Genomic DNA, 108,575 nt, shown 5'->3' with positions numbered 1-108,575 from the left:
ACCCTCCTCCCATTCTTTCATTCGTCTGAGAACTATCCCTCCTCTATTCTAACTTTCTATCCAAAAATCCATTCGTCTATATATTCATGGGTCCATCTATCCAGCCAATCAGTTTAAAAACTTAATTCATGAGAACTTCCCATGTGCCAGTGTTGAAGAAACAAAGAGTAAGGATGTGGAAGGAAGGATAATCAGGTTATTAAATTTCCAGCTCCCAGGATGGGACCCAGAAATGATATCCAGTGTCTCAGGGATACTCCAAGGATGGGAGAAACACATACTTTGGTTCATCCCACTTTCTCAAATTAATTTTCCTGAAAATTCTACATAAAGATCTGGTGGCCAGGCACCAATGGCTCATGCCTGTAATCCTAGCTACTCAGGAGGCAGAGATCAAGAGGATCGTGGTTCGACGCCAGCCCCGGGCAAATAGTTTGAGAGACACTATCTTGGAAAAAAAAACCATCACAAAACAGGTTGTACAGAGTGGCTCAAGTGGTAGAGCACCTGCCTAACAAATGTGAGGACCTGAGTTTAAACCCCAGTACCACCAAAAAAAAAAGATCTGATGGGTTCTACTAATCACCAGGGCTCCCCATAACTAGGATGTCACTAACTTCTGTGAGTCTGATGCAATAATGGTATAGAGAGAAAAACCACAGCAAAGGATTAGGGCTGTGCCTAAGAATTTAGAACAAACTTCAAGGAAAAACAGGCATCGAGGGACGGCATCTTTGGTCTAAAAACCCAAGACTATCACTTCTGCAAGAGTTTATACCTGATCCATAGCATTGTGCTTGTAAATAGTAAGTGGTATGTAAACATTTGTTGAATGAGTGAATGATGAGCAGGTGAGTGAATGAACAGATGAATGAGAACAGTTATGTTCACAGCTGGGCAGTGTTTGGCCAAACTGAAAGTCAGGAAACCCAAGCAATTCCCTGTTTGCTTTGGCTACCAGGAGACTCAGCCCTCAGTTTTAAGATAAACTGTAGAAGTATTCTTGAACTGGAGTGTGGATTTTTCTTCCCCAATGTCCTTATTTGAATTTATTCTTTTTTTTTTCTGTGCTAGCAACTCTTGACCTTAGCATCTGCCTGAGATAATTAGGGTCATGTTTGAAAGACACTAAAAGCATACACAGGGGGGCTGGTAGAATGGGTCAAGTGGTAAAATGCCTGCCTAGCAAGCATAAGGCCCTGAGTTCAAATCCCAGTACCACCAAAACAGAGAGACAGAGAGAGAAAGAGAGAGACAGAGAGAGAGAAAGAACTAAAGGCATACACAGTCAAATAACAACACTCTATGAACTTGACCATGATCCTATGACCACAGTCCCCAAAGCAGGTTCTCAAGAACCACAATGCCAAAGATGATCTGCTCAAAAAAAAAAAAAAAAAGGACAAAGTATTTGAAAAATACTGTGTATCTTATTCCTTAAAGTAGAATCACAAAGTCCATTAAATATTGTGAGAGATCCTGCAAAATAAGTTGTAGCTTAAAGGTTTTTAAACTTTAATTGCACATGAAATATTTGTACTTCCCAAAACACTTTGGGATGCATTAATATTTCTTGGATTGAACCAATAAATGCATAAATATTTTTCGAATGCATTATTAAGTGCACAAATTTTGGAATGAAAATAAATACCTTAATATTTGAATAAATTAAAGACTGGGTAAAGTGGGAGGGAGTGAATGGACAGGTTTATGAGAAGATGAAGCAACATTCAAGGTGTGGGACCATGACATGGAGCACAATGAACCTAAAGGGATCCTCTCACCCTCCCCTAAATGGCTGGGCCTGGCTCATCCACTGCCTAAACAACTCACCTAAGTCCCAGCCAAGACAGGTCCCTTGAGAAGTCCTCACTCAACCATCCTCTTGCCACTTGCCTGGCCCTGTCCTGAAGTGCTCCCAAGTGGAGTCCCAACAATCATTCCAACGTCAACCAATGCTGACCAGACCCAGGAACTGACAAGCACCTGTGTGAGAGTTGAGGGCACATTCCAATGTCCTAGGGCCAGCATCTCAAACCACCACCCTAGCTATGGGAAAGAGGACAGAGGTGTCAGGCAAGCCCAGAGATGGTTTTAACACAGCTGGAATGGGACAGGAGGGGGACACAACACAGAGGTCCTCAAAAGCCAAGTCAAATCATCAAAAACACAAACAACAAATGTTGGCAAGGATGTAGGAGAAAAGGAGCCCTCATACACTGCTGGTGGAAATGTAAATTAGCACAACCACTGTGGAAAACAGTATGAGGGTGTCTCATAAAACTAAAAATGGATCTGCCATACGATCCAGAAATCCCACTCCTAGGGATATACCCAAAGAAATATAAGTCAGGCTACAACAAAGGCACCTGCACACCCATGTTTATTTCAGCGCTATTCACAATAGCCAGGCTACGAAAACAGCCAAAATTCCCCACTACTGATAAATGGATTAAGAAAATGTAGTATTTATATACAATGGAGTTTTATTTGGCTATAAAGAAGAATGAAATTTTGTCATTTGCTGGTAAATGGATGGAATTGGAGAACATCAACTTCAGTGAATTTAGCCAGGCTCAGAAGGCCAAAAACCATGTTTTCTCTCATATGTGGAATATAGACCTAATATAAATACAAAATTATGAAAAACAGGTTATACTAAGGGGAGGTCACATACAAGAGAAGGGGTGTAAAAGAAGGAAGTTAAGAAGGTGAATATGGTTGATGTGCTCTCTATACAAGAATTAATATAGAATTTTAAACCTGTTGAAATCACCAGCACTAAGGTAGAAAGGAGAAAAACAGAGGAGATGGGCCAATATGAGTTATAATACATATATACATAGAAATGTCACAAAGAACCTCCCTATACAGACATCTTAAATAAACAAAAATGTCATTTTTTTTCTTTTACAATATCGGAGAACAGGAGGGTGGAACAGGGCCTGTCTGGTGGGTTGGTATCAGTGGGAGGGGGAAGATGTGGAAAAGGGTGTAGGAGACTGAATATGGAGCAAACACTGTGTACACATGAATGTAAATGGAAAACTGAGACCTGCTGGAACTATTCCAGGCATGGAGGGAAGGGAGGAAAAGGAGAATGATGGTGGGGGAAAATTCAAGTATGATAAATTTACGTATTGTAGAAACTTTTGCAAATGCCACAATGTACCCTCAGCATGATAATTAATTAACTAAGTAATCAATTAAAAAAATAAAAATCCAAGCCAAATAAATATACTGTGTGATCCAGTCACCCCACTTCCGGGCATGCATCCAAAAGAAATGAGATGAGCATACTAAGGAGATGCCCACGTCCTCTGTGGCCCTACTCACAACAGCTAAGAGATTAAATTAACCAAGGCGCCCATAGACTAGAGGACAGATAAAGAAAATGTACAATACTATTTCATCAAGAAAAAAGAACTCAGACAGCTAGGTGTGCTGGCTCAACACATAATCCCAGCTACTCAGAGGCCAGCAATCAGGAGAATGGCAGTTCAAGGTTAGCTTGGGCAGAAAAGTTAATGGTGGTACACGCTTGTAATCCTTGTTATGTACGAGGCATGGGTAGGAGCACTGTGTGGTCCAAAGCCAGCCCTGAGTCAAAAATGCAAGACCCTATCTGAAAAATACCTAAAAAGCTCAAGTAGCAGAGCACCTTCCCAGCAAGCACAAGGACCTGAGTTCAAACTCCAGTACTAACCAAAAAAAAAAAAAAGTAAAGATACCAGGTACAGTGCCATGCACCTGCAGTCACACCTATTCAGGAAGCAGAGGAAAGAGGATCACTTGAGCCTGGACAACACAGCAAGACAATGTCTCAAAAAATAATAATAATAAGGACTGGGCGTGTAGCGCAAGCAATTAAGTGCCTGTCTAGCAAGTTTGGAGCCCTGAGTTCAAACCCCAGTACTGCCAAAAAAATAATAATAAAGATTGAAATCTTGTCATTTAAGGAAACAAGGATGAACCTGGGGGTCCTTGTGTTAAGTGGTATAAGTGGTATAAGCCAGGCACAGAAAGCCAAGTACTGCAAGTTCTCACTCTTAAGTGGAAGCTAAAAGTTGGTCTCAAAGAAGAGACCAGAACAGTAGTTCCCAGAGGCTGAGAAGGGCAGAGGGGAGCAGGGATCAAGCAGGGAACAGAAGGTCACAAAACACAGGCAGAAGGACTGAGTCCTCATGTTCTATGGTAGTGTGGTGACCACAGTTCACAATCACCCACATTTTAGGTGAAACTAGAAGAGGTTACAAACACAAAGAAATGATGAGGAGATGAAAAGGCTAATATACTGAACAGTCAGTATACATTTTATGCGTGTATTGAGTTATCACACTGTACCCATACATATGTACAACTATTACCTGTCAATTAAACTTAAAAATAGGGCTGGGATGTTCCTCAGTGGCAGAGCACTTGCATAAGTGTGCATGACGCCCTGGGTTCTACCCCCAGTGCTGCAAAAGAAGGAGGAAAAGAGAAGGAGAGCAAGAGAGAGGAGGAGGAGGAAAGTAGGAGGAGAAAAGAAAAGTGACCTTATATCAAATAACAAGTCAGGCATGCTGTGAACATCTGTAATATCAGCTACATAGGAAGCAGAGGTAGGAGGATTGCAATATAAGACCATTCCTGGCAAAAGTGCAAGAACCTATTTGAAAGCTGGATGCTGGTGGCTCACATCTATAATCCTAGCTACTCAGGAGGCACAGATCAGGAGGACTGTGGTTCAAAATCAGTCTGGGCAAATAGTTTGTAAAACCCTATCTCAAAAAAAAAAATCACAGAAAGGGGCTGGTGGAGCAGTTCAAGCCCCACTATGGCAAAAGAAAAAGAACCTCTCTGAAAAGTAAGGAAAGCAAAAAGGACTGAAGGTGTGGCTCCAGCAAGCAAAAGGCTCTGAGTTCAAACGGCAGTACCACCAAAAAAAAAAGTATAAAAGCCAGCAGATGCCCAAGGAAGAAGCCAAGCAAGGGATGAGAGTTAGATAAGAGGCAGGACAGGCTGAGGACTCGGGCTAGCCAGCTCTCATGCTCACTCTGGCTGCAGTGCTCCCTGCCCAAGTCCCTCCTCACTGTGGCTTGGTCTGAACCCCCAAGCACTGCCCCCAAGACCTCCACAGGAACCCAGATGGGGCAGCAGATAGCACGGCTATCTGAGTTTATTTAGAGAAGACGTGGTGTGGGCTGGGCTGGGCCTTCCTGTGGTCAGGGAGGAAGCGCTAATGGAGGGTGGTGAGGCAGGGTCACTCCTTGTGAAGGACCGGAGGGGGACGAGGAAACAGGAAAAGGGGCTCCCTCAAAGACGCACACACCAACTCCACCCTCGTTCTCTGCAGCCCCTCTGACTTGCAGGCAATTGAGGCTCTGCTTTGCTCCCTGAAGAGATGGGGAGCGCTCTCCCTCCAAGATCTCTCCCGCAGACCAGGTGAGCTCTCAGCATGGAGAACATTCTCCTGCAATGAGCAAAAGCCACCTCTGTGGGCTGAGGTGTGGCTGAGTAATATTCCATTTTTATTATGGCTGAGTAATATTCTGCTGTGTACACAGACCATATTCTCTTTTCTTTTCTTTTTTTATTGTTAGTACTGAAGTTTGAACTCAGGGCCTCACACTTGCTAGGCAGGCACTCTACCACTTGAGCCACTCCACCAGCCCTTTTCTGTGTTCAGTATTTTTGAGATAGGGTCTCACAAACTATTTACCCCAGCTAGTTTCAAACTGTGATCCTCCTGATCTCTGCCTCCTGAGTAGCTAAGATTACAGGCATAGAGCCAACAGTACTGGACCAGGGCCCATTTTCTTCACGCATTCATCGGCTGATGGACACTAACATTGATTCTGTATATTTTTGCTTTGTTTTGCTTTGCTTTTTGGTGCACAAATCAAATGCAGAACCTTGTGCATGCTAAGCAAGCGCTCGACCCCTGAGCTACATCCGTATTTTGAATGGCTCTGAAATAAACACAGGAGTGCCGCAGTCTCTCCCACTTATTTATGTCATATTCTTTAGATAAATATACAGTTGTGGGATTGCTAGATCACAGAGTAGTTCAATTCAAAGCTCACATTCCCCTATCCTCACTCTTACCTGCTCCTTTCCAAAGAAACATCATGGTTAGCCAGGTGAGGTGGTATACATCTGTAGTCCCAGCTCATGGGAGGCTGAGGCAGGAGGATCACAAGTTTGAGGTCAGCCTGGGTTACATAGCAAAATGCTGTTGCAAAAACAATAGTTGGGTTTATTGAGCATCTAGTATATGTTGAGCAAATACGATGTGTCACCCACAGAGGGACATTGTTGGTACAACACATATTATCCTGATTTTATAGTAAAGAAACCTGGCTCAGAGAGGTCAGTAACCTGCCTGACATAGCACAGCCAGAACATACAATAGGCTCCCACATCCACACTTTTTCTAACACACCAGGTGAAACTTTCCTGAAAATTTCTACTTCTTCCACTGAGAACACAGTCTTGAGTTCATGTAGCACCTCCAAAGGTAGAGATTGACCTCCACATAGGAAAAGAGTCCAGAAAGAGCACTGGGCAGGGCTAGGATTGGCACCTGCCATTGAAAAGCCACGGGAGCAGGTGGAAGTAAAATCATCTACTTTATTTTTTCTCTTATAAATGTGGAAGCCAAAGATGTTACCATCAGGGAAATACAGAGTAGCATGGAGGTGACCTGAGACTGGAAGAGGGTTGGGGACAGGAGGAGGAGAGAAGATGGTTAAGAGGTCCAGGAGCACAGCTGGGTAGGATGAATAACGAAATCATCTCTAGCACATAATGACCATGAAAACTGAATTGGAAAGTAGCAGGAAGTGAATATTAATTGGTGGTAGTAATGATTGAACACTTCAAAATAGCCAGCAGAGAGGGTTTTTGAATGCTCCCAACACAAAGAAATGACTGATGACACTAATTTGATTATCTCAGAAGACCCTGACCAGGGTCTGAAGAAGATGACAAGACATTGCCACTTCACGGGGTGCCCACAAACTCCCCATCAGGAAGAATTTACACCTGAGGAAGTAGAGAATATGAGTGCAACCTTAAATGAACTTTACAATTAATCTGTTAAGTAACCCAGAAAGATAAAAGAGAATAACATCATTAAACAAGAACAGAAGTTATGAAACAAACACAGGTAGATCATATACACATTTATGTACACACTGTGTACACATATTAAAAATACCACACATAGCCCCAGTAACATGTACAATTACTATATGTCAATGAAAATTTTTTAAACAAAAAAGGGCTAAGGGCTGGGGACATGGTTCAAGTGATAGAGGGCCTATCTATCAAGCATAAGGCCCTGGGTTCAAGCTCCAGTATCACAGAAGGAAGGAAGGAAGGTAGGAGAGAGGGAGGGACAAAAGAAAGAGAAAAATAAAAATAAAGGAAAAAACAGCCACTAAACAAGAACAGAAGTTTATGAAACAAAAACAGGTTAATACAAAAAGAATCAGGTAGAGCTCAGATATAATTCAAGAGATAGATTGACTACTAGAAGAGTACTCTTCTACTCAGGACTGGAAATGGACGGTTAGGGTTCATAGAAAATTTTAGTAGCAAAGATGGACCTAGACCCAGGAGCCCAGACCTTAATATCCTAGAACCAAAGCCTAGGACCTGAGCCCTGGGGCCACTTGGGGCTCAATAACAGTGTTTGTGTGTGTGTTTTCCTCTGTCCTGCTTTTTTTTTTATATGAGTGCTAACATGGACTCCAAAGCCCCTTCCTAATAAGGAAAAGGGCTTCTATTTCCTGACCAGGCAGGGTGAGACAGTAGATATGGAAAAACAGCCAGCCCTCTCCACAAGCACAAATTAGAATTTAATTAAATCTTTATGTCAAAACCAGAGGTGGTGACTCACGCCTGTAATCCTAGCTACTTGAGAGGCTGAGATCAGGAGGATCATGGTTCAAGGCCAGCCTTGGCAAATAGTTTTCAAGACCCTATCTCCAAAATAACCAGAGAAAAAGGACTGAAGGAGTGGATCAAGCGGTAGAACATCTGCTTTGCAAGCAGGAAGTCCTGAGTTCAAACCCCAGTCACATAAAAAAATTGTAATATCAGAACAAGAGCTGGTTAGAAGAAATTAAGACGAACAACCAGCTGTGGCCATGGGATGCCAGGCTTATATCTTAGCATCTCTGAGCCTCAGCAACTTATCTGTAAAATGGGTACATCATGTTAAATGAAATAAACCCAGCACAGAAAGATAAATACCATATATTCTCACTGACATGTGGGAGGTAAAGAAGTTGATCTCATAAAAGCAAAGAGTAGAATAGTGGTTACCCAAGGCTGAGAAGGGAAGGGAAAAGGAGGGTAGACTGAGGCTGGATAATGGGTGCAAAAATCAGTCAGAGAGGTGGAATAAACTCTTCGAGAGCACAGTAGAGTGACTACAGCAAGTAATTTATTGTATATGTCAACATAGCTAGGAACAATAATTATATTTGAGGTGAATATGCTAATTACCCTGATTTGCTCATTGTATATGTGTATCAAAATATCACATTGGGTGGGGTGTGGTGGCTTACACCTGTAATCCTTGCTACTTGGGATGCAGAGATCAGAGGATCATGGTTCAAGACCAGCCCCAGGCAAAAAAAGTGAGCAAAAGCCTCCTTCAATCAATAAGTTGGAGATGGTGGCTCACGCCTGTCATCCCAACTCTGCGGGAGGCTATAGGTAGCAAAAATGTGAGACACTACCTGAAAAATGATTAAAGTAAAGAATGGGCTTGGTTTGTGGCTCAAGTGGTAGAGCAACTGCCTAGCAAGTGTGAGACTCTGAGCTCAAATCCCAGTATCACCAAAAGCAGTAAGTAAATAAAATACATATGTATATATGATGTATGATATGATATCATATATGATATGTATGCCATATGTCACTGTAGCCCCATACATTTATACAATTATAATGCATCAATTAAATTTTGGGGGTGGTACTGAGTTTTGAAACTCAGGGCTTTGGACTTGCAAGGCAGGTGCTCTACCATTTCATCCAAACCTCCAACCCAATTAAATTATTTTTAAAACAGGTTTGAGAGGGGCTGAGGGAATAGCTCAGAGGGAAAGTGTTGCCTAGCATGCATGAGGATCTGGGTTCCATCCTCAGTAAGAAAATGGCCGATGTGTTGAGAATGAACTGCAAGTGGTGTGCGTAAGACAGCATGTGAAGGTGGTCCCCCATGCAACACCTTCCCAGGGCTCGCCAACCCTTCTCTTGGAACCCGAAGACAACCTGGATGAGGATGAAGTCACCATGACATGGGGACCAAGTGGCCAACAGAGGAAAACTTAAAACGTTGAAAGGATAAAAAAAAAAAGTGAGAAAATAAAAAAGAGATGAATCAAAGGAGAGGGAAGTAGGCTGCCTCACAAATTCCCCACCCACATGGCCAAAGGGCAGCCACAGCTTTCCTTTTGTTCCGTGCTAAAAGGAAAGGTAAAAATGACCACAAACTCTCCAGTGGGTGGAGGACTTCTTAACACTCACAGGAAAGAGGTGACATTTGTGAGGCCAAGGCACATGTAGAGATGCCACTCACCTTTGTCACTTACAAAAGAAATACTCATTTGCTTGCATTCACATGATGAGATAACAAGTTTTCCTGTTGAAATTGACAAAGTTTTTTTTTAAATGATAAACCTCAGTGCTAGCAAGGATGTGGTGAGATGGGCACATGAGTACTTAGAAGTGTGAATTGCTTCCTGGCAAAGCAATTAAGAAATATGAAACATGCCAGGTGCTGGTGGCTCACACCTGTAATTTTAGCTACTCAGGAGGCAGAGATCAGGAGGATCATGGTTCAAAGCCAGCCCAGACAAATAGTTAGTGAGACCCTGTCTCAAGAAAACCCACCACATAAAAAAGCCTGGTGGAATGGTTCAGGTGGTAGAGCACCTGCCTAGCAAGCGTGAGGCCCTGAGTTCAAACCCCAGTACTGCCAAAAACAACATATACATATCTGAAACAAAGTTGGGTCACATCCTGTCTGGGTACTGCTTCCCCTCTACCCCTTTTGTGGCCTCAGTAGCGGCGAGCCCCCATAAACACACTGTGTGGCCACTTCAAACTGCTCTCGTTTCCTAAAATGATGTCCCCTGACTCCCACATGTTGTTCCTTTAGCATGAAACACATTCAGCCTTCAGAACTCAGATATTAACTCCTCCAGGAAGTCTGTCAGATTGACTCCAGTCAAGTGAACCAGGAACCTATTCTGAGGTCCCAGGTGCCCAGTGGGATTGAACCATCATTACAGTCAGCACCTTGAGTCTGTCCACCATGTCCACAGACCTCCAGAATAGGCACTTGAATAAATGCAGGAGGTGGGAAATAGAGAAGGAAGGATGCGCTGTGTGGTCCAGGGGTGGTGTCCTCTGCTCACAATGCAGCGGAGTTTGCCTTGAGAGGTGGTGATGCGCTTGTCACAGGAGGCATACGAGCAGGGAGACGGAGACTGCTGTTCTAGGCCTGTCTCTCTGGCTTCTCCATCCTTCCCTGCCCAGCTTCAAAGGAACAGGGATGGAGATGCCCTCCCCTCACCCACTGCCCCACCAGGCTCTCTTCTGACTCAGAAGGACACCCAGGGAAAACAAGGGAGCCTCAGAGGCTATTCTCACGGCCCGCAAGCAACCCAGCCCATTCCTTGGAAAAGCCTCAGAGCCCCAGAAGCTGCCTTCTCACGGGAGCCCTACAGTCTCACAATGAGCGAGCCCCTGCCTCACAAAAGCCCCCATCGAAACTGCTCTCTAAAACCGAGAAGCCTTGGTGGGAAGTCAGATTTCAAGGGGGAAACTGAAGGCACTCTGGAACCCGTGGCTGTCTCTCCTCCTCCCCTCCCTCCCGGGCCCAGGGGAGAGGCCGGAAGTTGTTGGTACTGCCTGTGCCCAGCCCACAAGCCCAGCTGGGGTCCCAGGGCCAGAAACAGGCTGATGAGCAGGAAGTGGGGGTGGGTATGGGTGTCTGGAGGCTGCAAGGCCAGCACTCCAATCTTTGCCCAGCCAAGGGCACACTTGGACATGTGCCCTGTGTACTTGGAGGCTTCATTTTTGCAACTGTGAAAAGGGCACAAAACTGAACAAAAAGGTTGAACAGTAACCCATCCATCTCAGTAGATCTCCAGTTTCTGGGCTTAGAGAGCTCCCCAGGACTCACGGGACCCCGATCCATGGGAGGCAAGTGTCATATGATAGAAATACACGTCTTGAAACTCACATGGAGCAAAATTCATTGTGAGTGTTAAGCCCTCAGGGCCCCTGGCTATCCGGGTCCCTAGGGTTGTGCCTTTCCCAGTCTAAATGGAAACAATCCACCCTAAAAAGAAAGTCTCAGATTTCCACCCACCCCTTCCCTGGGCACCTGGGGCCCAGCTAGACTCTTCAGTAGGATTGTCACTGAGCTCTGCCATAGGTCCGCTCCTCCAACACCCAGACCTCAGTGTTGTCATCAGGACGGGGGGAGGGCACCTGGCCCCTGTCACCACACACTCCTAAAAGAAGGAAACTCAGAAATGCTGTGTGTCCAGCCAAGAGAAAGACCCAGCCTGCCCTGTCCCAACTCAGACCCCAGCCACGCGAGGATCCCCCTTCCAGGCTCCTGAGCCCTCACACTCCCCAGGGGTAGTTGTCCTGACCCCACCCAGGCCCACCAAACCCTACAGGTGCATCCCATTAACCCCAGATGAAGCCAACAGGTAGTGATGGCAGCTTCACCCTAAATTCAGCACTTGTGGGACATCTGCCTCCCCGACACCTCCACGGGGGGTCTCATGAGCATTAAGTCCTCAATGTGGTCAAAACCTAGAGTCTCTTGTCAGGAACCAGGGGCTCATGCCTATAATCCTAGCTACTTAGGAGGCAGAGATCAGGATCTCGGTTGAAAGCTAACTGGGGCAAATAGTTTGTGAGACCTGATCTGGAAAAAATGTAGCTCCTCTTCCAACAAACTGGACAGCAACTCCATCCAACCAGGTGCTCAGGCCAAAACCGCCAAGGTCACCCTAAACATCTTCCTCTCACCCAACTTGCAAAGCCAGTCTAAAACCTTTCCAGCTATCGCTCCCTCCTGGGTCACAGTCCTGTCCTCATTGCTTGTCTGGACCACTGTAGTCCCCTCTGGTCTCTTGGCTCCCAGAGTTTGCTCTCTCTCTCTCTCTCTCTCTCTCTCTCTCTCTCTCTCTCTCTTTTTCTCCCCAACCCCCACCACCAACCCCTCCCCCCTAGCCACAGGAACTCCTCCTTGTTCCTCCAGCACACCTGACTCAGGCTGTTCCCTCTGCCTAGAATACTGTTCCCCAAAATGTTCATGTGGTTCCTCCCTTACCTCCTTCAGGACTCTCTTCCAGTGTCCCCTCTTCAGCCAGGTCCAACACTGACTCCTAGGCTAACAGCCTCCCTCACCCACCTCCATCTTCTCTCCCACACCCTGCTTTGTGGTTATTCAGAGCACAATCTCCCCACCCCAATGCTTTCTTTTTCACTTTTTAAATTTTATTTTCAGTTGGCACAGAATAATTAATAGGTTTCTGGTGGTTCACAGGATGTTTTTCCTATACATTGACTGATACATTGACAAGATGGAATGATTAAACCGGGCTAATTAACAAATCTATCACCTCATATGCCTGTTGAATTCAGCATGCTAAAGACATACCTGTACTCCGTGTTAACTGTGGTGTTACTCACAATAACCAAGGTGCAGAAACACCCACGCAGGATGAATGGATAAAGAAAATGTGGTATTGTGGAATACTACTCGCTACTCAGCCATGTGACAACATGGACCAACTTCCTTGCTTTGCAATTTCTGACTGGCTTGCTTAGTGTCTGTCTCTGACTTTCAGACACTCGACATTGAGGACAGGAACGTTAACCATATATGTCCCCTGTGCACCTGGCATGCAGTGGGTACTTAATAACTGTTTATTGGATTAATGAATATATAAACAATATTGAATTCTCACAACATCCCTAGAAGTGCCAAGCCCCCTTTCACCGAGGAAGAATGGAATTTCACAGAGGTCCAGTGACTTGCTTAGAGTAACACAGCTGGTGCCAGGTGGGTTTGGAACCTCATACTGGAGCCCAGAGCCTACCATCCTCTGATACCTAAAATGAGGCCATTCCTGTGTGCAGGTCCCCAAAGCTTCTCTGAGGCCAGGGCACAGCTCTTCAGGGACAACCACCTCCAGGGCAAAACAGGGGGCTGGTGTCATGGCTCAGGGCTCAGTGCCCATAAACTCCCAAGGCCTCAGTCTCCCTTCTTTGAAATGGGCCCAGGGAGGGCCTGAGTGAGGCAGCTTCCAGCTTTTGGAGCCATGTCCTCCACATCCTCAGGAGTGGCTGTCTCTTCCCCATCTTCAAAACTGTGCTCCAAACAGGGACAGCTCACTTTTCTAGCTCCCACCTCAAGCCTCCTACAGATCATCTGAGCTGCATCCCTGGGTACCTCAGGGAGTAGGGACTGGATCGTGTGACCCTCCCCAGTTCCTTGAAACGCCTACTGGTGTCACCCAAGATTTTTCTGGGTGCCTGGCACTACCCATGTAAGCACTTTGCAGACCTCTATCTGCTGGAGGGATCTATTCACCACGCAATCAGATCATGACATTTTCCTGCCTAAAACTCTCAACACATCAAGAATGCACTCCTTCACCCCACCCATGGGGCCCCCACTAATCGGATGGAGCTCCTCCCAGCCATACTCCATCCACACTGACCTCCCCACCATTCCAACTCACCACCGGGCCTTTGCACATGTGCCCCATAGCCTGGAACATTCTTCCTCCCTTCCCCTAGTCTCCTTGTTCTCATTCTTCAATCACAACTCCTCCGGGAAGCCCTCCCTGACCTCCCAGGATAGGCCCAGTGCCTGTAATAGGTGTTTGCTGAATTCTGTGTTGCTGTTTTTTTTTCTTATGGTACTGAGGTTTGAATTCAGGGCCTCACATTTGCTAGGCAAGGTGCTCTACCACCTGAGCCATCTCCCCACCTCTTCTTATTTTAGTTATTTTTCAGATAGGTCCTCATTTTTTTGCCCAGTCAGCCTGAACCACATCACCACAACAAGCTATTGGTTGAGATGGGGGTCTCAATAACTTTTTGCCCAGGCTGGCCTTGAACCATTATCCTCCTAATCTCTGCCTCCTGAGTACCTAGGATTACAAACATGACTCCCTGCCTCTGTTTCCTTTTTTTTTTTTTTTTTTAGTGGTACTGGGGTTTGAACTCAGGGCCTCATGCTTGCTAGGTAGGCACTCTATCACTTGAGCCACTCCACCAGCCCTTTTTGTGTTGGGGGTTTTTTTCAAGATAGGATCTCTCAAACTATTTGTCTTAAACTAGCTTTGAACTGTGATCCTCTTGATCTCTGCCTCCTGAGTAGCTAGGATTACAGGCATGAGCCATCGGTGCCCAGCCACCCTCTGTTTCTTAATCGTCAGTGTCTCAATAATTTTATATTTATCTGTAATTATTTAACTAGCATCTCTCTTTCTCCCATGAGGCCAGGGCCTTGCCATATTTCCCCACACACAGAGCCTGGCAACATAGCAGGTACTTGATAAGTGCTTGTTGAATGAATGAATGAGTACACTCAATCCTCATGTCACCCCCATTCTGCAGGTGAGGAGACCGAGGCTTGCTGACCTGAGCTCCAGACCTCTCCCGTGCAGATCCTGCCCCAGAAGCCCCCAGCAGCCTCCCACTCACCCTCCATCTTTAAGACAATAGTTCTAGCCCCAGGAGACATCTGACAATGTCTACAGACATACTTGATTAATGCAACCTCAGGGACACAACAGACATCTAGTGAGTAGAGGCCAAGGGCACAGCCATCCAGGACACAGGACTTTCTAGCCCCAAATATAAATAGTGTGTCAGAGAGAAACCCTGCTTTTGGATTCATATCTGAGCCTGAGTTACAAAAATGTGCACCCAGGTAGGCCTGGACTGTGAGGATGCTTGACCAGAAGAGGTGGTTGGATCCCCACTATTCCCCTGGTAGCTCTGTTCCAGCCCCATGGGCCCCTGGCTGTTCTTCCAGTATTCCAGGCACAATCCTGCCCCAGGACCTTTGCACTGTCTGTTTCCTCTGCCTGTACTGTCCTCCCCTCTGCTATCTGTTTGGCTGGTCCCCTCTCCCAACACCTGTAACCTTCTCTGTTCCCCCAAGAAAGGATCCATATAAAAATCCCAGGTCTTTCTCAGCTGCCAAACCCCTCAGCCTCAGCCTTGAAATTTGGGGAACAAGCCCTGACCAAGGGGAGGGGGAGGAATCTGAGTCACAAATAACCAGACCTTTTGCTCCAAGTGAATCAACAATTCCCACACCCAGTGCTAAACATGGGTGGTGGGGAAGAAGGAGTTTCCTACCTCCTCTTTCCCATCAGAGCAAGCCCCAGAGCCTCCTGGTGCCTGCTGTGATCAATGCTGGACACACAGTAATTGCTTAATAAGTATTTAGGGTGTTTTTAGTTGTTTGTTTTGCAGTACTGGGGTTTGAACTCAGGGTCTCAGTCTTGCTAGGTAGGTGCTCTAACACTTGAGCCATGCCCCTAACCCTTTTTGTGTTGGTTATTTTTGAGATGGGATCTTGTGAGCTTTTTGCTGGTGCTGGCCTTGAACCCTGATCCTCCCAATTCTGCCTCCCAGGTAGCTAGGATTACAGATGTGAACTACCATGCCCAGCCTGTTTGTTCTTGAAACTGTGTCTTGCTATGTAGCTTAAACTCGAGATCTGAGTGCTGGGATTGTAGGTTGCCACTATGCCAGTTTCAATAAATGTTTGAAAGAAAGTGCAGTATGGAAGGAAAGAAACAGGAACTGAGAGAAAGACAAAGAGAAATGACAGAATGCGGGGAAGAGGGGAGAGGGAGGGAGAGAGAGAGAGAGAGAGCGAGAGAGAGAGAGAGAGAGAGAGAGAGAGAGGGAGAGAGAGAGTTTATCATCACTAACTTCAGTACCAAACACAGCAGACTCCATGGAACACTAACTGGAGGTGTTTAAGCGCTACTTTTCCAACAACAGATATTCATCCCATCCCCCATAGCAACTGGAACCTCAGAGCAGTCACACAGGACCCCAACCAACAACCCTGAAACAACAGGACACTACAGTGCTCTGAGCTCCAACAGCTACCTGCAAACAACAGCAACCAACCTTCTCTACAAACCCCACAAAACTACCAGGAGAGGCACAGAAGCCAGTTTCATGAAACACCACAGGCTGAGCATCCCTGATTCAACTATCTGAAATCCAAAATATTCCACAATATACCCAGTGGGGTGGCACATGCCTGTAATGCCAGCCCTCAGGAGGCTGAGGCAAGAGAATTACAAGTTGAAGACCAGATCAAGCTACATAGCAAGACTCTATCTCAAACTAAGAAGAAAAAAAAAAAGCCCCAAAATCTGAAATATTTTTGGAGATACTGGGGGTTGAACTCAGGGTCTCATGCTTGTCAGGCAGGCATGCTACTGCTTGAACCACACTGCCAGTCCTTTTTTGTTTTAGTTATTTTTCAGATAGGGTCTTGCACTTTTGCCCGGAACCAGCCTGGACTATGATCCTCCTACCTCTGCCTCTTGAGTAACTGAGGTGTCAGGTGCACACCACCACACCTGGCTGATTTGTTGAGATATGGTCTCGCTAACTTTTTGCCTGGGGTCAGCCTCAAACTGCAATCCTCCTGTTTCCACCTCCAGAGTAGCTGAGATTACAGGTGTGGGCCACCACACCTAGCCCAAAATCTGAAGCTTTCTGAGACCCAAGATGACATCAGGAGTGGAAAATTCCACACCATGCAACTTTGTTTTATACCCAAAATTATTCAAGATTTTGTATAAAATTACGGGCAGCCTATGGGCAAAAAGCGTGTGTGAGACAAATGGATTTCGTATTTAGATTTGAGTCCCATCCTCAGGCTAGCTCATTATATAGAAGCAAATATTCCCAAATCTGAAAGATACCTGAAACACTTTTGGTTCCAAGCATTTTGGAAAAGGGATACTCAAATATCCCTCATCTTTACAACAGTTCCCACAAAAGTCAGTCCCTGAGGAAGACAATCCCGGATCCGGGCAGCAACTGGACCCCCTGACCAACAGATCCCAGAACAAAACTGGGCTCCCAGCACCCCTCCACCAGGCTGCCCCAGCACCCCAAAGCAGCTGGACCCTCCCTGGTCCCTGACACACCATGGTCAAGGACCTCCAGTGTCCTACTCCATCCCCCTATGCACACAGATGGGTGTCATGGCCAGCAAGGATCTTCTCAGAGATACCTGGAGCCTACCCTCTCCCACCCCACAGTGCTAATAAGGCTGCAGCTGGGGTACATCACACACAGCTGCCTCACTGGGGAGCAGGGCATAGGGGCTACACCATGGAAGAAGGACAGACACAGAGCCTATAGGTGAGAAAGGGCAGAAAGGTGAGGGAAGGTGGGGGCTGTGAGGGGAGGAGCTTCAGGAAAGTGGGGGCTTCAGGAGGAGGTGGGCTTCAGGGAGCAAGTGGACTGTAGAGAGAAGATGGGCTGTGGGGCAAAAGCAGGCTGCAGGGAGAATGTAGACTCCTTCCAGAGGAACAAGTGTCAGAGGAGGCAGAACCTAAGAGGAGAGAGGAGGGGTCCTGGGAGCGGGCAGAAGCCTGTCCCCCACCCTAAGGCCAGGGGTTGGCTGAAACTTCAGAGACAGTGGCAGACAGAGGTGAAAAGAGGGAAGAGGGAGAGATACAGAGAGACCCAAAGAGGCAGTGATGCAGAGACAGAGAACTAAAGTCAAAAAGAGAGGAAAACAGAGACTCCCCCACCAGAGATCCAGAGAGAGAGACAGAGACACCCAGAGAGGCGAAAACTTGGAGATAGATCTAGAGTGAGGGAGACACACAGAAAGGGACAGAGATGGGGAAGAGGCTGTTAAGAGTGAAAAGGACCCAGAAGGAGAAAGACAGTGATGGAGAGAGGAGAATGGAAAGTTGAGGGGCCCTGGGACAGAGCCAGAGAGGCTGAGCCGGGTAGAGGGAGTTAGGGTCCCGGTGGCCCCCAGCCCCCGACGTTGGCCAGCCCAGGTGGGCCTCTACCTGTGCGGGGCTCACCTCCGCCGTCGCTGCTTCCTCAACGAGTCCTGGGTGAGCTGCCTCAGCCGGGTGGGGCCTCCAAACTCCTCCGCGGTGGAGGGAGTCATGGGCGCTTCCGTAAAGGTGACACCCGGGCCCCCAGCCTGCAGCTGGTGGCTTTCCCGCCAGGGCTGTCCCTTTATCTGGTGTCCCAGGGAGGTCCCAGGGAGCAAACAGCCCCAACAGGAAGACACACAAGAAGGGGGACCTACTGATCTGGTCACTGGGGTTCCAACAAGGGAGCCCAAGCTGGTTGAAGGTACAGCCTCTCTTTCCAGCCACCTAAGACCATTCCAGAAAGATCCAGGGGCAAAAAGAAGGGAGGTTGACCTTTTTCTCGCCTTCATCTTAAGACACGTTCCTGCTGAAACACCTTCTAAGACTCCCTATTGCCTTTCTGAATTCCTAGCCCCAGGATTGTCCTGACATATCCTCTCTAATCTATCCAAGAGAGGAAACTGAGGCACAGAGCAAAAAAACAAAAACAAAAACCACGCCCCCCTCAGCAGGGGAAGCTGAGGCTAAATCGCTAAGTGCAGTATTCGTTTTGTAGGTGTACATCAGAAAATGGGGAGGAAGGAAATCTAAATAGAGGGCATAGCGCAAGCAAAATCCCAGCGATAGAAGTCAAAATAGACTGGGGAAAACCTGGAAGTGGGTGGAGGGGACGCAGAGCTTCTTGCAGATGGCCCTGCGGAGTGCACAGAGTGCAGGCGCAGGATGGGGGGCTGGAGATGAAAAAGGAGTCTGAGCCAGACTCAGGTTGCAAACTGGAATGGAGGTCCCGAGGTGCGGTGCCCAGGCCGGGATTTGCACTTTGGGTGGAACTGAACTGGCCTTGATTTAAGAACAACGTCCTCTAGTGGGTAGGCTTGAAACTGCACTCTTCTTTGGTTCTCTCCTTGGAGAATTTTTTTGGAGGGTGGGGGGCATTACAGCTGCGGTTGGAACCCAGGGCCTCGCGCATGCGAGGCAGGAGCTCCGCCACTGATAATTACTGAACTACATCACAGACCTCAAGAACAAATTACTGCCAGTCCCAGAGGCTTTCTCAGTGTGTCTGAATCCAGCAGTGATTATTTTTTTTAAATTTCTCCTTCTATAAAACAAACTCATATACATTCATAATCAGAAATGAAACAAGAATGATCATAAAATAGTTGGAAGGACCCGACCGTGGTGGTGCTTTCCTGTCATCCCAGCACTTGGGAAGTAGAGAGAGAAGGAATTCAAGTTCAAAGCCAGCCTGAGTTACACAGCAAGACCCTGTCTTTAAAAAACAGCCCTGTCTCAAAGTAAAGCACACCCAGAGTGGGCATACACTGAGACGCCCCCTTTAACATCAACCTAAATATTAACGAAAAACAGGACTGTAAAATAGGTACAGTGGGGAGGAGGTACTAGTGGGAGGGGGAGGGTAAATGAAGGAGATTAAGGGGACTGTACATGTTTGATGGACTTCATATACTTATATGAAACAACTAAAAAAGCTCTAGCCATTGCTCTAAGTGGAGCGGGGAAGGTTGAGGGGGAGAGGCGATTGGGGGGCCATGTAAATAATGTATAAGACTAGTCATAATTGTCACTATGAATCCCCCCATATAATGAATATATCCTAACAAAATTATAATATGTAAAAATGATAAAATAAAAGAAGGAAAAAATTATAATAAATAATAAATGGATGGATGAGCAGTGGCTCCAGTCTGTAATCCCAGCTACTCAAGAGGCAGAGATCTGGAGAATCGTGGTTCAAGGGCAGCCTAAACCCAAATACTAAAAGTAAAAAACCCAAATACTGCTAAAAATATAAATAAATGATGAATAAATGAATAAATGGAACAGGCTTGGGGTACAGTTCAGTGATAGAGCTTTTGCCTAGAATGTGAGAGCCCCTATGTTCCATCCCCTGCACTGCATAAGTAAATAATAAATGAATACTAAACAAATAATGAGTGAATAAAATAATAATTAATAAAATATATTTCACAATCCTACTATAGTATTGTATTACTCTATATATTTGAAAAACATATGTACTGTGTATATTATAATACCATAATAATATTTTATATAAATCAGAAATAAGTGAACTTTCATGAAGTGTAAACATCTGCAAACAGTAAAATTTGAGGTGCTGAAATTTGAGGTGCTAAGTTGATGATGTAAAATTAGAATATAAAATGACACCACATCTCATTCTCTCAATTCATTCTCTTTTTTCATGGTTGGACTGGGGTTTGAACTCAGGACTTTGCACTTGCAAATCAGGCAATCTACCGCTTTAAGCCGCCCTTCAGTCCATTTGCTCTGCTTATTTTGGTGATGGAGTCTTGTGAACTAGTTGCCCAGGCTGGCCTCGAACCTCAATCCTCTAGATCTCGGCCCCCCAAGTAGCTGGGATTACAGGCATGAGCCACCAGCACCCAACTTCTCAATTCATTCTTTAGCATTAAAACAATGAACAATTTTGGGGGGTGTAGCTAGGTGGTGGAACACTTGCCTACCATTTGGGAGGCCCCAGTTTTGACCCCCAGCACCAAGAGAAAAAAATGACAATTTTAACAGAGTAAGTTTCCATTGTAATGACTTCGTTCCAATTCAATCCTTCATTTCATGTGTGAACTAAAATTCACACTTGCAAACAAATACTATACGTCATGGTATGCAACACTTTACTGTTTTTAGCACAAATAAAATCTCTTGTGGTCATGGGGACATAGGGAACTGAATTCATCAGAGTTCTGTCCCTGCATGTTTATAGTCACCATAATTATTTATGTATTTATTTCTAACTTAAATGCAGGAAGATGTCAATGCAGTACAACTAGGATTAGAGACACTCAAACCATCCCAAACCATTATGGTTTGGTTTTATTGTCGTTGTTTCAAATGAAAGTGGATAGCTGAGTCCACTTACATAATTAGCAGTTCTCTGAATTAACAGCCATGAAGAACATGAAACTTGCCAAGAATCAATTGAAATGTGCTAACTTTAGCAAAGCACAGTTGATCACACCTGTATTCCAGCTACTCTGGAGGCAGAGATCAGTAGAACCTTGGTTCCAAGCCAGCCCAGGCAAATAGTTCATGAGACTCCATCTCAACTCATAAAAGCTGGGTGTGGTGGGTGTGGGAAATATAAATAGGAAGAGCTCAGTCCTGGCTGGCCAGGCACAAATGCAAGATCCTATTAACAAAAAATAACTAAAGCAAAAAGGGCTGGGGATGTGGTGCAAAAGGACCTCCCTAGCAAGTGCAAGGCCCTGAGTGCAACCCCCAGAACTGCAAAAAAAAAAAAAAAAAGGAAGGAAAGAAAGAAAAGAAAGGGAAGGGAAGAGAAGACAAGAAAAGAAAAATGTGCTATATACATACAAGTATTATTTGACCATAAAAAAGAGCAAAGTCACACTAGCTAGAAAGTGGGTAGGACTGGATCATCACATTAAACAAAATAAGCAAGACTCACATAGACACGTTTTCTTTCACATATGGAACCTAGATTTTTTTAAAAAGACATGAAAGTAGAAGGAGGACTATTTGGGAAAAGGAAAGGGACCAGCAGGAGAGGGGAGGGGCCGTGTTAGAGTAGTGGGGGGTGAATGTGATCAAAGTGCAGTCACTATATTCCTGTATAAAAATGTCAAAATGAAGCCTGTTATTTTGTACAGTTTATGTACACTGGTTAAAAAATTAAACTTGGTGTGGTGAATTCAAATCAGTTATGTGCCACTGAGTCCAAGTATTAATGGTATTATGGCTTTAACTTCTTCTGGGACACAAAGTCCCTTTCACAGCTGGACAGGAGAAACAGCGTAACCATTTGAGTACGAGTGATCCCTGTCAAAGTCCAGAAGTTGGGATGTCAGCCATGTTGAGAGCTGGGATGTTCATGTGTTGGGTTTCCACCAGCCATAGGATAGAGCCTTCAGTGTTGGCCTGTCTAGATGCCTACATCTGTTTTCTGTTGCTATAACAGAATACCTGAGACCAGGAAATGTCTAAAGGAAAAAGGTTCGTTTTTGGTGCATGGTTCTGGAGGCTGGGAAGTCCAAGACTGGGCAGCTGCTCCCCATAAGGACCTCATGCTGGGAAGAGAAAGGAAAAATAGGGGCTCAACCCTTTCTCACAAGAAAAGCAGGAATCCCTCCATGATGGGTTTGCTCCATGATTCAAACACCTTCCACAAGGCCCACCTCCCAAAACTGCCACACTGAGGAATGAACTTTGGGGGGACACACTCAAGCACTAGATAATCAGGTATTGGTGCTGACTAATAAGAAAATGGGCATTTCAACCACTATGGAAAGCAGCATGGAGATTCCTCAAAAAACTAGAAATAGAACTGCCATATGGTCCAGTGATACCGTTCCTGGGCATCCACGCAAAGGAACATGAGTCAGAATAAAATAGAGACACCTGTACCCCGATGTTCATCGCAGCACTATTTACAATAGCAAAGCTTTGGAAACAACTCAGGTAATCTACAACTGATGAATGGCTCAAAATTGTGGTATATATACACAATGGAGTATTATTCAGCCACAGGGAATAATGAGGTGTGGTTTGAAGTTGGAGGACATCATGTTAAGTGAAGTTAGCCAGGATCAGAAACACAAAGGACGCATGTTTTCTCTCATACGTGGAAGATAGATCCAAAGATAAACATACACAAGAACAAGCATGATCACATACAAACTCAGATGCAGAACATGATTGTAACAGTGGAACTACTCTATGGAACTCGGGGAAAGGAAAAGAGAATGCTAGAGTGTCAACCGTATCATAAAATGTAACAGTTGTGAAGGATATAAGGATGTGTACTGAAAGCTGTTGAAAAATGGGGGGGTGGGACATAAAGGGTAAGGGAGAGCAATGGAAGGGGTTGAACGAATCAAAGTAAAGCCACAGAGGGCACACACCTCTGAACATTGACTTAGAAATTAATAATGAAAGACAGGACTGTAAGTAGGTACAGTGCGGGGGCAAACTTGCAGGAGGACTGAGGGTGAACAAAGGAGATTAATGGCTGATGTACTTCATATACTTACATGAAACAAAACAATGAAACCTCTTGCAATTCGTTTAGGTGGGGCAGGGAGGGGGTCAATAGATGGTGGAGGGCAATGTACAATATAAGCCTATTTGGAATTGTCACAATGAACCCCCTGTATGATGAATGTATCCTAATAAAAAAAATTTTAAAGAAAATGGATATCTGATTTTATTTGATTTGGCAGTGCTGGGGTTTGAACTCAGAGCCTCACACTTGTTAGGCAGATGCTCTACCACTTTAGCCACACCTCCAGTCCTTTTTCCTTTAGATATTTTTCAGATAGGATCTCATGTTTTTGCCCCAGCCCTAGACAGCAATCCTCCTGCCTATGTTTCCCAATAACTGTGATTATAGGCATGTACCACTCTGCCCAGCCTATAAATTGGTCATTTAGATGGTACAGAACTGCCCTCTTCCCTGAGCGTGGTATCACATTGGGTAACGGGATGCTGATTACAGGGTGCTGGCTGGTGGGAAACCGAGGATGAAGAGACTGGGTTATTGGAGCACTGAGGTAGTGGACTTGCCAGATTGAGGATGGGAACATTCTAGGGCTGACATCTTGGAGAGCTGAGCATGGGTAGGAGAGACCAAGGTTCAGTGTTGAAACTTGAATTGAGTGGGGCCTCTAAGTGAGGTCACATTGGGCAAGTTATATATGGGGATGGCTGATTGAGCACCAGGACTTGGGGACTACAGGCTTGGTCTTCAACTCAGGCCCATGGGGAGGTTCAGCCAGTCCCCTTCTCACACCGTACTGGCACCCACTCTTACATCCAACAGTCACTCATGACTATGCACATTTTGGGAAGACCCTCAACCTTCAATCCCACCCAGCTTGCCTGCCTTGCAGGCTTCTGCTGTAGAAGGCCTCCTGTATGATGGCCTCAACCTCCAACTGTCACCCAGGCACAGTGGCAAACACCTGAAATCTCAGCTATTCAGGAAGCAGAGATCAGGAGGATCACAGTCCAAGGCCAGGCCAAGCAAAAATTTCACAACACTCCATCTCAGTCCATAAGTCAGGTGCGATGGTTGTGCCCGTCATCCCTACACAGGAGGCTACACAGGAAGCATAAATAGGAGGCTCATGATCCAGGCTGGCCTAGGTATAAAGTAAGACCCGATTTGAAAAATAATGAAAGCAAAACAGGATGGGTGGTGTAGTTCAAGTGGTAGAGCACCTGCCTAGCAATGGCGAGGATCTGAGTTAAAACCTTAATATCACCCCCAAAAAATGTCACTGAGACTGAAGTGAGGCACTTGGGTATATGGAACAATGGAACAGCCACTCCTCATCTCCTAGGATGGGACATGCTGCAGGGATGGGACTCGGGTATAGTCACCCAGGTCAACACCAGTGCCTCAGAGAGGTGGAAATAACTCCTCCTGGCATAGCACTGGTTGCAGTGTGGACCACCAGGTCGTCATGCATTAAGTTCTCCTCCAGGAGCTTCCTCCCCACGATGTCCGGTACAGCATCTCTGCCATATTGTTGGGAGACATCTCTGTGCACATAGACCCTTTTACTCCATAAGAGGACACAGTCACAGGTTCCAGGAATTAGGACACAGACACCTCCTGGGGAAGGCGGGCATTATTCTATCTGCTACACACAAAGGCACCACACAGGTAGACATAGGTCTGCATCTAGCTCATGGGCACTTTTGTGCAAATTAGAATGTCATCTTGGTTGACCTGAAAGTCATGGCAGTAGACTTGTGATAGAAAGAGACCCTTGAGTGCCTTCCAGTGGAAGATAGTCAAAATGAATGTACAAGTTAAGTATCTCTCATGTGAATGGAGTTGCTCAAACATGGTGTCATAGCACACAGAAAAACCCATGTGCCAATGAGTGTGCATGCGCACACAGCCTTAAGCGTGCATACACCAACTCATGGTGGAACATCTACACTGCCCATCTCACAACAAAACCAGTTGGTATTACCAAAAACAGTTCTACTTTGGGTCTCTGGGGCAGGAGTTGAGTGTGGGGTGCACAGATTTCTGATAGAGGAAGAATGAAAACTCATCCTAGGAGCCCTATGGTCAATAGTCATTAAGAGGAGGCCCTCAGAGGCACAGAACCTGTGGGCAGTGGGAAGTAGACATTGGGATGGCACATGAGTGGGCACTGTCAGAGATCTCAACTCTGTGGCAGGGCATGAGTCCTAGCCAGAGACATTAGTCCACTGGATGAATACTGAATGACAGTCACATGCCAGATACTGTTCCAAGGCAAGGGATGGACAAGACAGATATCCACTCACCTTGCTGGGTGGCAGTTTTGTGGGGGATTTTTGTTTGTTTGTTTGTTTGTTTGTTTGTTTGTTTTTTGCAGTATCAGGGGTTGAACTCAGGGCCTCCCATTTGCTAGGCAGGTGTTCAACCACTCCAGCCATGCCTCCAGCCCTTTCTTTAGTATTTTCACATAAGGTCTCATATTTTTGCCAGGGACGGCCTGAACTACAATCCTCCTATTTATGCTTCCCATGTAGCAGGGATGACAGATGTGTGCCACTATATCTGGTTTATTGGTTGAGATGGGGGTCTCATGAACTTTTTGCATGGGCTAGCCTCAAACCACAATGCTCTCTATCTGATCTCTGCCTCCCAAGTAGCTGTGGCTACAGGTATGAGCCACTACACCCAGCTAGTGTACACTTTCTTAAGCCAAAAAAAAAAATTCCTAAATTATCATGACAGGACTTGGGTAGGGAGGGAATGAGAGCGTGACTATGACTAGCCCATCCCTTCCTGGGCAGCTCATTCTATGGAGAACCATGCAGGAAAGAAAGACATCATTCCCAGGGTAGCCTACAATACTTTGGCTAACCCATAAAAATGGTGAAACACAAGAGGTAGGAAATGAGGAAAGAGGATGGAGGAGGACAGAAGAATAAAGAATGGAACCCCACAACAGACAAAGAAATGCAAATGTCTCCTACAGAGAAAGTCACTTTCCAAATGAGATTAGTGGGCTAGCCTCAAGGTTATAGTCTCTACCTATAAAATTGTATTAGTCAGCTGGGCTAGGAGTACATTTGCCTAGCATGCATGAGGCCCTGGGTTAAGTCCCCAGCAATACACACCACACACACGCGCGCACACACACGCACACACACATACATACACACAATCTATTATTCTGTTCTGGCTGTCATAATAAAATGTCATAGACTGAGTCATTTTTTAAACAACAAAAATTTATTTCTGCACGTTCTGCAGACTGGAGAGTCCAAGATCAAGGTGCTGGCAAGGTGAATTTTTCCTGAGACCTTTCTCCTTGGCTTGGGGAAAAACTCTGAGTTTGACCATGTGACTGGTTTCAGCCAATGAGACTTTAGCAAGCATGACACAAGTAGAAATGTTTGCACCTTGGAGCTTCCCTCTCTGCATTTCCTAGCAAGTCTGCCACCACCATGGGAATGGAGTTAGTGCTAGCCTGATGGAGAGGCCCCACAAAGAAGCAAGGCACCCCAGCCACTGCCAAGATGGCCCTATAAAGCCAAATCCAACTCACCAGCTAACTGAAGTGACATGAGTGACTCAAGCAAGACCAGCAGAAGAACCACCCAGCTGAACTCAGCCCAAATTGCCAACTCACAAAATCAAGAGTTAGTAAGTGCTGGGCACTTGTGGCTCACACCTGTAATTCTAGCTATTCAGGAAGTAGAAATCAGGAGTTGTGGTTCAAAGCCAGATCAGACAAATAGTTCAAGAGACCCTATCTCGAAAAAACTCACCACAAAAAAAGAGCTGGCAGAGTTGCTCAAGTGGTAGAGTGCCTGCCTAGTAAGAGTGAGGTCCTGAGTTCAAACCCTAAGGCCACCAAAAACAAAACACATTCCAAACTGCTACATTTTAGCATAATTTGTTATACAACAAAGGCTAACTGATACAATGTTCAAATAAGCTGTGGATGAAAAGAACCATGCAGTCTCACAAAAGAGTAGTCACTAATTCCCCAACAATAACCAGGCAATTGGTATAGACCCTCCTTGATGGACAGTGGGGTTACATCTCCACAAAACCAGTGTAAATTAAAAATATCATAAGTCAAAAGCACATTTAGAACTGGAGATGTAGTCCTGTGGCAGAGTGCTTGCCTAGCATGCTTGAGGCCCTAGGTTCAATCAACTCTCAGCACCACCAAAAAATTAATTAAATGTGTCTAACCTACCAAATATACTAGCTTAGCATGTGCTCAGAACATTTACACAAGCCTACTGCTGGCCAACAATAGGGTCACGCCACATACTACTACCACAGAAAAAGATAAAAAAATCAAAGTATGGTCTCTACTGGCTTTCTCACCATTGTAAAGTCAAAAATAGTAAAGGTAAATCAGGGACTGTGTGTTTCCCTGACACAAATTCTGCATTATTCACTGCGTGACCAGTAGGTGGCGAGAGTTGTTTAATTCAAACTTCCACTTGAGCTACAGAATCAGTCTCCAGTTTAAAAAAAAAAAAAAAAAAAAAAACACGTTTGGGAGGCAGAGATCCAGAGGATCATGGTTAGAGGCCAGCCCAGGAAAAATGTTAGTGAGACTCTATCTCAAAAAACAAGCCATCTGTAGTCCTCACTGTGTCATCCTTCCTATAGGTAGGTAGAAAGATCCAGATCCCAGCCCAGCCCAGGCAAAAAGGGTGAGAGCCTATCTGAAAAATAACTAAAGAAAAAAGGGCTGGAGATTTGGCTGAAGTGCTTGCCTAGCAAGCTCCAAGTCCTAAGTTCAAACCCCACTACCATGCACACCCACAAATAGTATACAAGTATGAAAATGTCGTAACAAAACCCATTCTTTTGTACAATAAATTTATTGTGATAGTCTACAATGTATAATTTCTGTTATATGTATTAACTAAAAATAAATTTTAAAAAAGAAAAAGCTGGGTGTGGTTGTCCAGGCCTGTAGTCCCAGCTACTCAGGAGTCTGAGGCAGGAGGATTGCTTGAGCCCTGGAGTTCAAGGACAGCCTGGATAACTCAGCAAGATTTCATTTTTAAAAATCTTGACTGTGATAAAAGTCAGAGCTACCACTTATTAAAGCATTAATGCTAAATACTTCATGTGTCATTTAGCCCTAACCAGACAAGTAGGTACTATTCTTATTCCCACTTTAAGATGAGGAAGCTGAGGCACAAGGAGAACAAGCATTCCTTGTTCAATGGATCTGCAAGGGGCAGATCCATCATTCACATCCAGTTCTGACTCTGCAGTTAATTGACACATTGGTGATCTGTGTGTGACTCTGAGCAAGGTCTGTCTGTCTCAGCTTGTGTTGCATGTGAAATGAGTGAGGCAAACTAAACCACAGGTTCTCAACTTGGAATGGATTGTGGTGGGGGGAGTCTTAGAAGTAACCATAATACCACAGAACTGTCTGGAGACCTTTGGGATATTTTTTGAGGGTGGGGGGGTTAGATTTGGTTGGATTCCCATATAAGGTTTTGGCCCTGAAAGTTTTAAGAAACACTGGGCAAAGGGCTTGGGGTATAGCTCAGAGGATGAGTGCTTGCCTGGTATGTGGGAGGCCCTAGGTTCCATCCCCAGCACTAATGGAGAAGAATAAACAGACTTAATACATCTAACCTACTGAACATCCTAGCACTGCAAAAAAGGAAGGGAGGGAGGAAGGGAAGGGGAGGAGGGAAGGGAAGGGAGGGAGGGGGAGGAGAAGAGGGAAGGCAAGGAGAGAGGAAGGAGTATGGTGGCTCATACCTAAGATCCCAGCTACTCAAGAGAATTAGATGGGGAAGATCGTGGTTTGAAACTGGCCCAGGCAAAAAGTCTGTGAGACTCCATCTCAACAACAGAAAAGCTGAACTGGTGGTGAGCACCTGTCATCCCAGCCCTGGGAAAAAATGCAATACCATATCTCAAAAATAACCAAAGCAAAAAAGGTTGAGAGCATGACTCAAATGGTAAAGCACCTGCCTAGGAAGTATGAGGCCCTGAGTTCAAATATCAGTAGCACCAAAAAAAGAAGGAAGGAAGGAAGAGAGGGACAGAGGGAGGGAGGGAGGAAGTTGACACCAAATGCTACCTACAATGGCTACAAAAACCAGGCAAGGAGCCTTTCTATACGCCAGGCTTGGGTACCATCTGGTCCATATCGCTGGTTTATCATACATGTAGTCTTCTTAACCAGGCATGAGTGGATGGTGTTTTAACACATGCTGCACCCCACCCCAGAACTAGACTGGGTTTGATCTGTGCCTCCTGACCAGTCCAAGGATGCTCTCCTCACCCCTGCCCCACCAAAGCTCTGTTGCCAGAGCTTTGATCAACCTCTGATCCCAGCCTGGTCACACCCTGAGAAGCAGTGTGTGATTACAGAACTGAAAGAAGAACGGGCAGTGCATGCTATTGGCAGCCCTTGCTGAATTTTCCAGAAGTCTGGCTCAATGTGCCTGTTTCTGGTCCCTTGATGTTTGCCTGGGATTAATTGCTACCCTCGTCCCCACCCTCCCTCGTGCCACTATCTCAATGTCACAGCCAGCCTCAATCTCAGCATAGCACCAGCTCCCGTCCCAGCAGCCTGCACTCCCAGCAGCAGTCTTGAGCCAGCTTGCACCTCCAGTGCTGGCAGCCATTGACCTTGAGTGTGCTCAGTGACATCCCCCTTCTCACGACAGACTGGTTAGCTTTAAGCCAGTCATAACACTCTTTGCCACGTTATGCAAGAAGTGTGCACAACTTTCCTGCTGACGTTGGAATTCTCTATCAAATGACATCTTACGCGGAAGCTAAACAATGTCAAAACCACCGGGATGGCAGGATCTTAGGTAGGGCACTGCATCTTGAAGACAGAGGGAACTGCAAGCCATCTGGTGTGTAGATAAGGCTGATCTGGGGGACATCAAGCTGATTTCCCCCACAGGGGTGGCCCTGGGAAGGTGGGTGCAGTGGGCAGGAGCTCAGGCCAAGAAGCAACCATGAGAACAGAGGTCCTGAGAATTCACAGACATCGCAGGGAGGGCGCTGGCTTCCCGCAGGCCGTGGGAGAGAGGCAGGCGCCAAACCTCTGAGGCTCTATTGACCCTGGCTGACATCTGGGTAACATCTGTTATGCAGAGGAGCTGGTTCCAGTCAGAAAACTGCAAACCCAGCAAGACTTTCAAACACCTAGTAGGGATTTTTAAACAGTGTTAGATTCTTTCATAGCAAGAAACTCACTAATGGCCACCTGGTTCAGCTATAGTTCAGACACACGCCAAAATACACAGGTCTATCACACATAACAATAATAACCTATATTTAATGTGCATGTATTTAATGTGCCAGATATTGAATGATCACTTTAAACCTATTAATTTCTATAATCCTTATAATAATTCCTTAGGGTGGATGTTATTATCCACGTGGCAGCCAGAGGTAAGGTTGGGGGTGAGCTGCTTCGACATCCCAGAATAAAAGCTAGAAGCTGGGCTTGGGTGGCTCATGCCTGTAATCCTGGCTACCTGGGAGGCTGAGATTGGGAGGATAACAATTCAGGATCAGCCTAGGCAAACAGTTCTCAAGACTCCATCTTAACCAATGTGTGCCATCCCAAGCTACATAGGAGGCTGAGATAGGTACAATGGCAGCTCCAGGCCAGCTGGGACAAAAAGTTTGCAAGACCCCTTCAATGGAAAAATATTTGGGCATGGTGGTGCACGTCTGTCATCCCAGTGACAGTGAGAAGCAAAAAAAAAAAAAAAAATAGGAGGATCACAATCCAGGCTAGCCTGGGCAAAAAGCAAAAGGGATCAGAAGCATGGCTCGTGTTGTAGAGTGCCTGCCTAGCAAGTGCAAAGCCCTGAGTTCAAACCCCAATACCACCAAAGCAATAAATAAATAACGCCTGCACCCAAAACAAAGAAATGATAAATGTTTGAGGAGGAGGAAATGCTCATTATTCTGATCTGATCACTACACATTACACACATGTACCAGATCACCACACTGTGACTCATAAATAACCTACAATATTTTTTAGGAGGGGTTGGGACTGGAGTTTGAACTCAGGGCTTCATGCTTGCAAAGCAGGCTGTCTACCACTTTAGCCACACCTCCAGTCCACTTTGCTCTGGTTATTTTTGAAGATAGGGTGTCATCAACTATTTGCCCAGTCTGGCCTCAAACCATGATCCTCCTGATCCCAGCCTCCCAAGTAGTTAGGATTACATGCTTGAGCCACCAGCACCCGGCTAATATGTTCAATTATTATTTGTCATTTAAAAAGTAAGAATAGACAGGGTGGGGGGGACAGGGGAGGAGGTGTAAACAATGTATGCACATATGAATAAATGTAAAAGCAGTAAAAAAATTTTTTTTTAATTTAAAAAACAGTAAGAACATGGCCTGGGGGTGTGGTTCAAATAGTAAAGTGCCTGCCTAGTAAGCATGAGGCCTTGAGTTCAAACCCCAGTACCTCAAAATTTAAGAAAAAAAAATGTAGTGCTATAAAATGTAACAGTTTACAGACTAAGATGATCTTTGAGTCTGTACCATACTACTATGTGACTTTCTTCTGTAAAATTCTGTTCTAGAATGAAATATATTTTTGCCTCAGCAAAGGGTGGTATTTAAAAAAAACTGTAGCCCCCCCCCTTTTTGGTGGGGGTACTGGGGTTTGAACTCAGGGACTTGAGCTTGCTAGGCTGGTGCTTTACTACTTGAGCTACACTGCTAGATCCTCCTTTTTAACATAGTGTTCATTCAAAAGAATGGATGCAAATCCCTATTCATTTTCACTGGTGCACAATGAAATTTTACTTGAACAGTTTTCATAATAAAGCACTTGTTATTTGATCTTTAAAAAAGAACATAGCTGGGCAAGGTGGCTCAAGACTGCAATCCCAGTCATTCAAAAGGCAGAGATCAGGAGGACCTTGATTCCAAGCTAGCCCTGGGAAAGTATTTCGAGACCCTATCTCGAAAAAACCCAACAGCACAAAGGGCTGGTGGAGTGGCTCAAGTGGTAGAGCACCTGCCTAGGAAGTGTGAGGTCCTGAGTTCAAGCCTCAGTACTACAAAGAAACTTTTTTTAATGCTAAAAAAATGTAATGGCTTCCAGACTAGGATGATCTTAGACCCTGTACTGTCCTGTAACCTCTTCTGCCTCCCCGTGTCTCTCTAGAGTAACCCCAGAAATAATACACAGGGGCAAGACCTACACTCACCGTGTCCCCAGAAATCCCCCAGCCCAATATGCTTTGTGAGAAAAGAGGGGTGGACAGAAGGAGGCCAAGACTGGAGCCACCACAGAGCGGGGCTGGGCAAAGGGCTGGCGGCAGGGCAGGAGGGAAAAAAAGTGGAGCCAGCATCCCATGTTTACTTTCAGAAGAGCCAGGCCTATCTGAGGCCTCCCACTGTGACCCGGACTGGGGGAGGGGACAGGGTGGAGTGAGGAATCAGATGTTTCTGTGCTGAGCTAAGCTCTGGATCCTGTCCCAGGGGACTCCACAGCCTTCCCAGAAGACCCGCCTGCCTAGACCCCTCCCCACCCTGTGCCCCCCAGAGATCAAGGGACATTATCCAAGGGCTGAGGCAGGACTCCTGTTCAGGAATCCTATTGCTTTGTTCACCATCAGCCCTTTCTTCCAGCCAACCTCCATCCTGCCTGGGCTGACCCTACCCGACCTCCCCTTGAGTTCCTAATTTGGCCTGCCCAAAGTTTGCAACCCTGCTGGGCCACCCCAGAGAAAGCTGTGGGACACCAGCCTTGTTCTCAGTGCTGGAAAAGGAGGAAGAGGGGGAGGGGGAGGAGGAGAAGAAAGCCAAGCATTTCTGCCTGAAATTCCATATTCAAGCTTCCCCTTTGGGTTAAGGCAGCACTTGCTGTACACTTCCAGAAACCTCTAGCACCCCTCCTCCAAAAAAATGATTCAGAGGAAAAAAATGTCTAGGGACAAATAAGTATCAGAAAACTATGCAAATCATGAGAGTATATTAAAGGCTCTGATAAGACCTGCATGGAACGACCTGATTTGGCCATGGTTCCATGGAGCAAACCTTGAGCATCCAAGGACCCAACTGAATGCACATCATGTAGGTCCACAGACGAACAGGGAATGAGTTGATCTGACTGGACTTGGGTAGGGGTGAGGGAAACTTAAGCCAGAACGACACACACTTTTAGTTAGGGACATCCTGCTCAAGACAATGAACAGGGGCTCAGCCCCTCCCTGCAGCTACCTGGCTGCCTGCTCAATTTCCTGGGACTCTGGATTCTGCCCAAGACATCGTTCTCCCCCAAAGCCAGGATTCCAGCTTCTATACTACCAACCAACGGCAGGGGCTCCCATACCCACAAAAAAGCTATAATAGAGGCCTCACAGGCATTGCCAATCAACAAACACCATGGGGGTTACATGGCAAAGATGCATGATAAGATGCAGAGACAGGATTGTGGTGGTTTGAGGATAACCCAGGCAATAGTAACACAAAGCAGACTAATGCAAGAGGAGTTTGCATTTAGTGGGCATATGGACAGTATGGAGGCCTTTGTACATTAATCTTCACACCAGGAGAGCAGATGGACATGGATGTACATCACGGATCTGTCATCACCTAGCAGATATGCAAGCCTAAGGAGCAAGTTAAGCTTGCCAGGCCTTATCTGAAAAAGGAGTCTGAAGGACTGAAAGTATGCAATACTGCATGGTTTGGAGATTCCATGAGATACCTAACCAGGGCCTGGCCTGCCCTGGGACTATCCCATCCTTCTTTGGGATCTCACATTCCCCTCTGTTCAGAGCCCTCTCCCTTGGGGTCCAGCACTCAAGTCCTCCCTGTAGCCCACAGGGTCCTACATGAACTGTCATCATTAGCGACCTTCTCACCTCCCACCTCCAACTCAATCCCTTCCAACTACATAGGCCTCATTATGATACTAGAACAGATAATAAAGCAGACATAGCCTAACCTCAGGGCCTTTGCACATGCTATTCCTTCTGCCTAAATGCTCTTTACCTCAGATCCTTCACACTTGCGTGAGGTCTCTGCTCATAGCCCACAGTGCTGAACACAAAAGAGAACAAAACCCTTTCTTGCAAAGTATCAGCCTTGGCGGGAGACTAGACTCACGGAAAGGGGACTCCCATGTGAGCATGCCGAACACAGGTGCACTTAGGGACTGTATGGGATGCGGTAGCCTGGGGTTTCCCACCTCTGGGATCTCCAGGCTCTGAGGAAGGGGCTCCCAATCTCTGCAGGGACCCCACAACTGCAGAGGAGCTGGGATTGCAGCTCAGAAGTCCAGCACATGCTCAGTCTGTGGTGCTGGGTTTCATCCCCAGCATCAACAAAATCTACAAAGCAAGAGCTCTGCCCTCTGATCGCTGTGAGTTCAGCCTGCAGCTAAGGTCACCTGTTAAGCCACAGTGGAGTGGACCAGTGTGCCTTTTGAGTAGCTCCAGGAGGGGATGGGAGACCTTTGCACATCTGCCAGTATGGGGTTAGGTGAAGATTCATGCCAAAAAAAAAAAATCCCAGAAGAAATTGCCCACTTGGCCTTAGGTCTTTGCCCATTGTTGTGCAGACAACCTGAAACTTTTGCTCTGGGAAAACTTCCTTAACCTCCCAAACAGGGAAGTGGTGTTTTGTTTTTTTGTTTTTGTTTTTGTCTATTCTACCTGACCCCTTGTGCAGGCAGAATTTGTTCCTTAATGAGACAGCAAACCACTCAGTAGCGGGCGGTGTGTGGGGGGGGGGAACGTCTAGCAAATGGGCTAACACCTGGGAAGCTCCAGCCACCAGGAAAAGGGGTCACCCCTCAGCATCGTGACCCCAAGGCCTCTCTGGGATTCCCCACCTTCCTTTGCTGTAGGTGGTTAGATAATCAGTCAGTAACATTTAATTTCTCTTATTGGTTCTTTTCTGGTTGCCTGCTACTCTTATCTGAGTGACCATACGCAGTTAGCCCTCTCTGTGCCTCAGTTTCTTCATGTGGGAAGGAGTGCCTACATCATAAGGCAGTTGTGAAGTTAAAACATGCCTCAAAGCCAGGGCTCTCCATCACGGTCATCGTTAAGTTATCATGACTTCCCCATGTTCTTCCCCATGTCCTACTATCCCAGGACAACAATGGGCTTCCATTGCGCCTCCAGTGGCAGCCCTGAAGTACTGCATGTCTCCTAAGGCCACATCCCTTGGGATTCTACAGGTTGCAAATTACATCTTCTCCCTCTCCCCGCCCCACAAAGTTTTTTGGTTTGTTTTTGGTTTTGTTTTTTGTTTTGTTTTGTTTGCTTTTTTTTTTTTTTTTGTGGTACTGGGGCTTGAACTCAGGGCCTACACCTTGAGCCACTCCACAGCCCTTTTTGTGTTAGGTATTTTCAAGACAAGGTCTCACGAACTATTTGCCTGGGCTGGCTTGGAACTGCAATCCCCTGATCTCTGCCTCCTGAGTAGCTGGGATCACAGACATGAGCCACTGGGGCCCAGCTCCCCAGAGGACTTTTAAAAAGTCAGTCCAGGACCACTTGTGGAGGTTCACTCCTCTCAGATACTAGGGAGGTAGAGATAGGAGAATCATAGTTTGAGAACAGCCCTGGCAAAAGTTAGTGAGCTGCTATCTCAAAAAACAAGTCAATCATATATTAATAAGAGTGTCAGGGTGGGGGGGGTTTAAAAAAAAAAGCCCAGGTGTGGTGATGCATACTATAATACCAGCTACTAGGGAGGTGGAGACAGGAGGACCCAGATAGCAGGCTAGCTGAGACAAAAGCTTGAGACCCAGTCTAAAAACAAACTAAAGCAAAAAGAGCTAGGGACAGAGCTCAAGTAGATCTGCCTTGCCTAGCAAGCATGAGGACCTCAATTCAATTCCCAGTACCAAAAGAAAAAAAAAAAAATCCCACTCAAGATGCAAAAGTCTGTTTCCCAAGATTCCCTAAAAAAAAACCTCAACACAGCCCATGGACTGAAAGTAGGTATCATGTCCATCCCCCAACCAATCCCTGAAGCCACATGCCCCACCCAGGCAGGAAAAGGAGACCCCAAGGGAACTCTGAGGCTGCAGCAGGAAAGAGGAGAAATGAATGAAATAAGCCAAAGTTTTGCAGACTAATTATACAGAGGTTTCATAGCTGGTAAGTGGCAGAGCCTGGAGCTCCTGGCTCAAAAGCGGCCCTGAAATTCTCATTGTGCTCTGGGGGCCACCCACCCCCACACCAGGGACAGGTAGCTGAGCCAGGCACTAGGCTAACAGTGGGAACCTTCAGCATTAGAGCCAACTGAGAAAGCCAAGGCAGCCACCTCTTTGATGGAGAATAGGGCTCGGGAAGGCAGCCCAGGGTCAGGTCTCAGGAGGCCCATAGGTAGTAGAGGCCAGAGACAGTTTAGACGTTCCTGAAACGGTTTAGACATTCCTGAAACAGGGACCCTGGAGGGGAGGGGGACAAACACGAGGACTAGCTGCCTCACTGGTCTGAACTGAGACCAGAGAGGTTGCAGGGAGTACAGGGATGATGACAACTCCAGGAGTAGTCTGGCGTTTATGGAAGGACTACCTGCATAAGTAGGCTTATGCATAAGCCCAGACGTATCATTCCAAGTTCAAGAGTAACTTCAGGGGAGAAACTGGGCTACCTGGTCCCAGCTGTGTCCCTGGCTGAACCCAGCACACAACAAATAAACAAATGTTTTCTGCTGCATGAAACTCCCCTCCCCCAACCACTCCTGCTCTAGAAAGGCTGTTATTACCCCCACTCTAGGGATAAATAAATCTAGAATCAGAGGTCAAGGACAAGGTTCTGCTCACCTCTCCAAGGGGACCATGTCTGGAAAAGACCTGGAATTCTGAGGTCAGGAGTCACTACCTTGCCCCCTCCTAGAACCAGGCACCAAGAGGGAGGAAGCTAGCCCAGGTCACTATCTATCTTTCATGTATAATCTCAGGGATTGAGCCATCAGAACCCAAAGGGCCCCCTCTTGCTGGTCGCAGGGTCCTCATCAGTGAAATGGGACCAGCCAGGCCCAGTTCACAGTGAAGGAATTACAGCAGGGGGAACCCAAGGGCAAGCCCAAGGCAGATCAAAACCCCCAGAGGGAAGCTCTGGAGGGCGGAGGCCCAACTGGGACTTATTCACTCGCCCTGGGCACCGTGCCGGGCACACGGGAGGCGCCCAATAAATGCCTGTTTGAGCGACGACCAGCCCTCAATAAATAACAGCTGTTGTTGATGCTGCTGATGCTGGCGAGGGAGTGGGCTCTCCTTTCTTCCACCTTGCCACCCCGTTCTCCCAACCCCCTCTTGTCCTATTCCTGCCTCTTCTCCTTGTCCCCCACCCAATTTTGCCCGGTCCTCCACCCCCGCCCCCATTTCCTCCCAACTCTTTCCATTCAAACTCTCCTCCTCCCCCAACCAAAGCCATTCTTTCTCTTTCTCCTGATCCCCCCATCCACCCCATTCTGCCTTCCTCCCATCCCCCCCATTTTATTCTTTTTCCCCTCCCCTCTCTCCATCTCATTCACCCTCCATTCCCCTCCCCCATCCTACTTCCCTCTCCCCCACTCCCCCCCCACATACACACACCCGAGTGCCTCCACAGCACCTCCACCCCCGCGGGGCGCCAGTCCTGGGCGGGGTGGCCCGAGCTCCGGGGTCCCTGGCTCGGATCCAGCCCTCGGCCCTGGCCAGGCGGCGGCGGCAGGCGGGGTTTCTGGCCGCGCGGTTTGGGGGTTTTTTATAACCCTGGCAGGCTGCTCAGGAAGTGCCTTCCCCGCGCCCCCTCCCCCGGCCACGCCGCCGCGCTCGCTCTCTCTCGCTCTCTCTCGCTCCCTCCCTTCCTGCGCGCGGGGCGGTGAGACTGCGGCGGCCACCGCGGACGGGAGGCCCCGGCGCGCAGGTACCCGCGATCCGACCCGCTGGGGTGCGTGACTTTGTGTGTCTGCATTCGACCGTGTGGCAGGGGGGCCGTGACACATCAGATTGTCCCGCTGTGCGAGTCGCGTCGGTGCGTGAATGTCCCAAGAGTGTTGGCGCGGAACGCACCCGGGTTCTTCGGAGTGCCTGTCTGGGTTGGTTTGCTATGCTTGTGTGCTTGTGCCTGGGTGAGTGTGGCCATTCACGTATGTGCAGAGTTGTGTGTCTGCATGTGTGTCTGTCAGCTTTGGTAGTGAGTCTGCGATTGGGGTGTTATGTGTTTGCTTGAGTGAGTGTAAGCCAGTGTGTGTACATAGTAAAGTGTCTGTGTGTGCAAAAAAAAAGAGTGTGTGTCTGGGTTTGTGTGTCTGTCTCCAAGTATCTGTGTATTTGATTATTAAGTGTTCGTGTTTAAATGTCTATAAGTGACTGTGGCTGAGGTCTAGGTTTGTGGAAATTGTGGGTTTGTCTCTGGACTGTTACCAGCTTGCAAATGTGTCTGTGTGTAGGCCTGTGTGTCTGCTTATCTCTGGATTGTCAGTGTGTCTGTGTGTAAATGTGTGCGACTGTGCGTGTAGGCCCTGGCTGTGTGGATTCATGTGTCTGAGCTTGTGGGTTGTGTCCATATGCAAATGAGTGTTAAGTGTCTACACACAGCTCTGGGAGTGTGTAGTTGTGTGTCTCCGTGCGTTTGTCTCTGAGTGTGAGTGTGTCAGCATGTGTGTTGGGGGCTAAGGGAGTCTTTTGTGGGTCTGCGGTGCACCAAGATTTGCTAGCTGTACAGGTGTGGTCGCCCTGAAGTGTGTGTGGAGGTCACTGCCAGTGTGTGTTTGTGTGGCTGGGTGTGGGAGTGGCGCCACCCACTTCCCCTGAGTTGGTCACCCAGGCCACTGCTGTCTGTCTCAGGGTGTCTCCAGTGGTCGGGCTCAGGGCCTTTAATTAGCGGCTGGTTGTGGGGGTGGGGGGAGGGACCAGCACCGCCCCCTCCCCCGCAGGCCGCGGCCCGCCTTTGTCTGCTTTCCGGGCAGGGGCTGCCTCGCACTGCGTCTGCCCAGCCAGATGTGCAGCGCCTAGAGGAGGCCAGCGGCCCCAGGCCGGTGCGGGCCTCTGCCTGGCCAGACAGGACCTTGTTCCACCGGGAGGCCCCACTGCCGGTCCCCTCAGCTTGGCCGAGGAGGTCTGGGTGTGGAGCTCTGGGTCCCTCCAGGATCCCTGGGATGGGATGGAGCCTCAGTTTCCGGGAGGCATTTCCTCCTCCAGCGCCGGCCCCCTCCCCCAGCTGGCGGCCTCTCTCCAGCCTTCTAGAGGAGGGGCTGGGGAAAATGGCCAAGCCTGGGTACACACACACACACACACACACACACACACACACAGCCACACACACACTCTTACACTGTCACATACATATAGTAATGCACATACACCACTGTGTGTATCCCTCCCTGCTGTCCCTAATGCCAGCCAGAGTCCCTGCTCCCAGTCAGGGGCCTGCCCCCCACACCACACTTGAGCCGGAAGCAGTTTTGGGGAGGAAGGGCCCAGCTTCCAAGAACTGTGGTAAGGGCTGGAGGGTCGTGGGGGGCGGGGGGAGGAGGAGAGACCCAAAGACAATAGTTAGGACCTAGAGAGACACTGGAGGAGGAAGAATGAGCTCCTGGCCTGGCAGTGCTAGAAGGAGGAGAGAGGCAGGGGCTATGGGGGATGGGATTGAGACTACTAGCACTTTGAGTGGAGGTGGAGAACTAAGGGGGAGGGGGTCAGAGGAACCCATGCAGGAAGGGTCTCAGTTCCAGATTTAGTTGAGGTTTCCAAGGGAGTAGTAAAGAGGAGGCAAGAAGATAAAAGGGGGAGGACCTTTTTAGGGGGCGGGTGTATTAGGAACAGGTTGGCCAGGGGCAGGGAGGAGGTCAGCAAAAGATGCATCTGAGACCATGAGAAGCCCATGTGTAGCTATCAGTGAGGGAAGGATCCATAAGGATCCTTACACATGGGTTCAACACCACCCCACCAACTGAAGCCCCCAAAAGGTTTTTAAAAAAAAATCCAAAGAGTGTACATTAGCCTTGCTGGACAGAACAGCAAGGTCTCAAAATATCTGTGAGTGAGCTGCCCATTGCTGCAGGGGTTCAAGCAGAACTGAAGAATGTGGGCTTCTCCATCCACATCTTGGAAAAACCTGGCTCCTCTCCCTCGCAGCCAAACTGCCCTGTTTGGGGATCAACTCTCAGACTTGGCTGGACAGCAAAGAAAACAAGAGAGTGTGTGATTAAGGGGGATTTTGCACAGAGGAGGAGGGTGGAGACTGGAGGGCGGGTGGGGGTTGGGGGGGCCTTGGCACAGAGTGGTGGCCCAAAGTGGTGTCTGCAGGAGGCTGGCCTAGGGCAGATGCCGGAGAAACGGAGAACAGAGACCTGCCTGGAGGGCCCAGAGCCTCCATGAGAAGCAGGGTAAGAAGCCAGGCTGGAACTGTAGGGTGGCAGAGAGGCCTCAGGAACAGAACTACATGTTGGGTTTCTAGCCCTGTTAGTAGGGTGGATGGTCCTCCTGGTGGTGGAGGTAGTGAAGGATCCCAAAGTAGGACCCAGGATGGTGGGGATGCTGGAAGACCCCAGTTCTGTCCTTAGCTTTAGTCTAAGTTGGATATTCAAGCACTGAACCACCATCCCAGCCATCAGGTGTATCCCTTGCCAGCCTCCCTATTGTCACTCTCCTGCATCAGCCCCTCCCTGGGTCCATGCCAGGCCCCTTGGGGCCTCCCTCAGGCCCTTAGCATTTCCCTGCAGTTCACCCTCTCTTGTTTCTTTCCACGACTGATTTCTTCTGTCCTTTGAACCTCTGCTTCCCTGAGCCCCATTGATTTCTTTAGAGAACATGTCACAATTTCACCTATACTCATGTCTGTCCATCTAATTGACTGTCACTCTCAGGAGGCAGAGCCCCAGAGGAAGAGGACTGCATCTTTGTCATGTGCAGCTGCTGTGCCTGCGCCCTCCAGTGCATCCCAGTCCTTACTCAATGAATGAATCTAGTTTCTACCACTTTCTGACCATGTGACCTTGGACAGTCTATCACACTTCCTCTATACAAGGACACAGAGGAATGGGGTCTTCTTAGTTATTTAGGAAATGAAAAGCAATGGTGTGGAAACTTCCAGGCCACACTGGCACATAGTAGATACTCACAGCATTCTGGTACCTGCCTTGCCTGCCTGAGTGTGGGAAGGGCAAAGAATAGAGGAGGTGAAGAGTATGGTGGCTACTAAGTCAGACACAGCATTTGGGATCTTCAGATAGGGAAACTGACTTGGCCAGCTGAGGGGCTGCAGGTCGCCCTGTCAGTCTGACAAGGGCCCTCCTATACTAGGCAGTAGGACAGAGCCCCCCTTCTGACCTGGTCTCCCCTCCCAGGAGCCCAGTGATGCTGCCCAGACTGTGAACAGGGGAGGCAGCACTGCGGGGGCTGCCAGCAGCCGGGACTGGGGAGAGACATGTGGACACGTAGCCCCTATGGCTCCCGCCTGCCAGATCCTCCGCTGGGCCCTCGCCCTGGGGCTGGGCCTCACGTTCAAGGTCACACATGCCTTCCGATCTCAAGGTAGGAGCCATCTCAAGGTAGGAACTGTCCAAAGGTGGCAGTGGGGAGGAAGCAAGAGTTGAAGCCAGTTGGGTCCCCAAAAAAAAGAAGGGTCATGGACTAGGATGGGGGTCGATGAGTGGAAGGGACCTGGGATCACTTAGGCTGAGCCTTACAGTCAGTGACCTGGAATCATGATCAGTGAGACCAGTATCACCTGCTCCAGGACACAGGGACTGGCCAAACCAGGGCCCATTCCAGGTCTGTGATGCTCACCCACAGATGAGTTCCTGTCCAGTCTGGAGACCTATGAGATTGCCTTCCCAACCCGTGTGGACCACAACGGGGCGCTGCTGGCCTTCTCGCCACCTGCCCTCCGAAGGCAACGTCGGGGAACAGGGGCCATAGCTGAGACCCGCCTCTTCTACAAGGTGGCCGCACCCAGCACCCATTTTCTGCTGAATCTGACCCGCAGCCCCCGTCTGCTGGCAGGACACGTCTCCGTGGAGTACTGGACACGGGAGGGCCTGGCCTGGCAGAGGGCTGCTCGGGCCCACTGCCTCTACGCCGGCCACCTACAAGGCCAGGCCAGCAGCTCTCATGTGGCTATCAGCACCTGTGGGGGCCTGGTGAGCTGAAGATTCTGGGAAGCAGGGGGGATATGCCCACATTTCTGAAGTTAAGAAAAACACTTCTAAATACAAGTCAGCAAAGGAATCATGGACCTTTTGAAAGTCTTTTGAGCTAATCAGTATTTTTGAGATGCAACTAAAGCAGTACTTACAGGAAAATGAATAGTCTTAAGTAAAATTAAAAATAAATGAGAGCAGACTGGAGGTGTAACTCAAGTGATAGAGCACCTGCTTTGCAAGTGTGAAGCCCTGAGTTCAAACCCCTGTCCCACCAAACAAAAAATGAGGGGAAGATTGGTGCTGATGGCTCACGCCTGTCATCCTAGCTACCTGGGAGGCTGAGATGGGGAGGATCAAGGTTCAAGGATAGCCCAGGCAAATAGTCTGAGACATCCCCATCTCTAAAATGACCAGAGCAAAATGGACTGGAGGTGTGGCTCAAGCAGTACAGTGCCTGTTTTGCCAGTGGGAAGCCCTAAGTTCAAACCCTAGTCCCACCAAAAAAAATAAATAAATGAGGGAAACACCCATCTCAATAAATTAGAAAATTAAAGGATGGTACCTTAAAAAAAATAAAAAGAAAAGAAATTATTAGAAAAAGTATAGCAAAATAAGCCCAGTAAGATCAGAAGAATGAAATCATAAAGTAGAGATAGGGTCATCCCAGGGATCCAGTGAACCAGAACCTGATCTGATCTTTCTGTGCCCACCCCACACCCCCAGCATGGCCTGATTGTGACAGATGAGGAAGAATATCTAATCGAGCCCCTGCAAGGTGGGCCCAAGGGTCCCCGGGGCCCAGAAGAAAGTGGCCCTCATGTGGTATACAAGCGTTCCTCTCTGCGTCACCCCCATCTGGACACAGCTTGTGGAGTAAGAGGTACACATTTGTCTTGGGATGGGCAAGGGTTATAGAAAACATTCTATCCTTCAGGCAGAAGTAGGCAGCACTGTCTGTCCAGCTACCAGAGGGGGAAAATGAAATGGTGAAGTGGTTGAGAAAGAGACAAAGTGGTATCATTTGGGTGTTCCTGCCATCTGCAGGCAGTGGAACAGGACAGATACGTACAGTCAAGCAGTGAGGCCGCAAGACAGTGCAGTGATCCATGGTCGGCTGGCCCAGCAGTAAGACAGCCAGACAGGTATTCTGTATAAAGCCATTCCATGTCTGGGATTATTGTCTAATTGCACAGTTAAGCAATAGACTGGTTATATCACATGGTGATACAGTCAAAATGCAAGCAGAAAGGCCCCAGCAGTGTTCAAAGGTCAGACTTAGAACCAGACCAGTAGGACAGATGTTAGACATTTTAGGGAATGAAAGAAGAGGAAAACCTTATAATAGCCCAGCAGCTCTGGGCTAGGCTCCACCAGTGTGAGGACTTAATTGCTCCCCTGAATCTCCCAGCCATAATCTATAGTTAGAAGACAGATTGATAGACAGCAATGGCTCATGCCTATAATCCTAGCTACTTGTGAGGCAGAGATTAGGAGGATCATAGTTCGAGGCCAGCCCAGGCAAAAAAGTTCATGAGCCCCCATCTCAACCAACTGCTGGGTGGAGTGGCGCATGCCTGTCATTCAAGCTATTTGAGGAAGCACAAATAGGAGGACCATATCCAGGCCAGGCCAGATTATAAAGCAAGACCCTATCTCAAAAAAAACGAGAAAACAGATTGATAGAAAGTTCAACAGAAAAACATAATGAGTCATCAAATGAATTATGCAACCCAATAGTCTGCGAATAACACATTGTGGTAGCTGGTGGAGTGGCCCACGTGGTAGAGCACTGCTTAGCAAGTGTGAGGTCCTGAGTTCAAACCCCAGTGCTGCAAAAGCAAAAAGCACACTGTGGCATACAGCCACTGTTAGTTGGACAAGCAGAAAGTGGGATGGTGTCATAACTGGGTGACCAGTACAGCAATCCAGCTATAGTAGAATAAGGCAGTGAGTTGTTCTACAATGAGCCAGTTGGCCAGTGCATTGGTTGGAAAGTTGCTTAGTTAGAAGGCCAAGTACTTAGGCGGGGTGTGGTGGTACACAACTATAATCCCAACACTTGGGAGGCTGAGGCAGGAGGATTGAGAGTTCAAGGCCAACCTGGGCTACATAGTGAGACGTAGTCTCAAAAAATATAAATGTATGCATTTGAGACAATGAGATGGGCTGTGCCACACCAATACAAATGGGCGGTGTAATTGCCAGGATGTGGTACAATCATACTGGTCGTAATGGGGTACTGGGCAGTTGGTCACCCAACCAGCTTAGCAAAGGGACAGTTGTACAAATGTTCAGCTGTACATTAGACATTGGGGAAGTCTGGTTGTTGAGCAGATGGAAATCAAGCATGGGTCAGCTGTGTTTTTGCACAACCATTTGTGAGGAGTTGGGCTGTTTGACAGAGGAATAGACATATCAGTATAGACCTAAATTTTCAAATAGTGGGACATTATAGAACTAGACATTACGTCGCCAGGATACTCAGATAGCAAAAGAAAGCAGGCATTTGACAGACCCTTGGGTAGAGGAACAACCAGAGAGTCAAGGGTTTCACAAGACAGTTGTCAGGCGGCTCTGTGCCCCACCAGCAGCAGGGGTTTGATTGCTCTACTGGATCCCCTAGACGAGAAACCGTGGAAAGGTCGGCCATGGTGGCTGCGCACTCTGAAGCCACCGCCTGCCAGGCCCATGGGAAATGAAACAGATCGAGGCCAGCCGGGCCTGAAGCGTTCAGTCAGCAGAGAGCGCTATGTGGAGACCCTAGTGGTGGCTGACAAGATGATGGTGGCCTACCACGGGCGCCGAGACGTGGAGCAATATGTGCTGGCCATCATGAACATTGTAAGTGCCTTCCCCTTCCTGCGTGTGGAGTCCCCAAGGACTTGCAGTCAGCCTCCAGGTGTGGAGGAAAAGGGTGTCACTGTCCCACCCCTAATCTCTGACCTTTGCCCAGAGCAATAGACTGGAAAGGAACAAGGTGAAAAAAAGAGGATGGCACACAACCATGAGTGAGGAAAGGTAGCACAGAGTCTAGGAGCAAATACTCTGCAGCAGAAGCAGTGTGCCTGGGTTTAAATCAAGCTCTGCCCCTCTTTAGCTGTATACTCTTCAGCAAAATACTTCTCTGCCTTGACTTACCCATCTGAAAAATGGGGATTAGACTAGGTGGATCTAGTGAATTTATAATGCTCTAAGAACAGCACCTGGCATGCCTAGCATGCATGAGGCCCTGGGGTCCCCAGTATCACAAAAATACATGGTAGGTACCATGAAAGCGTTGGCGGCTTTGCATTAAAATAAATACACAGCCAGCTACAGTGGTTAGTGCCTTTAATCCTAGCTACTCCAGAGGTGGAGATTAGGAGAATCGCAGTTTGAGGCCAGCCTGGGCAAAACGTTCTCAAGATTCCATTTCAACCAATAAAAACTGGCCGTGGTGGCATTTGCCTGTTACCCCAGCTGTGTGGGAAACTTAAATAGGAGGATTTCGGTCCGGGCTGGCCTGGGCATAAACACAAGACCCTATTTGAAAAACAGATAAAAAGCAAAAAGGGCCAGGTGCCGGTGGCTCACACCTGTAATCCTAGCTACTCAGGAGGCAGAGATCAGGAGGATCACAGTTTGAAACCAGCCCAGGCAAATAGTTCGAGAGACCCTCTCTCAAAAAAACCCATCACAAAAAAGGGTTGGTGGAGGGGCTCAAAATGTAGGCCCTGAGTTCAAACCCCAGTCCACAAAAAAAAAAAAAGCAAAAAGGACTGGGGACACAGGTCATGGTAGAGCTCCTACCTAGCAAGCTCGAGGCCCTAAGTCCAAACCCCAGGCTCACCAAAAATAAATAAATAAATAAATAAAGTTTAAAAAAATAAATATACAGCTTACAGGCACTCATCAAGGTTGGCAGTACACACCTAGGCACACACTTAAATGTGTACTGAGTCCTTGCACCCAAGCACCTGCTTGTCGACTCATACAGGCTGATCTTCCTGACCACACTCAGAAATACAGCCGTCCCTCGGTATCCATAGGCAATCCCACGGATAGCAATAAAATGGTGTAGTATTCGCGTGTGATTTATACACCTCCCATAGGCTTTCAGTCACCTTTAGATGAGTTATAATCTACTCATCCTACTACAAAAGTGCTACTTAAGTAATTGCTATGTTGTATTGTTTAATGAATAACAACAAGGGAGAAAAATTCTATTCAGTACAGATACAATTTTTTGTTGTTTTGGTTTTGTTTCCTTGTGGTGCTGGGGTTGGAACCCACGACCTTGTGCATTCTAGGCAAGTGCTCTGCCACCGAGCTACATCCTCAGCCCCATGATTTTCTTTTCTGAATATTTTCAGTCCATGGTTAGTTGAGTGCACCAAGGGCTGATGGTACTCACTTCCCACACTTGATTTCTTTTTTCTTTTTCATTTATTTTTTTATTATTCATATGTGCATACAATGCTTGGGTCATTTCTCCCCCCTGCCCCCACCCCCTCCCTTACTACCTACTCCAACCCCTCCCTCTTCCCCCCACCCCCTCGATACCCAGCAGAAACTATTTTGCCCTTATCTCTAATTTTGTTGAAGAGAGAATATAAGCAATAATAGGAAGGAACAAGGGTTTTTGCTAGTTGAGAAAAGGATAGCTATACAGGGAGTTGATTCACATTAATTTCTTGTGCATGTGTGTTACCTTCTAGGTTAATTCTTTTTGATCTCACCTTTTCTCTAGTTCCTGATCCCCTTCTCCTTTTGGCCTCAGTTGCTTTTAAGGTATCTGCTTTAGTTTCTCTGCATTAAGTGCAACAAATGCTAGCTAATTATTTAGGTGTCTTACCTATCCTCACCCCTCCCTTGTGTGCTCTTGCTTTTATCATGTGATCAAAGCTCAATCCCCTTGTTGTGTTTGCCCTTGATCTAATGTCCACATATGAGGGAGAACATATGATTTTTGGTCTTTTGGGCCAGGCTAACCTCACTCAGAATGATGTTCTCCAATTCCATCCATTTACCAGCGAATGATAACATTTCATTCTACTTCATGGCTGCATAAAATTCCATTGTGTATAAATACCACATTTTCTTAATCCATTCGTCAGTGGTGGGGCATCTTGGCTGTTTCCATAACTTGGCTATTGTGAACAGTGCCGCAATAAACATGGGTGTGCAGGTGCCTCTGGAGTAACCTGTGTCACAGTCTTTTGGGTCCCACACTTGATTTCAATCAAGATTCTTGGCCACTCTGAGCCTCAGCTTCCTCCTCTGTTAAAAGGGCGTCTGCCACAGAAGGTAAGAGTTGGTGAGAGGGAAGCCAGGTAGAGCATTGACAGAATAGGGCTTGATGAATGTTGTTTTTGTTTCACTGAAGCAAAAGACAAGACAGAATTCAGCAGACTGATAAATGGCCCAAGATGTTAACATAATCTTGTTTCTGATACCCCCAACCCTGCCTCCCTCCCTTGGGTTTTTAAAGTTACCTAAAACTCACCAGGGTTCCTGGGGGCTTCCAGATAAGACAATGATAGCCCAGGGCTCCAAAACTGTGCATAGTCTGGTCTCTGTCATCTGTGCTTATTTATCCTGGGTCACTTCCACTGCCTCCAGAGTCTCCTGTTCCCACAGTTTCCCTTTCCTGTGTTGATGCTTAATTTGGTGGATGAAGCATGTCCCTCAGGTCACCTCTGGGAAAAACCACACAAAGCAGCAGTGGCCGGGGTTAAGCAGGGACAAATGGGTTGGAGGACAAATGGGTAAACTGAGTTAAGACAGAAAGAATCATGGCAGGAAGCAACCCAAACTTAAATCCTACTTATGACACCACCAGCAGTATGCCCTGCCCTCTGTGCCTCGGTTCCCTTATCTGTAAAATGAAGGTGAAATCATAGATGCTACAGGCTCAACCTAGGACCCAGAACACAGTTGGTGCTCAATTAAAGCAAGCTGCTCTCATTGGTTGTACTTCATGTTTGCTTTTCTGGGCTCCTCTTAAGACTCGGTTTCTCTTGTTTCTTGGAGGTCAGGTTGCCAAACTTTTCCAGGACTCGAGTCTGGGAAACACCGTTAGCATCCTTGTAACCCGCCTCATCCTGCTCACAGAGGACCAGGTGCGTGGGGTCCCTGCCCCTTCCCCTCCAACCCAATGCAGCCTGTGTCTCCAGTGTGGCAGGTCACCCATGTACCTCACTCTGTCCATCCCCAGCCTACCCTGGAGATCACCCACCACGCCGGGAAGTCCCTGGACAGCTTCTGTAAGTGGCAGAAATCCATCGTGAACCACAGCGGCCATGGTAATGCCATTCCGGAGAACGGTGTGGCCAACCATGACACAGCCGTGCTCATCACACGGTGAGGAGTCGGGAGGGCTGAGAGAACAAGTAGACCAACGATCACTGGGGTACAAGTAGTGGTGACATCTACTCATGGAGGATGGGAGGAGCTGAGAAAGGCTAGGAAGCTTCAGCCACCAATCAGAGAGCCAGGGATTGTTCCAGAGGATGCTGGGAGCCTGAGAATGTGGGGCCGTTTGTGCCCTGACCACTCATTCATTCACTCTCCCATTCATTCAGATGATCGGTCACTCAGACTGACAGTTGGGTACCCACAGTACCCCAAGGTCAGCTGACCGGCTCCAGCTGGCGCACAGCATGAGCCTTTGGGTAAGAAGCAGGTAGTACCTCCTAGGCAGGATTCAACCCCCAGAGGGGTTGGGCAAGGTGGCATCAGCAAGGGGAGGCAGCCCAGCCCCCTCACCTCTCTGCCCTCTCTCTCCACAGCTATGACATCTGCATCTATAAGAACAAACCCTGTGGCACACTAGGTACTGGAGTCCCGCAGGTTCCAGGCACCTATGAGGGTGGCCCTGACCCTGGGGTGAGACCTGGCAGGGTGCATGGGGCCGGGCAGCAAAGCCCCACCGACATGCCTGTTTCCCAGGCCTGGCCCCCGTGGGCGGGATGTGTGAACGAGAGAGGAGCTGTAGTATCAACGAGGACATTGGCCTGGCCACAGCGTTCACCATTGCCCATGAGATCGGGCACACGTGAGGCTGGGGGACACAGGAGAAGGAGGACGGGAGGAGTTGGGCTGGTCCCTCAGCACCCCACAGAGCTGACACCCCTCTCCCCAGATTCGGCATGAACCACGATGGCGTGGGGAACAGTTGTGGGGCCCGTGGCCAGGACCCGGCGAAGCTTATGGCCGCGCACATAACCATGAAGACCAACCCGTTTGTGTGGTCATCTTGCAGCCGTGACTATATCACCAGCTTTCTGGAGTGAGGATGGACACGCCCAGCCCTCCCAGCGGGTCACAGTCACATTAGGGAGCTCTGCAAATCAGGGCAGCTCCCCAGGGCACCCACCCGCCCAGCTGGGTGCTCCCTGAGGTCTTGGCCTGCAGCCCCCTTGCATAACAACTGCTTTCTTCTCACCGCAGCTCAGGCCTGGGGCTCTGCCTGAACAACCGGCCCCCCAGACAGGACTTCGTGTACCCAACGGTGGCGCCCGGCCAGGCCTACGACGCAGATGAGCAGTGCCGATTCCAACATGGAGTCAAATCGCGTCAGTGTAAATACGGGGTAGAGAGAGCCTTCCTGCTTTCCTTCCTGGGAGGGGAGGGGGCCACAGGAGGGTGGGCAGCTTGGCCGAGGCACCCACCGGGGAAGTAGGGTGGGAGAGCAGAGAGAGGGGATGAGGTGGGCCTCCTGGGACAGCTGGGAGGACAGAAGCACATAGGCTGTCCAAATGTCCTAAGCAAGCCACCAATGATTAGGAACAAGAATGAGATGGCCTACCTCTCCAGACCCCTGATGTGAAGACTAGGCTGGGAAGGGCCACCTGTCCACACACATGGCCACTTGTGGGCTGCAGCAAGACCCAGGTCCCCAGACCTCTAACTTGGCAGTTTTAAGTTAGACAATTCATGGTTGGTGGGAATGGTTTCCCCAGGGATGGGCCAGCTACTTCACTTGGCAAACAAATGGAGAGAACCTTCCAGGAACTCCCAGTCTTCACTCCCTGTATTCCCCACTGACTGGTTCACAAGGTCTCCTGGCCCTAGTCCTTGGCTGGACAGGCTCCCCACTCTTCCTGGAGGTTCAGACTCTCAAAGCTCCATCCATGCCATCCAGAAGTGAGCTAGGGGCCGGACACGATGGTGCACACAACTGGTGGTTCCAGCTACTTAGGAGACAGAGGTAGGAGTGTCGCAGTTTGAGGCCAGCCCAGGCAAAATCAGTGTCAGAACCTATCAGAAAAATGAACTGAATCAAAAGGGCTGGAAGCGTGGTTTAGGAGTACTTCCCTTGCAACCACAAAGCCCTGAGTTCAATCCCTAGTATTGCCAAATTAAAAAAAGAAATGGGCTGGGAGTTGGGGAGGGGGGGTTGGGGCAGAGGCACCCCACTTCCAGCTCCTTCAGGAAGCTAAAGATCCGTTGGCTTCCTGCTTTGGCTACCAGAGCCTAACCAGGGTCAGTTCTTCCTATCCACTTCTCTCGGTTCCCTAAACACACCTCCTGACTTCCTTCAGCCTCAGCAATGGTGGCCCCAGGCCCAGCCCCAATCCTGCACAACTTACACAGAAAGCATCAGAGTTTGCACAATGCCACGTTAATGCAAAGCAGGCAGCTATCAAAATGCCTTTACTTCATTCCACTGCAGAACAAGGGGGCAGCTGGACATGGTAGCTCACACCTGTAACCTCAGCTACTTAGGAGGCTGAGATCAGGATGATTGCAGTTTGAGGCCAGCCATGGCAAGAAGTTAGTGAGAACCCCCATCTCAACCAGTGAACTGGGCGTGGTGGTCACATGGTGGTCACGTGGTGGTCACATGGTGGTCACATGGTGGTCACATCTCAGCTATGTGGGAGGTGTAGGTAGGAGGATCATGGTCCAGGCTGGCTCCGGGCAAAAACTTGAGACGCAATCTGAAAAATAACTGAAGCAAAAAAGGGCTGAAGGCATGGCTGTAGCAGGCACAAGGTTCAATCTCAAATACCACCAAAAAAAAAAAAAAAGAAAGAGAGACAAATTCTGATGCAATGTATGTTTGACATTCTCTTGCTCCTAATTTGTCTGGGAATCACAGCACCCTTTAAAGAAATTCTGAGGTGACCCCTGAGTGTCTGCTGTGTCATGGCATCCTAACAACGGTGATGATAGCTGGTATTTACTGACTACTCCCTATGTGCTAATTGTGTGGTGTGTATCATCTCACTTAAACCTCTGACAAGTTATTGTTCCCAAGTTACAGGTGAGGAGACTGACCCTAGAGTCAGAATTTGAAGCCAGGTCTCTGTGGTGGCTACAAATTTGGGGAGAGGAGCTGTCAGAATATCAAACTTGGGCTGTCACTGTTGAATTGAACCTTCTTATTTTTGGAAGACAATCTTCATGGCCCTCCTGGCCAAGGGCAAAATTATTTACTACATATAAATTGGTTAAAGAGGTCAGCTTAGTGCCTGGTCCAGGGATATCTGTGTTCATTGCTACCCAAATAATATGGCATTGATGCAAGCCCTTTCATTGTCTATCCTGTCACAAGGCAGGCATTAGACTGCCTATCTTATTGATGAGAAAGCAGTCCCAGAGAAGGGACTGCAATGAAAATCAGTAGCAGGGTTGAGTTCTCCCAGAGTGGTCTAGGACTTATTTAAATATGGCATAGCGCCTCCTTGTGGGCAGGAGGTCAAAAGCAGGATTGGAATAAGGTAGTGTCACAAGCAGAATGGGGCTGGCTTGTTGATATTTTTAGAACAGAAGCCAAGTAAAGCTAGAAAACCAGGCCGAGTTTTTAGCTAAGGAGTGCCCTCTGGGAGGGGGCAGGTTTGAGAACGACTCTCCAGACTTCTCAAGTGTATGCAGGCATCTCCAGGGATTAACCAGAGAAGTGTACCTTCCTACCGCCATTGGTTAGTTCACTCACAATTTTCAAAGCCGGGAAGTAGTTAATCCAAAGAGAGGATTCCAGAAGCTGTTTCTCAGAGGGAAGGCCCTGGGAAGGTAGGGCAAGACATAGGCTGGAGGGAGTGAGATTTGGCCACCCTTGAACCTAGTGGGGCTTCTCTCTAGGTTTATTAATTCGGATCTGAAGGATCAAAGTGACTCCCTGGGTCCAGCTTCCTCACATTGACAAGCTGGCTGCAGGGCCTGGGCCAGCTCAAGCAGGATTCAGACAGGAAGGGTTTGGTTTGGTTTCTTTTCTTTCATTAGCGGACCCAGCCTGGTACTTCACAATCTTGAGCCCCCCACACCCCCACCCCATAGCTTAAAATCTTATTGCAGGCTCAACACTGGACCTGAGCCACCATGGAAGTTCTTGATTTCTCAGAACCGCTGTTCCTTCCTATGCTTTTACCCATCCCAAAAAGGAAAGGAGAATCCTCCCTGTCCCTTCCCCACAGCAGGTCCCAAGTTTTAGAAGGCGAGAGGAGCCCAACTGCAGTCAGTAGAGAACATATCCTTCCTCAAAGATCTGAGTTAGATTCCCTTAGTAGTGTGGCCTGTAGCCACGGCCCTTTACCTTTCTGCACCTTGGTTTTCTTGCGATAAAATGGGGATAATAATGTCCCCAAAGAGTTTATGGCATACATAGGTGTTCCATAAGCACAGCTTATTGTCAGAGAAGTCCCAGGCCATACCTCAAAAAAAGGATGGGACTCGTTGAGACCCAAGCAAGCACTGGGGTCCTCTCGAGCCATACTGGCTGCCCTAAGGAGTGGGGGGCGAGCCTGAGCGGCGCCTCGGCCCGCAGGAGGTCTGCAGTGAGCTGTGGTGTCTGAGCAAGAGCAACCGGTGCATCACCAACAGCATCCCGGCCGCCGAGGGCACGCTGTGCCAGACGCACACCATCGACAAGGGGGTGAGCGCAGGCCAGGGCGCCCAGCTGGGCCCCGCCCCCTCGAGCAATTTCCTGTCTAGGCCACGCCTCTCTGGTCCTCGGCTTTGGCCACGCCCACTGCATGAGGGTCTCGGTCCTGGTGTGCCCCTCCCCTGGTCTGAGGCCACACCCTTGCCCGCCTCAAGCCACGCCCCTCGCTCGTTCTAGTGCTCACTTCCCTCCTTGGCCGTGACCTTGTGCTTAGGGCACGCCTCTTGCTTCAGCAGATCGGCTGCCTGGCAGTGCCGCTGGCCTCAGGCCAGACCCCTATTGCTACCTGACGGTCCCTGTCTTCCGATCCCACCTCTCCATTCTCTTCCACCCCATCCCAGAGGGGCAGGGGACAGGGAGGCAGAGACACCGAGCCCAGAGCGTCTGGAAAACTGGACTCGCTCCTCCTCATTCTCCCCTCCACTTCTCTCCCAGTGGTGCTACAAACGGGTGTGTGTCCCCTTCGGGTCGAGGCCAGAAGGCGTAGACGGAGCCTGGGGCCCATGGACTCCGTGGGGCGACTGCAGCAGGACGTGCGGCGGTGGCGTATCTTCTTCCAGCCGTCACTGCGACAGCCCCAGGTCGGTCCTCAGGACCCTCACCCAAGACAGCAGGGACAAGGAAACCTTTGCCTCCTATAGCCCCCTGTCCCATCTTTCCTATCTCCCCTGCCGTTTCCAGGCCAACCATCGGAGGCAAGTACTGTCTTGGCGAGAGACGTCGGCACCGCTCCTGCAACACCGACGTGAGTTAGTTGCATGGGACTTCAAACTCCTTCCCTGAGTTCTCTGGGGACCTGCTGCGGTCACTCTTTACTCCTAACCTGCCCCTACAGCCCATTCCCCTCCACCCTACAACTCCCAAGGGATGGGGCTCCTCCCAGCTCTCCCTCTTTCTCTGATCTTCAACTTCTTTCACTAGGAGTCTCTCCATCTGCAAATAATTGCTTTGCCCTCACACCCCTCTCCAGGTACAACCCAGTGTGTCCCCTTCCCCAGTCCCCAGCCCCCTGTAATCCCCCAAAGCCTGGTTGGGCTTCCTGTCACCAAACCCAGGGGTCATCTTTTTACGTTCTGCTTGTCCCAACATCTGACAGGAATGACCATGTCTCTGAAGCCCTGGGCTTGACTACATCCCCATCACAGCTTCTCTCTGGAGTTTCTCTGCTGCTCCTTCCTTAAACGTTTGGGTTCCCCATGACTAAACCCTGTAGGTGGAGACTTTTAGGTGTACATGCCTAACACACCAGAGGCTTACCAGAAGGAGGAATATTCATAGAGTAGGAAAAGTTTTGGGGTGAGCAGTGCCCTTTCTGGCCCCCCACCTGAAGATGTTTGTGTCACAGGGAATCCACAAACTACTCACGGTCATGAGGAACTCAGCATCCTCTCCTAACCCTATTCTATTGTAGGCCCCCTTGTTTGAGCTCAGAACTCAGGCATCAACCCCAGTTCTCCCCTAACCTCTAGTGAGTCACATGTCACATGCTCCTAGCTATCTAGCATGGACCACTGTCCAGTCTCATTTGACCATCACAGCCTCCTCCTTGGCCTCCCTACCTCCAGTCTCACCTGTCCAAACTGTGCCACAGTGAGTACCACTTTTCTACCCTAACTTCTCCCCGACCCCCTGCCCCAGGACTGTCCCCCTGGCTCCCAGGACTTCAGGGAAATGCAGTGCTCTGAATTCGACAGTGTCCCTTTCCGTGGAAAATTCTACACATGGAAGACATATCGAGGAGGTGAGTGGGGAGTCCCAGAGGCTGTGGGGACAGTGGAGGGCAGCTGTGGGAGCATCCAGCAGCAGTTGGGTGTTTATAGCATCATGGGGTCTGCCTGGGGTCCTTGCCCAAGGAAACAATGCCCAGAATATGGCTCAATGGTGCCTTGCCTAGACACTGGGGATCCCCCACGCCCTCTGCCCAACCTACCTATGGTGTTGGGTCTGGGGTCTTGCCCGGCCTTGCCTCTGCCTGGGAGCAAGCAGGGAGTTCCGGGGTGGTCTGGCCTTGGTTCTGACGGGGCTGTGCCCCCCAGGGGGCGTGAAGGCCTGCTCGCTGACATGCCTAGCAGAAGGCTTCAACTTCTACACCGAGAGGGCCGCAGCTGTGGTGGATGGGACGCCCTGCCGCCCAGATACTGTGGACATTTGTGTCAGCGGCGAGTGCAAGGTGGAGGGGACTCCTGGGGAGATGGAGAAGGGATGGGGAGTAGGGTGTGGGAGGGGACATGACCCCACCACCGCCCACACTGCCCTCTCCATGCAGCATGTGGGCTGTGACCGGGTTCTGGGCTCTGACCTGCGGGAGGACAAATGCCGAGTGTGTGGGGGTGATGGAAGTGCCTGTGAGACCATCGAAGGGGTCTTCAGCCCAGCCTTGCCTGGGACAGGTGAGAGCCCCCAGCTCCCCTTCCATTCTACACACTTGAACCTAGTGACTGGGGTCAGGACTGGCCCCACCCCAGTAATCAAGATCAGTAACCCCTTCAACTCCAGGGATCCTATAGAGTCTGAGTTAAGGTTAGGGTTTGGGTCTCAGAGACCCCCAAAAGTCCTGGGGACATAAAAATGCCCCAGATTAGAAACAGGAAGAACCTCAGCTCCTGACTTGCGAACAACAAGCTGGTGCCTAGACCTTGGCAATTCAAATTGTCTTGGGGGATGGTAGCCCAAGTCTCTCCTTCTGCCATCCTGAGGACCTGAGGATAGGTTAGAAGGGGTGTTACTCTCTATCCTGTGAGTCAAAGGGGTTGGGGGACTCTGTTCTAGCAGAGAAGGGCTTATTAGGAGTGGGATACTGAGCTTCCCAGCTTGGGCTGAGCTCAGGGAGTGGGGGAGGAGATAAGGGGCTTCAGGAAACATTGAGAAGGTAGAGAAGCCAGAAGCACTGTTGAGATTGTGGCAGGACCTCACAGACCACCCCCCCCCCCGCAAGGAGTATGTTGTCAAGTGTGGGTTTCATTTATTGGGTAGGGGCTGATTGGGGTTTTTTAAGAGATAAGCAGCTGGTGTCAAGAGTGCGATTATGTGTGCAATTATGTGATAATCCAGAGTCAGAAAAGGTCGTGAGTATAGAAAAAAGATGGAATGGAGTTGGGCATGGTGGCTCATGCCTGTAATCCCAGCTACTTGGGAGCCAGAGATCAGGGAGACTGCAGTTTGAGGCCAGCCTGGGCAAAAAAAATTAGCAAGACTCCACTACAACAATCAAGCCAGGCCTGGTAGTGCCTGCCTGTCAACCTCTCAACTACACCAGAGGCATAGGCAGGAGGATCAAGATACATATCAGGCCTGCCTGGGCAGGAGGGAAAGTGGGAGACCCTATTCGAGAAATAACAAAAGCAGGGCTGGTGGAGTGACTCAAGTGGTAAGAGCGCCTCCTAGCAAGCGTCAGGCCCTGAATCAAGCCCTAGTACTGCCAAAAGAAAGAAAAGAAAACAAAAGAAAAAGAACTAAAGCAAAAAGGGCTGGGGGCATGACTCAAGTAGTACAGCACCTACCTAACAAGCACCCCAGACATTGTGATCCAAACCCCAGTGCCACAAAAAAAAAAAAAAAAAAAAAGAAACGGAGATAAATTTAGAAGCAGGATATAGTAGGACATGGGTCAGTCATGGATTTGGGATATGCAACACAGGGTGGATGAAGGAGTTCACATGGGCGTGGGCATCCACCATCCTTGGTGAGAAATTAGCTGTCCCAAAGATGGGGATTTGGGGAAGAAACAGGAAAAAGAGTTGAGTTGGAACATAGGGAGGCTGAGGAGACCAAAGAACATCAAAGTGATGTCTAGTGGGTTGGAGAGAGAGACTGGGGGTCCGTATGCCTGAGGACACCTGAGCCCAGCCCCCGGGGTTCCACAGAGCCAGTTGGCCCATCCTGGGGGTAAGAAGTTGACTGGAATGGGACATGGAAACATAGCCCTTGGGGAAGGTGAACTCACATGACCCAGCAGTCCACAGAGGACAGTGTGGAAGTCTAGCCAGATAAGCCAGGACTCTTGGGGACACAAGAGGGCAACAGTGGAAGATCATCCAGGCAGCCAGAGGCGGCTGCTGAAAACCCAATTCTGGTGCTAGACTCCACCATGTCACCCATGTCATTATCAAGGACTTGATAGTACCCTTCCCCCCAGCCTTGCTGCTCACAGGGATGGAGGGGGTTGGATATGTGGTGATTAGAGAAGCAGGAAAGTTTGAGTTCAAATCCCAGCCCAGTCACTTCTGGCTAAAATCTGGGTGAGTTACTTAGTTTCTCTGAGCCTCCGTTGTACCATCTGAAAAATGGGCATGGCAGTACATGCATCTCACAGGGTCCAAGCAGGATCGCAGTGGGGTGCCCTGTAAGCATTTAGCACGATAATGGTTAACTGTGATCATCAGGGCTATGGATAGGGAAGACAGGTGAGTGTGAGGGATGCACAAGTAGGTGACATCTGAACTCCACTGTCCAGGGTACGAGGATGTCGTCTGGATCCCCAAAGGCTCCGTCCACATTTTCATCCAGGACCTGAACCTGACTCTCAGTCACCTGGGTAAGCAAAAGGTGGGGGAATAAGGATTGAAGATAAACTGGGATTGGGGGCTCAGTGTGACTAGAGCTCTGACCCCTATCCTGTGCCTCAGCCTTGAAGGGAGATCAGGAGTCCCTGTTGTTGGAGGGGTTGCCGGGGACCCCCCAGCCTCACCGCCTGCCCCTGGCTGGGACCACCTTTCACCTGCGACAGGGGCCAGACCTGGCCCAGAGCCTAGAAGCCCTGGGACCCATTAATGCATCACTCATCGTCATGGTAACAGCGGGGCTCTGGACAAAGTACTGGGAGGGCCTTAGCATCCTTTTGGGATGGAGACTCCATGAGACTCCTCCATTGGCTCCTTCCCATGTCCCCAGGTGCTGGCCCGGACAGAGCTGCCTGCCCTCCGCTACCGTTTCAACGCACCCATCGCCCGGGATGCCCTGCCCCCCTACTCCTGGCACTATGCACCCTGGACCAAATGCTCAGCCCAGTGTGCAGGCGGTGAGGCCAGGGGGAACTCGGGGTGGACTCTTGGCACCAGGCTCAGATTCTCTGGGCCGGCTAGGGCTCAGCGGGCTTCTCCCCTCCCCCAGGCAGCCAGGTGCAGGTCGTGGAGTGCCGAAATCAGCTGGACAGCTCAGCCGTGGCCCCTCACTACTGCAGCGCCCACAGCAAACTTCCCAAGAGGCAGCGGGCCTGCAATACAGAGCCTTGCCCACCAGAGTGAGTGCCTGCCAGTCCAGGGTGGGGTGAGGGTGTTCCCGGGGGTCAGGGTGCAGGTTGGTGCAGGACCCAACTATCCAGGAGGCAGTAGGTTAGGAGAATCAGGGCTCCAGGTTGGCATGGGGAAAAATCATGAGAACCCACCTGAAAAGATAACAAAAAGGGTTGGGGGTGGGATTCAAGCTGTTGAGCACCTGCCTAGCAAACAGGAGGTCCTGAGTTCAAACCCCAGTACCACCAAAAAGAAAAGAAAAAAAAAAAAAACATGCTATGGGATTTATTAGGTCAAGGTTAGGTTCATGGGATCAGGATAAGAGTCAAGGCTGGATGGTCCTGGAGTCCAAATTCATGTTCAGCTCCCTCCTAGGTGATGCATCCAGGTCCCCAGTCTGGGTGCAGACTGGGTGCTTTCTGCTGGGGCAACAGTCCGCCCTGCCCAGGGCCAGTTTCCATAAGAGAGGGTTGGGATGGGCTAGTACCCAAAGCTCCCTCGTTGGGCGCCTCCTACCCTGCATCGTTTCCCAGACCCTCCTGCACCCCCACAGCTGGGTTGTAGGAAACTGGACGCGCTGCAGCCGCAGCTGCGATGCAGGCGTGCGCAGCCGCTCCGTCGTGTGCCAGCGCCGCGTGTCTGCCGCCGAGGAGAAAGCGCTTGACGACAGCGCCTGCCCGCAGCCGCGCCCACCCGTGCTGGAAGCCTGCCACGGTCCCGCCTGCCCTCCCGAGTGGGCGGCCCTGGACTGGTCCGAGGTGAGCCTCCCCTGCCTTCCCGCCCATCCCCACGCAGCCTACTCCCAATGCAGAGAAGGGAGACAGGGACCCCGGAAACCCATGTGGACACTTTTCTGCAGTCACGCTAGCCCTAGAGGGCCACATTCAACTAGCCACTACTCACCTTCCACTGGGCCAACACCCTGAACAGAAAACGCACACTGAATATAAAACACCCCCTCCAACTGCAGTGCACACCCAGCTGCGGGCCGGGCCTCCGCCACCGCGTGGTCCTTTGCAAGAGCGCGGATAACCGCGCCACGCTGCCCCCTGCGCACTGCCCACCCTCAGCCAAGCCGCCCGCCACCATGCGTTGCAACCTGCGTCGCTGTCCTCCTGCCCGCTGGGTGGCCAGCGAGTGGGGCGAGGTAGGTGGGCGCACCCTGGGGGACCACGGTGAGGGCAGGGGCGGTGGCGCGGTGGCGCGGTGGCTCAGTCTCTCTCCGCAGTGCTCCGCGCAGTGCGGCCTCGGCCAGCAGCAGCGCGCGGTGCGCTGCACCAGCCACACTGGCCAGCCATCCCGCGAGTGCACCGAGGCCCTGAGGCCGCCCGCCACACAGCAGTGTGAGGCCAAGTGTGACAGTGTGCCCCCTGGAGATGGCCCCGAAGGTATGCGGGCAATAGGCCAGGGGACACCAGAACCACTCTGACTTGAGGAAGCCACAAAAGGCCATGGTGGCCGGGAGGGAGAATGACCCAAAAACATTCATTAGGTGCCACTGAGTGCCACACTTTTCAGGTACCTAACCCTCAACCACCTCCGTGACCTTCACCCTCTTCATTTCCACCTGTACCATTGCTTGCCTAGTATTTTTTTTTTTTCCTTTAAATCTGATTTTTCCAAAATCAGGTACTATGGACTTTTTGTTGACTATGTTTCTGCCCTGTGGTTTTGTAGGATGTTTGCAGCAACCTGGCCTCTGCCCCTCCCTATCTGTCAATAGCATCCTTTCCCCAGTCGTGACGAGGAAACATGTCTCCAAACATTGCCCAATGTGGGGGAGGGACAAATTTGCCTCCTCATGATAACCTCAGTTTTTATACTAAACCCATTTTTTTCCACCTAAGTAATTTTTTTCTTTCTTTTTCTTTTTTTTCTTTCTTTCTTTTTTTTTTTTTTCTTTGTGGCACTGGGGTTTGTACTCATGGCTTCGAGCTTGCTAGGCAGGCACTATACCACTTGAGCCACACCCCCAGCCGTTTTTGTTTTGGTTCTTTTTGGAGATAGGGTCTCGCTTCCCACAGTAACTGGGATGACAGGCACACACTATCACTTCCAACTTTTTCTGCAAAGATGGAGCCTCTCGAACTTTTTCCCTGGGCTGACCTGGAACTTTGATCTTCTCAGTTCACCTCAAAAGTAGCTAGGATTACAGGTGTGAGCTGCCACACCTGGCTTGTAAATTTACTTTTGATAGAGAACATTAGGTGATTTATTCTGGGCTCTGGAATCAAACTACTAGGGTTCACTTTCCACCACTGTGCCTCAGTTTCCTCATCTGTCAAGGGGGTAAACAGCATATTTTCTTGGAAGGAGGTGCCACATTAGGGAGCCCTCTCCCCAGTTTCCTCATCTGTGAAGGGGTTAAGCAGTATATTCTCTTGGAAAGAGGTGCCACATTAGGGAGTCTCCCTAATGTGAGCATTGCAACCCCAAACAGGTATTCTCTTCTGGATAGTATCTAAAAGATCACTGAATAGGGGGAATACGTCTCTGATTGATGATATGTCGGAGTCAACTCCAACCCTGCTACACTCTAAATCCTAAAACCAGCCCAATGACATAGGTCCTATTATAGGCCCCCTTTGACAGTTGAGGAAACGAAGTACAGAGAACGAAAGCCATCTGTCGGAAGACCCCCTGCTCCGCCGCCGGCCGCTGAGAATTAATTGCCCCTTTTTTCCTCCCCTCCAGAATGCAAGGATGTGAACAAGGTCGCCTACTGCCCCCTGGTGCTCAAATTTCAGTTCTGCAGTCGAGCCTACTTCCGCCAGATGTGTTGCAAAACCTGCCAGGGTCGCTAGGGGGCGTGCGGCACCTGGAGCCACAACTGAGCACAGGCTAAGGGGGAACCCCACCAGAGAGGGCCGGAGGGGGCGGGAGCTGGGACTGAAGGGTGAGATGGAGCTGGAAGTTATTTATTGGAAACCTCTGCAGGGCCCCTGGTTGGGGGATGAAGAGGGGCTAGCTACCCCCAGGACCCCTCTTCAGCCCCTTACCCAGTTCATAGTTTGATCCCCCCTCCCTGGTGGCTCTAGAGAGGGGATACCTATTTGCTCCAGCACCCACCCTTAGGGAGTCCCCAACACTCCCCCACCCTTGATCGGAATATGTACTGTGAAGAGTGGGGGTGGGGAAGGGGTCTGCCAGTGCCCTGCCCCCAGCACTGTTACACCCCTCCGCTCCAGCTGGGAAGGGGGGTTAGAATCTAGGTCTGATATGGGGGAGAAGGGCTAGCACCACCTCCCTGACACCCTCCCCCTGAACTGACCAGGGGGAAAATCCACCCCAACCTCTGCCCTGCCTGCCCCAACATCCAGGTCACCCCCATCATGGTGCTACAAGCCCTGCCCTGGGGCCCACACATTCCTCACCAGGAAGCCCTACATCAATAAAGTTCTGTCTTAAGTAGATTTCCATGCATGAGTGGGTGTGTGTCAGTGTCTCATCTAGCCCCTGCCCCAGGCCCAGAATGGGCCACATCCCCTCACAGGTCATCCCCAGCAACCAGAGAGAGAGGACTTTGACCAACACACACAGGACCCAGTGGTTTCAGGACAAATGAACAGCCTCTCACAGAGATTCATAATGCCACACTCCCTTGATGCCCCCCAATAAATGAGGTTGTCCTGCTTTGAAGTTTGCATGCTAAAGTTTCACTGTCAACTCAGAAAACTTGCTCTGGAGATTGGAGACTCCTTCCCAGCTGTGGTCACTAGGGGTGCCTATTTTAACACCTTCTGGGAGGATGCGGGTTGCCAGGCATGAGAGCCTAGAGACATCCTGGGTCTTCAGGCCTGGACCTAAGATGAGTCTGAGTACAGGGTCCCTGCCAGACTCAGAGTCTGGTTCTATCTCAACCACCTCCTCGCTGGGTGGCATGAGGAGGTGACAATCTCTTAGAACTGCCAATTCTTCAAATACCAACAGAAGATTCATTTGTGGTATTCCAAAAAAATCAAGGCACTGGCTGACAGGTAATGGATCCTACGTGTGCCAGGAAAACCCGGGTCCCCATTTTACAATGAAAAGACAGGGAAGTCATGCAGGAAGTGGCAGAGTTAAGGGGTATATAAGATCTGAATCTGACATAAGTTTATTCAAGACCCTCCAGGTGTACTTAGCTCCTGGCACCCTCCGTTCCTTTCAGCTCAAACACTTGTGGCTCTGCAGGGCCATTCTATAGGGAGACCAGCAGAGGCCACTCTGGGAGAAGGAGTTTGCCTGGGGACACTGTGAGCAGCTTCCCAGTGTCACTCTGGAATGAGGCAGCCAGTCCTACAGCCAGCTGACCTGAAAGCCCTTTGCTGTAGCCTCTGTCCCTAAAGAGATGGAGAAGGGGCTTTTCTGGGGTCTGGCATTGGCTGCCAGCAATCTTTGACCTATTTGTTCAGACTCAGTGCCCCAAACACCAGCACCACCAACCCAGACACCAGCTGCTGGGCTTGGAGCTTTTTTCCCCGCCCTCACCCTCAAGGCTCAGCTTCCCTCCCCTGTGGCCATGGCCCCTCCCGTCAAAGGAAGTGAGAGAGGGGCTGTTGTAAGAGGAACTAGGGCTGGGAGTCGGCAAAGGAGCAGGAGTAGGGCCATGCCTGAGCCACCCCCAAGAGCCTTCTGAGTGAGTCCGCACCCCTGTCACAACCCATCCAGGTGGTCCCCAGGAGCCCGGACACCATCTCCCACCATGGTAAGTCCTATAGGGGTCAGTTCTAGAAGTGCATGGGTGGGGGACATCAGACAGGTGGTGACACTAAGACCACCACCAGAAAGTGGGGTGATAGGAGAGGAATGGACCCTTTGAGGGTCCCTCAAGGCAGTCCCTTTGAGGTGCCCCTTTGTGTCCCTTACCAGGGATAAAGCTCCCATCTGAAGAAGTCAGATTGGCTATCGGGACCAAGAATGGAGTAGGAACTAGCGAGCAGAAAGAAGGAAGTCCTGAGGGAATCAAACAGTTTGCATTGACAGGGACAGTCCCCTTTCCTGAGGCGTAGGAAACCTGCTGGCCAGCTCATCTTCCCGTGTAGCCTTGAGCAAAGTTGTTTGTGCTCTTTTGGCCTCTGATCACACAGATGTCATATTTGGAAGTCAGTCTAGATATGGAAGTTGTTCTTTGGGGGCCTGGAACATTCTTGGAGTATGGGTTTGGCTATCTGAATCCATAAGTCGGAGAGGAAGCTGTGTCTCCTGGGTAGTGGGCTGTAGTGACAGTGCAGCTGTGAGGGTGATAGGTGGTGGTTTGACTGTAGCAATCACAGAGGCAGAAAGAAGGTTAGGAGACAGGAGTGGGGTGTAGCTCAGTGGTAGAGCACTTGCCTAGCATGCTGGAAGCCCTGGGTTCAATCCCCAGCACATACACAAAAAAAGGAGCATGGGAGGGAGAGGGGCAGGAGGAGGGGGAGGGAGAGGGGCAGGGGGAGGGGGAGGGAGACTGTTGTTCATGCCACCATGCAAGGATGGCAGGGAACATAATGTAACCAGAAGTGTTGCTGTTATGGAGGCTCAGGTCATCTGATGGTGGTGACAAGGTTTGGGGGACCACCAACAACCATCATGGGTCTAGACCCAGCAGCATCGTGACAGGCACAATTAAGAGGGACTTTTATAGCAACGTCACCCTCATAGCTCCACACACCTGCTGGCCACTTCAGCTTTCATTCTTTGTCATTCTGTCAATGAGGTTGAGGGCAGTGTTCCTAGAACAGGGTTCTTGCTATTAGAGCAAAAGGCCGACGAGAGCAGAGGTAGGGAGGTGGGATGAGAGGCACAGCTATGTTAGTCTGAAAACATCTTTCAGAAAGCCAGTGAGAACTTGGGCATCGCTGGTTGATGACCTCTCTGGGAATCAAACCATAGTGCAAAGTCTGCTAAAACTGAGCCAAACCAGGAAGGCTCAGGAGCTCAGAGAGGCAGAATTGGATCAGAAGAACACAGGAAGCGATGTGCTACTTGAAAGGAAAGGAACCCCTCCTACAGACACAGCAATGAAATGCTTAGTCAACAGACTGCTTGATAGCTGGGGTCTGAGAGGGGAGAAACACACCAACAGTACAGAGCCAGTCATGGTGGTGCATACCTGTACTCCCAAGACCCAGGAGGTCATAGGAAGGAGGGTTGAGAGCTCCAGGCCAGTCCGGGCTATGTAGCAAGACCCTGCGTCAAAAAATAATCCCAATAGGTGGAGGCATGGCTCAAGTGCTAAAGAGCCTGCCTACCAAGTGCAAGGCCCAGAGTTCAAACCCTGGAACTACAAAAATAATAAAAATATAATCCCAAGGCCAGGTATGGTAGTTCACACCTGTAATCTCACTACTGGGGAGGTAGAGATCAGGAGGATAGTAGTTCAAGGACAACTTGGACAAAAGTTAGCAAGAACCCGTCTCAACAAACAAGCCAGGCATGGGAGTGTGTGCGTCCCTCTCATCCCAGCTACACAGTATGTCCCTCCTACGTAAGTAGGAAGATCTTGGTTAAGTCCAGTCTGGGGCAAAAACACAAGACTCTTCCTTTAATAACTTAAAAGCAACAGTCCCACCTCACCCCCACCCCCACCCCCCAAAAAAAAAAGGAAAAGAAAGATACTGAAACCCATCTCTGCAAACAATACCTCTATGGGGGAAGGTGAAACCGTCATGGAGGGTTGGTGGAAAACAAGACACTTGTTGAAATATTCAATGAAACAGTGCCACCAGGTCCTTTACAGAACACATGGTATGAAGTCAGTACCTGGCAGCCGTCCTTGTCCAGGAGGCCTTCTCTTTGCTAGACTTAGTGATGGTGACAGGTGTAGTGGTAACTTGTTCTTGGCTACCGTGGACAAGTCACTGTGGGTAGCTGGTGGTAGTATTGACTGTGAGTGAGAGTGATCTTTACCAGTTGGTATTAACAATGTTTTTAGCTGGGTATGGGTAGCTCACACCTATAATACTAGTTACCCAGGAAGCAGAGATCAGGAAGATCGACGTTCCAAGCCAGCTGGGGCAAACAGTTCATGAGACCCTGTCTTGAAAATACCCAGCATAAAAAAGGGCTGGCAGGTAGTTCAAGAGGTAGAGCGCCTGCCTAGCAGCATTTGGTCCTGAGTTCAAATACCAGTACTGCCAAAAAAGAAATATTGAGGCAGTACTGGGCTTTGAACTCAGGGCTTCACACTTGCTAGGCAGATAGGTGCTCTATGGCTTAAGCCATGCCCCAGCCATTAACCATGGTTCTTGTGGGTGGTCATAGACTTTGAGGCCAGCTGGTGTTTAATGTTGGTCATTAATGGAAATTGATGGTTCTCAGCTGGAAATCCTGGCGGTGCTGGGTAGAATGATGGCAATCAGTGGTTGCTGTTATTCTGTGTTGGCTGTGCTTGCTGGTTTCTGGGGATGGTGATCAATGAAGATGGTGGCTATTTGCTGCTGGATTTTAATTGGGATATGGTTAATGATTGCTGCTTTGTGGTATTACTAATGGTAGTCAGCCCTTCTGGGTAACCAAACCATCAGCAGACACTCTGAGCTTGGAGTGCAAATTCTGTCAAGACTGAGACAAACCAGAAAGGCTCAGAAGCTCAGCGAGGCAGAATTGGATCAGAAGAACCACATGTGGTTGTTAATGGCTGGTGGTGTTGACAGTGGTTGTTGTTAATGGTGGTTATTGTTTCTGGTTTGAGACAGGGTCTCACTATGTAGCCCAGGCTGGCCTCAAACTTGTGATCCTACTGCCTCAGTGTTGGGATTCTAGGAGCAAACCACCATACCAAGGTGGTTGTTATTCTTGATGGTAATTGTTATTGTTTTATGTTTTTGTTGTTTCTCGTTTGTTGGAGGTTCTGGAGTTTGATCTCAGAGCCTTATGCTTACTAGGCAGGGGCTCTACCAGCCCTTTGTAGTTATTTTCTTAATAGAGTCTTGTGTTTATGCCCAGGCCATTTGGACCAAATCCTCCCATTTATATCTCCTGCATATTTATGCCTCCTGCAACTGTAGGCTTTGAGATCAAAGGCGTGCACCACTAAGCCCAGTTTATTGATTAAGATGGGATCTCACTAACTCCCCGCCAAATCCAGGCTGGCCTCAAACCAATCCTCCCAATCTCCACCTCCCCAAGTAGAATGGTGAGCCACCAAACGTGGCCTGTCATTGTTGATGGTGACTAGTTAGTCACAGGGGTGGGTGGCGATGGTGACAGCGCTGGGTGATTATAGGGAAGGTCCATGATGAACTTGGTTGTTACTTCTATTTAATGTTGACTGGCAGAAATGGCATTGGAGTTATTCAAAGTTTTTGTTTGAGTTCGTGGGGTGTAAGGGGTGGGGAAGGAGGCAGCAGCAACTGGTTAGCAATGGTGGTGATGGTAGAGTAATATGATTATTTTTTAAGGTTCAGACACAAAGCAGGGAGACCAGTGTTATGGCTGCTTGAGCCAGGGCCAGTTGCCAAGGAGATGGACAGAAAAGGAGGAATTCAGAAGGGAGAATTGTTGAGACCTGCAGCTGATGGGGGAGAGGAGAGGACAACTTTGAGTCCAGAACAGGCAGGTGTTGGCCTTGGAGCCCCAGGGCTTCATCCCAAAGGCTCTCCCCCAGTGGGCAAGAGACTAAGGTTAGGGTACCCCAGCTCTGGCCTCTGCATGGAAGTTGAGGAGGTGTGACTGACCCTGTGCAGCCTCCAGCAACTAGACTGAGGGGCCAGCTCAGAAAGCCAAGGGTCCTGTAGGATACTGGCCTCAGCTGGGTCAAAAGACAACTGACCAACTGCTCCCTCTCCCCTTCTGCCCAAGGAGACTGAGATGCTGGAAGCTTTCGGAGGTCAGAATGTTGTCTACACATGTGGAGGGTGCTGGGTGTCCTCACAGAGCCCCACTGAGCTGGGGGAGGGCAGGACCAAGCTCCCCCCTCCAAGGGCACCCCTGGGGACCAGGGTGGGGCCAGGGAGCCACAGCCGGTTCTACCAGCGGCCACAGTAGCAGCCAGTAGCAGCGGCTTCACATCTCGCACCAACCACAGTTCTCAGGACCCCAGCAAGGAAGGAAGTGGCTGTTTTGTTGCTACCTCCAGTCTGAGGTTCTTGCTCATCACCACCCAGGAACAGTAAGCCTGGAACTTTTGGGGTGGATTGCAAAAGCTCACTTGTCCAGCCCTTCCTCCTGGTCTTGGGCCCATGAGGCCGGCCAAGTTCAAGGCCGCTGCCCATAGGGAAGGTGGGGAAATCCTAGCATTCCATGAGACCACCATTGTCTCGTTGAACTTGTGCAGCAACCCCTTGAGGTCTGCCACCCTCAGCGTTTCTATTTTCTAAATGAGAAAACTGAGGCAGAGGAGATTAGGCAAGCTGCTGAACAACCCAGAAGTGAGTGATTTCAACTCACTCACTCCAGAGGCCACACTATGACCAGCCAGCTTGTCCACAGCTTCCCCCTCCTCCTAGGCATGAGAGAGCACCCTCGGAGATGTGCTGATTCCACGTGCCATGGGCTTTCCATTCCCTCCAGCCTCTTTTGGACTGAGCCCTCCACAGCAAAAGAGCTAGAATCCTAGGATCTCCAAGCTCTGGCCGAGAGCCCCACCTCACCTAGCATCCTGCAAGATGGTCTCCCTTTGGGAATTCACTTCATCTACTTGGAGCACCACTTTGAGACCCCCCCCCCAAGAACAGGCCTTCATCCACATAAGCCTGGCCCCCACCTACCTCCGTGCACAGAAAGAGATCAGGAAATGTGCTCACTACAGGACTTCCTCACCTCGGCCCCATAAGAGCCACCACCTTGACCACAAACAGCCCCTCCCTTCTTTGACACCAGGAAGGCTGTCCCTGCCCGCCCCTGTCCCCCACCTCCCCCCCCACACACACCTTATACACCTTCTGCCTCAGGTTAGGGAGACCTCTCCAAAGAGCTGAAGGAAGAAGCTACCGCCCCCTTCCCACCCCAGCCACTCCAGCCCCTGACTGTCTTTCACAAGAGCCCCAGCAAGAGTTGAGTCATATTTGGCTTGTGGTCAACTGAGACCACAACCTCTTCATTGCACCTCCACCCCCCAAGGGAGGAACTTAGGAACAAACAGTTTCAACTTGACCCATAAAGACTTGGGGGATACTCATGAGGATGGGGAAGCCTTACCCCAGGGTACTCACTCACTCCTTTATTCATCCCTTTGATGTACTGATCTGCTTCAATATCCCAGGCTTTCTTCCAAACATGAATTCATTCCACTAAACACTTCACGCATCAGCTGCCACTTCCCTCACTACTTTTTTATCTCCATTCACTCAATGATGCAACCCCAGGGAGGAGGTCATAATGAAACCCATTTGACAGTTGGGGAAACTGAGGCTTGGAGAACTGAAGTGGCCTCCCAGGAGTCACACAGGTGGTCAGCTGTCAAACTAGGCCACAATTCAAACTGCACCAAAATTCATGGCCATCCTAAACACACTGTAAAATGTTCTCTCCCTTCCATGCAAACAGCCTGTGATTTTTATGACATGCTGGAGCCTGGAGTATCTGGCAGTGCCAGGGTACCAGAGGCAGGATTGAGAGGGAGCAACTGTCAGGACTGTCAAAAACAGAAGCCACTCAGTTGGGTGAGGGAAGAGGGGAGAGACAGGAAGAGGAACCAAATTTTGAAGAACAAAAGTGCCAGAGGGCCAGCATGAAGCCAGATACAGCTAGCCTCTGGGCCTCCAACCCCAGTGAGGGGAAGTGGCCTTGGGGTCTCAGCTCAACCTGAGCGGCCCTGAAGCATGAAGACAGGGCCAGCCGAAAAGGGGAAACCATGGACAGGACCATGCTTGTCGCCACCCCAATCATCCTTATCTCACCTGAAGCACCAACTCCAGCCACCTCCTACCCAAACTGGTCTGGAGACAGACAACTTCCTGTGTTGTCTGGGACAAACATGGCATGTTCCTGCTGGGTGACCCCTAAACTCTCAGGGCCATCGTTTTCTCTTCTGCAAAATAGACCTAAGAATAATACTGACCTCACTGTATGTTGAGAATAAAGTGAAGTAACTTACTTAAAAAGCTTAGGTCAGGGCTTAGGGTGTAGCTTAGTAGTAGAATGTATGCTTAGTGTGTATGAGGCGCTGGGTTCCAGTCCCAGCATCACCATCAAAAAAAAAAAAAACTTAGCTGGGCACTGGTGGCTCACACCTATAATCCTAGCTACTCAGAAGGCAGAGATCAGGAAGATCACAGTTCGAAGCCAGCCTAGGCAAATAGTTCACAAGACCCTTTGAGAAAACCCATCACAAAAAAAGGGCTGGTGAAGCAAGGGCCTAGCAAGTGTGAGGCCAAAAACAAAAACAAAAAACTTAGACCACAACTTGGTACTGCACAAATGCCACCAGGGTGTTGTTGTTTACTACTGTCACCATAAAGACCTGTCCTCCAGCTCTTCAGAGAGAGAATCTACTTCCCATTCTCTACCTCCACCTCTACCCCCACACCCCCTGTGTAGTCCATCCCCCCAGATTTTCCCCCACCCAGCCATCAGCTCAGAGGAATGGCAAATTCCCCCTTTCCTGCCACACAGAGGCAACAAATGACACCACTCTGCCCCAATTTTCATGTCCCTGCTCACCAATATGCTCTGGCCTCCCCCTCTTGAAAACAGGAAACACACGATCCCTTGTCCCCACCTCTCACCCCAGCCTCTGTCCTTCCTCTTCTCAACCAGATTGTCTGACGGCCATCTTCACTGCCTGTCTACACCTCCTCACCTCCCACTCTGACTTCTGACTCTGAGGTTGCTGATGCCCTCCCTGAGGTCCCTCTCTGAGTGTTTGTCAGTCTTGAGTAGTTCAGATTGGTTCTCTGCAGCTCCCCACTCATCCTAACCCACCCTCATCCCACCTGGGCCTCTGCTTGTCCAGGTCACCTCCCACCTCTTTGGCAGCTCCTGCTTGTGGTGGGTGCCACCTTCAACTGCTGTACCCCGCTGCTCCCCACAAGCTTGTCCTTACCCCCGCCAGGCCCTATTCTTATACCCAACTCCTCCCCCCTCTTTTTTTTTTTGTCATGCTGGGGATGGAACCCAAAGCCCCATGTATGCTGGGGCAAGTGTTCTACCAGTGAGTTCCAGCTCCAGCACTCCTTTCATATAACAGACACCTTATCAGGCCCCTTCAATTCCTGACATGCCACATACAGACCATGGAACACACTGACTCCAGTAGTTTCAAAAAGAACTAATGCAATTGTGTGTAATATGGAAGAGAAATTCATATGTAATAAAATAATAGGGCCAGGCATGGTAGTGCACTTCTGAAATACCAGCACTTGGGAATCAGAGGCAAGAGGATCACAAGTTTGAGGCCAGTCTAGTCTACATGGCCAGATTCTGTCTCAAAAAAAAAAGCCAGGTGCCACTGGCTCACACCTATAATCCTAGCTATTCTGGGGCAGAAATCAGGAGGATCATTACTTGAAGCCAGCCCTGGGCAGATAGTTTGCATTTCAAAAATGCCCAACACACACACACAAAACTGGCAGAGTTGCTCAAGTGATAGAGTACCTGCCTAGCAAGCGTGAGGTCCTGAATTCAAATCCCCGTACTGCCAAATAAATAACTTGAGCATGATGGTGCACACCTGTAATTCCAGCATTGGGGAGTCTGAGACAGGAAGATCCTGAGTTTGAGTGTGAACCTGGGCTACATAACAAGACTCTGTCTTAAAAAATAATCTCAAAATTTAAAAAAAGTCAGACTCTCTTTTCTTTTAGGTTCTTTCTTTCTTTTTTTTAAATTTTAGTATATAGCCCAGACTAGCCTCGAACTCACAATCTACCTGCCTCAACCTCCTGAGTACTAGGATTATACATTTATACCACCACTCCTAGCTCAAAATCTGAAACTTTTTTTTGGAGGGGGGGTGACTAAGGTTTGAAATCAGGACTTTGTGTTTGGAAAGCAGGTGCTCTATCACTTGAGCAACTCTGCCAGTCCCATTTTGCTCTGGTTATTTTGGAGATGGGGTCTCCAACTATTTGCCTGGGCTGGCCTCAAACTACAATCCTCTCGATCTCAGCCTCCCAAGGAGTTAGGATTACAGGTGCAAGCCACCAGCACTCATCAAAATCTTTCTGAGTGTCAGCACAATGCCACAAGTGGAAAATTCCACACCTGACTTCATATGACAGGTCACAGTGAAAACGCAGGCACACTAAAAATAAAATGACCTCTAGACTATGTTTAGGCATATATGTCGGGACTTGGGTTCCATCCCCAAGATAACTCATTACATTAATTGGGGGGAGGCAGTATTTGGGTTTAAACTCAGGGCCTCACACTTGCTAGACAGGTGCTCTACCAGTTGAGCCACTCAGCCAGTCCAAAATCTCATTACATATATGCATATATTCCAAATTTTTTAAAAAATACAAAATCGAAAACACTTCTGGTCCTAAGCATTTTGATTAGAGATACTCAACTGGTGTAGATTTTCTCTTGATATATAAAACACTTCGGTTCTCGATTCCAGGGATCATAAGCAAATTTGTCACTTATGTGAGCATCCAGGGGAAGGCTCATTAATTGCATTCAGATTGGACTATTAATTGTGTGCAAATTTGTTACCTCTCCTGAGTCCCACCCACTAAATGACAGCCATATCACCATCTCTAGGACAATCAAAAATAGTCCATGGGCTGGAGATGTAGCTCAGTTAATAGAGCGCTTATCTAGCATGTGCAAGACCCTGGGTTGGATGGCCAGCATCACAAAAAAGCAGTGGTCCTTGATTCCAACTATGTTGTTACAGCCCAGCCTATTTGGCCTCCTGAGCAACCCCCCAGATGTTCCACAGAGCCCCCAGACTCAAAGCATCCCTAAATGACCTTATCACCTGCCCCTCTACCATCTTCATTCTTCACCTTGAACCCAAACCCTACTCTAATCTCCCTTGCTCAATCCTCCTCCCACACACCCTTCTCTTCCTCTCCAAATGATGGTAGCATCCCCTCTCTGGCTTTCCCACCTCCCATCTGTTAGCTTTTTTCATCAATGTGATAAAATACCTGATACATAACTGGGTGCTGGTGACTCACACTTGTAACCCTAACTATTTCGGAAGCTGAGATCAGGACTGCAATTCGAGGCCAGCCAGGCAGATATTTAGTCTCCAAAATAGCCAGAGCAAAATGGACTGGAGGTGTGGCTCAAGTGGTAGAGCCCCTGCTTTGCTTTCAGAGATTTCAGTCCAAGTTTGGCTAGACCCATTGCGTTGGGCCTGAGGTGAGGCAGAGCATCATGGCAGTGGGAATGTGTGGCAGAGGCCCTCACCTCATGGTGGCCAGGAAGCAGAGACAGAGGTAGTAAGGGGCCAGGGTGAGATATACCCTTCACAGACCTCCAACCAGGTCCCACCTACCACAGTTCCCCCACTCCCCAAAAGTCTATCCAAACTCTGAATCCTACAATGAATTAAACCACTGATTAAATCAGAGCCCTCGTGATCTAATTGTCTAATTGTCTGGAAACACCCTCATAGACATACCAAGTGGTGTGCTTTCCTGATCTCTCAATTCATTCGAGGTGGCAATCAAGATTTAACAGTACACCCTCCATCTCTGCCAAGCTCTCCTGTCTCAAAGGAGCTTTCAAACTACAGGATCATCAGCCACACCCCTGTTCTAAGTTCACAACCTGAACCATGAAGCCTGAATTCCTATCCTTTGGCATTTGAAGCTCCTTATGGGAGCTGGTTCCGGCTGATCTCACCTCTATTCATTTATCCTTCCCTTCTTCCTTCTTTCATTCATTTGAATAAGTCCTGGCACCCTTTTCAGGTCCAGCATTGATTGCCCAACTCCCTGCCCTCAGGAGCTCACAGATGAGGCTGATGGATGTGATATCCAATAGGTGGATGAGGTTATGGTGAGGGACGCCTCAGGAACTCTGGGGAGGTCCAGTTGCAGCACCTTCCCAGGCCCTGAATTTCAACAGCTCATTTCCTCCTTCAGGTTTTCATAACCTCCTTTAGGCCCCAGGCACAGGGTCCCTTAAGGCCACTCCTCTGTGCAGTCAGCCTGGGATGCTCTCTCCCTTTACCCCAACCAAATTCATTCAGTGCCTTAAACACACTGACCCCCTCAGACACATGCTGCTTCTGTTTGGGACTTCCTGGCTGGAAAGGAGTGTGGCAAACAGGGACAGTATAAACAACATGGAGCTTCCTAGTCTGGTGAACTCAGGCTCGGACAAGATGTCCCTCCTCCAGGAAGTCCTCATCCCAAGACCAGGAGCTCCTGAGGGCAGGAAGTGATAGGTTCTGTCATATGCACAAGGGTCAAGAGGAGCAAAAGATGCTGGAAAAGAAAGTCAAATCTTTGCTAGGGATGTAGCAGTGGAGAACTTGCCTAGCATGTGCAAAGCCCGAGGTTCCATACCCAGCACCACAACAAAATAAAACAACCAAAGTCGAATCTTCAAAGAGGATCCAAATTTCCCAGCAGATTTCAGGGAAAGGAATCAAGTATGCTGGACCTAGAGGATTAAGCAGGAGGGATGAGGCCAGGCCCAGTCATGGAAGGGATTTTCTCCTGGGGACATTAGGGAACCTTGGAATGTTCTTGAGAAGGGGAAGGGGCACGGTCAGATACCAGACATGCTGACAGCCAGAGGGGACAGGAGTTTGCTGAGGAATTCCCATGGGCATTGAATGAGCCCAGCCTTTGGCATGGGGCAAATCTGGCTTCTAATCCTAGCCAAGCAACTTGATACCTTCTATGAGCTTCATTTGTCCCATCAGTAAAATGGGAAAAACAGCCACACTTCCAGGGATAATGTGAGGATCAACTGCTTTGGGGAATAAGGTGGGGTAAGAAGCTGGCACCCCTGCCCAGCCCAAGTGGCATCTGACAAAATTAACATTCACCAGGTACCTATGCCGTGCCAGACTGGGATGGGGCAAAGTGGTAGGGTCACCAGTCCTCACATTTTCTCAGTGGGATGTAGGCTAGGAGGGAAACTGAGGCTCTAGGACTGAAGACACGAGTATATGTGCAAGGGTGGAGAGTTCAAACCTAAGTGCATTTGACAGTAAAGAGCAGACTTTTGCAGCTACATGGACAAGAGTCTGCATTGGAGCTGAGATGGCTTTTGACAAATCACAAGGAGGAAAGCTGCCTCAGGCAAAGGTACAGAAGTGACAGCACAAGCAACACAGAGCAGCAGAGGGAGGATGGGGGAGTCAGGGCTTCAGCCCCTCAAGAGGCTTCCCACTCGAGTTGTCACTGTGAATTTTCGTATGGCAAATCTGATCCCACCTCTGCATGGCTGAAGACCTGTCTGTGGCTTCCCATCACCCTCTAGTAACCTGTTCCACAAAGAATTTTTTTTTGCAGTCCTAGGATTTGAACTCAGGGCTTGAAAGGCAGGCACTCTACCACTTGATCTGCTCCTCCAGCCTTTTGTTTGTTTCTTGAAACAGACTGTCACTATGTAGCCCAGACTGGCCTTGAACTTGAGATCCTCCTGCCTCAGCCCCCTGAGCAATGGGATTAAAAGCATTCACCACAAGCCTGGCTATTCCACAGAGAATTCATAAGCACCTAAGGGGGGCTGGAAAGTATTAGTCCTTCAAGTAGAACTTTTCCAGTTCCCCACTCTATCCTCCACAACTTTGTCCATGCTGATCCTTCTGTCAGACACCCTTCCTTGCTTGATTAATGACAATCCATCCTTTAGATCTTGGCTTAGGTGGCCAAGTGAAGGACAGGGCAAAAACATCCAGAGGGACAGAAGATATAGCTCAGTGGTACAGCACTTGCCTACCATGTGCAAGGCCCTGGATTCCATCCCCAGCACCACAAATAAAGAAAGAAATAAGCAGGAAGTGGTAGTGCACACCTGCAATCTCAGCACTTGGGAGGCTAAAGCAGGGTTGCACATTTGAGACCAGCCTGGATAACTTAGCAAAACCCTGTCTCAAAATGAAATTTTTTTACAGGGTAGGGGTATAGCTTCATGGAATAATGATCACCCAGCATGCATAAGGCACTGGGTCTCATCCCCAACACACACACACACACACACACACACACACACACACACACACACACACACATAAATGTTTAATTTTTTTAAAGTACCAGATGGGGAAGAATGTAACAGTGTAGGCAGGAAGGTGAAGAACAGGGTCACAGAGGGTACACAGGGCAGGGTCACAGCCATGTGGTGGCCCAGAAGGGTTCAGAGGGCAGGTTGGAATGCATGACCAGTAGACAGAGTGGAGAAAGGACTGTCCTCAAGGTGAAGGGACTAGGCAATGAGTCAAATGCCACAGAGAGGTCAGGGATAACGCAGCCTAGATCTGGACAGGGAGTGGGAAGGAAGTGAGAATGAGGGCAAGTGGACTCCCCCATCAAGCTTCTGTCCTCTTTCCTCCCTTCCACAGCCTGTCAGAGCCCCACTGGGCTGGGAATCCCTGTCTCCTCCATGGCAGGGGCATACAAAGTGGAGGGATGGATGGACAGAGGGACCATAAGAGAGGGCTTGAGAATGAACCAGAGCCATCATTCTGGTTTAGACAGGGAGCCTGGCTGGCTGGGACCTTGCCTTCCTCTCCTGGTGTCCTCAAGATGGGGAAGGAGAGATGGAGGTGGCTGAGGTGGGGCAGACTCAGAAGCTGGTGGCGGAGGTGAGCCAGGCACTCCCACAGTACCCCCTGCAGGGCTTAACTCCCATCCTGCCACCCCACCCCCAGGGCAGCAAGGAGCGTTTCCACTGGCAAAGCCACAACGTGAAACAGAGTGGCGTGGATGACATGGTGCTGCTGCCCCAGATCACAGAGGACGCCATCGTGGCCAACCTTCGCAAGCGTTTCATGGATGACTACATCTTTGTACCCTGGGCCGCAGGCAGGGAAGGGCTGGAAGGAAAGGAAAATGACAGAGCAATAGAGGAGAGGATGACATGACAAGGGGAGAGGATGACATGACAAGGGAAAAGGATGGCAGAGGTGTGACAGTGCATAAGGACATAGGGATGCCTGAGCCAGAGATAGACAGGAGGATGAATGAATGGAGAGGTGGGCAGTTAGGACACCAGGTTGGAGGACAGAGAACAGATGAGGTAACAACAGGGTTGTGGTTGGGGACAGTTGTGGCTGCCGCTGCTCCCCCCATCCTATGGTAGCTCAACCACAGCACATCCCATACCCCCCTTTCTGGACCCAGCCCTGTTTTTTCCTAAGGGACTTGAAATACATCTGAGTGTCTCCATCTCTCCCTCCCATGGGAACAGGATGAAGGGACAGGGGTTCTTGAGGGACAAACTGGAACACTGTATGATCCTTAACTGCCTCTCAGACATACATCGGCTCCGTGCTTATCTCTGTGAACCCCTTCAAGCAGATGCCCTACTTCACTGACCGCGAGATAGACCTCTACCAGGGCGCGGTGAGGCTGGGGTCAGGCGGGAGGAACAGTCCCAACCCTAAGACCCCCAGCCCCTAGCCCTGTGCTGAGACCTGCCCTCCCCCACCAGGCCCAGTACGAGAATCCCCCGCACATCTACGCCCTCACCGACAACATGTACCGGAACATGCTCATCGACTGCGAGAACCAGTGTGTCATTATCAGGTACTGCAGGAGAGGGGTGAACTCTATACTCATTCAAATATCACCATCCCCCCAAGAGTGGTTTGCCTGGAACTCCCAATCCAAACCAAGCTGTCCCTCTCTGCCCCTACCGCCCTGTTCCACTTTCCTTGTACCACTTAACACACAATGTATCTTATTTATTCATTCCATTATTGTCCATTGGTTCCTAGTACATATCAGCTCTATGTGGGCCTGGATTTTTATCTGTCTTGTTCACTATTATATCCCTAGTACCGGGAAGAGTATCTGGGACACAGTAAGTGCTCAATGCATGAATGAATGAATGGTTAGACATTAGAAAGTTCCCTCTCCACTACTCCTCCCCACTGACTGTTCCTTCCTCCATCCACCCCCAGTGGAGAGAGCGGAGCTGGGAAGACAGTGGCCGCCAAATACATCATGGGCTACATCTCTAAGGTGTCTGGTGGGGGAGAGAAGGTCCAGGTAAGGCAAGAACAGGATAGGCTGGGACTCCCCCAGCTGCCAGTAGCTCTTCTCCAACTAACCCAGACTGGCCTCTTCCCACCTGCCTCTGCCCCCAGCACGTCAAGGACATCATCCTGCAGTCAAATCCACTGCTAGAGGCCTTTGGCAACGCCAAGACTGTGCGCAACAACAATTCCAGCCGCTTTGTGAGTGAATACAACCTTGCTTGGAACTACACACACACACACACACACACACACACACACACACACACACACACAGAGCCAGGACCAAAGCCCTGTGGGAATTCAGGAGGAAACAACTACTTCCGCATGGGAGACTCACTTCCTATATGTGGTCCCCCAGAAACTGTGAGGCCATGACACTTCTGTGTAACATCTTTAAACACTCCCCTGACTGCTGTCATGCTACCTCTGTTCCTTTTAGCATTTCAGGTGCAATTTATTCCTTCATTCAACAAATAGTTCTTAGGATCTGGGTTTATAGTCTAATTCTCTCCCTATTTAGCTGTGTGGCCTGGATGAAAAAAAATATGTAATTTCTAATGTTCATATCCATCACATAGACCTCAGTAACTTCAGTATAATGCCAATATATGGATATCTATTCCATTCACTAATAAGATTTTTAGGTTGTGGCTCAAGTGGTAGAGCACCTGCCTAGCAAGCACAAGATCCTGAGTTCAAACCCCAGTATCACCAAATGAAAAATAATAAATTTTTAGTTACCTAAATATTTTATAGCATTATCTGTAACACGTTTTCATATAAGTATGCTAAATATTTGTCCCATTTTATTAGGAAAAATTTCAACCATACAGAAAGGTTAAAAGTACTCCAGTAAACATCCATGTGCCCATTTCTTAGATTCCACCATGAACATTTCACTATACAGGCTGAACAGCCCTAATCTAAAAACTCTGAAATCCAAAATGCTCCAAAATTCAAAACCTTTTAAATACAAACTCAATGCCACAAGTGGAAAATTCCACCCCTGACCTCATGCGTTGAGTCATAGTCAAAACGCAGCCATACTAAAAATAGAGCACCTTCAGGCCATGTGTAAAAGTGTGTATGAATCATAAAGGAATTTCATGCTTAGACTTGGGTCCTATTCCCAAGATATGTCATTATATGTATCAAATATTCCAAACTCCAAAAACACCCAAAACATGCAAACTTTCTGACCCCAAGTATTTTGATAAGAGACCCTCAACCTTTATTCCCTTCACTGAATCTCCACTACCTACTCATCCACATTATTATTATTGATTACTATTATTGGCAGCACTGGGATTTGAACTCAGGGTCTCATGCTTGTTAGGCAGGTGTTTTCTACCACTTGAGCCACTCCACCAGCCCTGTTTTGTGTTGGATATTTTGAAGAGAGGGACTCACAGATTGTTTGCCTGACCTGGCCTGGCACCTCAATACTCCTGATCTCTGCCCCCTAAGTAGTAGGCTCATCCACATTATTTTTATTGACATATTATAATTACACATATGTATGGGGGACATATTATTTTTGATACACTGCAAAATAAACATGTACCACATATACCCCCAACACTTCAGCATGCAGATCATTAATTATTATCCAATATAAAATTTGCAGCTCTTATTTCTTTAATTTTTCTTATTTTTTGAGACAGGATCTTACTATAGCCCAGGCTGGCCTTGAGCTCTCAATCCTCCTGCCTCAGTCTTACAAATGTTGGAATTACTGGTGTCCACCACCACACCTGGCATTCATTTTGTCTGGAGTAATATTTGCATACAGCAAAATACATAGATCCAATGTGGACCATTCTTTGAGTGTGGACAAATGCAACCCAAGACCCCTACCAACTTAGAGTATCACTGTCACTCTAGAAAGTTCCCTCTTGTGCTTTTCCCATTGATCTCTATTCCCAGCCAACCCTAGAAGCAACCACTCCTCTAATTTATTTTTTGCCATATATTATTTTCACCTGTTTAGAATTTCAAGTAAATGAAATCACATCATCTTTGTTTTCAAACTCCTAGTACACACAAAACATGGATGATTTTCAAAGCATATATAAAAGTTATATAATCTTAGTGCACAATAGAATAAGTAGTTGTTATATGTTATGGGTGTTTAATTGTGTAGAATGAAGATGTAATTTGCATTGTCATTGGATGGAGGTGGATAAGAGTGGTAGAAAGGAGACAAAGCCAGGCACTGGTTATGCCTATAATCCTAGCTATTGGGAAGGCAGAGATCAAGAGGATTGAGGTTCAAGGCTAGCCCAGGAAAATAGTTCTCGAGACCCTATCTTGAAAATACCCAACAAAAAAAAGGACTCGAGGTACGGCTCATGTGTTACAGCACCTGCCTAACAAGAGTAAGGCCCAAGTTCAAACCCCAGTACCACCACAAAATAAAAAAGAAGAAAAAGAAAAAAAGAAAGGAGGCATAGGAGATTTTTCTGTTCTCCAACCTCTAGCCAGGGCAGAATCCAGATGCCCAGATGGTATCAGAGACCAAAGAAGGGGCTTGTGGGGCCTTTGCTTTGGGCTCAGGGGGAACACAAAAGGACCACTGAGATTAATAATATTAATTAATTAATATTAATTAATTATAATTAAATAATTAATAATTAATAGAGTCCCACAGAAGACACAGAAGCCTCTGGGTTATGATGGAAGAACATGGGAACTGGCCGATAAAATGTGACAGGCACAGGGCTGGGTACCCTGAACGAGGTGCAGGATCAGAAGGGGTGGTAAAAGTGGGGCATTCCTGGCCCAGGACACAACCTGAGCTGTGAGGGAAGCAGGAGGCTCAAAGGAAAAGTCGTCAGGAAGTGGCAGAGAGGAGAGAAAGGTGAGTTAAGGTCAGAGGAGGAAGAGGGGAAGAGAGGCCAGGCTCCTAAGACCCCAAACCTCACTTCGCTTGCACTTCTGGGGTTGACATGATTTTCTGGGATTCAGGGCAAGTACTTCGAGATTCAGTTCAGCCGAGGTGGGGAGCCAGATGGGGGCAAGATCTCCAACTTCTTGCTGGAGAAGTCTCGCGTGGTCATGCAGAATGAGAATGAGAGGAACTTCCATATCTACTACCAGGTGCAGGGAAGGGGCTGTGTGGCTGGGACAGAGGGAGCCCCACCTGGATCCCAGGAGCGGGGGAGGGAGACAGGGGAAGGTCAGTGTCTGGGAGCCCGTGACCAAGGACCGTACAGAGTCACCTCCAGACACTTGAGCTTTGCACGCCCTCCAGCTCCTGGAAGGGGCCTCCCAAGAGCAAAGGCAGAACCTGGGGCTCATGACACCTGACTACTATTACTACCTCAACCAATCGGACACCTACAAGGTAGATGGAACTGATGACCGGAGCGACTTCAATGAGACCCTGGTGAGCACCATCCTCAGCCAGTCCCTCAGCCCAGGGAAGTCTTTCACATCCAAGTCAGAAAACCAAGGTCCAGAGGGGGTACAGGGACTTACCCAAGGTCACAGAGCAAGTAGATGAAAAAGGCAAGTCAGGCATCCAAATGTCCTCACCCCTGAGTTCTTGCTGAGACCTCAGGAGCCTGAGCCTGGAGTGAGGGTGGAGACCGAGGTTGGTGTCACAAGCTGTGTCCCTCTTGTTCCCACAGAGTGCCATGCAGGTCATTGGGATCCCTCCCAACATCCAGCAATTGGTCCTGCAGCTCGTGGCCGGGATCTTGCACCTGGGGAACATCAGCTTCTGTGAAGAGGGGAATTATGCCCGAGTGGAAAGTGTGGACCGTGAGTGTGTTACTGAGGAGGAAGGACAGAGGCCTCGTATGTGGGAACTGCTTCCTCCTAGTTCAGAACCCCCAAGGACAACATCAGTGTCACCAAGCAAGATGGGGAGAAAGGGAGGTGCCCACATGTGTCCCAAGAGCCTTATCAGCTGCCTCCTTACGTCTTGGTCTGGCAGTCCTGGCCTTTCCTGCCTACCTGCTGAGCGTTGACAGTGGGCGACTACAGGAGAAGCTGACCAGCCGTAAGATGGACAGCCGCTGGGGTGGACGAACTGAGTCCATTGACGTGACCCTCAACGTGGAACAGGCAGCCTACACCCGAGATGCCCTGGCCAAGGGACTCTATGCCCGCCTCTTTGACTTCCTGGTGGAGGTGAGTGAGACCAGGGCTGTAGGACCAGGCTGAGGTGCTGAGTGGATGTCTGGTACCTGCCAAGTCTGGGCTTGGAGCAGCCAAGTGGGGAAGACAGGCTTGTCTGTCTTCATCTTGCCAGGGCTCAGCTTTCATTATGGGCAGCCTGCAGAGAGAGGGATTGCTGGACCCATGCAAGCCCCATCAGGGCAATGGTTGTAGAGAGAGGTGGGTGGCCGTATCTAACATCAAGAGCCATTTGTAGGGTTGTAAAGGAATCAGTGATGGATGGGATGGGGCTGAAAGGGAACATGACATATCAAGGACGAGAATAATCGCAATATGGCTGGGCATAGTGGCTTGAGCCTGTAATCCCAGCTACTCAGGAGGCGGAGACTGGGAGGATTGTAGTTCAAGGCAAGCCCAGGCAAAAAGTTAGCAAGACCCCATCTCAACCAACAAGCCAGTATGGTGGCTCATACCTGTGCTCTTAACCAAACACAAGGTATACATAGGAGAATCACAGTCCACACCAGCCTAGATATAAACATGAGCTCCTATCTGAAAAACAACTAGAGTAAAAAGGACTTGGGGTGTAGGTCAATCAGTAGAGTGACTGCCTAGCAAGTGTGAGGCCCTGAGTTCAAACCCCAGTATCATTAAAAAAAAAAAAGCCATGGCCAGTGTCACACCTGTAATCTTAGCTACATGGGTGACCAAGAGCCAGAGGATCATAGCTCGAGGCCAGCCTGGGCAAACAGTTTGTGAGACTCCATCTCCAAAATAATCAGAGAAAAGTGGACTGACGATGTGACTCAAACAGAAAAGCACCTGCTTTGCAAGTACAAAGCCCTGAGCTCAAACCCCAGTTTACCACACAAAAAAAAAATGCAGAAGAATGTTATATGACAGTTGGTGTGTGCCAGGCACTGTTCTCAGTGTTTTATATACATCAATTTCATTAATCATCAGAAAAATCCCTGTAAGGGCTGTAGGTATAGTTCAGTGGTTAAGTACTTGCCTACCATGCTCCATGCCCTGAGTTCCATCCCCAGCAGCACACACACACACAAAGAAAATCTCTATCAAGTACATATTGAGCATCTCTAATCTGAAAATCCCAAATACTCCAAAATTCCAAACTTTTGAGTGCTGACATGATGCAATAAATGGAAAATTCCATGTCTGACCTCATAGGTGGGTCCCAGTCAAAACACCCAGGTGTACAAAAATAGTGTATAAAATTACCTTTGGGGGTTGGGCATGCCTGTAATCCCAGCCTGGGAAAAAGCATGAGACCCTACCTCAAAAAATAAATGAAAGCAAAACTGGTTGGGGCTCAAATGGTAGAGTGCCTGCCTGGCAAGTGCCAGGCAGTAGTTCAAACCCCAGTACCACCACAAGAAAAATATGCCTGGGCAATGTATATAAGGTGTATATGAAATATAAATGAATTTTGTTTGGACTTCGGTCCCATCCTCAAGCTATCTCATTGTGCATATGAAAATACTCCCAAATCTGGAACCAAAACACTTCTGGGCCCATGCATTTCAAATAAGGGACCCTCAACCTAGAGTTGCTTTTCAATTTGTGTGTGTGTATGTGGTGCTGGGAATGGAATCCAGGGCCTTGTGTTGTTAGGCAAGCACTTTACCAATGAGTCATATTCCAGTCCCTAGAATTTGCTATTATTAATCCATTTTAGAGATGAGAAAAAAGAGGCACAAAGAGAATCAGTGGAAAAGTCAGGTCCTGAGACGGAAACCCCAGTGTTCCACCACTTGGGTTTCTCAGATGGGTGACTCAGGGGTGGCAAGAGAGAGCTGGTGAAGGGGACAGAGTCCATGAACTTGCTTAAGAGCATACCAAAAGAGTGGAAGTCACTGGGCATTGGTGGCTCACACCTGTAATCCTAGCTCCTCGGGAGGCAGAGATCAGGAGTGCAGGTCAAGACCAGACCTGTAAAATAGTTCATACAACTCTATATCAAAAATATCCAACACAAAACAGGACTGACGGGGTGGCTCAAGTTGTAGAGTGCTTGCCTAGCAAGAGTGAGGCCCTGAGTTCAAACCCGAGTACCGTTAAAAAAACTATATAAATAAATAAAAGGGAGTGGAGGTCAGGTGGCATGGGTTTGTCTGGATGTCCACTGATTTTCTGTCCCCACCTGCACCACAGGCAATCAACCGCGCCATGCAGAAGCCCCAGGAAGAGTACAGTATTGGTGTGCTTGACATCTATGGCTTCGAGATCTTCCAGGTTCAGCCCCTGTGTCCCCAACCCCCATCCCACACCTCTCCTCTCTGTAGCCTTGGGGCAGCCCAGTGACCATAAAAGCCTCCAGCATCAGCCCATTGACGGAGGGACCCTTTTCCTTCCTTGGCAGAAAAATGGCTTTGAGCAATTCTGCATCAACTTCGTCAACGAAAAGCTCCAACAAATCTTCATCGAGCTCACCCTGAAGGCAGAGCAGGTGGGCAGGGCAACTGCGTAGCCAGGGACAGGGCACTTGGGGTGGAGTTCAACTGTGAGAATCACTGAGCCACTGAGGAGCCCACCCTGCTCCCATTCCCACCTCTCTCTGCTTACTTGCTGTGTTAGTCAGTTTTCTATTGCTATAATGAAATACCCGAGAGAATCACCTTATAAAGAGAAATGGTTTATTCTGGCTCAGTTTTGGAGGTTCCAGTCCAAGACTGGATGGGCCTGTAGCTTTAGGTTTCTAATGGAAATTCTGGATAGCAATGGCAGGAGGCATATGATGGAGTGAGTCTCATAGCCAGGGAGAGAGGGAGGGAAGGGCTGGTGTGCCCTTTAAGGCACACCAATGACCTAAAGCCCTCCCACTAAGCCCCATGCCCCAAAGGTTCCACTATCTCCCAATAGTGCCACCCTGGGGACTAATCCTTTAACACATGGGTCTTTGGTAGACATTCAACATCATAAGATTTCCTTCTGCACTACAGCTTGGACAAGGGCTGGGCAAAAGACTCATGGTTCATTCATTCAATAATTATCAGCCAGGTACAGTGGCAGGAGCCTGTAGTCCCCGGTACTGAGGAGACTAAGGCAGGAATATCATTTGAGCCACAGAGTTCAAGGCCTGCCTGGGCAACAGAACAAAAGTCCCTGGGATTACACCTGTAATCCCAGCACTTAGGAGGCTGAGGCAGGAGTATCAGGAGTTTGAGCCCAGCCTGGGCAACATAGTAAGCTCCTATCTCAAAAAAAAAAAAAAGAGAGAAAGAAAAGAAAAAATTGAAAGAGGAAAAAAGAAAGAAAAAAGAAACCTTCTGGGGCATGGCTCAAGTGGTAGAGCACTTGCTGAGCAAGCTCAAGGTCCTGAGATCAATCCTCAGTACCACCTGCCCCCAAAAGGAACATTTATTGACCAGCTGCTGTGTGTCGGACACTGTTCAAGGGGCAGGAGAGACAGCTGGGAATAAGAGAGGCAAAACTCCCTGCTGAGGACAGGAGGTGAATGCAGGTCTGTGGTAGAGCACTTGCCTGAAAGGCAAGATCCCTGTGTTCCATCCCCAGCACCTCAAAAGAAAAACAAAGTCCTTGTCATTTGATTTTGCCTATTCCCCAGATGCAGAGCCTGAGGCAAGGATTCAGGGGCAAAGGGTTTATCTGGAAGGTGATGTTGGGAAACACCAAGAAGGTAATGAGGAAATGAGACAGGGATTTTAAAAGAGCCCAAATAGGGTGTAACTGAGCAGGTTATACCATGGCCAACTGGGACTTAACTCTCTGGAATTTGTGGGAAGCTTTGTAAAGCACATGGTAATTCTAGCTACTCAGATGACAAAGATCAGGAAGACTGTGGTTCCAAATCAGCCTGGGAAAATAGTTTTCAAGACCCTATCTTGAAAATACCCAACACAGGCTGCACACTGGTGGCTCACTCCTGTAATCCTAGCTACTCAGGAGGCAGAGATCAGGAGGATCAAAGTTCAAAGCCAGCCTAGGCAAATAGTTCACAAGACCCTATCTCAAAAACAAACCATTACAAAAAAGGGCTGGTGGAGTGATTCATAGTGTAGGCCTTGAGTTCAAACTCTGGTACCCCTCCCCCTCCCCCCTAAAAAAAAAGAAGAAGAAGAAGAAGAAGAAGAAAATATCCAACACAAAAAAGGACTGGCAGAGTGGCTCAAGTGGTAGAGCACCTGGTCCTTAGTTCAAACCCCAGTGCTGCCAAAAAAAAAAAAAAACCCACACTGCAGAGTTGGCCCAGCAGAGGAGGCTGGGTATTTTTACATCAATTCCTGTTGGCTGTTGATCTGTGGGGGCCAGAGGCAGGGACATAGTTCCCTGGCACTTCCAGCCTGCCTCACACAGGGTCAATTGGCTTTGTTGCCAGACAGTCCTAAGAGATGAATGAGGTGGGATGCACTGGCCACACCTCCTTCAACCGCTCCCATCTCCGCCCCTCTTCCACCCCCAGGAGGAGTATGTGCAAGAGGGCATCCGCTGGACCCCCATTGAGTATTTCAACAACAAAGTCGTCTGTGACCTCATCGAAAACAAGCTGGTGAGGTCTGGGCCAAATTTGGGGGCGTCCCAGTGGGCAGTGGGCCCTGGAGCTGGGCCTGGTAGACCCAGAAAGGATTTATGGCACCTTAGGGCCCACTACCCTCACCCCTTGCCCTCCAGCAGATGGACAACACTTGAAATATCCCCCATCCACCCCACTGATTGTGCCCACCTTTCATTTATTCACTCAACAAACACTCCCCCAGGCAGTCATGCTCAGAATAAGAGAGTTCCAAGTTGATAGGTATGCTAACAAGTGATTCTAATCTGGAGAAGATAAAGAGACATGGACCCCATGAGGAGTGCCCCACCACCACCTCTGGCACCCCAGAAGCTTCCACAGCAGCCCCACTCCCACATACCCAGGCCCTCCACCACCACCCTTTGCATTTGTTTTGGGAAGCCCCCTCCCAGCTCCCCAGCTCACTGGGAGCTGGTGAGCAGGATGGGGGAGACCTTGACCTGACTGAGCCCCACCTCCACTTTCCCGACAGAGCCCCCCAGGTATCATGAGCGTGCTGGACGACGTGTGCGCCACCATGCATGCCACAGGCGGCGGTGCAGACCAGACATTACTGCAGAAGCTGCAGGCGGCTGTGGGCACCCATGAGCACTTCAATAGCTGGAGCTCTGGCTTCGTCATCCACCACTATGCTGGCAAAGTAGGTGGCACCCCGAACCCCACCTGCACCATGGTAGCCCCCATAGGTACCCCTCACTAACCCCAGGGGCTCAAGGTTGCAGCCCTCCAACACCCAGACTGGAAGGATCCTGCCAGGACTTCCAGTCAGGGCTGCAGAATTCCACCAACCTCCCTCCTCCTCCAGCTGACCAGAACCACAAACCTTCCCAATGACCCCAAGGAATTTCCCCGCAAAGTTACCTGGATCTGGCTCATGGTCCCTCAGCTAGGGCTGCAGACACGCACTGGCCCCTGATTACAGCCCAACTAGCAGGGCAGCTCCCCCTAACACACAAGACAGAACACCACTCGTGGACCCCAATTTGGGCAACAGGCCGCTAGGACCCACCGCTAGGACCCATGCCCAACAGGCCAGCAGACCACCCCAAATCCCAATATGTCTTACAACTCCCACCATCCACCCTAAGGCAGCACACATCCCACCCACACCTTCCTGATCCCAATTTGGAAAGCAAATTCTCGAGGCCCCCAGGCCTATGCTGCAAGCCACCAAAAATGTGCTGGAGCCCCATACAAACCCCTATCTGAGGCCACAGGAATCCACTGGCCTCAGGAATCCACTGGGCTAGAGTATCTGTTTTTTGCAAAAGCCAGAAGCAGGACCACTGAGAGTGCCCACTTTAACAGAAGACCCAGTCACAACCCTGCCCAAAGGCCCCCTTCCACACGCTATGACTGTAAACCACTCCTGACAGTATCCCCAAACCCCCAAGTGACAGGACAGACACCCAGTGTAATCTTCTGACTCTAAGCGGGAGATCTCAAGGATTGCTGGCTGTAGCCTCCTATCCTCCAATCTACCCTATAACTTCCACCTCTCCCCACCTCTGATCCAAGTTGCAGCCCCTCCCCAGTCCTACCCCTAATCTGGGCTGTAATCCCTGTCACCTTTCCCTTCTGGCCCCAGACTACAACTTCCAACTTCAACTTGAACATCCAAGCCACATCTCCTAACCCACTATTCTGAACCATTGATTCCCACAGTCAGAACTGCAGATAACCCCACCCTCTCATCCCTGAGCAGGCCCCATTTGGTTCCCCCACTACCCCCTGGGCTATAATCATCTCTGCCCACACACATCCAAGTCTCTGCTCCTCATGCCTCCCAACGCTGTCTTCCTCCAGGTCTCCTACGACGTCAGTGGCTTCTGTGAGAGAAACAGAGATGTTCTCTTCTCGGATCTTATAGAACTGATGCAGACTAGTGAGCAGTGAGTGGTCCCAGGCATACAGAATGCCTCCACCATGGGGATGGAGGGAGGATTGGTGACCACTCCATCTTCCCTGGAGTTTCCATCATGCCAGAGACTGTGGGGGTAACTGGCAGACAAGACCTGGTTCTGATCTAAAACTAACTCCAGAGACTGGGGTTGTATAGCTCAATGGAAGAGTGCTTACCTAACATGCAGGAGGCCCTGGGTTCCATCCCCAGCACGCACAAGTGAATCCTGCTCTCCTAGCCCCCAGGATTCCTCCCCAGAGGAAACCCTTGGGATCATTTTCTTACATCTCCATCCAGAACTCTTCCCTGCAAATCCAAGTGTACGTTGATTGGACAGCTGCCTTTCTGGTACAGTGAAAATGCATTACACTTTGCATTTCCCTGTATGAATACACATAGTTCACCCACTGACCATTTGCCTTTTGTTTTTTGTCTGGCACTATTGGTTGTTTGAAGTCAGGGCCTCACTCTTGCTAGACAGGTGCTCTACCATTTAAGCCATACCCCATCCCTTTTTACTTTAGTTTACTTTTCAGAGCAGTTCACCTGTTTTACCAGGGACCAGTCTTGACTTCAATCATTCTACTTACTCTTACTGCATAGCTGGAATAACAAGTATGCACCACCACACCCAGCTTTTTTTTGAGATGGGGTCTTGTGAACTTTTTGCCCAGGCTGGCTTGGGCAAATCTCCACCTCTGGAGTAGCTGGGATTTCAGAAGAAAGGGGGAGGTTTAAAGGCAGAAAAGTTTAAAGGAGAAATGCAGGAAAGGTACTTGAATACAGAGTACATTGTTCTTGCAAACCCAAAATAGGAATTGGTGTCAGCTCATTTGTCGAGGTGCCATTGCTGGGCAAATGTTCTGTCCAGAGCATCCATCTGAATTATGCAGTCTTACAAAATGCTAAAGATGAATTTTGTTACACAAATCTCTGCTTATGTCTGAGGTGTGCAAAGAATGGGATGCTTGTAAAACAAGGGGGTGGGGGCAGTCTCTTTTGAGCCTTTAGAAAGTCCTTTGGAGAAGGCAGGAACAGTGGTTCATGCCTGTCATCCCAGCTACGTGGAAGGCTGAGATCAGGATAGAGGTGCAGGCCTGTCCAGGCCAAAAGTGAGACCCTATGTCAAAAAATAACCAGAGCAAAAAGGACTAGAGGTGTGGTTCAAGGAGTAACCACTTGCCTAGCAAGAGTGAAGCCCTGAGTTCAAACTTCAGTCCCACAAAAAAAAAAGTCCTTGGGAATGTACTTGTCTCAGACAGACAGGCAGTAGCCCTCTCCCTCCATAATGTCCCAGCTCTGATTTTGTGGTCTAACAAGAAAGACTTCATCTTCACAGCATCAGCTTTCATAATCTCATCAAATATAAGAAGATAGTGGTCTATGTTTGAAACATGGTTCTTAGACCAGCAACATAAGCATCCTCTGAACACGTCACAAATGCAGAATCTGAGGCTCCCCTCCTGAAGGACTGAGTCAGAATCTGCATTTTAACAAGAGTCCCTCCACACCACCCAGGGATCCACATTAGAGTTTGAGAGCCGTTAGCCTACACCAGGCTGTGCAACATAATCCATATCCAATATCTTCCAAGTCACATGTGTAATTATTTTAGCACAGCCTTATTGAAGTACAATTTCCACACTATCATATTCAGCCATTTTATAAAGTATAGAATTTAATGTTTTTTAGCAAGATGGCAGATTAGTGCTACCATCACCACAATCCAACTTTGGAACATTTGTATCACCCTCAAAAGATCTCTTGTGACAACTTGCAGCCAATCCTCCCACCTGTATAGTTTTAAATTTCCAGTGAGCATGCTGGTACACACCTGTAATCCCAGCACTCAGGAGGCTGAGGCAGGAGGATTGTGAGTTTGAGGCCAGCCTGCACTACATAGTGAGATCCTATCTTAAAAAAAAATTCTAGCAAGCATACTAAAAAAGTGAAGATGTAAACAGATGAAACAGGTAAACATGTCAATGTTCTACTTAATACAGTATGCTCAAAATATTATAATTTCAACATGCAATCAATGTAACAAATTATCAATGAAATTATTTACATTTTCTTATTCCATACTGTGTACTCTTTGGAATCCAAAGCATAATTTAATGCTTACAGAACATCTCAGTTATGGACAGGCCACGTTTCAAGAGCCTCAAAAGTCACATGTAACCAAAAGCAGCAATACTAGAAAGCCAGTGACTGCCATGTTGAAAAGCCAGTGGCCGCCATATTGGAAAGCCAGTGACCGCCATATTGGAAAGTAAGGACCACTATATTGGAAAGTCCAGTGGCTGCTATATTGGAAAGCACAGGACTAGAGCCCTAATTCTCAAAACTTGGGTCTCTGGACTGGCAGCATCAGCATTACCTGGGAATTTGTTGGAAATCATTGAGCCACAACTCAGACCTGTGGATGAGAAACTCAGACTGTGTGGCCCAGCAATGTGTGTTTTGACAAACTCTCCTGATGATTCTGATACCTGCTGAAGTCTAAGAACAACTGGCAAAAGAGTTTTGAAAGAAAACTCAGAGTAGGGAGAACATCCATTCATTTTATTTTAACTGTGGTAAAACACACATAACAAAATCTTCTTTTTCACCAATTAACATGTAAATTCAGTAGCATTAAACACATTCACACACAATGCCGTGCAACCATCACCACTATCTAGTTCTAGAATGTTTTCATCATCCCAAAGAGAAATCCCACATCCATTAAGCATCCCTCTCATTTTCTCTTAGGAACTCAGGGAAAGTCTTACTAAGATGAGGAAGAGAACCAATAACAGACCAAAAGCTTATTTAACCAATAGCCAGTGGATGGACACTTAGGGCGTTTCCCATCTTTGGCTATCATCAGCAGGGATTCAACACAAGCATGTTTGTACGTATTTCTTTGCATACGCATGCAAGAATGTAGATGTGTGATGGTTTTAGGGGGCCTGCCCCTGTGGAAGGTGCTTTGCCAATTGATATATTTTACTAATTAATTTAACTTGTTCCACTTTACTTGCTACCCAAGTCATACAAGATCATGAAGGAGGACTAAAAACTGCAGACAAATCAAGATAATGACAACACCAATCCTCCGCATCTCACCCATCGCAGCCCTGACACCACCACATTCAGAGAGAACCATGTTTTGCGTCATGGCACCAAGGCAGCCCCATCTCTGGGTAGGATGCTTTAGCGTCCAGCTGCACCTCCACCTCCTTCTCTGTCCTGCCCAGGGCCTTCCTCCGGATGCTCTTTCCTGAGAAGCTGGATGTAGATAAGAAGGGCCGCCCCAGCACCGCTGGCTCCAAGATCAAGGTGGGCCTGAGGCAGGCAAGGGGGAATTGGGTATGGGAAGGGCTGGGTTCCACCCTGTCCAGTCTCCAGACTGTTTCTTTCCTTCTAATATCTTTTTGCCTCCCATCCCTGAGCCATCTGCCTCTGTCTGTCTGTGGCACCCTCCAGTCAGCAGGGTCTTCTTCCAGCTCTGGGTCCAGGAAGCTTGGATCAGCTTCCTTAGCCATTGCCACATATCTTTCTTTCTTTCTCTCTCTTCCTTCCTTCCTTTCTCTCTCTCTCTCTCCTCTTTCCCTCCCTCCCTTCCTCCCTTCCTTCTTTCCTTTTCTCTTTTTCTTTGCAAGTCCTGGGGATTGAACTCAGGGCCTCTCACATGCTAAGCCTGCACTCTGCTGCTGCACTTCACCCCCATCCCACTATTTTTTAATATATAAAATACATGTCACATAAAGCTGGCTATCTTTCCCTTGTTAAGTATGCAGCTCAGTGGCATTAAGCACATTCACACTGTTGTACAAGCATCCCCACTATCCGTCTCCAGAACTTTCTCATCTTCCCAAACTGAAGCTCTGTCCTGATGAAATGATAATCCCCCTCCCCACTCACCATTCTCTTTCTGTCCATATGAACGTGGTCACACTAGGCTCCCATGAGTGCATACATATAGTATTTGTCTTTTTGTGTCTGTCTGATTTCAATAAGCATGTCTTCAAGGTTCATCCACATTGCAGCATGCGTCAGTATTTCCTTCCTTTCGTGGCTGAATAATATTCCATTTCGTGGATGGACCACACTGTGTTTATCTATTCATTCATTGAGCACTTGGGCTGCTTTCATATTTTAGTTGTAGAGAATAATGCTGCAATGAACATGGGGTCCCATCTTATATTAACAACCATTCAGTGAGCACTTACTCTGTGTAGGTAGCAAACATGGAACATTTATACACACAAGGAACTGTCTCAGGCCCCTCTAGTAGATGGGGAGACCAGGGCTCAGAGAGGGGCAGCCACTTGCCAGTGCCACACACAGCAGAACCTGAGTTTTTCGTGCTGCTTCCCCTCATTCCCTAGGATTTCCTTTCTAGTCCTGTGCCTTTCCTCAAGTGACTAAAATGCATAACCCAAAGCTGACTTCTCATGCACACACACACACACAATTCCCTACTTCCAATGTCACTATCCCCCTGAAGGACAGGCAGAAATATTCTAGACAATGTGTTCTCTTGATTGTTCTGTTACTCAGTCAACAAACATCTCCTAGCACTTACTATATGCCAAGTTATGTTGTAGACATGGTAGACACAAGAGCTCCTAGTCTTGGAATTTGAGAGTTGGGTAGATACACAACATCAGTGCACATGGAGGACACTAGTGGAGATGTGCTCACCTGTGGTTTATTAGGTACACTGCTTCTTGCCCCATGTTTCTATTTCTTGGGTGGAGAGAAAAGACAGGCCAGAGAGGACACTGGCCTCACCCCTGCCATTCCCTCTGTCTCAGAAACAAGCCAATGACCTGGTGGCCACACTGAAGAGGTGCACACCCCACTACATCCGCTGCATCAAACCCAATGAGACCAAGCGACCCCGAGACTGGGAAGAGAGCAGGTGACACCCTGCTGGCCAGGTCTGGCCACTGATTGGACCAATCCATGCCACCTGACCCACAGACTGACCCCCAACTCTAGGATCCATTCCAGACAGGCCCCTAACACAAGCTTAAAACCCCTCCAGAGTTAGAGCAAGAATTGAGCAAGACACTTCTGACCCCAGAGGTGACTCCAGACTGACTCTGGGATTGTCCAGGGATTTGCACATCACCCTTCTCCAATTCCCCAGACCCTGACTCCAGAATCAACTCCTAAACCAACCACCAGGATGTGCCCAGATCCCTTCCCAAACCCTCTTGCCCCACCTCACTTCTAGGCTGAACCCTGAACACCCTCCCCAACCAACCTCAGAACTCATCCTCTAAACTGCCCCCAGCACAGATGCAGACCCCCAGACTCCTGTTCTGCCATTTCCACCCCTTGGGGACTCAGGCCACCTTCCCAACAGGGTCAAACACCAGGTGGAATACCTGGGCCTCAGGGAGAACATCCGCGTGCGCAGAGCTGGCTTCGCCTACCGCCGCCAGTTCTCAAAGTTCCTGCAGAGGTGAGGCACCCAGCTCCCCTCGGCCCCCCATGAGAACAGCCAGCCAGTCCCATGTGCCTCAAATCCCTCATATGTCCCCCCTCTGCCTTCCAGGTATGCCATTCTGACCCCCGAGACATGGCCACGGTGGCGTGGGGACGAACGCCAGGGCGTCCAGCACCTGCTTCGGGCAGTCAATATGGAACCAGACCAGTACCAGATGGGGAGCACCAAGGTCTTTGTCAAGAACCCAGAGTCGGTAAGTGGGTATGAGGGAGTGAGAAAGAGAGGGTAGAGAAACACTGAGAGAGAAACTGAGAAACATCGAGAGACTGAGATTGAGTTTGGAGGTGTAGTTCAGGTTGGGGTGTACATCAGTGGCAGAGCACTTCCTACCTACCATGCATGAGGCACTAGGTTCCGTCCCCAACACAAAGAGGGGAGGGAGAGGGGAATGAATAAATGAGATTGAAAGACTGAGAAAGATATTGACAGAGATTAAGAGATACATAGAGGAAAAAACCGGGGGTGATAGCACAAGCACATAATGCCAGCACTTGGAAGGCTTAGGCAGGAGGATGGAGAGTTTGAGGCCAGCCTGGGCTACATAGTGAGACCCTGTCTCACAAAGAGGAGAGTTTTAGAGAGAGGTTGACAGAAAAAGAGAAGTGGAATGTGGTGGTACACATCTTTAATCCCAGCTATCTGAGGCAGGAGGATCTCGAGTTCAAACCCAGCCTTTGTAAAAGGTATTGAGATCCTGTCTCAAAAACAAAAGCAAAGTCAAGATGCGGGCTAGGAGGGTGGGGCTCAGTAGTAGAGTTCTTGCCTAGCATGTGCAAGGCCCTGCGTTCAATCTCAAGTATGATAGGGAGAGACGGAGGGAGAGGAAGAGGGAGAGCAGCCTGTGATGTGACCTCAGGCCCTTCAGGCTACCTTGTGACCTTGGATAGACATACTCACCTTCTATATAGCCCATATAGGGTGGCTCTTACTTCCCCCAATTTCTGAAGTGGGGGAAGTAAGAGCCACCCTATATGGAATTGGGGGAAGTAATAGCCACCCTATATGGGCTAGGGTAAGGATCACACAAAACATGAGCTGCTACCTGGTATATATATGGTGCTCGGGGGAAAAAAATTACACTTGCTGGACAGTTCTTGGTGGTCAGGAGGAACAACATGTCACAGTTTGTGGTGACCAACCCCTTGGGAAAAATGAGGGGCTGTCACTTATCCACAAAAATCCTGTTTTTCCTTCTCTTTACTTCTTCCTTTGTGCCATCCGTTTTCTTCTCTCCCTGTCATGTGTTTTGAGACAATGTGTTGCTATATAGCCCAGACTGGCCTTGAACTTGTGATTCTCCTGTCTCAACCTCTTGAGTACTAGGATTATAGCTATGTACCATCAGGCCTAGCTGTCTCTCTTCCTTTGCCATACTGGAGATAGAACTCAGGGCCTCACACATGCTAGGCAAGTGCTGTATCACTGATCCACACCCTAGTCCTCTAGTCCTTTCTCTTTTTCTTTTCTTTCATTTTGGTCTTTCTTTCCTTCTTCCTTTTTTTTTTTTTGGTGGTGGTACAGGAGTTTGAACTCAAGGTTTCATGCTTTGCTAGGCAAGCACTCTACCAATTGAACTCTACCGCTTGAGCCATTTCACCAGCCCTTTTTTGCATTGAGTATTTTTCAAGATAGGGTCTCAAGAACTATTTGCCCAGGCTGACTTCAAATCGCAATCTTCCTGATCTCTGCCTCCCAAGTAGCTGGGATTACAGATGTGAACCACTGGCACGTGGCCATTTAATTTCCTTTTTTTCCTCTTCCCCTCCCTCCTTTCCTATCTTCTCCTTCTTTTCTTTATTCATAAGTACATTGAGTTTCTTGGCCTTGAGATTAATGTCAAAGCAGGATTTTTTTTTTTCAATGCTGAGGATCAAGCCCAGGGCCTTACACATGAGAGGAAAGGGCTCTACCACTGAGCTATATCCCCAGCTCTCTCTCTCTCTCTCTCTCTCTCTCTCTCTCTCTCTCTCTGATGGTACTAGGGTTTACACTCAGAGTCTAGCGCTTGCTAGGCAGGCACTCTACACTGGAGTCATACACCCCAGCTTCAAGGTAGGTATTTTCTTATTGCAGAACCTGCCTTGAGCAGGTGCAACCCTGCTCACACCCTCAATGTAGAGATAACCCCTAAGGAGTGCTATGATCAGCACTTAGCCTCTTAACCCAAAGTTGAAAGTCACATCTACTTGTAGCTGTTGCTTTCAATAAACAAAGGGACAATGACAAGAACAAAAAATTGGAACAGGGAATCCCCTAAGAACCTGCCTGGCTGCCCTGTGCTGCCACCTTGGACTCCCAGGTTCCTGCAGCCTGGGACAAGCTGGTGCACTGGGGAAGGTATGCAGGGGTGGGAGCCAGACTGAAGGCCCAGCCAGTTGCCTGTCATATGCATAATGGTGGCACTGTTCTAATCACACCAGAGGTGGACTTTATGAAGACAATCAGATTGTCCAGCTGATTCCTCTTATGTTACTGTAACTTAAAAGTAGCTATTCACCAGGCGCTGGTGGCTCATGCCTATAATCCTAGCTGCCAGGAGGCACAGATCAGCAGGATTACAGTTCGAAGCCAGCCTGGGCTAATAGTTCACAAGATTCTATCTCAAAAATCCCCAACACAAAACAGGGCTGATGGAGGGTGGCTCAAGCAGTAAAAGCACCTGCCTAGCAAGTGTGAAGCCCTGAGTTCAACCCAGTGCCACCAAAATAAATAAATAAAAATGAAAGTAGCTATCCTCATGTTGAGGGTGTGACTCAGTGGTAGAATGCTTGCCTAGCCTGTGTGAGGTTCATCTGCAGCACCAAAAAGAAAACAAAAGTATGTATTAGAGGGGTACCAGTGGCTCATGGCAGACCAAAAAATTAATACAGAACAAGAAAAAATAGGTAAAACAAAATCAGCTCTGTCAAAGACTATATAATATAAAGGAAAATTAAATTCTGGACCCAGGCCTGGTGATGCACACTGTAATCTCAGCACTAAGGAGGCTGGGGCAGGAAGATTGTGATGTGAGTTCCAGGGCAGCCTGAGTTACATACCAAGGGAAGGAAAGGGAAGGGGGAAAGGAAAGGGAAGGGAGAAAAAGAGAGATGGGAAGAAAAGAGAAAGAGAAGGCGAGGGAGGGAGGAACAAAGAGAAAGAAAAAGAACGAGAGAGAAAAGAGAAAGGAAGAGGAAAGAAGGAAGGAAGGAAGGAAGGAAAGAAGGAAGGAAGAAAAAGAAAGATCAAGTTGTGACAAAAATTTTAGCATGCAGATTTTGATTTGGGGAAGACTGGGTAGGAATAATGAACTCAGAATGACAGAAGTTTGGTGGTCAATTTTTATAGGGACAGAAGACTGAATATTTATACAGGAAAAAACTAACTCAGGTGAAAACAATTTTAGTAAAATGAGAATAGAAAAACACGGTGGGGGGGAGACAAAAAAGGGGGAGAGAAATGTGGAAAGTTTGTGCCATATAAATCGAGGAATTAAATTAGCTTAATGGAGTTGGAGACTTTCTCACCTAAAAATGCACTTGTGTTGGGACAAAACTGAGTTGATGTGTGTGTGGATGTGGATGTGTGTGTGTGTGTGTGCACACATGTGTGTTACTGGAGATTGAACCCAGGGCCTCACTCGTGCTAAGCCCACCTCTCTACCACTAAGCTATACCCTAAGCCCTTGATTTGAATTTTATTCCTTTTAAATAAACGCAGAACATTCTTGGAACATCTTACCTGCCCTTGGCATTTTTTGCCAATGTCCAAGGTTACCAGCACTGCTACAACAAAGAACCACAAACTAGATATCACAACATAGATTTATTGTCACAGGTCTGGAGGCCTTGACTCTGAAATTAAGGTGTCAGCAGGGCCATGCTCCCTCTGGAGGCCCTAAGGAAGAACGCTTTGTGCCTCCCCTAAATTCAGGTGGTTGCCAGCAATCTTTGATGCTTCTGGCTTATAGACGCATCCCTTCAATCTCTGCCTTCTTTCCTTGTATCCCTCTATCTCTGGTGATACTGAGGTTTGAACTCAGGGTCTAGCACCTGTTAGGCAAGCACTCTGCCACTTGAGCCAAGCCCCCTTTTGCTTTTTAGGTAATTTTTTTTAGATAGGGTTTCACACTTTTGCCCAGACTGTGATCTTCTTACCTAAGGCACCCACTTAGCTGGGATTACAGATGCATACCAGCACACCTGATTTATTGATTAAGATGGGGTCTTGCTAACTTTTTGCCCAGGCTGTGATTCTCCTGAGCTCCACCTTCCAAGTAGCTGGGATTCCAGACCAGAGCCACCACATCGGGCCCAGGATGATCTATTTTAACTTGATGACATTGCACAGACTCCATTTCTGAATAAGTTTACATTCATTCATTCAGATTCTAAGTGGGCTTGAATTTGGGGGGATTTTTTTTTTTTTTTTGCTAGGCAGGCACACTACTACTTGAGCTACTTCACCAGTCCTTTTTTGTGTTGGGTATTTTCAAGATAGGGTCTCATGAACTATCTGCTCAGGGCTGTCTTTGAACCACAATCCTGCTGATCTCTGCCTCCTGAGTAACTAGAGTTAGGTGTGAGCCACCAGCACCCGGCTTGAAGGGAACATTCTTTAGCCCACTACAGCAAACCAAGCTCAGATTTCATTAGGTCTCTTGCCCTTTAACATTAGACATTTTAAGATTTTAATAGAAAAAAAAAAAAGATTTTAAACCTACTTGCATAAATAACAAGGTTAGGAAGAGAAGGGAGGGAGGGAGGGAAAGGCTGGAGGTGCTGTGAACAGCTAAAGGTGAGGAAGGTGGTCCCAGGTTGACTGGCCCACCCCAGTTCTGCATGGCTGGTCTCCCTTCCCTATCCCCCTCAGCAAACCACAGAACACACCAGGCCTTGCACACAAGGCCACACGACTATAGAGTATTGGTCTAAGAAACAAAAGCAGATGCAAACTCTTTGCAGCAAGGCTCTTAGCAGCAATGTAATATTTAGGTATGTGACAAATTCCTCTGGGTGAAGAGTGCTAGTTATTTTTTAAATAAAGCCCAAATTTTAATTTTCTATATTTCCCATCATTGCTGATTAATGACACTATCCTTTTTATTACTAAATTTCTATTTAAATTTGTATGTTTTCCAGGCATCAGCCTTATTCCAATCGATTGTTCTATTCTGTGACCAGCACACCACTGTTTTTAGGCTGGTCTGGAACTTGCTCTGTTCCTCAGGCTGGCCTCCATCTCACAGTCCTCCTGCATCCTACCTCCTAAGCAGCTTAGATTACAGGAATGAAACACCATACCTAGCTATAATATTTTATAGCTGTTTGCTTTTGAGAGAGGGTCTCGCTATGTAACCCAGGCTGCCCTCAAACTTGTAATCCTCCTGCCTCATTGTCCAAAGGACTGGGATTATAGGTAAGAACCACCATGTCCAGCTTCCTGGCTATTAGATTTTAATGTTCAGTTGGACGTTGGTGGCTCACACCTGTATCCTAGCTACTTGGGAGGCTGAAATCTCAAGGATTACAGTTCAAGGCCAGCCCAGGGACATAGTTCACAAGACTCCATCTCTAAAATAAGCACAGCACAATGAACTAGAGGTGTGGCTCAAGAGGGCCTGCTTTGCAAGTGTGAAGCCCTGAGTTCAAACCCCATTCCCACCAAAATAAAACTATAATGTTCAGTTACTTCCTTTCCTTGGTATGTCCACCTGTCGTTATTCCGAACAAGCAGAAATTCCTCACAAAGTTTCTGACTTACTATAATATAGTTTATTCTCTAAGTTCCTCTGGGATAGAATCTTGCAACTCAAAAGACTTTTGTCAGCTTTTGGCAAGTTTCCTTTCTGGGCTGACATGCACCACTGCTCAGATTTTATACTGCACAGCCGCATGATGGCCAGAACAGGACAGCCTTACATACATTTGCACACTTACTTTATCTTGTTGGTTTTCTAAGATGTGCAGTGGCTCCATTGACCCTATGTGAAGCTGGGGTACACTTGGTGTACATTAACTTCATTAGTGATGTGAGAAACTGTGATGTCATAGCATCTCTGGCAAGGCCACATGGCAAGTGACAGAGCTGGGATTTGAAGTCAACAAGACAAACCCAGTTATAATTTAAGGCAGAAGTGTGAGCCCCATATTGGAAGGAACCCTGGGTTTAATCGTCTGGAGGAAGAAAACCTTTGACCCCAGCCGGGTGCTGGTGGCTCACGCCTGTAATCCTAGCTACTCAGGAGGCAGAGATCAGGAGGATCGTGGATCAAGCCAGCCTGGGCAAATAGTTCAAGAGACCTTATCTCGGAAATGCCCAACACAAAACAGGGCTGGTAGAGTGGCTCAAGTGGTAGAGCACCTGGCTAGCAAGATGAAGCCCTGAGTTCAAACACCAGTACTGCTCAAAACAAAAATTGACCACAGAGTATGTGTTTGGGTATGTGGGGTGGAGAGGACTGAGGGAAACCAGAGAATGCAGTCTTTGGGGAGACACCAGGACTGACCACCCCACCCTCCTGCCCAGCTTTTCCTGCTGGAGGAGATGCGAGAGCGGAAGTTTGATGGCTTTGCCCGCACCATCCAGAAGGCCTGGCGTCGCCACATAGCAGTCCGGAAATATGAGGAGATGCGGGAGGAAGGTGAGAGGCTTCGGATGGGAGGCTTGGGGTGAGCGCAGATGGACAGAAGACTAGGCCATGACCTTTACTCTAGACCCTGTGTCCTCACAGCTTCCAACATCCTGCTCAACAAGAAGGAACGGAGACGGAACAGCATCAACCGAAACTTTGTGGGGGACTACCTGGGGCTGGAGGAATGCCCAGAGCTGCGCCAGTTCCTAGCCAAGAGGGAGCGTGTGGATTTTGCCGACTCAGTCACCAAGTATGACCGCCGCTTCAAGGTGAGGCACGAGCAGTGGGCACATCTGAGACCATCTCCAGCCTAGCACACGAACCAGAGGTACCCCCCTACCTGGCCAAGACACACCTGTCCACAGGTATATATTTTCCTAGCCTCCATACAGGTACACCCTCACCTGGTCCGGATGCACCTGCCCAGTTATACACTCCACATGATAGATACAGCTATATATCGAACATGCCCTCATACAGCCCAGACACACCTGACATCAGGTACACCCTCACCTGACCAGATATACCTGTCTGTAATTACACATTCACCTTGCCAGAAGCACACACCAGAGGATATCCTGGACATATCTATCCATCAGCCTCACCCAGCATCGACACACCTGTTCATTAAATACACATTTACCTGGCCCACATACACCTGTCCACAGGTTCACTCTCACCAGACCCAGGGAGCCTAATCCACATGCCCAACTGGCCCAAACAGCCCTCACCAGATTTGTGCTCTCAACCTGGTCTAGGTATTTTTGTCCACCTGACTGAGACACTCTCACTTAGCCTAAGCACCTTCACCACAGACATATCCTCTCCAAGCCCAGATAGCCCTGAACGCAGGTGAACTCTAGTCACTTGTCCTGGACACTCCTACCCACAGGTATGTCTTCACCTAGACCAAACATTCCCATCTACCAGGTACAACTCACCTGACTCACCTACCCAGAAACTTACCTTGCCCCTACTGTAGAAAGCTCTATGTGGCAAGCATACTTGCAGATAACCTATATGTGTTTGCTGGGACACCCCACCTGCCTTGGCCAAGTTCTTGTGCAGGTATATCTCACCTGATCTGTACAACTTACACCCTTACAGTCCAGACATCTTGACCAGGCTTGGGTATCTTCACCTGACCCATACACTTTCACTTGCTAGGACAGGTCTGTGTGGCAGGTAGACCCTCTCAGCTGGTCCATCACCATTCCTGAGAGTTTCACCTAGGCAGATATCCCCAGACAACACCCTTCCACCAGGTACATCCTCACCTGCCTTCCTGTATAAACTTATATGCTTCATACACATCTGCCCCTATTCATGTGCATGACTCTTTTTTTTTTTTTTTTGGCACTGGGTTTTGCACTTGGAGCCTCACACTTGCCAGGCAGATGCTCTGGCCCTTTTTTTGTGATTTTTTTTTTTGAGATAGGGTCTCTCAAATTTGCCCAGGGTTGGCTTCCAACTGTGATCCTCCTGATCTCTGCCTCCTGAGTAGCTAGGATTACAGGTGTGAGTCACTGGTGTCAGGCACTCATGACTTTTTGTTTTGATTGAGACAGGGTCTCACTATATAGCCTAAGCTGACCTAGCACTCACGATCTTTTTGCCTCAGCCACCAACAGCTGGGATTATTGGCGTGCATAATCACACCCAGCCTGTGACCCATCTACTCTTATCTAGCTACCTGACTTGTACACCCTCATTTGAACCATATGTTTACATGAGCTGGGCTGAGGGTATAGCTCAGTGTTTAGCTTACAAGGAAGTCCTGGATTCCATCCCCAGCACCAAAAAAAAAAAAAAAACCCTTTGGGAATAGATGCCCCCACCCAACTGACTGGAGTGTGTCTCAATGGTACAGCACATACTTGGTATTTGCAAGGCCCTGAGTTCAGTCCCCAGCACTGCAAACACACACACACACACACACACACACACACACACACACACACACACACACGAGGTGACTATAGTCACATGATCCTGGTCCAAGAGTTAGGCACCTGTATCAAGCAGGTGCTTCACCTGTTCACTGCTCTAGATACCCTCACTTTACTTCCTTCTATTTCTTTAATTGTTTTTTCTCCTTTGGTGGAACTGGGTTTGAACTCAGGGCTTCATGTTTTCCTTCTATTTCTTATACAACTTAACAACTCATGTACCTTCACCTGGAGGGACTTCCCCCCCCCCCATTCTGACCTTCTCCTGACCTGCCAGCTCCACCCCTGTGCTAGGGTTGCTCCTCCAGAGCCAAACTCCTCATGCCCTGGGCTCTATCCGCCAGCCTCTGGTTCTGCATCTCCACAGCCCATCAAGCGGGACTTGATCCTGACACCTAAGTGTGTGTATGTGATTGGGCGAGAGAAAGTGAAGAAGGGACCTGAGAAGGGCCAGGTGCGTGAAGTCTTGAAGAAGAAGCTGGACATACAGGCCCTGCGAGGGGTCTCCCTCAGGTAAGGTTCCCCCACCTGCCCCACAGTGACCCTCACATGCTCCCTTGTGATCCTTAGCTGCCCCCATACTTATTACCCAACCTGTTACCATGATCATTTTTTTAAATTAGGGTATAATCATTGTACAAGGGGGATTCATTGTGACAATTCCAATTAGGGTTATATTGTACATTGGTTAGATCACTCCCTCTCAAACCCTCCCCGCTTAAAGCAATTGCAAGAGGTTTCCTTGTTCTATTTCATATAAATACATGAAGTCTATCAACCATATACTCTCACCTTAATCTCCTTCATTCACCCTCCCCCTCCCACAAGTACCCCCACACACTGTACTTATTTTACAGTCCTTTCTTTTATTAATATTTAAGCTGATGTTCAAAGGGATTTCTCAGTGTGTCCCCACTGTAAATCTACTTTACTTTGGTTTGTTCATCCTCTTCCATTGCTCTCCCTTCCCCTTTTACCTACCATTCCCTATTTTTCAACAGCTTTCAATGCATATCCTTTTATCCTCTACCTGCACAGATCTTATGTTTTAAAGTATTACCGATGCTCTGTCATTCTCTATTCCTTTCCCTCCTTCCCCGAGTTCCATAGAGTACCTCCACTGTACAAACATGTTCTACATCTGAGTTTGTACATGATTGTGTTTGCTTTTGTGTATGTTTATCACCATGTTCGTCTTACTTGCAGCTACACCTGTAGCCTTCGCTTGACCCTACCTGCCACGTTTACCTGCTCGGACATTCATGATCCTTTCTCAACAGCTTCTGTCGCTGTGCCTTACTCTCTTGCTAGACTTCACCTGACCCTCAATTATCACCTTTTCCTGATCTTTTTTCTTTTTTTCTCACCTGCTCCTACCTGACCCTGCCCTGTTAGATCCCACAAGTCAGTTCTTCCACTAGCCTCACCTGTCTTTCTCCCACCTTTCCCCAGCACACGACAGGACGACTTCTTCATCCTCCAAGAGGACACTGCGGACAGCTTCCTGGAGAGTATCTTCAAGACCGAGTTCCTCAGCCTTCTGTGCAAGCGCTTTGAAGAGGTGGCACGGAGGCCCCTGCCCCTCACCTTCAGCGACACGTATGCTCCACACACACACATCCCAGCACCATCCTTTGGCTGGCCTGGGCACAGAGCTTTTCTCCTGCTTTGCCCACTCCCCCATCCCTGCGAAGGTAGGGTGGGAAAAGGAACCCGAGCTGGTGCCCTCAAGCCTCCTTCTTTCTCACAGACTACAGTTCCGAGTAAAGAAGGAGGGCTGGGGCGGAGGCGGCACCCGCAGTGTCACCTTCTCCCGTGGCTCCAGCGACCTGGCGGTGCTCAAAGCTAGTGGCCGGACCCTGACTGTCAGCGTGGGTGACGGATTGCCTAAGAGCTCCAGTGAGTCCGCGGGGAGCCGGGGGCGGAGCCAAAGAGGGACGTCTACTCTGGAAGAGGCGGGCCCTGTAAAAGGCGGGGCCAACAAGGGGACCAATCAAGACTGCGGGGGCGGAGCCAGTGAGGCTGCTCAAGAATGGACTAGGGTCACGTAGGGGTGGGTCCAGAGACAAAGAGGGCAAGGCCTTAGAGAAGTGACCAATAAGTGGGAAGCGTGGAAGGGCATGGCACCCTAAAACTGGCAACTGATAGGGGCATGATCTACCCGAGTGGGTGGACCCAAAGACTGAGGGCCTATCAGGGGTGGGGCCTCGAGGGGCGGAGCCAATCACTAGGCGTTCCCAATGAACAACTAGGGAGTGGTGCTGGTGGGAGAGCCAATGAGTCTGAGGGGTGCGGTCTGGAGACAGAGCCACAGAGAGCTGGCCACCAATAAAATCCCTGCCTTCTTTTCCTTTCCAGAGCCCACGAGGAAGGGAATAGCCCAAGGAAGACCCAGAAGGTCAGCCCCAGCTCCTACCAGGGCAGCACCTGGGCCCCCCAGAGGTGAGGAGGTACCCCTTAGTGCCTCCCTTTGCCTCTTGTGAACTTCGTGGCCTAAACCAGACCTACTGTCGATGGAAATTTTTTTTATTCATTTCTTGAATTTGAAGTACTCTTCAATGGTATTCTTGGCCTGAGGTTCTTTGCCAAAGTCCTTAACCACCATCCAACTGCAACCAACCACTTTACGGGTGAATTTTACAGAGGCCTACCCATTCCCCTGGTTTCTTGTTGTCATCAAGCCTTAATGAGGTTGATTTGGTGCTCGGCACAAAGGGCCTCCACCGACTCTGTCTGTCACTGGAATTTAATAAGCTCAGTGGCTTACTCCCTTCTCTGTCCAGAACTCCTTAGATATCCCCCATCTCCCACTGAACACCCTTCTAGATCCAACTGCAGCCAGCCACCGAACTTTTCTCCAACACTATACTCCCATTGTGCAAACTACATTTTATTTTGCCAGCTCACCAAATTTAATCTTACTTCCAGGCCTTTGCTTGGACTTTGTTTCTCTGCCTGCCTTCCAAATTCCTCCCCACTTGTTGAATTCATTCATCCTCCAAGCCCCACCCCCAAAAGCCTTCCTGGGGGGGGGACAACTCCTTCCAAAGTCTTCCCCTAGGCTCTTCTATCTCCAGAGTCCCTTCCTTAGAGCCAATCCTTACCGCACTGGGTAGAAGCCAGTGCTCCTTAAATATTCCCATTCTTGCTTCCACCACAGGCCTGGAGCGAAATGGGGTGCCCCCTTCTGCCAGAGGAGGTCCCCTGCCCCTGGAGATCACATCTGAAAGGAGCTCCCAGAAGCCTCCCCGAGGCCCTCCATCCTCAACCCTGGGGGCCAGCAGACGTCCCCGGGCACAGCCACCCTCAGAGCACAACACAGAATTCCTCAACGTGCCTGACCAGGGAGTAGCAGGGTAGGTGGGGTGGGAGGGAAGCCCTAGGAGGCAGGCAGGGGATAGGGGGGTGTCTGGGGCTCTGATGAACAACTCCTGTCCTCACAGTATGCAGAGAAAGCGCAGTGTGGGACAGAGACCTGTGCCTGGCGTGGGCCGACCCAAGCCCCAACCACGGACACATGGCCCGAGGTGTCGGGCACTGTACCAATATGTAGGCCAAGACGTGGATGAGCTAAGCTTCAACGTGAATGAAGTCATCGAGATTCTCATGGAAGGTGTGTGTACCAGGGCAGAGGCTGAGGGTGGGGAGTGATCCACAGCCTGGCAGCCCTTCCATTACTGCACACCCTTGCATGCAGTAACAGAGGTGACCCAGTCACAGATCCACCAGAAGCACCTTCTCCTATGCCAGTGCCTGATAGGGTAGATAGCCTTGGGTCTGAAGGTCACCTCCTGAGCCATCCTAGGACCTTAGTGCATCACACTTGGTACCTGAGCCTCCTTCTCTGTTTTGTTTTGTTTTGTTTTTTGAGATAGAGTCTCACTATATAGCCCAGGCTGGCCTCAAACTCATGGTCTTCATGCCTTAGCCTCCCAAGTTCAGGGATTACAGTTATGTACCACCATGCCCCAGCTAAAACCTCATTTTTCTCCTTGTCAAGTATGTTAATTAAGAATTGATCTCCTAGGCACCTTATGAGTGGGAGGAAAGCTGAGTCTAGATGGCCTAGGCCACCTCCTACCTTCATCTCTTGGTCTGTCCCCATAAGAGCAGGGGACTCATCACACGTCAGAAGTGCCTCATGTGAATGTGAGAGCCTCATGGAGACCTGGTCATTTCTGGGTCCACCCTGGGGGCTGGGAGGAGAGACCCGTAGGAGATGGGTGAGAGAAGAACATAAGCAAATGGTGTATTAAGTGTCAGCGGGCTGGGGATGTAACTCGGTGGTAGAGCCCTTGCCCTTGCATGAGGGCCTGGGTTCCCACCCTAACACCACACCCACAAAAATTTTTTAAAAATTAAAAGGACAGTGTATGAACCAGGCTCTGGTGGCTCACGCCTGTAATCCTAACTACTTGGGAGGCTGAGATTGGGAGGATCATAGTTCAAAGCCAGCCTAGGCAAATAGTTCACAAGAACCCATCTCCAAAATAACCAGAGCAAAATGAACTGCAGGTGTGGCTCAAGCAGTAAAGCACCTTCTTTACAAATGCAAAGCCCTGAATTCAAACCCCAGTTCCACCCAAAAAAAAAAGAAAAGAAAAAAGACAGTGTGTGAGCTTGTGGTTGTCTCCTCTATCACTCCTTCCATCTGTTGACGACTATCTTCAGCCCCTGCCTTGACCCAAGTTAAGAAAATGGACAGCTGGGCGCCAGTGGCTCATGCCTGTAATCCTAGCTACTCATGAGAGGAGGATCACAGAGATCAGGAGGATCAAAGTTCAAATAGGTCATGAGACCCTATCTTGAAAAAACGCATCACAAAAAAAGGGCTGGCAGAGTGGCTAAAGGTGTAGGCCCTAAGTTCAAATTTCAATATCAAGAAAAATTAAAAACAGAAAAGAAAGAAAGAAAATGGAGATACAAGGTAGAGTGCTTGCTTGCCCTGTACTCAAAAACCTTGAATTCAATCTCTAGTACCACAAAAAAAAAGAACGTGGAGATAGCCATATGTGTTGGTACACACCTGTGATCTCAGCACCAGGGAGGCTGAGGCAAGAGAATAGTGAGTTCAAGGACATCCTAGGCTATTTAGCAAGTTCCAGCTAATCTAGGATACATGGAGTGAGAGAGAGATAGTCTCAAAAAACCAACAAGGACTGGAGGTGTGGGCTTGCTTTGCAAGCATAAAGCCCTGAGTTCAAACTCCTGTCCCACACACACAAAAAAAAGGGCTGGGTATGGTGGTACATGCCTGTAATTCCAGCTACAAGGGAGGCTTAGGTAGGAGGATTGCAGTCTGAGGCAAAAACGTGAAACCCTATCTGGAACATAATTAAAGCAATGGGGCTTGGGGTATTGTTCAAGTGATAGAGCACCTGCCTACCAAGTGTGAGGCCCTGTATTCAAACCCCAGTATCTCCAAAAGTAAAAAGAATGTGGTAATGAATAAGATAGCCAGAGCTGGGTGCCGGTGGTTCATGCCTATAATCCTAGGTACCTGGGAGGCTGAGATTGGTAGGATTGCGGTTTGAAGCCAGCCTGGACAAATATTTCACAAGACTCCATCTCCAAAATAACCATAGCAAAATGGACTGGAGGTGTGGTTCAAGCAGTACAGCACCTGCTTTGTGAGGCTCTGAGTTCAAAACCCAGTTCCACCAAAAAAATGACAGACACAAAGCCAGCACAGGGGCTTTCTTCAGGTTACAATGGGCACCACCTCAGGCTCTTCTTTCTACAGATTCCTCAGGCTGGTGGAAAGGCCGACTGCATGGTCAGGAGGGTCTCTTCCCAGGAAACTATGTGGAGAAAATCTGAACTAGCAGCCTGGGATTGTGTCCTCCTGCCCGCCCAGGCCCCTGCCTGCCAAGGAACCAGGCCCTACCAGCGGGAGCGTCCATTGCCTTGGCTGCACTGGCCTGAACATCCAGGCCTGTGTCCTCCAGCTTGGTAACGGGGGTCACCACTGCAGCACCCCCTGCCAAGACCTGGCCTTCTTCACGTCACACTTGCTGTTGAAGTCTCCGTTTCTTCATGTGTCCAACAGAATTACCTGCGGAACCTACCTCCCAGCTGCCGTGTGTGTGTGTGTGTGTGTGTGTGTGTGTGTGTGTGTGTGTGTGTAATGCATCATGCCCTGTCCTGTGGGCAAAATGCCAGGCACAGTTGGGGTGACAGGACCTTGATAACTGTGGTCTCCCTCTTTCCTTCATCAGAGGCAATAAACATGTGCCAGGTGAATGCAGGGAGCAAATTTCTGCACACCCACAATAAGGACTATGTGTTCACAGTCCTGTGAAGTGGCCCCCAGCTTTTGTTTTGATTTTCTGAGGTGGGGCGATGGCTTTTACTATGGCACCAAGGCTGACCCTAAACTCCTAAGCTCAAATGATCCTTCTACCTCAGCCTCCCAAGTACCTGGACCATAGGTGCATGCTACCACACCTGGCTAATTCTCCCATTTTACAGGTGGAAAAATAAGAGGTGTGGAGAGATTCAGTCACTTACCCAAGATTCCACAGAGCAAAGCATGGCCATT

At 48.7% G+C, this 108,575-nt stretch overlaps 2 protein-coding genes and 1 long non-coding RNA gene across 10 annotated transcripts; 2 read left to right on the top strand and 1 right to left on the bottom strand.

The window, feature by feature from the left end:
- Positions 1-40,389: 40,389 nt before the first annotated feature.
- Positions 40,390-61,778, top strand: Adamts10 (ADAM metallopeptidase with thrombospondin type 1 motif 10). Of its 8 annotated transcripts, XM_074054268.1 has the most exons (25): positions 40,392-40,509; positions 41,470-41,656; positions 41,918-42,264; positions 42,991-43,147; positions 44,891-45,108; positions 48,285-48,368; positions 48,464-48,609; positions 49,038-49,081; positions 49,198-49,303; positions 49,391-49,537; positions 49,699-49,840; positions 53,018-53,125; positions 53,570-53,715; positions 53,816-53,879; positions 54,773-54,875; positions 55,171-55,304; positions 55,401-55,524; positions 57,588-57,668; positions 57,760-57,923; positions 58,025-58,151; positions 58,244-58,373; positions 58,919-59,123; positions 59,336-59,512; positions 59,594-59,753; positions 61,060-61,778. In XM_074054268.1, the coding sequence occupies exons 1-25, from the start codon at positions 40,498-40,500 to the stop codon at positions 61,167-61,169; spliced, it is 3,423 nt and encodes a 1,140-aa protein (XP_073910369.1). In that variant the 5' UTR covers positions 40,392-40,497; the 3' UTR covers positions 61,170-61,778. The 8 variants fall into 8 exon arrangements, 7 of the variants coding, with proteins under 7 accessions (XP_073910370.1, XP_073910369.1, XP_073910372.1 ...); XM_074054269.1 differs by lacking the exons at positions 57,760-57,923; positions 58,025-58,151 and having other exon boundaries at positions 40,390-40,509; XR_012441381.1 differs by lacking the exons at positions 59,594-59,753; positions 61,060-61,778 and having other exon boundaries at positions 40,393-40,509; positions 58,248-58,373; positions 58,899-59,123; positions 59,336-59,475.
- LOC141416797 (uncharacterized) lies at positions 50,873-53,040 on the bottom strand. Its single transcript, XR_012441382.1, has 2 exons — positions 52,905-53,040; positions 50,873-51,202 (listed from the first exon to the last, which is right to left on the bottom strand). It is a non-coding gene; the product is annotated as an uncharacterized lncRNA (long non-coding RNA).
- A 1,100-nt stretch (positions 61,779-62,878) lies between the features above and the next one.
- On the top strand, positions 62,879-108,336 carry Myo1f (myosin IF). Its single transcript, XM_020160385.2, has 28 exons — positions 62,879-63,052; positions 76,055-76,192; positions 76,659-76,748; positions 76,837-76,931; positions 77,309-77,396; positions 77,495-77,584; positions 80,354-80,485; positions 80,640-80,774; positions 81,019-81,151; positions 81,327-81,523; positions 83,684-83,764; positions 83,892-83,978; positions 85,953-86,039; positions 86,536-86,703; positions 87,870-87,955; positions 91,209-91,290; positions 92,772-92,878; positions 93,329-93,427; positions 93,521-93,665; positions 99,980-100,094; positions 100,185-100,354; positions 102,402-102,547; positions 103,487-103,633; positions 103,785-103,933; positions 104,393-104,476; positions 105,195-105,390; positions 105,478-105,647; positions 107,778-108,336. The coding sequence occupies exons 1-28, from the start codon at positions 63,050-63,052 to the stop codon at positions 107,852-107,854; spliced, it is 3,297 nt and encodes a 1,098-aa protein (XP_020015974.2). The 5' UTR covers positions 62,879-63,049; the 3' UTR covers positions 107,855-108,336.
- Positions 108,337-108,575: the final 239 nt, after the last annotated feature.

This window comes from Castor canadensis, chromosome 14 (genome assembly GCF_047511655.1).
Source record: "Castor canadensis chromosome 14, mCasCan1.hap1v2, whole genome shotgun sequence".
Taxonomy (NCBI): Eukaryota; Metazoa; Chordata; class Mammalia; order Rodentia; family Castoridae; genus Castor; species Castor canadensis.
This window is presented reverse-complemented; position numbering and strand designations above follow the sequence as displayed.

Bases quoted from the DNA above. Each gene is read 5' to 3' on its own strand.
- Adamts10 (XM_074054268.1), top strand. The intron at 58,152-58,243 runs GTGAGGCCAGGG...CCCCTCCCCCAG, and splicing joins CTCAGCCCAGTGTGCAGGCG to GCAGCCAGGTGCAGGTCGTG. The intron at 58,374-58,918 runs GTGAGTGCCTGC...GCACCCCCACAG, and splicing joins ACAGAGCCTTGCCCACCAGA to CTGGGTTGTAGGAAACTGGA.
- Myo1f (XM_020160385.2), top strand. The intron at 100,355-102,401 runs GTGAGGCACGAG...GCATCTCCACAG, and splicing joins AGTATGACCGCCGCTTCAAG to CCCATCAAGCGGGACTTGAT. The intron at 102,548-103,486 runs GTAAGGTTCCCC...ACCTTTCCCCAG, and splicing joins CTGCGAGGGGTCTCCCTCAG to CACACGACAGGACGACTTCT.